General features: G+C 38.4%; 4 protein-coding genes and 1 pseudogene across 6 annotated transcripts; 1 reads left to right on the top strand and 4 right to left on the bottom strand.

The window, feature by feature from the left end:
- Positions 1–10845: 10845 nt before the first annotated feature.
- Positions 10846–12577, bottom strand: LOC116246769 (aspartyl protease AED3-like). Its single transcript, XM_031618631.2, has one exon. The coding sequence runs from the start codon at positions 12490–12492 to the stop codon at positions 11227–11229; it is 1266 nt and encodes a 421-aa protein (XP_031474491.1). The 5' UTR covers positions 12493–12577; the 3' UTR covers positions 10846–11226.
- A 12255-nt stretch (positions 12578–24832) lies between these two features.
- On the bottom strand, positions 24833–30875 carry LOC116247958 (chaperone protein dnaJ 20, chloroplastic-like). Of its 2 annotated transcripts, none has more exons than XM_031620446.2 (4): positions 30332–30875; positions 29032–29125; positions 25312–25467; positions 24833–25195 (listed from the first exon to the last, which is right to left on the bottom strand). In XM_031620446.2, exons 1-4 carry the CDS (start codon positions 30434–30436, stop codon positions 25152–25154), a joined length of 399 nt encoding a protein of 132 aa, XP_031476306.1. In that variant the 5' UTR covers positions 30437–30875; the 3' UTR covers positions 24833–25151. The 2 variants fall into 2 exon arrangements, with proteins under 2 accessions (XP_031476306.1, XP_031476307.1); XM_031620447.2 differs by having other exon boundaries at positions 25312–25419; positions 30332–30874.
- A 1715-nt stretch (positions 30876–32590) lies between these two features.
- Positions 32591–35204, bottom strand: LOC116247520 (putative pectinesterase 63; annotated as a pseudogene).
- A 27624-nt stretch (positions 35205–62828) lies between these two features.
- On the top strand, positions 62829–68757 carry LOC116249120 (50S ribosomal protein L1, chloroplastic). Its single transcript, XM_031622262.2, has 7 exons — positions 62829–63271; positions 63366–63545; positions 63673–63727; positions 64813–64940; positions 67425–67508; positions 68154–68279; positions 68368–68757. Exons 1-7 carry the CDS (start codon positions 62927–62929, stop codon positions 68500–68502), a joined length of 1053 nt encoding a protein of 350 aa, XP_031478122.1. The 5' UTR covers positions 62829–62926; the 3' UTR covers positions 68503–68757.
- A 2499-nt stretch (positions 68758–71256) lies between these two features.
- Positions 71257–137284, bottom strand: LOC116248057 (structural maintenance of chromosomes protein 5). 2 transcript variants are annotated; one of them, XM_031620633.2, is made up of 30 exons: positions 137055–137283; positions 136776–136953; positions 136515–136668; positions 133995–134068; positions 129829–129978; positions 129606–129710; positions 129386–129531; positions 123233–123344; positions 122678–122833; positions 121155–121276; positions 120908–121052; positions 120744–120809; positions 98282–98410; positions 98083–98181; positions 97733–97898; positions 97496–97641; positions 97348–97411; positions 96702–96826; positions 96456–96533; positions 84457–84529; positions 75324–75427; positions 74025–74141; positions 73877–73954; positions 73658–73757; positions 73529–73583; positions 72136–72184; positions 71962–72049; positions 71819–71891; positions 71618–71721; positions 71257–71513 (listed from the first exon to the last, which is right to left on the bottom strand). In XM_031620633.2, exons 1-30 carry the CDS (start codon positions 137096–137098, stop codon positions 71461–71463), a joined length of 3153 nt encoding a protein of 1050 aa, XP_031476493.1. In that variant the 5' UTR covers positions 137099–137283; the 3' UTR covers positions 71257–71460. The 2 variants fall into 2 exon arrangements, 1 of the variants encoding a protein (XP_031476493.1); XR_004170955.2 differs by lacking the exons at positions 71257–71513; positions 71618–71721 and having other exon boundaries at positions 71962–72007; positions 72094–72184; positions 137055–137284.
- Between the last annotated feature and the right edge of the window lie 6895 nt (positions 137285–144179).

Below are 144179 nucleotides of genomic sequence, written 5' to 3'. Positions count from 1 at the left end.
ATAATTTCTCGGAGAGGCGTGGTATAACTGTTGGGACTAATGGCTGGTAGGCAACAGTGGCGCATCTCCGTTGTAGCCAGTATGACTAGCCAACCAAATTATAGAAACTTTATTAGTTTTCAATTTTTTGCATATGAGTACTCTTTAATGTTTTAAATTTAAACTTAAAAATGCCATTTAATTAGAAATCTCTAGCTCCATCACTGGTAGGCCCAGTATGCTCGGAAAGCTTCCGAGCTTGGAGTAGTTTCCAAGTAAAATATGAAAAATAATGAAATTCCATGCAACTACTTTTTATTTATTCCTTTTACGTTCTACTCAGATATACATCCCTGGTTTCATTTTTAGTATTTTGAAACTTTATTTTCCTAATTATAGAAGAAGTGCCTTATAGACTCTACATAATTATTTTCTTCCAGTTGCTGTAACGTTACCTAAGAGAAAATTTTGGTCTTTAATTGAGATTTTTTATGGAGATGGGGATAGATGAAAGCTAAAGAAATGGTGCGTTGGAGACTTAAATTATGATTTATATAGCTACAAGCTGCCAAGGTAGGCCCTCGATGTGGGTTCCTTTGCTTTCGCCATATTTGGCGCCCTGAATTTTCGACGGGCATACTTTAATTTGTAATAAAAGTTTCCGGCCTCTCTCCGGCAATTTTGGAAGGTAATGCAACTTATATCAATTGTATAATAATTTTTGAAAGGAAAAACCACCTTCATGTAAAACCCTCAAGATCACATACCCTTATGCTTACATAGCTCGAGCTTGGTTTTTAGGATGTGAGTAAAACCATCATACATTCTTAAACTCGAGTGAGTGTCATATTTACCACAATTTGTAGTTTAGACGAATAACATATGGAGTGTGAAAGTGACCAAGAATGGAACTTGAAATTTTGCGTTGAAGGGGTTGAAATATAGTTTCAAAATTTTAACAAGGGTTGAAATATAATTTTTCAAATTTTTTATATACGTTAAACTAAAATTTTAAAATTTATATATAAGTTTTAAAATTCTTTAGAATCTGATTAGGGAGAGGGGCCAAGGCCCCTACTGACCCCCTGCCTCCACCCCTAAAAATGACCATGAGATTCAAACCTTCCACCCCTTGAATAGGAGCCGCCTTGCCACCAGATTGTGATTAGAGTAATAATTTATTTATGTTCATTCGTTCAAGAATCTGTTTGAATTTAAATTCTTTCCAACAAATCCTACCATCAGCTGCCATTTAAGTTCTCGATCATTGGATTTTTTCTTTTTTAAGTTAAACCTCCCTCGATCGATGGCCAAAATTTCTCAACCTTTGTTTCTCAATTAATGGCGGCACGTTTCTACATGTTCACAAATTATTTAGACAAGTTCTCTCTCTCTCTCTCTCTCTCTCTCTCTCTCTCTCTCTCTCTCTCTCTTTTTCGTAAGGTTTACAATATGTCCTACAAAATAAATAAAGTTTTCAGAATCATTGGAATTCAATAAGGTCATGACTTCAAGTCTAGCATATATTAGGGTTAAACCTCTAGGAGTCTCCTGGTGTTTAAATCCAACTTGTTGTCTTACATTTATTGAGATATGGTTTTAGACCTAGATCCAATACTTTGATTCAGGATCCTATTTTAAACGTGTAGCAAGATCCATTATACAAACTCAAAATCCGATATTGCTAGATCTAGATTTCACCAAGCTTTTGAGATCTAAATATGAGGTCAACAATCCAAATCTGATAATTTTAGATTCAAAATCTAGTTGCTTCAAATCCCTTGTAGCATCCAAACTTGGCTATAGACCCTAAGTTCAACATTCAATATCATTTGATATTTGATCCAATATCATTTGATATTTGATCCAATTAATTCAAGATCTAAACATAGTTTACGCTTTCTAGACTAAGTTTAGAGTATCGGACCTAGCTGAGGTTTTAAACATGGGTTCACTATAGTGGATTCAGTGTCTAGTCTTGAGGAAACATTGAAAGAAAGTCTTGTAGGGTCAGGAAAAGAGGATGTAGTTCTAGGTTTCAGGAATTCAATAGACGATTCTAGGGCCGGTCTAGGCTAAGCCTTAGATGACATGCAAGGGTCGGACCTAGGTTTTTGATCCTGATTATGTATGAGTCTAGGATTTTAGATAGCAACTTTGTAAAAGAACTTGTTTTGAAATACATTTTATGAAAACTCGATTTGAAAGTGTATCTGCATGGAGACTAAGCTAGGTTCAGTCTTTCACATGCTAGGGTTGTTGCCTCAAGGTATGGTGCTGGGTCTACTTATGATTCATGCCGCATATTTAAAAATTTGGTGCAATGTAAGCCTAATTCTAGCATATTGTATCGAAAATAAATCTACATGCTTGATGCAAACTGAAATTGAAATCTGGAAATTGAAATTAAAGCTAGAAACTAAAAGAGGGAGAGAATGATAGAGAGGCATATCAATCTTGATGCTACCATATGGACTGAAAATTAAATTTAATCTATTAAAGCAGGAAATATTTGGACTATCACATGGCTTATTCAAACTATCCTAGCCTAAGCAAGAAATAAATTAATCTGAACATGCTAAAAGCAGAAAAGAAAAACCTAAGGCATGATAAGAAAGAAAAAAGGAAGGAAAATACATGAACAACAGATGCCTAAACTAGACTGCTGCCATGACCCCAACTGATTGTTGATTCTGGGAAGGTTTCTTGGTTGAGTGCTACTATAGCTAAAATTCATGATCTAGCATAAATTTTAAGAGCCTAAAAGAAAATTTAAACTTTTCCTGACATTACTTGGGCACCCATTTGGGTCTTCTCCAAATTTGTTGCACTCACAAGTAGCTTAAGGGGTTGTCTATGGATTAGAAATATGGAATGAGAAATAAGAACCTGGAAACTTATTTCCAGGAGAAATGGAATGGGAAATTTCCGTCCTATTCCATTTTTGCCGAGTGTGTGATAAGCTTGGAAGATGTTTTCTAGAAACATTCTTCTTAGCTTGGTAGCATGAGATGGAATTGGAGAGGAAGAAGGCAAAGGCAACCAAGGTAAAGAAACAAACATTCTCTATGCAGCCTCCAACAGCAATTTTTTTGGCCCAGAAAATCTCGTCCGACCCCTTGGGGTGGGACTAAATTTCTGGAAATATCATTCTAGGAATCATCTCAACGTTCTTTTTTTTTTTTCATCCCATGTTTGACGAATAAGAATCATTTTTGAAAATTTAAATTTTATTACCATCACCACAGCATATTTCCTGTCCATCAAACGGGCCCTAAGAGAATCATGTATATTGACTCGCGTGCACCCCGGGCGGGGTGGGGGGTAGGGGTGATAAACTCCCCTTTTATAGGTTCTTGGAGTTGAGAACTCTGGGATTTTGGATACTAGATTAAACTTTTGGAGATTCATGCCCTCCCACAGACCATAGGTTAAATGCTGAAAACTTTATTGCATACCCTACATTCTTTCAGACATAAAACAAAATTTTATTAGTTCCTTAGTCATTTTTTGATGAAAATCAATTGTGTCTGAAGTAGACTGATCATTTGAGAATTTTGCACCGTCCATGAACAACAGTTTCTGCAAACATGTAGCATATAACATGAAATTGAAGGAGAAATAATGACACAAAACCTTGTATTATATGTGGCACTAAAAATGAAAGTGTCTAAGTTCACTGAATCTAAATCTTGGACCAAGGTTAGATTCTTGAGATATCTAAAGCAAGATCTAGATTCGAGAGAAAGTTCTACAAAATAGATCTAGACATGATATTCTGATTTGGATTTGATATCTAAAGCATAGATCTAAAAATGAGACATGAACCTTAATCAGATACATGTTACAGTTCTAGAAATTGATATGGAGATTTAGATTGAAGATTTGGACTCCGCTTGCCTTAACTTGGCTCTTTTTGAGCTAGGTGGGCCCATATTCAGTCAGTGCTAGTGTGACCTGGGCTGGGTTCAGTTCTGGACTTGGTCTGCACCTAGGCTAAGCACAGGGTTCTGTTGGACTCAGCCTACTAGGTTCAGTTTTAATGCTCGTATCAACCCTAACTCAGGTTAATGTAGCTCCCAACTTAGGTTTATGTTGAAATATTCCTTGCATGAAGAGAACAGTTTTGGCCCTGGTGTAGAAACTGGATTCTATCGTTTATGAGGGCAAACTGGCCACACTAGACATGGGTCATACTCAGTTCTAGGGGCGTGCTCCGTTCTAGGTTAAAATTCCATCATTTACCCCCTCAAAAAATGAATTTTTCTAAACTGATGGGTCTCAAAGTGACTTAGTTTAGAGTGGTGACGAACGGTAAAATGGGAAATCAAGATCTTAGGCATGCTGTCCCAAACCAAGCTCAGAAAAACTCATGATGTGTATTTGATCAGAGTGGTGCAAAGAAATTGGAAATCTGACTGTTGGATTGATCTGAAATGAACTTGGAAGTTGAGTTGCTCACTGAGTAACATGTCTAGAAACAAACAACATTAGTAAATTTGAAAAAATAAAGTTCAGCTCAATATGGGAAGAGATAATTAGAACTAAGTTAAACATACTTAGATCTTGTGCTAAGAACATGGTCCTCTAGCTAGGTGTATCTTGACTTGTTCTGGTTAGGCTGAGATGGAGCTTAGAACCTACCAAATAAGTGAGAGATTGTTAATGCAGTTGACAGAGCAACTGCCCTAGAACTAAAATATGGATTTTAGAATTGAAAGCAACTTTGGAAATACTGAAACTGCATTGAGGTACTGAATCTATGATGAATTTGACCCGATCTGACAGGGTCCTCGAAGTCTATAAATAGCTAGTGACTTGGTTTGTTAAACTGCTCAGATTGGAGTGAGCTGGTTCCGAGTTAAGTATAGGTTGACAGACTGACTCTAATGGCTCTTGAAGACATGTAAAGGTAAGAATTACTTTAATTGAGCTGGATTTAAATAATTCTCAGTCTTCTAAAAATCAGAGAAAATCAAAGTGAATTTCAAGGGGAAAATGGTCATATGACCAAATTGGCATTTTAACTGCCTCTAGATGTCCCAAATTCTAGGTGTTTGATATCCTAGGTGTTTGATATCCAAAAGGGTTGTGGTGGACCATAGTTCAAAATGGACAGCCCTATGTTTGAAAAACTCAGTTTAGAATTTCATTGTGGGGTGTGAAATTGTCATTTAGTCATCTGGCCAACTAAAAATTAAGCATCCATATATAAATGCACATAACACATTTCTAATGCTCCTATAATGACTTTTTTTTTTGGCAACAGACTTTTGATTTTTTAGCCATTTGACATCCAACAATATATATATATATATGGTGGAAGCGACACTACGAAAGAACCAAAGGAAGCCAGGTAGCAAGAAGAAAAATGAAACCACGGGAAGGTTAAAAAAGTCAGGATAGGGATGCAAATGATGAGAAGTCAGCAAGGCGTTGGAAAAGAAGAAGGGCGGAAAGCAGGTCACACCAAAAGTGAGAGGGAGAGGTGTGAGAGATGAAACTACTTCAAACACTAGGGGAAGGTAGGTTAAATTTGGAGCAAATGAAAAAGGTGATGGGAGAGTGCTCAGCTGCCAGACGCCACCATCAAGAATACAGAGAAGACTCACAAGCTCGACTAAGGTCAGCATCCCCAAGAAGACGTGGAAAGACAACCATATCCCAACATGCAAGGCAATCTGAAGGCCGATCACCATCCCAGATAAAATTATGAATGATTTTGTCAAACCTATTCAGAATAGCTATAGGAGGTCGAAAGACCGCCAGAACATGGAGGGGGACAAGTGCAAGACAGTGTGTAGCAAGAGTAATACGACTTGGGAGAGAAAACATCTTTTCCTGCCAACATTGAAGGTGATCAACAAGCTTCTGCTCCACTCCATTCTAAAAAAAGGGTGCAGTAGGCGACAAGGTAATCTGAAGACCCAAATAGTTTATAGGCAGGCCAGCAACCTTACACCCAAAACAAACTTTTGCAAGAAGTACCTTGACAATATTCACGTGTATAAAGGAAAGGTGACACTTAGAGGAATTAATAGAAAGACCGAGATGAGCTCAAAAATCCGAGAATTAGTGCCAAACATGAAAAAATTGTCAGCATACTAAAAGGTGAAGAAGTGTGTAAGTGGGGGAGTGAATGCAGTGTGATGAAGCTAACGACCGCAGCTTGATGAAATAAAGTAGAAAAGCACTCGACAACTAAGTTGAAAAGTAAAAGCGATAACGGACAACCCTACCGAAGGCTACATCCGAGACAAAAGAAATCACCATACAACCCATTGAAGGAGACCGCAAGCTGGGCCCAGTGACAAGCAAAAGAATCCACTGCCTAAACAACAGACCAAAAACAAGGTGGGTGAGGAAGTCAGAAAGGAACTCCCAACTAACCGAATCAAAGGCCTTAGAGATGTCCAACTTAAAGATGAAGGAAGGAAGACGTAGACAGTAGAGGGAGTTAACAACCTCATTGGTAGGGAGTTAATAACCTCATTGGGAAGGACAACAGCGTCAAGCAAAAGCCGACCCTTAATAAAAACAACCTAGAAGGGGTTAATGAGAGAGAGAGAGTGTGTATGTGTGTGGTGTATATAAGACCATTAAGTGCTAGACCTATAAGAAATAATCTTAGCATCAATCTTCCCAAGATGGATGGTTGAGACTTGAGAGAACAGCAATGAAAAAAAATGTTAATTAATAAAATACCACATCTCCCTTTTCTCATTTTCTCTTGTCAGCCATTGGATGGTCAAGATTATTGCCAACGGGTCTAATACATAAAGGTCTGGTGCTTACTTAGAAACACTTGGTAGATTAATTGTGCTAGAAGGGTAGCCCTGAACATAGACGCGGCTCGACCTACAAAACCTCAAGCTCGAACTAGGCTCGAACTCAAATCAAGCTCGGCTCGACAAAATACTGCCAAGCTCGTCCAGCTTGACTCGATGGTTTGATAAACTCGTTTATCTTTCAACCTGATTCTTTTAAATGTTCTCATCGAAGCTAGTTATAAAGAAAGCAGAAAAATCAGAGATTCAGAATTACATGAACAGCAAAACATTATAAAACAAAAATAGATTAATTATATGAATAAATCAAAATGATGGATTTGCATGAACACGGTATAAAGTTCTCAAATCTCTACCAAGAATTTGTAGACTGCAATGCACAAGGGCTGAAAATGATTGATATTCTTGAAAGATTTATGACAAAGTCTTTGGGCGACGCCAATGAGAGGGAAATAGAAACTGCAAAGCAAAGAAAACTCGTGTGTTTTGGGTTTTCATCTCAGCTCAAACTCGATGGCGAGCAGAGTTTTAACGAGTCAAACTCCAGCGTTGTTCAAGCCTATAGAAGAGATGATCATGGCCAATGGCACTATGCTATGTGCTCAAACTAAGCAAGACCATGACGTTCATTTTTTTTATCAAAATGACGGCCATCGTTTGTTTGTATTGCACTGCCGCTATGTATAATTTCTTCTTAAATTGAATTGGTAATATACACTGGAACTAGTCGTCTAACGACACTGAAAATTTAGAATGAATATAGCTGAAAAACACGGAGCAAAAGTTTGGCCGACAACATCGTTCAGGCCCCTTCCCGGCGTTATGAGAAACTTGCCTGTTCTTAAATGAAAAAAATTCGAGTACACTAATTTTTGGAATGTGAGCATTCCCGTAGAATTTAGTGATTGACCTACCGTCCTCTAATATATATTTATGGTTGACGTACGAATATGAAGAATAGGACATTGATAATGGTCGGAACGTGTTTACTGGAAATATATCGCTGTCGGGAAAGAACAATTCATGAAATACTGGCGACAGCTATTACTGTTGGGGCTTGTGAAGGACAGATGCAAGTCTGTAAATTTTTCAGTGACACAACAATTCACAAAGGCAGTGAAAGTGAACTAGGGAAATATATATCATGAGTCAATTATTTTTCCATCAGCTTCTTATATGCTATATTTATCTACATTTTTCCAATGTGAGAGCCACATGGTGCATTGACAACCACTGACCTTGATTTCATTATATATATCTTGAGATTACGGGTTCTGCTGTAGAGTCAAGTTGACCATTTCTTGTCCCCTCTATCTCACTTTCTCTCTCCCTCACACATGCACACAGTCATACATACAGTGATACAGGCACCTGCATCAAGGCAACTTGTGAGTGTGTGTGTGTGCAGTGTGCAGGTGGGAGAGGAGGAAGCAATTTGCCTTTCATTTTTGCACCAGGCGTACTTGCTTATCAAGTTTGAGGGATTCAGATTACGTTTTGTGGGCTACACTGATATTTTAAAAATATTAGGCACGTAAGCGTGCAAAGTGAGAGGCATATAAGTCACCTTCTATATCATTAGTTTATAGCATTAGTTCCACGGTATCATAATCATCTCACAACCTTTTTAAAAAAACAAAAACAAACAAAGAAAGATGTACCAATGAGATTATGGCAACTTACAAGAGGAAATGAGGAAGCATGGTACTGGTTGCCTGCAGGAAGGTTGTGAGTGCCCTAGGTCCAATATGGTTGCCTTTGCTCCACAAGAGAAACAAATAAGGAGGCCCGTTGAAGAGTTAATTAAGTTCAAACCAAAACTCTTGCCTCGTTTAGGAGCACGCCGCAATGCCAAAGGAGCCGTTAATTCCCCTCAATATTTCCCCTTGTCTTCAAGGTCTAAGGCTGTATTAGGGCATGGGTGTAGGGATACCGTACATTCATTTCAGTGTTGTGCACCCCAAAAAGTATAGCTAAGCCTAGGCATAAGGCCGGCCCGGCCACACCCAATCAGATAAGGAGTCAGGTTTGGGCCAACCCAACACCTGAACCCGGATTTGGGCTTGACCCGACACTTGAAACCCGAGCATGAGCCCAATAAATTAAAAGAATATATTTTTAATATAAAAACAGTATATATATAATTAATTAATTGTAATAAAATATTATAATTAATGTAAAAATTATATTAAAAAATATTATCAAGCCTATCCGAGCTGGCCTGATAATTGATCAGGCCGGCCCGATGCCATTTTTTCGGGCCCGAGTCGGGTCCGGTACCAGGTGCCGGCCGGGTACCCAGCCTGACACCCAGCCTTAGGTGTAGCTCCTTTAGGAAATGACAATATATATATCTGCACATAAAAATTTTTGCCCTTTTCAATCAGATCTATATATGTATAAAGAAAAAATGATAATGGCTTGCAAATTAATGGTTTCATATCTTAAAAATTTGTGAAGAACTGTGCCTATATAATTTTTTTTTCTCCGGTTCGTTGCTTCTTGTTCCTAGCCGAAGAGAAGTAGGCTATGTTAAGGTTCACCTGCAGACTAGGTATTTTGGATTAAACATTGGCTCAAACAATCACCTTTGAGATAATTTATTCTCCATTTGAACAAACTAAATTAACTTGAAATTGACATGTTTAACTTTGCTGGCTTTTTAAATGAACTTGATGAAAAATGATTCCACTTGTTGGATTACCAGCTAGCACCACCCTTCTCGAGGGGTCTCATCGTTAGTGCTCCATCTAGGCATAAAATTTGTCAAGAAACATTGGCGGAGATAGCCTATAACAAATTTATAGGAGAAATTCAAAATTTCATGGCCATAACTTCAAAATTACATGTAATACCCAAATCAGACCTTTACTGGTGACTCAGTGCCCCTCAGCCAAAGATCCTGGCTCCGCCACTGGGTCATAGAAACTAGTTTGATGGCTCATTTATAGTAAAGCAGATATCAGTTCTTTTAATATTTGTATCAAATAATTTATGAATCAATTAGGATGAGTTTTCTTTACATATTTGGTGCTTGGTTGTTTATAATAATAAATAGAGGTAATTTCTTGGTGAAATTTGGAAAGATCTAATCTTGGATCCATACGGCCCTGAAATGGTGGAGGACACAGAAGATGAAATACAGAGGTACCTTAACTGCACTCAGCTGCCATCCACTTAAATGTGCACTCACAGTGGCCATCATTTTGGTCGACCGGGTATGACCCACCTCACATGCATGTGAGCATAAGAAGGCGCGCTCCGAGGGCTTGGGGCACATTGAAGGTGCGGCTGTCACTAGTTCGAAACCTGGCTATGCTCTTAATTTGTCCCATAAAGGAAGGGGTCCTACGTGCAAGTTGAAGCCTATAGCAATTTGACTGTCCGATACTGCCGCAGTTCCGGACCCTGTAAGCAATGAAAAAGATTGGAGTCTTGGCTCTCACCTAAGTGGTCGGATAACCCTCAATTTCACCGAAAATTCTGCTAATAAGACATTAAAATTCCCATTATTGATTCTCAAAACCTTAATCTCAAGAAAAATAAAAATAAAAAAGTAAAGATGTGAAACCTTAATTGACATGGACGATGACAAGAAAAGAAGTTTCAGTGAAGGGGATCGACTATACGTCAGTAATGTTTCCTCAGCACTGACATTCAAATAGAAATGCCAGTAAAAATGAAATTTTCACTTGAAAAACGTTTGTAAAGATGAATGTTTACTGACACGATTTTTTTTTCAAGAGTCAGTAAATACCTGTTTTTTTTAGCTCTTTATGGGCTTCAAGTGGCATCTATTCCTTTACCATTCTAAGTTACGTTGCCTCTTAGAAGTGAAAATCTTTTAACTTAAAAGGCACTGTGAATTTCTACCGATTCAAGAAAGGAGGAAGAATAAATTGTTTTCAGAGTCACTGCACCTTTGCCACGGAAGTTGTCCCCCCTTCTTCTTCTTCACCTATCGTAGTCGTACTAATAAAGGAAAAACGCCAAAATCGAGGTCTTCAGTACTAAGCTTAACCTAATAAGCCAATTTAAGTGAACGCACCTTTGTTAACTTTTTCTATCTCCCGGCACCTTAAACTAATCCGATTCATGATTGAAGAGGGAAATTAAAGATACAGACTCAGACTTTAACTTTGGTAAAAAAAAAACACACACAAAAAAAAAAATTGGATTTCTCACAAGAAAAGGCTGTTATTTTGTAGTTTTGAACATGCCTTTTACCATGACCTGCTACACCCATCAGCACACATTATGGGAAGAAGAACAAAAAAAAAAAGCTACTGAAAGGAACTTGAAAAATGAGAAGCATCAACAAGCAAAGCAATGACGACGGCCGGATTTGAACTAAGGCTGAACAGAGAAGACGAACCGGAAGCAGCCACACACCACGAATGCCCGCGACAAATATCAGGACTTAGCCGCAACCCGAGGTCACGTGACCAACCCGTGGCCATTAGCTGCAGTGCTCACGTGACACACCGAGGCGGGAGTTGGCTACGTCGTACAGAACCCTGTGGTTCTGTTGCTGGTACGAGGCGATGACGTTCACCACGGAGTTGACGTTGTCCGGCGCCGCGGCCATGGCCAGGCAGGTCGTCGTCCCGAAGCTGCTGTGTATGACGACGTTCTCAGTCGGCAGCGTCACGAACATCCCGTCGAAATGGAACGAGATCGTCGGCGGCACGATCGGCTGGGTGAAGCACGTATCGAACCCACCCAGCGACGAGACGGGTAGGTTGATCCGTCTCAGGAACTCGGCCCGGACCGCCGCGTAGACCGGCGCCACCAACCGAGTCACCATCGTTCCCGAGTCGAATATGGTTCCGGCGCCGGTGGCAGGGTTGAAGGCCAGGGCGCTTGAAGGGATGTCCACAAACCTCTTCCCCACTCTTATCCCGGTCATGTTCACGTAGTACAGGGTGGGCCTTCTGGGGTTGGCCAACAGCGGGGTGTACTTGATACGTTTCGGCTGGCCGACCGTTCCGAGACGCAACGAACCGGTGAAATTGGTGGCCCTCAAGTCCGGCAGGCAGTAGGAGAAGGTTTTCTGGTAGAGGTTTCCGGCCTGTGACAGAAGCGAGAGCGGCCCTCGGCCCAGTCCCAGCAGGCCCTGCGCCGGGATGGAGGTTCCGGTCACGGTCCGGAGGCAGCCGAAGGCGTAGCCGGGCAGAGTGTCCTGGGCTAGGCCGAGCGAGTCCAGAGACAGGAGAGCGTCGAAGGAGGAGCCGCCGTAGGTCATGTTGAAATGGCAGTCGGACGTCGCCGGGGCGCAGAACCAGTTCGCCGCCTGCCGGCATTGGGGAGCGCTGCACTGCAGCGGCTTGTAGGTGGAGGACTGTTCGAGGGTGAAGAGGGTCTGGGAGGAGCAGCCGCTGCAGCCGGAGCAGGGGAGCCATGCAGCGTCGTTGCTGGTGTCCATGACCATGAGCAGGGTCTGGCCGGGGGTGCCCACATTGGCCCTGACCAAGTAGTTGCCGGCTTGCTGGAAGGCGCGGCCGGAGACGATGGGAACACTGGTTTTCTTGATGAGGTTGTCGAGGTAGCTCAGGCGGCTTTTGTCATGGGCGTTGATCTGATCGAAGGAGGGGATGGAGGATTGGAGGTGAGGGGTCACGGGGATGAGCTTTAAGTTGGTGGGGAGACGTGGGGAGGCATTGGATAGGCAGAGAAGTGTGAAGAAAATTATGAGGGAGAAGGAGGAGGAGAAAGAGGCAGCCATTGTTGATGGCTTGAGTGGAGATACGGGAGTGAGTTGAAAGGAATGAGCAGGAGCAGGCGAAATATATCAGCGTCTTGGAGAGGGAGGATAATGCATTGGGTTCCTGACTGGATTCCATTAGTTTTTGTTGGGATTCATTTATTAATTATTTACTTTTGGCTTGTCATATGTCCTCTGGCTTTTCCTACCTTCTCTTCTCCTATCTTTCTTGCAGCTGGCTAAGATTCTGCCATCTTGCCCTTAATCATCTTTGGTTTTTCTGGCATATAGAAATGATAAAGCAAGCCCAAGTCATGTTTTTCCTCTTAAATTTGACTTCTTTTTTTGGTGGGCATTTTGAATTTGATCTTGAAGTCCGGAATTTGGTTGAGTTAAGAAGCTTTCAGGGCTCAAGGTGAGATATCTATAGTGCCAAATCTAGGAAAAGGCAGCTTTCTTTTTGGAAAAGTTATACTCTCATTTGGGAATGAATGGGTTGATGAATACTAAGGCATGATTCAACTCGCAAGATCATAGAGTTGGCCAGAGTTTATGTCTGTAATTAACGATATTTCTGTATGTGGAAAGCACTTGTTAAAATTAAAGTGTTCTTGTGAAGGCCTAACACTTCTTCTGTTTACTTCAAAATCGCTAAAATTAATCCCTTTGAGAAAAGCGATTAAGAAGAAAAAAAAAAATCAACTTCAAAAAGTTTTAATGTTGCTATTTCCGAATGACTGTAGCCGTAGTGGCTGCTGCTATCAACCAGTCAATCATAAGTCAAGTCTCTAGTGTTTTCACTTTCCTGGGAAATCTACAGCGGGGAACAGCTTTTTCCTGGAGGAAAGGAGTTTAAGGGTTTTGCAACTATTGCTTGGAATAAAAATAAGATTAGCTATTTTTTTGAGTGAGCATGATGTTAAAGCCCCAAGACTCCCATATTTCCCTTGTCATCGGTGTCAGAAACTACATCGAGACCGTCTGGGTTACTGTACAAAAGTTAGCTTTACTGAAAAAAATACACAGACACACAAAAACAAACATTGTTTGCAACAATTTTGTAAACACAGATAGTAGTGCCAATTACTTGTATCAATATCAGTCTTATTAGATGTTAAATACTTGCATTAATATCGTTGAACAATTAGTTTGGACGTTTATTATGAGTGGGGTTATATGCATGTTTGCATATACTTTCGTTGCTACAAAATTATTTATGGAACCAATATTATTATAAAAAACAAGAGAAAATCCCATGCAAAAAATTTAATGTAAATTTACCATAGTCGAGAATTGGGTAGTGAGGTGTGGGGCTGTTTAGAAGAGGCGCCATGTGTAAAGGCTGCTGCAGCAGCCATTGACAAGAGACGATGGTCAATCACCGAGAACCACGATATTCGTGGGTTTGTATTAGCTGTAAAAGGCCTCCTATTGCACAATCGTATGCGACTTGTGGGCTCCCACCTATTATCTCTCTTTTGTACTACAGCATAATTGAATCAAAGTCCTTTTTTTTTTTCTGTTTTAAATTTCTACCATACAGTTACTGAGCACTTCTTCTCTTATGTACTTGATGAGCATTTATTGAAAAACAAATAAATGGAGGGTTTAACTTCTTACAAGCATAACCCCTCATGTATAACCAATTAAAAACGAGTTGTCTACGCGCACAGTGTCCACGGTGAGTTATCCTAAAATCATGAAAACTTTATGAGCAGAAATATTCATGTACTCTAATTTCTAAAAAAACATCGAAGCGAAAAAATTGGTACCAATGCTAAATGACTAAAGTACCATATCTTCTTTTTCTTTTTTTTTTTTTCTCTCAACCTGCATCTTAAAAGCATAAATGGTCAACATTATTCCTTATTGGCCTGAGAGGGTACCTACCAACAAAGCACAAACATCTAAATTTATGGTTGAAAAGTGGTATCACATGTAAATGAATGATTAGAGAGCGAAGTTGTTTTTATCTCAGGAAACAATCAAACTCTTGATCAATACATATGAACTTAAAACTATTAGAGAAGATGTAAAATTTATTTTAATTTGATGTTTAGATATTGTATTTAATAAACAGAAAAAGTCAGAATTAGAGAAATTGAGTCGACAAAATTAAATACATTTGTCGGATAGAAATTTCCAAACCTTCAACATTTTTTTTATGCCCATTCACCTTTTTGTCTTTTCAACTTTTATCGCCAATGAATTGACCTCAGCTGGATACTTCAGATCAATAGTCTCCAAAGCAATAGAGATAGGTCTCAGTAGCAATGGCCCAATCGTAATTGCAAGTCAGAAATGGGTCCCCACGGTAAAGTAACGGTAGATGCAATGGATAGATTGAAGACGTGTTAACAGGATAAGGTTGAAAATTTCCTCTCCTCAGTTTCAATTGGCAATCAAATTAAAATGATTACTTTGGTTATCTGGAGAATTGGCAATCAAATTTGAATGATTAATTTGATTTTGTGGAGTCACTCTGTCATCTAATCAAGGCCGTCAGCCATTTAAATTAGATGAATGACTGAAAAAAAAACAAGGAAAAAAGTTATAAATTAATATGAAAAAAAAATGTTTATCATCTTTTTCTTTTCTTTTTTCTTAATTGTTGATCATGTTGGATTAAACAGTGCAAATTAAATAGCTAGATGGCTCTAAAAAGCTAGAGTTACCATTTAATTTTTCTTATTTATTTAGAGGAACTTACTTAGATCTCATGGGCTATTGGATGTTGAGGCTTTCACCCTTTCTCATGACCAACATTACTTAGTTTTTTCTTTTAAGCTTGGGTGAGAGGTTAAAATCTGTCAACGTTTTTCCTTTTAGAGAGTCTGGAACTGCATTGAGACCTAAACATAATTGCTATGATTGCTCCCTTCAACTCAAGAGTAATGTTTAGATGATACTCCCAAACAACATTTTTGAGGCAAAACATCATTTTGCCTTTGAAACATTTTGAAAAAATGTGACTTTCAAAAAGAATTGAATAATCTGGTCTTCCTAGATTATTTACTAAAAAATGTGTTTTAGGTGTGCCATCCAAACAAATCAACCAATTTTTTTCAAAGGAATTAAAAACCGTTTTTTTAAAAAACTGAAAAAGGTGTCATCCAAACAAGTCCTATGATTTTTTGGGTGAAATTTACGAACACAATTCAAAATTTAGCGACGATTAGAAACACAGCTAGTTCTTATCGTTGGAATCACACCTCAGTTATGGGCTGACAATAAAAATTTTGATCAATTAATAGCCATAGGTTATAAACAAATTATGTTTATATCAATGATAAATGACTAATGTACCCTCACAGACTTGAAGCTCACTAATTTGCATTATTATCTTCAACCATATGATGTATCCAATAATTTTGGTACATGACTTATTCAAATTAGTTAGCTTGTTTTCCTGATACTTTGCGGGTAATTAGTCTATGATGTGAATATATTAGTTTTCTATTAATGCTAGAAAACTAACTAAGGAAATCCTAGGTGCATTCACGACGTTAGGTGTATTTTCTTGTCATTTTTGGATGCCAAAATGGTATTTTTTACTAATAAATGTCGATGTATTTTTAAAAACATTATTCATATTTTTTATCATTTTTTAATCTTAGGCGTCCTTTTTTAAAATTTCCCTCAATTTTGATGCCCGTACATGCTTATGGTGAATGCTTTCTAATAAAAATTATTTTCAAATATTACCACTTCAATAAAGTGAAAGTAACCATTAACTTGAAGAAAATGACAACCATAACTCATTCTTGTAACGGCATGTTAATTCACATGATCCATTACTATGTAATAGTTGGCGAGGAGCAATGTCACTCTCTACCTTCCACCCTTGAGTCCAAGGCTGCTTTGATACATGAATAGTCCACAGTACATCCTTCAACTCAAAGATGTAGTACTCGGGAAACTGAGAACGTGTCATCAACGCATCTTGAAGTCGACCAGCTATGCTACATCCCCTAAACAACACCACTTATTTGGTTATGAACTACGAAACAGAATACCCTAAATATGGGCTCTGTCTTGGAAATCTTAGATATCATTCACTAGTATAGGGCTATATGTCATTTCATAAGCAAAAAATCGTAGAATATATGTTTTAAGTATGCATCCGATTTATTCAAATGTTGGCGGATATTATTGGGCTGAACCAGTCAGCAATGTGTCCCTTATCGTAGCCTGCATCAATGCAATAAGGGTTCCTATATGATGTGTATCGGCCGATACACACAGATATCGTCTCTGCCCTGTGCTCTGATTTCATGTGTCCTGGTTTACCTGACTCGCATTTTGGAGAACATCTTAATATTTATCAATTCAAGTAGAATTGCCCGAAAATTTGTCAGCGGACAGGACAGTTAACTACGGCAACCAATGAAATTCCGTGATCTCAAGCAAAAAAAAAAACTCAGTCTAACAAGTGAGAAGACACCCAACAAGACAACAAAAAGAACAAGAAAAAAAAAACACACACAAAAAATATAAGGCCATTCGGTGGTAACGATTAGTAACTTGTAATTACGTTTTTCAAATTCTCCCTTGAAACTTTAAAAAGAAAACAGTTTCAAGAGAGCCAGGGAAGCTGGTCAGGTTAGATGCGAGTTGAACAATACATTCTTAGTTCGATTCCCATAGGCACTGAGTCAAGATGGAAAAGTCCATGAATATTTAGCCCACCAAAAGAGCCCAAGACCTTGAAGGCAATAAGTAATTGGGGCGTGGTCTCTGAAACCTTTAACACAAAGTCGGGGAAGTACTAGTGCAGATAGTACTAAATGCCCTCAACTTTATCTTGGCTCATTGCAGCTCATTACTCATGATTCTATGATATTCTAACTTTTTTTTTCCAACAATCTAAATCATATAGCTGCCTGTGGAATGTTTATAAATCTAAAATCATTAAAATTTGTGCGTAAATCACACATTATAAAGTTTTTAAAATTAACAATGTCAGCAGTCTCAACACTTGTGATCAAATCTACTCCTCGACTTTCCATCATTTTGTTTTCTTGCCTACATTTTCAAGCATTTCTTAACTACTTATGAGATAGAAAAAAAAAATTGAGTGGTGACTCTGGTTTTTTATCTAATCAAAACCATTCAATCTGATAAGATGGATGGTTAAAAAAAAGCAAGGAAAACAATATGATGGTTATTTTTGTCATTTAGTATTAGTTTACATTTTTTTCTCCTCATTTTTCTTTCAGCCATCTAGTAGTTTCATACGAACTGATCCTTATATACCAAAATTGACAAAAATCATTTGGGTAGTCAATTTTAACGATATCAGATAGTAAAAATTAAATTGTAAATATGGAAATCAAGTTTCTTTTTAGAGTCTAAAACACTTCAAATGAGACAGATTTTATTTAAGGAAACTCATACAAGTTTTCTTCTTCTACTACTACTACTTTTTTTTCCCTTCTCTCTCTCTCTCTCTCTCTCTCTTCTTTTCAAGGACATTTTGAAAAAAAGAATTGGACTTTTATATTTGCAATTCAGTCTCCACCATAGATCTCTTTGAATTCAAAGTCTGATGTATGAAGGCATACTAGGTACCGTACCTGTTTTCAAGAGGTTGTTTTTTCATGTAATTGCTGTGGTTTTTCTTTTGTTTGATCTCTTTTATGATTTGGTATTGTTCTTTTATTGTATATTCATTTATTAAGGTGGTAGATGCCTAAGATTTGTTTTTTTAGGGGTTTATTATATGTGTATACCAAGTGTTTGCTGAATTTTCTCATAGATTCACATAAAAGGGGCGTCTTCCGCACCTTTAGATTTCTTCTCAACAATTACACTCTTATTCATCAAAGGCTTGTGGTAAGTGAACTATGTCAAAGCATTGACATTCTCTTGACACAACTTGACTTAGTAACGTAGGGCACTTTTCGGTTTGTTCTTTGTAGAGGACGTCTGATTTCCCACTCACAGGGTGCCAAAATTAGGCACAAGGGGGCTTGCAATAGGATATGTCCTGATCCTAACGTACCGACAAGGACCATGTCTTTGTCAACTAAATCTGGGCACCGAGCCAGGCAGCCCGGTTGGGTCCAAAAAAAGGGCTCGATAATATTTTTTTAATATTAATTATAATATTTTATTACGATTAATTATATATTTATATTATTTTATATTAAAAATGTATATATTTTAATTTAATCGAACTGGGCTCAGGCTGGACTTAGGCTCAGGTTTTAAGTGTCGAGCCGGACCTAGGTTTCGGGTGTCGGGCCGTCCCACGCCCAACTCTTTATCGAGCCCGCCCGGCCAGATGCCCATGCTTAGTATCAACTGCAGAATTGTTGATCCACTCAATGTGGCACTCAATAGCCGATCAATTTAAAAAATAAGAAGCATGTAAATCAGAAAAGTTAGATCACTTATTTGTTCTTTGTATTCTCAAGGTGCTCATTAAGATTTTGCATACCATTCAATCGCATAGACACGAGGATTTTAAGTTGTTCTCCTTCGATTCTCCCATAGGGTAATTGAAGGACCAAAAATTGACTGAGTTTGTAAAAACTTGAGTTCTTTGCTGATGCTTGTGTGCAGCCGACTAACATATGTTACGTGAGTTAAGACCAACATACCGAGTGGTAGAGCCAGAAAAAGTTTTTGGAGGGTGCACTCTTCACAGATTTTCATGTTTGAAGGAGCACTCATGCATATATATGTTAATAACATAGCAAATGTTTAAAGATATTCATTTGAAGCTAAAAGTTTGTGGAAAAAAACATAGTTGGGGATGAAACTCCAGAGAAAAGACGAAAAGTTACTTCAAGAAACATAACATAGCTGGTAAGGCGGTGGACATGTAAAAAAGGTACATTTTTTTGTTTCATTCTGTGAGTATAAAAGGAAAGATCACAACACTCCAGTTAAATGATGAGTTATTATATACTAAGGTCTCGATACAACTTAAGACCCCAAAGACAGGGGTAACGAAGGGGGCCTTTTGATCTTTTTTTTAGAAATGGATTGCTGCTCACTTGAAAGAGAAAAGAAGGCTAAAAGTTAGTTGTGATTCCCCCAATTTCTCATTTAAGAGATCTAGTCAAGATAATTGAATTGGATTTTGCGCTGCTTCTTTCTCCTATTGCCAATTTTAATTCTTGACCTTTTCGTGCAATGAGATCATAATCATGATGGTGGGGGACCTCCATATAAGCTAAGTTGAGAAGATAAGGGCGTGCACTACAGCGTTTGGTGTGAATGGAAATTTTTAGTTAAATAGCACTAGTAATAAATTTTAAATTTCAAAAGGGTATCAACATGTGAATAAGAAAAATGATTCTGTGTAGGCAATTGCCCACATGTTATCAACACCAGTCTCGAGTCTCCTGCGGCATTTGTTCACCAGCTAAGTAGAGAGCTTCGATTTTGATGATTTTCATGGCTGCTTTCTATGAAATTCTTGTAAGTTAGAACGATAGTAAACAAACTGGACTCCCTTCCATTTGAAAGAAAAGAAAAAGAAAAGAAAAAAATACCCCAGTTGGATTCATCACGGGGCGGAGCAAAGGTGAGGCCCTCAGTTTAAAAAAACAAAAATTACATGTAAATTTTTTAAAATTGCACCTGATTATATAAAAACTTTAAAAAAATGATATTTCAGCTTTAAAAATTTTAACTCAGATTCCTCATAATTTTTTTTTTACTTTTTCCTAGTTGTAGGACCTCTTTCTAACCTACCGATCAGCCCCTAAAACCCCTTGAATTCAGTACTATAAAGAGATTATTTTTTTGCTGCTTTCTTTTAGCAAAAGAAAAGGGATGATGTCACTGTCCTCTGATCCGCCCTGCCCTTGGATCCGTGATGGTGGCTGTTCACGGGTTCCTCTGGTGAAGCACAGCAGGAGAAAAAGATTGACGGAAATAAAAAATGGAAAAAGAAGAAGACGAACAGAAGAAGGGAGAGACCCCGTGAAGAGGACGACGAGTGCATGCGCCTAACACGACGAACGTGAGATGGACTGTCGGCAGGCTTATGGGTTGTCCCTTTGATGCTATCCATCTCCATCGTCGTCACCGGCGCCCCTCTCCGTTTTCCGCAATATAGTAAAGTGGCCGCAGTTCTTGTGTCGGTTGACGCCAATTCACATGTTCTGCTTTTTCTCAGAACGAGAAGCTTTAAGGATCAGGCCGCCTAATGGTCCAACTCTCTAGTGCAGTCCCCGGAGAAAAATGTGCTCCGGTACTCACGTGCATGCTGATCACCATGTTTTTTTGTTATTAATGGCGTCTGTTGGTATCTCAAAGATTGTTTGCTCTTAGTCAAATGACGGCTCTCTATTTTCAGTTCACAATCTCACTGGGCTTAGCTTGTGAAAAAATCAGATGAGTGGAAGACCTTAGTGATGATCAGAATCGCATAATTTCTAGTTTGCTTTGGGCGTCTACATCCACGAGAGAATTTTCTATTACCGGAGTCTATCAGGACCGAGCATGGGTTCATTTGATCTCAAAGGGTAGGAATATACAACGAGCAAGCCACGCTCGAGCTTAGCTTGACTTGAGCTCTAGAGTTGAGCAAAATATATATATATATATATGAAAACCACAACAAAAATGGTGTTCAAATAATTCATCAAAGCTTACCAACATGCCCCTCAAGATTAATAAACAGGAATGACGCACATCGAGTTGAGTTTAAGTATATGAGTTCAGTTTAAGTATATGTATCTTGAACTCGACTCGTCTATAGCTTGAGTTTTAACTCAAGCTCGAGCTCAACTTTTTTATTAAATGAATTGAGCTCAAGCCAGTGTATACTGGTGAGTTCGAGTCGAGCCCATGTTAGCATGACTCGTTGTACATTTAACTACCATAGGGTGTTTATGTTGGAGAATATGACTGCCTAGAGACGAACTTCTAGCCTCCAGGCTAATCATGAACGGGAACATACAATGGTATTTTGAAAAGAAGGGGTTCTCAAGTTCATTTCCAATGTCATGACGACAACAAAAAGGAAAAACCATCGACAGACCGAAGGCTATACGTTGGCAGCTTAAATAAAGTAAATTGAGACAAGCCGGTCTGTTGGGACTTAGCCGTCAACAAACAGAACACATTTTTATATTGCATTGCTAACAGCTGTGACGGAACTGAAAATTTTTTACGAGGGGGCTGAAGTATAGTTTCAAAATTTTAACAAGGGGGCCGAAATATAATTTTTCAAAAGATTACCAAAATTTTTTAAAACTTATATGTATATTTTAAACAAAATTAAGGGAGTGTTGAAGCCCGCCCTTGGCTCTGCCCTCTGGATAAAAGGTCATATTTCTTCTAGCAAACAAAGTTAACATTGCTCTCAACCCACTTTTTCCAGCAGCTTAGCAAACAAAGTTAACATTGCTCTCAACCCACTTTTTCCAGCAGGTCAGTCACGGGAGTCAGCCTTAAATTAGTATGCAAAAGTACGGGCTAAGTATTTCATTCATGCTATTAACTAATTCGATTCTCCCATAAAATGTGCATAAACGTAGCGTTTGGCAACACTAGGATCAGAATCCCAGTATTTGATCCCATAATCATTGGAATGGGGATTTGGATTCTCATTTCAAAAACAAGGCATGCTAATTAATCTAATCTGCAGGATATTGATTCAATGTTTGTTGAATTTTTGGAAAAAAAATTTGTGAATACTACGAGACGATGTTAGCGATGAGAAATCATGGAGCGATGCAAAGAAGCCCATGGTTCACTCTAACTCACCATGGTCTTATGCATCTATACGGAGCGGGGTCCTTTAGGAAACTTGTAGTGGTTCGTTGAGGCAAGTTCGTTAAATTAGAATATGCTCCGAAAACGTGAGTTGGGGTCTTAGTCACCCTATGAAAATCAGCATTCAATCGTTGGAAGTTCAAAGCTTAATGTACCAAGATCAATGTTAAAAGTGCATTTGAAAGCTCGATCATTAGTTTGATTTTTTGTGGGTGCTCTGCAAACGATAGCAAATGTTATTTGTAACACCTCAAAAGGTTAGTTTTGTATTAAAGATGATGAGAGATCTTCAATGGCTTATAAAGAAAGTTATATTAAAATAGATGGTTGTCTTGGTTTCTATCCTTTTTGAGGTTGAAGCCGAGATTCGCTGAACCAGGGGCTTGAACTCAAGAGTAACTTTGATTGTTACAGTAGTATCAAAGTTGGTTCAACAATCCGAACTTGTGGTCTCACATGAATGAACGGATATATGCTTTAAGAAAGTGGATTGTAACACCCCAAAAATTTAGTTCTATATTAAAAATTAAAAAAAGTTATTAAAATAGATGGTTGACCCACGGTTTAATGATTGAGAAAGAGGGCTCAAGTCCTCACATGATCTGAAGATCATATTGTCTACTTTTTGTACTGAAGTTGGAGGATATCTCGGATCGATGTGTGGTCCAAAGGAATCCTGACATCATTTGTCCTGCACCCGCTAAATTAATAATCATATTTATATATGTATTGCTTCGACTAATGGATTTATGTCATTGACTTTCGGAATGAAACATTTTTTAAATAACTAAAAAGGAAAAGGATTCTTTTGATTTAAAAGATTATGCCAGTCGATCGGTTGAAATTGGAGACGCACTTCGATTGGATTCCTGTGATTTCGATGCCGATCTCAAAGCAACTAATGGGCCATCATGATGGAGTTAATAGTGCGAAAGCGGTGTGTTTTTATGAACCAGTGAGGGTGTGAAGACGCGTCAGCTGACTACCATCTTGGCTCCGTGCAGTGGATCAGCTTCCACCAAGCTTTTGGTGGCTATATATATATATATATATATATATATATATATATATATATATATCTATATATAACACAAATTGTCCCAATATCAAAGTGGCTTGCTGTATAATGGGGTTGGGTTGTCATCTCTCTCTCTCTCTCTCTCTCTCTACATGGGTACATCAATGAGACTCAGCTGAGTTGAAAGGAGCAGAATCCATGGTTTGGATTGAACAACAGCCTAGTACCTGCCAAGGATATATATATATATATATATAAATATAAATATAAAATATATATATATATAATCCTGACCGTTGAATGATGCGGACAAACATCCAAAACAGAAGGCACAACTATAAGACATGATCGATCAACTCAGGTGCAGATGGCAAGTCCCAAATAATGAGATTGTATCAGGTCCTATAATCACTCATCAATTATGTTCCAGTGTTTCTGCAATTTATGCAATTGTCTTTTGTTTAAGACTCGATGACTTGTTCATGAACATTTTTTTAATGATTATTTAGGAGAAGCCGCCTTTATCCTCAAAATCCCAAGATCAAACCCATATGCTAAAGTTTTAACTTGCTTCAAAGCTTGGATGGACCTATAGTGTTTTACACTTGCTGCTATTTGTAGGCCAAACTAATTAACTAGTTTAGGTTCATTAATTTTGATCCATCAGCCAACATATGACATTATATATATATATATATATATATATATATATATACACACACATTTGCACACCCTTTAAGGGACATATATATGTATGTATGTTTGTACTTATATTTAATTTCTTAATATATGCAATTACATGAGCTCTTTGGTGCGTGTCTGCTCATGTATATGTTTAATGTGAATATCTGCATGTACTTTTATATATATGTATCTCTTTATCCATACACATACATGTTTTTACGATCATGTTTGTGTTTTTAACTTACAGATTAACTTTATTTTAGTAGACAGACCAGCACAAGCCAATCAACAGTCCTGACTAATCTGTTACGGCGCCCTTGACCTACCCTGTGTCTGAAACGTTTATCAGAGAAAAATACATGAGAGAAAGGACATACAATGAAATTCTAACTCAGCTCGAACTCGCCCATGAAAGCTTGACTCAAGTTGAGTTAAAACTGAGTTACAACCAAGTCAAGTTCAAGTTAAACTCGGTTAAACTCAAGTCAGTTCATGTTTTCTCTGTGTTCAAGGGCGGAGCCAAGGGAGGACCTGCATGGGCGCTGGCCCTACCTCAAAAAGTTATTTTTTTAAAACTTACATGTAAATTTTAGAAAAAATTCTTTGTTTTATATAAAAAATTTGAAAAATTATATTTTAACCCGTATCAAAATTTAAAAACTTTAATTCGACCTCCTTTATAAAAAATTTCTGGCTCCACCCCTACCCATGTTAATATTCACCAGCATGTTGGTAAATTTTAATAAATTGTAACACTTGTTTTGTTGTTTTCATTTTCATTTAAAGAAAAAAAAAACATATGAATCAAGTGACATGTGGTTAACCGAGTCTATTTTGAGCTTGGTCTTGGTTTGCAGGCTGTGCTTGAATCACCTCATAAAGCTTGACTCGAACTTGGTGTACACTCTCAATACACAACAGTAATTACAACCCCATACCAATTCAGAATTAAGATGTATTGGTCACTTTAATCGTTAGCAAACCTCCGAAGAAGGGTTAATCTTCAAAACAGACAAAATTCTGTCATGTCTACTCCTACACCAAGAAGGCAGAAACTGATGACTTAACATGAGAGCTGCAGCAGAAAGATTCCGTCTCCGACTGTGCGGAAGCTGCAACAAGCAAAATGGTACCTCCAAAATTCGTAAGACAGCAGAAAAAGTTTGCAAAGAACTGCTCGCACTTCAAGCTAGACGCTCTTCATAAAGTCTGATGCCCATATACATTTTTGGACTCTCCTTCAACCTAACAGCCTAGACCAGCTTCTGCTGCCCCTTGCTCCACCTGCAAGCCGATTGAACAATGAATATATTGTGACCGAAAGATGGCCAGAGGTTAGGCCTGATTCTCGTGGCCCACCAAATGCATAAGATTTATGAATTAACAAACAACATCTTTACCATCTCTCCACACCATCCACTGCGACTTTTCTTGATTACGCAACTCCAACTGTTCCTCCTCTTTGTCTGCCTCCCTCTTTCCCTCTCTTTGTGTCGGTGCGAGGTGGACTGTCAAGTAAATTGGAGGAGATCCGTTGAAGAGAACATTGGATTTATCTAAGGAAATAAAAATTTTAGAAAGGCTCCAACCCCTGAATGAAAGAGATCAAATAAAAGAGCTCCTCCTTCTTCTGCCATGGATGTAGGCATCTAAGCCAAACCATGTAAAGTCTGCTGTTATTGTGATTTTTTCCGTCTCTTTGGCTCAACTTACTTTGGTAAGAGAGAATTATTCGTGATCTTGACATCAAATCTCAAATCAATGGGAATCAAGGCAGCAATTCAAGTGACGGTGTAAAAAAGTCTACGGCTGATTAAAATAATACCTTGAAGATCACAACTACTCTTCTACACGAATCAAATTATCTAGGAGGCTACGTTACGGGCAAGATTCCTCGTCTGAACATTTCTCATCCAAAATTTGATGAATGGCAGTCTGAAAATGTTTTAGTCATGTCTTGGTTAATAAATTCCATAGAGCCTAGTATTTCAAATATGCTTACTTATCATGAAACAGTTAAAGATATATGGGATACTTTAAAGGAAATATATAGAGAACAAAACATTTTGGCTAGAGTTTATCAAATTCAATTAGAACTTGCTCATATTTCAATGGGAGACAAGTCGCTACAATCTTATCTCAGTCAATACCGTAGTCTATGGGAGGAACTAATGCAATATCGCCTTGCTATAACTGACCCAAATGTTTATAGATAGTGTTTGGAAGAAGATAAATTTTTTTGTTTCCTCGATGGACTTGGAATTGAATTTGAGAGTGTTAGAAATCAAATACTCATGACAAATTCATTGCCAAATTTCAATCAAGTCTGTCAAACCATACAAAAAGAGGTTGCTCGCCGGAAAGTTATGAATCCGAAAAGAAACATGAGGCTGCTAAAGATACAAGTGAAAAGATGGCATATCAAACTCATTCAGAACCACCGCCTAACAATTCCAGACCTGATATTAAAAGCAGTAGAAATGTGACCATCATGTAGAGAGGAAGAAATCGTTTTAAATGTTGGTATTGTAAAAAAACTGGAAACACTTGATAAAAGTGTTGGGAGCTAAATGGAAAGCCATCATCAAAAGAAAAGAGAAGTCACTCTCGTCCAACAGTCCCAACACAGCCAACTTCATCACCCGTGAAGACAGCATTATTTAAAGACAAATCTGGTTTCTACTTAGCCAATTTGAAACTCATCTAAAGGTACGCTACTCATTCAAAAAATTTAGGATGGATCATTGATTCTGGGGCCACCTACCACATGACTGGTGATCTTTCTAAAATGGCTGATTTAAATCCAGAAAGAAATCAGCACGTATTCACGGCTGATGGAACACCCATTGCTGTAGAAAGCATTGGGGAATCTTGTTTCTTCAAATCAAATAAACAATCTTGTGTGCTTTATATTCCTAAACTTTCTACCAATCTTATATTTCTAAGTAAGATAACTAAAGACTATAATTGCTTAGCTATTTTTTCTCCAAGAATGCAATTTTTCAAAACAAGGAGTTGAGAAAGGATATTGGTAGAGGGTATGAGCACAACTGCCTGTATATCTTTGACAACATTGAGGTTGGCTTTATTGCTCATGCAGGAAAGACATTTGAGTACAAATTGTGGCACTCTAGGCTTGGTCATATTTCAGATAGGTTGCTAAAAATTCTTATTCCATATGTCAAACCTAATCGGCATTCCTGTGATGCATGTAAATTCGTGGATCCAAATTAGATCCAAAACCACTAATTAAATCCAAAATCGAACATTTCGAAATTAAAATCTAAAATCGAATTTAAAACAAGTTTGAAATCGCTTAAAGTGGAGCCGAGCACCCGTTTTTAACAAAACTTTCCTTTTATTTTAAATCAAAAATACATATTATATATGACAACGTTCAATTTAGACTTAAAAAAAAAATTTGCGACCTCGCGCATGCGACGCGCGTGCCACGGTCGCGTTCGACAGCGCCCGGCGCTGTTGTGCCTGGGCGTTGTTACATGCCCCTTCCCCCCTCCTTTTTGACAAAAAAAAGCCCTCCAAGGGGCGGTTTTGGTCTTTTTGGGTGGGCAACAGCCTTGCCCACATCAAAAAATGTTTTTTTTTAACAGGCCTAATGGCCAATCCCATTTATTTGCTCTTCTATTTATTTTAATCGTGATCTTTGGCAACATTACATTAGAGACAACTGATTTTGCATGATTTTTCATATTTCAAAATTCTTCATGCCTATTTGTCTCGGTCATTATGTTGTGGGGCTTGGTCTTAGGTGGTAGCACAAGTCTAAGCCTTACAACTAGATCACACCTTGGGCAGAAAAGCCTCCTCGTTAGTACCATGAGTGGTAATTTGTGGTATATCGACGAGCGATCGAGAAAAAATTGATGAACCCTACCCTTAGTTGCCTAAAGGAGAACCTATGCTAGTACTAAACCATTCGGCTAAGGTATATAAACATAACTTGACATATATAAAACCTTATGTGATGAATTACAAGCTCATTGCACATCTCTACTTCATGTTATCTTGGTCAACCTAGTCAATCTTTTCACTAATTCAATCTTTATCCTTTAGAGTCATCATTCCATATGTATTCTTTTTTATGTGGCATCACCTTTCCTTATGATCATATCCTTTTTGGAGAAGGACCCGAGCAGTCTATATACATCTTTATTGAATCTAAGGGCCTATTTGATAAGGGCTTATTTGATGGCTGGAAATATGAAAATGAAAAAAAATTTCCACAAAAAAATTTCTAGAATTGGTGAATGGGAAATAAAATTCCATATTTCCAAAAGAAATGGTGAGGAAGAAGGAGGAAGATGGGAAGGGAAAAGGGAGAGGGGGAAAGGAGGAAGAAGGGAAGGGAAGGGAGGAGGAGGAAGAAGGAGGAGGAGGAGGAAGGGAAGGAAAGGGAGGGAGGAGGAGGAGGAAGGGAAGACGGGAGAGAGGGGGTAAGATGGAGGAAGAAGGGAAGGGAAGGGAGGAAGGGAAGGAGGAAGGATGAAGAAACGCCACCGTAAACCCTTCTTCCTCCTCCTCCTTCCTTCTCTTCTTCCTCCTTCTTCCTCTTTCCTCCCTTCTTCGTCCGCCCTCTTTCCCTTCTTCCTCCGCCCTCTTTCCCTTCTTCCTCCGCCTCCTTTCCTTTCCTCCTCCCTTCCTCCTTTTTCTGCCTCCCTTCTTCCTCCACCCTCTTTCCCTTCTACCTCTGCCTCCCTTCCCTTCCTCTCTTCCCCTCCTCCCTTTTCCGCCTCCCTACTTCCTCCGCACTCATTCCCTTCTTACTCCTCACATCGCAACAAATGATAAATACAGGCGTTTGGTGTATTCCTAATTTTCTAGTAAACTTAATGGAATTAATAACAGTAATTGACCAAATAGTAGGCCAGCCTGTAAAAGTACAGGTATGACATTTCGCAACACTGTTTCATGAGAAGTATATTCAGTGCAAATCACTATCCCACTTCAAACTCCACCAATGTTTCATTCTTCCCTAAAGCCTGATGATTCTTTTTTATCAAGAACTTAAGGAGTATGTTTTACCATGTTCTGACGGGAGATTAAATTAGACTCCACGGACTCCGACTCCCAAAGATGGAGCAAGGAAGGTAGATGCGAACCTGAGTAGGCCTCCTGAACGGCCTGGAATTTCATCTTCCATTCCTCAACGTGCTTGTCGCTGCCGGAGTAGGAACACCTGTCTGGGTGCCGTCTCTGCCACAAAAACCAGGCTTACTAAGGGCGGCAAGGATGCCAGTAATGAGGACGGCAGGAAAACCAAGGAATTTCTAAGCACCCGCTCGGGCTCCATAAAGTCATTGATTTTCAAAGTAGACACAATGATGGGAAGAAAGACAGCCCTAGAGGTTGGGTGGGCGAAATTTTATTATAAACGACCGAAAATGGGGAGGGTTCATATTGTCGGGATTTTATGGGCAAAAAGATAGTAAAAATGTTTTCAAAATCAGCGAAAACAAATCATGCGAAAGAAAGTTTTACCGCCCAAAGGAGACGTCGTTGATGTTCGTTTCTCCAGCTCCTACGCGAAATTCATAGACAAAAAAGGCTCGGATAAATAGAGAAACAAAGGGAACAAAATAAAATCCCTCAGAACAATTTTTCCAATTAGAAACACGAGTACGTCGCGGCATTCAACGCAAAAGATGAAGCCGTTTCGAACGGCGGGAAAAGAAATAATCCTATAGAACTTGCCACGAAGGGATGGCAATCACGTAATTAAAAGAGAAGCATTGATCGGCTGGGGGCGAACTGGACAACTCCCACACCAAGCAGAATTGCTTGTTCCTCGAGCGAAGGAGAAATTTAGCGGGAAAATTATATGGCAAATCGAGGAAGCAAAAAAAAAGAGAGATGATTAGAATCAAGAGAGCAAAACCATAAACGGCCTCTTTACCATGTCACAGTTGAAAAAAAAAAAATATTTCTTAAAAAAACAGAATCACACGAAGAAGAAAAGTTAAAAATTCTAAAAGCACTTTAGAAGGAGAACTTTTATTGTTCAGCAATCAGATTATGGCTAATACAAGAAGAAACAGGTGAAAATTTTCTACAAATTTTCTAAATTCACGCAAACTTATTCAAAGAACCAGAACAAAGAGGAACGGAAAAGCACAATTTTTCATCACGAAATCGAAGCGAGATAACGAAAGCACGCAAATTCCCGGAAAGGAATCCAGAAAAACAGTTTTTAGGAGAAAACAAATTCTATACGGATTATGGAGAAACACAGTACCTCTCTATACGCGCAAATCGCTACAAGGTGAAGGAGTTCTCGAACGAAAAGAAGGGGGAAAAAGGAGAGAGAAAGCAAAATCTCGTTTCGCAACCAGAAGAGAAAACAAAAAGGAAGAATAAGAGGAAAGGAGAAAGAAAGTGCAATGAGAGGAAAAGAAAGCTAACAAGAGCAAGTTTCTTATACGCGCTCCGCAGGTCCGTCGCGGAGCAATCCTTCTTCAGCCCCAGCACCCCGTACAAGTTGCTCTCTGTCTCCTTTCCGGCATCCATCGGGACGAGAGAGAAACCGCCGAGTTCTCGACCTTCCGGCAACAACAGGCCGGAAGAAAACCGGCAAAAAATTTAAGGCGCCGAAGACAACAGATAGGCAGAAAAGAGAGAAAAAAAAAAAAAGAGAAAACAAGAAAGAATCTTCTTTTATTCTTCTACTTCCCCGGCTGCTTCCCCTGTATTCACATCTCCAGCCCTCTGCTCCTCTCAAAGCACGCAAAGCCCGCCGGGAAGAGGGCGAAAACCTCGGGGGGACGGGCGCCGGAGAGGCGGAAACGATGCCGGGAGGCACGTCGGGGTGGGTCGACCGTTGGATCGAGTGCGATGAGCGGCCGGGATCGCGCTGAGAGCACGAGATCCCTCGCCTCCCTCGCCAGTGGTGGAGAGGAGCGACCAAGGCGAGGGTGAGGAAGACGATGGCTCTCTAGAACGTTCGGAGGCCAACTTCGTACTTTCGGTGGCCTCACTGAATCGACGGTGTCGCTCTCTCGCCTTGCGGGGCCCCACAGGGGCGAGAGAGAACTCAACGTTTATTATTTTTAAGAAAAAATTACAAATCGGCACTCAAAGTTTCGTACTGAGGCCACTGCCCATACTCGCGGACACAGACGGACGGTTAATGACAAGTATACCCTCTCAAATGGTTGGAAGAATAAAGCAAGCAAGACGAACAGAAGCGTTTTTTTTCCTTTCTCCAACCAACTCCCATTGCGTCCACAAGAATCGTCCATCTCTGTAATTGAAAGGGCTTTTCGGTACATTTTGTAGTTGAATAACTTTTTTCCGTCAACCACCACGGTCCTCAAAGGTGGTGGTTTGTGATAAAGAACAAAAGTTGATGGCCACTTTGTTAGGCTTGAAAAAATTGAGGTGAATTTATGATAAACTCAATATGGGTGGCAATTTGTAATTTTAAATTGTATGTAGGATAAGTGAGGAGGTGGGGCCGAGAGGCATTAGTGGAAAGATTGGGAAGAGGGAAAGAAAACAGGGAGTGGAGAAACCGGGTGCAGGCAGAGGAGATGAGAGTGGTTTTTCAGTGGGCTCGCTCGCTCGGTTGCATGCACCTTGGATTCTATGCCACCTTTTAAAAGCGCTTAACAGGGTTTACATTTAGATTTATCTCTGTCCACAAATATGCGGATCCCATATCCGAAAGGGGTCGTGGGGTCGGGTCCACAGATCTAAGATCAATGTCAATATATTTAATTTGAATTGGATATCCAATCAAATTATTCTTCTCAACAAATACGATAAAGCCGATTAAGAAACTGGCTCAGATTTAAGAAATGACATTTGATAATGTTTGGATTTAAAAAAAATATCTCATATCTAATGCCCCTTTTTAGTTGGATTCAGTTTAAAATTCAGATGTGAATTCAAATACAAGATAAAAATTGGGTTTAGATTGTACAATCATATTCGGATATGACTTTTTTTTCATTTATATTCAAACTTGAATAATTTGAATATGATCTATTGACATTCCTTTGAGCTAAAAACTAGTAGGCAGCCAAACTCTAGTTCCAACATTAAGTCTTGTGCAGCAAAAATGGGTATCAATGTCAGAGCTGAACTGTACTGAAACCGTGCCTTGAAGTGCTAAAAGCAGCTGTATGAGGATAAGGGAAGAAAGACTTCAGCCTAGTTTGGATCTTCTTTCGTAGGAGAGAGTTTGGAACAAGAGCTCAAGTTTTCATCTTTGTTGCAGCAAATTGTTTCAAAACCAAGTAGTCATGAATTACAAATATTCCCCAAATTTTGAATTGTCAGCTTATTTTACAGTGAAAAGCTAGAAATGAAAGTTACATACAATTTGTAGCATTGAGCCACAGGCATCTGAAATGAATTTACATCATCACCTCAGGTTAAGTAGTCGGTTCGGTTAAAGGTTGCGTGATAAAAAAAAAAAAAAAAGGAAAGTAACAATCCTGCTGCTTTATGAATTTGCTTAAAAAATTAAGACAGATCTATGAAACATCAACATTGTAAGATCTAAAAACTTATGACAGATCTCATTAGTGTTTGGGTCTTTCCCGTTTATCTTGGCTGCAACGAATCTAAATCGAACACAAATTGCTGCAGAATTTACAAGGAGATGATCCAAATCTGAACTCTTTTGAACACAAAAATCGATCATCTTCTGTGGTGAGTTTACAACGAGGGCGGAGAGAGCAGCCAGTTTCTTGCTCCAATGTATGTTGTGCTCAAGAAGGGCGCCGCCTGTTGATCGGTGAGGGCTCTTGCATATTTCACGCGCCCTGCTCTGTTGGCTCCCGGACCCATGCACTTGTATTCTCCAAAAACCAGGTTTCTGTAGAACAAATATATAATTCATTATTAAGACGAAGTAGATGGAAGCATGTAAATAGCCTAACAACTACTTGTATATTTAGTAAGAAGAAACCCAAGTATAGCTTATTGCTTTTAAATTTTTGGGTTTCAGTGTTCAGTAGAGAGAGAGAGATTTGGTACTTACTGGCTGGGGAAGCCGTTTTGGTCCCATCCTCGGGTATTGACGACGGAGGAGAAGTAGCTGTAGGAGAAGACGACCTTAGAGTAGCCACGCCATGCTCGGCCCAGGTTGGCGCTCCCGCTCCCCGTCACGTTGCAGCCGACGAAGGAGAAGCCGCCGGCGTCATTGGAGCTGTTGCGCCCTTGCGCAACCATTGCCGTCACTCCCACATTATCCGCAACTGACTTCAGTACGCAACCCTGCTCCCAGATACAACAAACCGTCAGTTTTATCATTCGCCTTTGAGATTTTTAACTATGTCAGTCGGTCTAATTTGCACGACTTCTTCCAAAGGGTTTTCTATCAGAATCATCTGGTTGCGACGCCAAAGAACCCTTGATAGACCAACGTTTCTTTGTCAAAAACACCAAATTCTAGGCGTGCTGAGAAAATCTCTAACATAAACATTAATCTATGTCTACTATGAATTGCATTAACCCATCTTCAAGCTATTAAGCTGGGAGAAATGCCTGCCTGCCCAGAACGGCTTTAAAAATTAATACCAACAGAGATTTTACAAAAAAGATAAAAGTACTTCAGGATGAAAGATGCTGTTTTGGCGTATTATTTCCATAAATTGTTGCAATTAGGAACTCACACACATGCACTCGTATTTGTACATAGGATCAGTCTACTGCCAAATGTTACCGGATGACTAAAAAAATCAGAAACCATGGTTAAAAGTCTGTAGTCACAATGACTCCAGCAATAGTTTTCGGTACTTAATTTTCAGTTGTGACTGTTGATCAAATGGTTAACCAATTGCTTTTAAATAAGTAATTCTAAATGACTAATGGTATGTGTTTGTATCAATGTGGGTGTTCCTGTGCGATGATGCATACCTCATATAAGGACCTGCCGTTGCCAAAAATGAAGTCGACGGAGCCCTGTATCAAGCAATTCTTGAAGTAATGCCGGCCGGAATGATCATACAAGGTGTCCTGAAAGCCCAAGAACCGGCCCCAAGAACCGGCAGTTGTAGAATGCTGCATTGTCCCCAGAGATACGCATCGCCACCGCTTGCCCTCCCTTTTCACCAGGCCTTGGTTTTGGTGCTGAATTCTAGTAACAAAAAAAAAAAAAAAATCAGAATAAAGGAAATTAAGAGAAATACAATTAATCAGCCTTTGTGCAAACAAGTGGTATTTAACGTAGAAGCAAGCAGTCTTTGGCTAAACAGGCATCTGGTTCATGCTCGACACTAGCTTACCATTGTTACCTTTAAATGCAGAAAGATCATCTAATCTTTGGGCATGTCAGTTTATATGGAAATATTTCTGTGCGATCTACTACTATTTGTTTAATATAGTTACCGGTTATGATTAACACGTGAGAAATTCTTAAAAGGACAACTGCCAATCACCTTCTTATCCATTTAATTTGACAGTTTTTATGTTTGCATTAACATATGGTCAGCTGGTTGACATTAACAGACATTATATATAACATATATAAAGAGAGAGAGAGAGAAAAAAAAACTAGATGTTGATTTTGTGAAACGTAACAACATGAAACTTCAGTTATTTATCCCTTCATTTAACAAACAGTTATTAGAAGATAGGGTTGTCTAACATAACAATATATATATATATATATATATATATATATATATATATATATATATATATGTGGAGAGAGAGAGAGAGAGAGATGTCTGGATTTGACGGTGCCGAAGCACATACTTACCTGAAAGATGATGTTCACAGCCATGAAGTAGTTGGACTCGACAGCAACCGTAGCACTGAACATCGTCGTGTAGACAGCCGCCCTCCCGCCGAATCTGATCGTCGGCATCGCATTGCGGTCGCCGTAGAATGTGACAAACGGCTTCGAGCGATCAATTGTAACCTTCTCTGTGTAGATTCCGGACTTTATACGGATGATTATACGTTGGGAATTCCCAGTCTTGATACTGTTAACGGCATCAGTCACCGTTTGGAAGTCCCCCGTTCCGTCCTTGCTCACTGTTATGATCTTCCTCTTCGCCTCAGCCTGCAGGAGCTCACTAACAAGCACCGGCGGATTGTTTCCGGAAGACGCCGCGAGCAGCGGAACAGCAAGCAAGGACAGAAGAAACAGGGTTTTGCATAATGCAAAGGCGAAAACTGATGGTTGGCGTTCTCCTGCCATGCGTGAAGCTGCTTCAAACTTGCTCAGCCCAAGCATAAAAGAATCTGCAAAGTGCTGCAACGGCGGTTCTAGTGGTGATGGTGGCAATGGTGGAGATGGCGGTAGCAGTGATTGGGATTGCATGAAGACGGAGAGACTATATATACAAAATGACGGTGAGTGTGAAAGCACTAGAAAGAAGGGCAGGTCAAACTCGGATTAGGATTGTTTGCGTGTGGAGGATGGCAGTTCTCTCGTGCGCTCTTGCGTGATTCTTTTTATATACACTTGAATCTGAGCTTCCTTAAGGATTGAGTGCAATGCATGAAAGGGTGAAAACTTCAATTCGATGAAATACTTCTGGTTTCACTCTTAAAAAAATGAAAATAATGTTCTGAGGATATTTACTTTACAGTAATTGAGGGTGTTGGTCCTTGCCGGCTCTTTATTATTATTATTTATTACTATTACGTTTCCCGTCCCCATACGTGCGTAGAACAAGGTTGAGCGGACGTCCCATTAATGCAGCTTATTTAAATTATAACGCCAAACTCTTTTTTTTTTTTTTTTTTCTCGTCTTTGAAGTAAAGAAGCGGCAATAAATTTGATGAACATCTACAATTCTTTTTGTTGTTAACAACAGCAAAATGCTGATCCGGTGCTTTTTTTTCTATCTTTAATGAAAGTCACAGTAGTAACCAAATGAAAACATACTGAATATATCATAAATAACTTTTATATAAAAGATCAATCACCACTAAACAACATATGGAGCATGTAATTTAACATAGAGTATGTTTTCATTCAAGTTGTTTGCTTGTTAATTTAATTTTAGTGATTACAACAGTTGACTTAGTCATTTAGAACACTCTTAAGATTATATATCTATATAAGGTTCATTAATTGCGTAAAATATACTTAATTTGATAAGCTATATTTTCAAGTGATCTGCTTATCTGAGTGCGTGTGTGTACAATTTCTGGACTTATACTTTAAATATAAAGTTGAAAAAAAAAACAACAAAAAGTGCAAATTAAGTAACCAAACTGATAAGAAGGAATTGCGAACTCGGACTTCTTGTCAAAGCTGACAGCAGATGCAGAACTAAATTAAGGAAAGTTTGTACACAGTCGTCAAGATCATCTTTGTGTCTACTTAACCGTGCAGTGGCCGGCGCAGGTACTAATGCACCAGCATCCAATTATCTACTGCCTCCCAAAAGTTTGGGCGTGAATGAGAAACGTGGATCGCCCGCACAGAAGTTCTATTCGGACCGGAACTCCTCTCAGGAGCTTTATGCTTCCAAAACTTCGTCGCATTCCTGGTGACATAGATACTCGATCCTAATACTCACAACATTCAAAGGAACCATGGTGTGTTCTCATTAGATGTCTTCACCACCAAAAGTTCTAAATTGTTTTTTTCCTGTAAGAAGAAGAAAAGGGCGGAACGATTATCGTTATGGTGGCGTTTTATTTTTCTAAGAACAGGTACTCGTGGAGATGTTGAAGTTTCGAACGAGTCGGTCCAAGGCTTAATCGTGACTAAGTTAAGATGAGTTACAATGACTTAATTTACTAATGAAGGAAAAAGCGTGGGGCCGGACGAGATAAGATAGATGAGTTAAAAAAGTAGCAGGACAGAGGGGGTCAGGACCGTCCACGCATTACAAGTTGTCAACACAAACTGTTTCAACTTATGCACACGCAAATCATAAACATGTGTATGACTGATATTGTTTTATTCCAAAGCCTTTTTTTGCCACAAACAATGAAATCCTCTACAACAGTCCTACGTAGAGCATGGTCAACCAGAATGGCAACTTATTTTAGAAATCCCACATTGACTATCGGTTTCCAATGGATATGGAACGCTGACTCCACATTAATGGGATTCAAAAAAAATCAAATACGTCAACCGGCTAAAGTCAAGCCCAAAACGACCTCGGATTTGGATAATTATATTGATTAATCCGTGGAAGCTCAGATTTAAGTGTACATATCCATATTCGATTTGATCGGGTCATTAAAAATTCGAACCATGTGCATTCATGATGCCTTTTTCTTCTTAATGAAGGTGCCCTCTACAGTAACGCATGCCCATCTCTCTCGCAGATTTCCTGGTCGTACAACAAGCCGCACCGTTAAATCTTTACTGACGTTTTCTACCTTTTTACCGACATTTAAGGTGGCCCGGCTTCGAACCTCACAAGTGCAAATTCACCCCAGTTTGTACAATGTCAGATCTGGAGAGTTCTTTACAGAGATTTTGAGAAGATGGTTTTCACTAAAAAGCATAAATTATAGGGTCGATTACATTAACGGTCGTTTGAGAATAGTAACATTATATTATGTTAATGTCCAATGCATCTAACCCAAAATTGGTCAGATTCATTAAGCACCTTAAAAAGTGTTTCATGAATCTCATACAAAAGAGATGCAGAAAGAAGACACAAGCACCTGAAAAAAGAAATCTAAGCTTATCATCTAAGATAAGAGAAAGAGGAACAATGCAAGATATACTTGCCTGCTCCATCAAATAATGAGTAAGATCTTCCACGCCAGAGCCTTTGAGGCCAGAAATCATAAAAAATCTGCATATAAAACGGAATTGCTAAGCGGATAAAAGCATGAATAAGGTGCACTCCTTACAACCACCTTTCATAACCAGGAAGATTGCCAAACTCTTTTGCAACTTTCAGCAAATCTTTCTTGACCTCGACCAGATCAACTTTGTTCATGCACAGCACACGCTTTTGTTTTGGATGTACGTTTTCTCCCAAATGTTTGATTAATCTTGTTACCCTTGCATCACACCTGCAAAACAATATAAGAAAAGAACATGTTATTTTGTGCGATCGAAAAGCAGCCTGACACAAAAAAGGATATTTCAAAAGCACACATACTTCGAATCAATCAACTTTTTACTAGTTTTTCACAACTTCATTTCTTTCATTAGGACATCAACCATATTATAACAGATCAATCAAACCAAAAAATATGCTCTTTTGAATTCTGAAAACATTATATAGTTGCATCCAACAACAGGATATGGATCCATTGAATCAATCGCATTCCTTCTTCCTTCTTCCTCCTCCCTCCCTCTTCCTCCCCCGCTCCCTTCTTCCTCCTCCCTCCTTCCTTTCTTCCTCCTTCCTCATTCTTCCTCTGTGTCCTTTCTTCCTCGTAACGGTAAAAAAAAAATTCCTGAAAAATTTTTCCACTCCTCTAGCTTGAAAAATATTTTCAGAAATATTTTTCTGTTTCCACCTTTAACGGTAAAAAAAAAAATCCTGCGTTTGATGGAGGAGGAAAAATTTTAAAAATTTGAATTTTATCTCCACCACTACAGTTCTTTTCCAGGCCATCAAACAGGCCCTAAATCTTTGGCTCCCGAATGGTATCGGTCTTGGTATCCCACATTCTCTCGGATGTTTCCTTCTTACTTTGAAGAATCTGGGCTAGAGACAGTGGCAGCAAGAGGAATGCAGTTAGTTGATGAAAATTTGGTACATGTAATCGCGAGTGTTGGAACCCGAGGACCTCATTTTTTTGGTTTTCATGGAGAGAAATGACAATATTACTAGATGAATTTGCTGAAATACTAGACCTATCTACCCCAACTTGTGACCCAAATGATCCATTGGAAAAACAATTCCTTATGAGCCCAACCAAGTGTTAGATTTTGGGTGTCGAAATATAACCCACATCCAGATTGAGCAAAGGAAAGATAAGAGAGAGAATAGGAAAAGAAAAATGAGGAAGGGAGGTGAGTGTATACATTCTCACACAACCCATTTATATAGTGATCCCTCTACACAATTTACAAGAATCTAGAATGAAACAATCACAATAATCTAGAGCCTAGAGTGAAGCAACACATTAATCTAGAGCCTAGAGTGAAGCAACACATTAATCTAGAGTCTAGAATAAAATAATTACAGAAATTACAATCATAACTCTGCCTAGATAAATGCACTCAGACATGGTTAGATGTGTTGGATCTGATTCAGTAGACATGTTGGATTTGAATCAGATTAGATCCAACATCTTATCACCAAGGTCAATGCAAATGACTTCATTGTTTACTTTACAGGGCGAAAAACTTGGATTTTAATAGAAAACCATGAAAATCAAAGCATCAACATGGAAAATTTGTATGAAGAATTTTGGGCCTATGTTGAACCTTCCATTTTACCTCGAAAAGCCAAAAGAAGAATCAAACATTGTATGATGCTTTGCACAGTGGGAGTGACCCTTTTCACCAATGAAAGTGATATCTTAGATGTCCGTATTGCCCAACTTTTTCGGGTATGGGGGCGTAATGGGACCCGATACTTGTCAGTAGCAATGACAGCCTTAGCCTTCATTTACCGAGGACTCACCCGTTTTACCATTGGAGATATTGACTTCGTAGAAGGATGTACATATGTTTTGCAAGAAATATCATACAATCTTGAGCTTAGGAAAAGAGGAAAATGTTGATACTCATGTGAGAACTACTACCTTAGCGTTGAAGAGGACGAAGACATGAAAGGCTTGCCCAGAGAGTTCGTCAGATATGATAGAACCACTTGTCCACACGTCACCTTTCAACCTTTTTCAATGATTGCTACAAAATTTGGACAAATAACATAGATTTGTTCTGATATTTTTCAAGAAGTCTTGAAGGCATTGTTGTACAATGGTACAAAGAAAATGTCAACCCAGTCGAGCTGAAAGAATTTGACAAATTGATTAACATGTTTGTCGAAAGATTTGAACAAAATGCTCCCATGGCTCCAACCCTCAGTACTATTTGCAGTCTCCGTCAGAAACAGGAAGAAAATGCTCAAGAATTCATCCAACACTGGAGAATTCAATGCAACAAGATGAATGAGCTCATTTCTGAGACACAAGCCTTGTCACTCATTAGGAAAAATTTTGCCCAGCCCTTGAAAAGTCTCATCCGCAATACCCGATCAAGACCTTTGTTGAGTTCATTGAACAAGCAAACTCGACAGAAGAAGGAATTGAGGAAGGAGATTTTGATGGAAGCATTCCTCCTATGTACAAAGAAGATGAAAAAAAAAAAAGGAAAGGCACAGTTGCCTGCACACTTTATAGCCAATGTTGGCATTAGAGAGGACCATGGCAATAGTTATAAGCAGGACAAAAAAGTCATTCACAAGAAGAATACACAGTTTCTCAAAGGCGATGATGAAAGGAAAAACAAGCACCCAGGCTGGGGCTATGACTGAAAATTTACTCCTCTCAGTCAATCCCATGAGAAGATCCTGGAATACCTCCTTGCCAAAGGAACTATCATCTTGCCAAAAGTATCAGAGCCTCTGAAAATGATGGGAGGAAATAAAGAAAAACTGTGTAAGTTTCATCATGTCCCTAGTCATGACACTGAGGATTGTTTTGTCCTCAAAAATATTATTCAAGACTTCATCAACAAGGATCTCAAGATTTGTGATGATAGCACTCCTGAGATATTAAGGAATCCATTTCTTGATCACAGGAAGTCGGTAGCAGCCACAATCACCATAGACACTCTACTCGCATATCATCCACAAGAGCACATCCGACCTTGTATTGGAAGCGGTTCACACCAAGTCATGGAGGCAAACTGAGGTAAGAAACCTTTGGATTTCATTGTTATGATGAACGGCAGGACAGAAAGTTTACCCAAGAAACTTCTCATGATTCCAAAGACTTTTATCTTACAAGGCGTTGAATCATCAGATGACCCATCGGATGGAGATCCATGCTACTTGGATGTTCTCCCCTTAAAAGAGTGTATGGTTGAGGGAGAATGGATTCGACCCTCTAAGGACCAATCAATTACCTTTTCAGATAATGACCTCTCAAAATGGGGATAACACCATGAAGATGCTCTTTACATCATTATTCAGATTAATGAGATGACTGTGCCACATGTGTTGATTGATGAAGGAAGTGGCATGAATATTTGTCCTGATCTCACAGCCAAAACTTTGGTGTTTCATGAAGACAAATATCACTCTAATAATATCAAGATCTACGGATATGATGGTGGAGGCATGAATAGTAAAGGTACTCTCGATATGAATGTGGCCATCGAAAATACTAGCCATCACATTGTATTCTAAGTGGTGGATGTGCCATCATCATATAACTTACTTTTGGGATGACATTGGATCCACCAAGTACGAGGAATCTATCCACTCTTCATCAGTGCCTCAAATGCAATTCCGGCCCGTCGGTCATCACCATACGTGCTGAGGATCTGGTTGAAAGGTTAATACAACTAATGCTCCCTAGGCCGATTGAGTCAGTGGATGTACCCAGTGTAAGAACGATGAAGGACAGATCTTTGGAAGAATGGATGCAAAATATGGAGATAAGTGAACCATCCAGGAGCACTTATACTATTTCAAGCAATCATGCAAATTACCAAGAGCATCCTTTGTATGTTCATTTCACAAAAAATCCTAAAGGATTTCAGTTGTTTCTGAAATGTGGCTACCGTCCATTCATTGGCCTCGGGAAAAATGAAGATGGCATCTTGCAGCTGATTAGTATTCCTTTTCAGATGAACACCAGAGGACTGCAATATCATGAAGAAATTTGAAGGAGATCTTGTGGGCTGATAGTATTCACTTTTGTTTCAAATCCTCTCATGAATTTTGTAATCTTAAAATTCTTTTTGTCTGGTCTCATAAGAGGACCCCTGCTATGAACTAAGAACTTTTTTTATGAAATGTAAGTCATCTTTTATTGTCAATTTTAATTTCATCTAATTCTTTCCTTTCTCCTCTTTACAAGATGTCAGAACTCAACATGTCTCAATTTCTTCTTTTTCCTCGAAAGTCCCCCCATAAAGCATTTATTGAACAACCAGCCGGTGAAATGAAACCTATGACAATACCCAAGTCAGAATTACCAAAATTCACTCAGATTCAGAAACAAAAACACCCTCGTCCTTGGTGAATGATCCAATTGAAGAATTTAATATTGGAATTTAATATTGGAAACAGTGAAGATCCTAAAATCTTTCAAATTAGCACCAGTTTGTCAGTGGATGAGAAGAAAGGATTGGTGGACTTTCATATAAGTAACCAAGAAGTTTTTCTTGGAATTATGAAGACATGCCAGGCTTAGACTCCCAGTTGGTTGAACATCATTTGCCCTTAAATCCTAATTGCAAGCCAATTAAGCAAAAGTTACAGAAGTTTGATCCTCGACTAGAAGGCCCAGTAAAAGAAGGATTAGAGTATCTACTAAAGGCAAAATTCATTCGTACCATTGATTACCTCGAATGGTTGGTGAACATCGTGGTGGTCCCCAAGAAAAATGGTAAAATCGGGTTATGCGTGGACTTTCGAGACTTGAACAAAGCCACACCGAATGATGATTATCCTCTTCCAAACATTGATCTGTTGGTTGACAGTACCGCAGGCCATGCAATGTTCTCTTTCATGGATGGATATTCGGGATATAATCAGATCAAATTAGCAGTAAAAGATCAACCTAAGACCGCTTTTACTACACCCTGGGGTACTTTTTGCTATACGGTAATGCCGTTTGGGTTTAAGAATGCTGGAGCAACTTATCAAAGAGCCGTGGCTGCTATCTTCCATGATTAAATGCACAAAATCATGGATGCGTATATCGATGACATATTGATTAAATCCAAAATGATAGACGATCACATTGAAACTCTTGCCCAAGTATTTGAGAGGCTTTTACAGTACAAGCTTCGCTGGAATCCTCAAAAATGTGCGTTTGGATTTGAGTCAGGCAAGCTCTTGGGTTTCATGGTCAGTAAGAAGGGGATCGAAATGGATCTTACCAAAGCTAAAACAATCATCAATATGCCACTACCCACCAATATCAAACAGTTGCAAAGTTTGCAATTGCTAATTCTGTCCATCAGGCGATTTATTTCTAATTTAACCATGAGATGCGAACCATTCAATCAACTACTGAGGAAAGACGTCAAGTTTGAATGGGGTGTTGAATGCCAAAAGTCATTCGAAAGGATCAAGAAATACTTTCTAAATCTGCCAATTCTAAAACCCCCGGTGTTGGGTAGACCGTTGCTGTTTTACATTACAGTGAATGAGTCTAACATGTGGCGGCTTTTTGGTACAATATGAGGAAGGAAGTCACATTGAGCATGCAATCTATTACATTAGCAAGACTTTTGTTTAGTACAAAAACAAGTACTCTCCAATCGAAAAAACTTGTCTAGCATTGGTTTGGAAGTGTCAGAAGCTAAGACATTATTTACTAGCTTGTAAAGTCAAGATCCTCTCCAAGCTTAATCCTCTCAAGTACATCTTAGAACAACCCTTCCTTTATGAATGCATCACCAAATGGCAAGTTCTACTAATGCAATATGATCTTGAATATGTGTCTTAGAAGTCAATCAAAGGACAAACAATTGCGGATCGGTTAATAGACTTCCCCCAATACAAAGAAATCAGAACGAATAATGAGTTTTCAGATGAACATGTACTAAGATTGGAAACAGTTCCGATATGGAAGATGTACTTTGATGGATCCAGGAATGTGATGGGAGCAGACATAGGCATCCTACTTATCACTCCAGAAGATGAAATGATCTTATATTCTTTGAAACTTGATTTTTCATGTACCCATAACATGGCTGAATTTGAAGCCCTCATACAAGGGCTTCGTTCTTTATTAAGTTTTCAAGTGAAAAAGGTACATACCTTCGGCAACTCCCAGCTTATTATAAACCAAGTGAATGGTGAATGGGAAGTCAAAGACAAAAAGTTAGTATCATATCAAGAGATCGCTACCTCCTTAATCCATCAGTTTGAATAAGTACAACTGGCTCACATAAAGAGAAAAGGTAACCTATTACGGATGGCCTCGTGAGCTTAGGATCCACAATCACTTTCGAACCAATGAAGCAATTCATTCTTTTGAGATTGGAAGATTAGAACACCCTGCTTTTAAAACAATGACGCATGTTCATCATATCCAAGAGGGAATACGCCTTGGTACCTTGACATCAAAAGGTACATTAAAAGTGGAGAATTCCCAACTGAAATGCCCAAAAATGAACAAAAAAACAATCCAATGTATGTCAGCAAGGTATTATATTCTTGCAAGGGTATCACACAGATGTGGATTTAACACTGAATATTCTCAATGTCTTGATGAAGATGAGGCGAAGGAAGTCATCGAAGAGTCACATCAAGGAGATTGTGGAGGCCATGTTGGTTATCAAACCCTCACCAAACAGATAATTCGAGCAGGTTATTATTAGTCTACTATGCAAAATGATTGTTATTGTTACCAATTTGTCAAAAGGTGCAAAAAATGCCAACTGCACGCTTCAGTGATTCATGCACCAGCCTCTCAATTGCATTCTGTAACATCTCGTTGGTCATTTTCTATGTGGGCCTTTGATGTAGTCAAACCTTGTCCTGCAGCTTCCAATGGTCATAAGTATTTTTTGGTTGCAACGGATTATTTTACCAAGTGGGTAGAAGTCATCACACTCAGAATAGCAGAAGGACATCATGCAGTGTCCTTCATTCACAAAAATCTTCTTTGCAGATTTGGGGTCCCTCATGATATAGGGTCTGACAACGGGACTCATTTCAAAAATAAAAAGATGAGACAGTTGTACAACAAATACCATAACATGCACCACTTTTCAGCTCCTTATTACCCCCCAAGGCAACGGACAAGAAGAGGCTACCAACAAAATCTTGATCCGCATCTTGGAACAAATAGTGAAAACTAGAAGAGACTGGCATGAAAAGATACATAACGCTTTATGGGTATATCACACCACTATAAAAACTCCAACTAATGCTACTCGAGCAAAGCTAGTCTATAGAACAGAAGTAGTTTTACCACTACATGTGCTAAAACTTGTTTTGAAGCTCGCTTCTCGTATAAAACTTCCTCTAAATCAATATCAGCATAAAAGACTAATTCAGCTCGATCTGCTAGATGAAAAGAGGGTAAAAGTGACCGAACACGTTGAAGCTTATCGCCAAAGGGTAGCCAGACAATTTGCCAAGTCAGTTATTGAAAGACAGTTCAAAGTGAGTGACTTAGTTCTGCGATCAGTGGTATACCTCAGAGGATGACCACGAGACAAGTGGACACCAAATTGGCCAAATTAGGAAGGCTCATATGTTGTTAAGGAAGTCTTGCCCCACAATTCATACTGACTGATTGATGCTGATGAGGTGGAACTTGCTGATCTTGTTAATGCCCTTCACCTCAAGAAATTTTATGCTTAGTTCTCTTGTATTCATTTTCCAATCAATGTTAAATATTTGTGTTTCAACATCTGCTATTCAATTTAGATTCTTCCCAGTCATAAAATATGACAATTACACTGAGGCATTTTTTTCATTATTATCGCTGAAGGCTTGAGAGCAATCTATGTAGGTAAATGGTTAAACTTGCAATATGAGGGCAACCTATGCAGGCAAGGGGTTAAACCTGCAATGCTAAATCGAAGCAACCCATGCAGGTAAAGGGGTTAAAAATGTACTACAAGCCAAAGCAACTCACACAGTTTCAACTTCTCGTGCAAGTCAAGGCAACCCCATACAAGTCAAGGCAACCCATTCAGAGGTGTTAAACCTAAATTTGAAATCAGCAAACCTGTGCAGGCAATGGGTAAAACCTGCGATTTAAGCTCAAACAATCCATTAAGGTGAGGGGGTAAACTAGAAACGTCACTCTGCACATATTTTGTTTGAAAATTTATGGTGCTTATCTTTGTCACTAAGCACAGTTAACACCGGCTTAGCAATAAAGAGGGGCATCTATAATCACCTCAATTTTTTTTTTCAATCCCAAATTCTAATTCGTGGATCCAAATTAGATTCAAAACCGCTAATTAAATCCAAAATCGAGTGTTTCGAAATTAAAATCTAAAATCGAATTTAAAACAAGTTCGAAATCGCTTAAAGTGGAGCCGAGCACCCGTTTTTAACAAAACTTTCCATTTATTTTAAATCAAAAATACATATTATATATGACAACGTTCAATTTAGAATTTTTAAAAAAAAATGGGACTTCACGCGTGCGACACGTGATCGAATGATCGCGTGTGTCGCGGTCGGGCGATGGAATGCGCGACCGCGCATGCTGCGGTCGTGCGCGACAGCGCCCGGTGCTGTTGCGCCTGTGCACTGTTATGTACCCCTTCCCCCCTCTTTTTTGACAAAAAAAACACCCTCGAAGGGGCGGTTTTGGTCTTTTTGGGTAGGCAATGGCCCAACCCACATCAGAATTTTTTTTTTTACAAGCTTAATGGTCAATCCCATTTATTTGAAGCTTATTTTTTTACAAAAAATTGAAAATAAGTCAAAATTAGTTGAAATTCGAATGAAAATGTTGTAAAATTTCAAAAAATTTGAATTTTGTGTTTTGGCTCCAAAATCCTCTATAAATACACCTCATTTTCCTCCCTCTTGGGTGAGAGCTAACCCTTAGGGAAGTTCTAGCAAATCTTCACTTGAGGACTTTGAAATTTTAATCCTCTTCCTCCATTTCCCTCTTCCTCTCCCATTCTCACTTCATCTCTCCTTCTCCAACACTTGGGAGCATGCTTCATCAAGTCACAACTCTTTTAGAAGCCACAACTTCACCATTTTGGAGCTTCAACTCAAGGAAGTTTAGGACCCAAGGTGTTCATCCTCCCTAACATTCTCACTAGAGGTATATAATCAATATCTCACCTCTTTCTTTTTTCATTTTATTCTCATCTTCATCTCCCCATGCCCAAAAGAGATAGCACCCAATCTCTATTTTAGAGACAAGAGGCTATGCTCAAGTGCATCGGGAGCATGAAAAGATGAGATGGCCTTTCATTTCATGATTGAATCATGTTTTTTCTTTTATTGGATATAGTATTATTTTTCTTTCTTCATTTTTCTTCTCACCTTCGTCTCCCCATGGCCAAAAGAGATAGCACTCAATCTTTATTTTAGAGACAAGAGGCTATGCTCAAGTACACCGGGAGCATGGAAAGATGAGATGATCTTTCATTTTATGATTGAATCATGTTTTTTCTTTTATTGGATATAGTATCATTTTTCTTTCTTCTTTTTCTTCTCATCTTCATCTCTCCATGGCCAAAAGAGATAGCACTCAATCTCTTTTTTTATAGAGACAAGAGACTATACTCAAGTGCATCAAAAACATGGAAAGATGAGATGGTCTTTCATTTCATAGTTACATCAGGCCCTCCCTCCTAGTTGAACATTTCTCTTTCCATCATCCTCTCTCTCTCTCTCTCTCTCTCTCTCTCTCTCTTTTCTTCCTTGAATATTATCTATATATTATCCATGTATAGTTGTTTGGTTTTCTATTTATATGTGAATGTATGGTGGGAATGATAGTGTGGTTTGGGGTTCTTTATCTTTATCTTCATATTAATTTTTAAGGTTGGGACTTGTCCAACCCCTGAAAAACCCTCACAAAAATATACATGTTAATATGAATTTACATGTCATTTTACGCTACTTTCCTTCTTAATCACTCAATTAGGAACCCTAATGAATGCCTCGTTATATTGTTTATTTTTCTTTCATACCCAACGGTAGAAAAAATGCATCCTTTGTAACAAACTAAGTAATAACATTCTATGTTTATATATAAATCATAATTTCCAAAACAATTAAAAAAAAACCTTCTAATAAGGCCTTAGGGACTTAGTTTAGACTTTTGCATGAGTCCAAGCTTCCCTCCGGCCCACATTAAACTTGAAGTTGGTAATTTTATGTTTTTTAATCTTGTAAAGGCACGTATGTATATACATGTTATATACATCTATGCACACATGATGATCCCTCCATCTTTATCTCTCTATACTTCGACTTTCTATTTTACAAATTTTCATATGCGCATGAAATATGTATGCACATGTGCTCTATTTTCTCTCTTTCGAATATTTTATTCCTCTTTCCAAGACAAATATCTTCTCTTACAAAATTTATTATACATACCCATATATACGTATGCTTATTTTTCTTTTCCTCTAAAACCTTTCTTTATCTTCAAATCAATACATTTTTTTCTCTTAAGTTTTCATATATGTGTATACGTGACGGTACGTACACATATATGCATGTCTTTCTCTATCTCTCTCTTTTTCTTTTCATAAGAGTGTTTTATCTCTTTTCTTATTTTTAACATTCTCCTCTCATGATCTTTTTATTTATCGACTTCATTAAGACCACAAACCAAATAATGAGCCAATATTGGAATCATGTTTCATGGTCTACAATCTCAATCCCCTTTCAAAAAAACTTTTTTTTATATATAAAATAATTATAAAAACAAAAATCTTATATGTATGTTATGGTAGGAATGACTTTAGATGAATGTTGTGGTAGGAATGTTTTACATTCTTCCAATCATATAGGATGAATGCATCTATGTCTTCACCTTCACTCAATATCACTTATGATCACAAACACCACTTCAAAGAACAATGTGATATTGAGCTCTAACTAGGTGGTAACCAAATTAGAGCAAAATCTCAAGTATTAAGAGAATACTAAAATGACTTCAAAATGATTTCTCAAACTTTCCAAATGATATTTTTCAATTTTAGTTTTCCCCTAAATATTTCACATTCTCAAGCAACTCTTCAAGAGTTTTTTCAAATGTTTGAAACATCAAACTTTCAATATTTTTTCTACACTCCATAAAGAATAAAAAAGATGTTCAAGTTAAAACAAAATGCATCAATGATAAACATAGCCATTGGGTTGATTACCCCTGGTAAAGGTGCCGAGAACGGTTGATCCTCATACCAATGAGCGAGTCCCTTTCTTTCCTATTTCAAAATAAAGCCTCATTTTTCTGGAGCACTCCAAAACCGATGAACATTTTGGGATGCAAACAAAATCCTTGATGATTTCATGAAAAAAAAGGCATACATCCCCAACTCACTCGCGCCGATACTCCCCAACAAAATGAAGTCGCTGAATGCAAGAACCGACAATTGCTTAATATTGCTAGGTCCTTAATGATGAACATGAATGTTCCCATTCGCTTTTCGTCTAAAGCTATAGGAACTGCTTGTTATATGGCAAAAGTAATACCTAATTCAGGCATTAACGATCAAATTCCAATTCAGTTACTCTTAAACAAATCAGTTTATATTAACCATTTTAAAGTTTTTGGATGCAAATATTTTGTTCATGTTCAAGAAAAATTTAGGAATAAATTAAAAAAAAGAGCTATGAAATGCATTTTTCTTGGATATTCAAGTAAAAAGAAAGGGTTCAAATGTTACGAACCTCATTTAAAATTTTTTTTTGTCACTCGTGACATAAAGTTTTTTGACCAAGAACCATTTTATGAGAATATCATTCAGAGGGGGACAAAACAAAAACAACTTGTTGACATTGGCCTTCTACAACCTTTGGTGAGCATTCATGAAAATGTAAGCGAGTGTTCAAACGCAAATCAACCTCCTAAAAACCGAAATCAAAGTGACAACGATCAGCACCCTCAGTCTAATGATCACACATCTGGTCCTCAAGACGATAAAATCCCTCAAAGGCCAACCCAAGAAGTCGTGACTTAGCAACCACTACGGAGATCATCTAGATCTACCAAGCCTAAGAATTTTGTATTGAGATTATATATTGAATACTTACCACCATGAAGAGCCTAAGAATTTTTTGCTGGCAAACATAGACCCAAAATGGAGAGACGCCATGAAAGAAGAACTAAAAGCACTGCAAAGAAACCACACTTGGGAAATGGTGCCTCTACCAGAAGGAAAAAAGGTTGTCGGGTGCAAGTGGATATACATAATAAAATATAGGAGTGATGGATCTGTCGAGAGGTTCAAAGCAAGATTGGTTACAAAAGGATATACACAAATGGAAGGGATCGATTATAACGAGACATTTGCTCCAGTTGCCAAAATGAACTCTCTCACAATATTACTCTCAGTAGCTTCAAATAAAAGGTGGGAACTTACGCAATTGGATGTGAAAAATGCATTCTTGCATGGTGACTTAAATGAAGAAGTTTTCATGAAAACTCCGGAAGGCATCAAAATGAAAAGGGATATGTGTGTAAATTGAAGAAGGCCCTGTATGGTTTAAAACAATCTCCTCGGACATGACTCTCCCGACTCAATGAAGCTCTTATAAAAATCGCTTTTTCCAAAAGTACGTCTGACTATACCATGTTTATCTACAATCGTGCTTCAAAGGTCACCATATTACTGGTTTACATAGATGATATTAAAATCACGGGAGATGACATACAAAACATGACCCGAGTAAAAGAGTATCTCAATAAAGAATTTGAGATAAAAGATCTAGGAAGATTGAGATACTTTCTTGGCATCCGAAGTAGCACAATCTAATAAAAGAGTGTTTATTTGTCAAAGAAAATACACTCTATATCTTCTTAAAAAAACCGGTTACTTGGGAACTAAGTGTGTTGATACTCCCATGGAAATCAATTGCAAACTACGAAATAAAGAAGGGGAAGCAGTTGAAAATGTCCAAAGTTTTCAAAGACTCATTGGAAAGCGCATCTATCTTACTATGACTAGGCCAGACGCCACATACGTTATCAACCTTACGAGTTAGTTCATGCATAAGCCAATGTCAACTCATGTAGAAGCTGCACATAGAATTCTAAAATATTTGAAAGGGACACCAGGGAGAGGAATCTTAATGAGGAGAAATAAGTGTCTCAATGTCATTGGATATGCAAATGCTGATTGGGCAGGAAAACCAAACGATAGAAAATCAACTTCAGGATACTATACTTTTGTGGGTGGAAATCTATTATCATGGAAAAACAAAAAATAATTGTAGTAGCTCGATCAAGCGCAGAAGCAAAATATAGAGCCATGGCAGCCTGCACATGTGAGTTAATATGGACTAGAGCCTTATTGTATTACCATTGTCTCTTATACCATTGCCTCAACGGATGCTTCCTATTATATTGTAAACCTATGTAAAGAGCAAGTGTACCCTGAATGAAACAGATGAAATAAAAGAGCTCCTCCTTCTTCTGCCATGGATGTAGGCATGTAAGTCGAACCACATAAAGTCTGCTGTTGTGACTTTTTCCGTCTCTTTGGCTCAACTTATTATCGATGGTAAAAAGGGCTTCCAGCAGTTGCGAGTGTGATGCTGCAATTAAGAACAGTAAAAATGGTTGCTTGGGTGGGAGGGCTGTTAATGGAGGTGTTGCAGTGGGGGCATTCTTCGAAAGGCATGGGGTGCTCGTCACATGCGAGCTCCTCTCATGAGAGCAATGGTGTATGAGTCAGATGTAGTCTGGTGCCATACAGTATGGATGTGGGATAAGAGGAAGAAAAATGGGGTTGGATGGCCTGGTGGAGAAAGTAGTAAAGAGGTGGCAGAGGAGAATGTACAGATGAATCCTCACACTTATATAAATGTGTGAGAATATGTTTCAAGTTGAAGACTCACATTTACATGCCATGCTTCCTTAAACTAGCCATGAAGTTAAGAACCAAAGAGCAACTCTCGATGGCGGTTAGTCACTGAAAAGGCCTTGATTCAGAGTTTTACATGAAGAAATAGCTGCTGGTATAGCTGGACATAGGTAGTTTGTTTAAGATTTTACTAAAGTCTCATATGTGTATGTTAAAAACTGGACATAGAAGCAGATTTCTGGTTTTATGCCAAGTAAATTGCACCTGTACCACTAAAGGAGATTTTCAGGTTTAGAAAAGGCTTTTACAACTTGTATTTCTATGGTTGTCTTCAATGTAGGAAAGAAGACATTATCAGCTTTCTACTGGCCCATTAGTTGCATTTTTTTTCCTGCTAATTTATCTGAATTGGTCATTGTATGTGTGTGAATGTTAGCCACAACAGTTGTTTCTCTCTGTTTGATTGTTTTGTCAGTAATTTGTTTTCTGTAGTCTTGGCTTGACAGATGATAACTGCCTTAATGAAGCCAAATTAGGCTTAAGCCATTGATACGTTCTCAAAACTGGAAACCATAGTTTGTTATATTGCTGGGTGAGGCTATTTTGATCATGAAATGTGAAAACTAGTTTGCCATATGAATCGCATCTTGAATGCTATATAAACCATTCACATGCACATATAAAGTATTTAGTCCTTACTGGCTCCCTTCTTTGCTGATGCTGATGGGTGGCTTGTTGAAGCTGTTTCCTCAATGAAAGGAGGTATATCCATTTGTCTTCTTATTCTTGGCATCATGGTCGTATTGTTTAGAATCTCTGTAAGTCTGTTTGCAACCATTTGATCTTGGGGGGAACGGTGCCTGCTAGATTCTGTACTGGCTCATGTTCCCTCTTCTTCTCCTTTGATCATCTTGAGATCAAACAATAGAAGATGGATGAGGTGGCTTCAGGATGAGCAAAATATGGATCAAGGGTTAACATGAGTAGAGTTCCCTGGCTTCACAGGAGGCCAGGTGATTTTTTCCTTCGTGACAATTTTCTTTCTGCTGAAATAATTTTGCGGCTTGTGGGACTGAGTCTTTCTACTTCCTGATTTTCATTGCCGGTGCCCAGACTTAAGAAGAACCTTTGGATGATTATCAACTCAGAGGTAATCTGAAGCATGGTCCCTTTTCTAAACATATGTACAACACCTCCAACGTTTTAACCCATGTACAATTTTATTCTTGTGACAAAACACTCACTTGGTCCATATTCAACCACTTTGAGGGTGTGAGTAAAAATCTTGTCTTTAGTCATAATTTATTAAAAGTCTAAATCATATAGATTTTTGGTGTATAATTTTAACACGAGTACCCTTGGTTCTTTAGGGATTAGGCCTCAAAATATTAGACCAATCCAAGTCCAGAAAGTACTTGGATCATGTGGAAGCAATTAAACAGCTTGAATCCATTTCAAATTGATCCTTATAAACATGTTCGTGCAGGTTTGCCATTTTCAAAATTTCTACAAGGTGAACCATGCCATATTATTTTAGAGCCATTTATCAGACTCATTAATGGTCTAAAACTTTTGTAATTGATTATATGGTTTTTGCCCACTAGGTAACTCAAATTTTAAGGTATTACTCAGGGTTACAAGTTTACAACAATTTGTTGCAATAGATAAAGGTTGAACTATATAGGATTGAATGACAACAAAAGAATTCAATGATATGAGGCAATACACTAATGATATTGTAACAAAGCGCACACTTGTGCACAGCAGAAGGGAAATTTAGCAGCCCAATGGCACAAGGTAAAACAAAGGAACAAAGAGGAATGGCACGAGGCATAGTGTAAGCCATTGAAAAAGCATTGAGTTTTTGTTATTCCTTTCATTTATCTACATACAAGGAAGCTTCTAGAAGAATAAGGATGCAAAATCAAAACAATAATTGTCTTTTTGTGATACAAAATCAATTTAATTATTTACAGTTGAGATATTTTCAGCTTGCACCACTTTCGTATGCTCCCCCTCAAACAGTTGAGTGGGGGTCTTCCATGCCCAATTTGCCCTTCAAATAAGAATTGATCTTTACTTAAAGCTTTAGTAAATTGATCAGTCAACTAATTTTGTTTTTGATATGTCAGTTGTCTAAATCATGCCTAAATTAATCCAGTCACAAACCACATGACAATCGATCTTTATATGTTTTGTGCGTTCGTGAAAAATTGGAATTGAAGACATAAAAGGTTGCTTTCTTGTCACAATATAGATCTGATAGGGCATCATGCTTAATGTGCAAATCATTTAACTCTAAATTTATCCAAATCAATTCACAAACTGTGTTTGCCATGGGATGGTATTGAGCTTCTATTGAAGATCAAGATATGGTACTTTGTTTTTTGTTTTTTATGAAGCTCGATTTTGGCCAATGAAGACATAGAAACCCATGACTGATTGATGAGTCTCACTATACACATGCCCAAATCTGCATCACAGAACGCCTTCAAGTGGAGTTGATTTTCTACTTTCATCAAAATCTCTTGTCTAGGATTTCTTTTCAAATATAGAATAACTCTCAGCATCCATAGGCAAGTTTAGATTGTTGCATGAACTTACTCAACACGTACAACAAAAAGTATATCTAGCCTAGTCACTACTAGGTATATTAGTCTTCCTACTAGTCTGAAATAAGTAGAAGCATATTTCAATGGTTCTTCTTCAGTTGAATTTAGATATTGATGCTGCTCCATGGGAGTCTCTGCTGGCTTCACTTTTAAATAGTTGATCGCTTCCAAAATGTCCACTGTGAACTTGCACTAGGATAAGAAAACGTTCTCTTTAGATCTCGCCAATTCAATGCCAATAAATAGGTCACCAAGGTCCTTCATATGAAACATCTTGCTGAGATAGTTCTTCAACTTATTCATATGAACTTCATTGTCGCCTGCAATGATGAGGTTGTCTACATAAAGAATAAATAAAATGAGTGTTGTTCTTTGTTGAAGTACAATGTTTACATAAAGAATAACTATAATGAGAGTTGTTCTTTGTTGAAGTACAAACATAGAGCAGTTTGCTTTGGATTGTCGAAAGCCATACAATGTCAATGCACTTGAAAACTTGAACAACTAGAACCTTGGGGTTTGTTTCAGCATATACAAAGATTTTTTTGATTGGCACATGAGCCTCCCCCTCTCTTTCATATTGTGGTTGAAGTTTCAAGTAAATTTTTTTGGAGAGATCTCCATGAAAAAATGTGTTGAGCACTTCCATTTGATGGAGACCAAAAAAATTTCATTGGCAGTTGTTCGCATCCCCAAAAATTTATTTGGTTTTTGGAGTGCTTCAGAAAAATGATGTTTTGTTTTGAAATGAGAGAGAAATGGACTCACCCGTCATACAAGGATTGACCTTTCCCGACGCCTTTACCAGGGGTAATCAATATAAGGGTTATGTTTATTATTGATGCACTTCATATTGATTTGAACATCCTTTTCATTCTAAATGCGGTGTGGTGTTTTGAAAAGTGTTGAAGATTTGATTAAAAAGTTTTGAAGAATCATTTGAGAGTGTAAAACATTTTGATTTGAGAGATTTTGAATAGAGAAATCTTTACAAATATCACTTGAAAGCCTTTGGAGATCATTTTTGAAATCTCTTTGTTGTTATCTTAAGAGTTTAAGTACGTTTAAGATTTTGCTTTAATTTTATTACTACCTAGTTAGAGATTCATCTCATCTTGATTAAGTTCTTTTAGAGATGTGTTTGTGATCATTTGTGATGTTAAGTGAATGTGAATGTATAGATACATATAGTTAGAAGAAAATTATTCATTCGACCATGACATTCATCCAAGAGCATTTTTACTGCCATATATATCTAAGTTTCTCATTTTACAATTATCATAAATATTTTTATGAAGAAAGAAAAGTTTTTGAAAATGAAATGGGGTTATAGATCATCAAACATGAATCCAATATTAGGCCATTAGTTCAGTTTTGGTCTTGATGAAGTTGGCAAATAAGAAATTACAGCCTTATTGGAAAATATTATTTGAGAAAATGGAAAAGATGAAAGACTTTAATATCAGATTAATAGGGAAAGAGAGAGAGGGAGAGAGGGAAAGAGATTTTTGAAAATCGCAAAAACAAGGAATTTAAAAGATACATATACATATATATATATATATATATATATATATATATATATATATATATATATATATATATATATGGATACATATAATAAAACTTATGAAAAGAAAGTATAAATCAAAATAGAGAGTGAAAAGAAGATTTTAGAAAGAAAGAAAGATTTTTAAATGGATACACACATATATATTCATATATACGTATACGAGAGTTTGTAAAAGAATGTGTTAAATCATAAAAAGAGAAGGACAAAGAGATATAGTCATGTGTATGTATATATGTATATGTGTTCATAAAAGTTAAAATGAAGAAATGACTTACAAATATCCGACTTTAATTTTTCTGTATGTCAGAGAGGAACTTCAGTTCATGCAAGAGCCTAAGCTAAGTCTCCAACGTCACTTTGAAGATGGTTCTTGCTTTTGAAAATCTTTTGGAAAACATAATATATTTCTTCCACCATTGACTATAAAACAAAATCAAGCATACATGAAATGGAGAGCCACGTAGGAAAGACACTCATTGGGGTTCCTATTCGGGTTATTAATAAAGAAACTAAGCATGAGAATAACATGAAGATGCACTTTAACATATACAAATTTGTGAAGAGCTTTCCCGGGTTAAACAAGTCTCAACCTCAAAAATCAAATAAGATAAAAAAATCCCCACCCAAAAACTCGTTATTGTCGTACATTTGCTCATTAATCAAGAAAATTAGTGTATCATGCATGAACATCATCTCAAGCATATAACAAGCATATTTTTTGGAAATAAATGAAGAAATGGAATTTATTTTGCCTTTTTCATACTCCCGGTGCACTCAAGAGTAGTCCTTGACTTCGGAAAGGAAGTTTTTAGAGCTTTCTTGCATGGCCATGGAGAGGTGGCCAAAGGAAATGAGAAATAAAAATGAGGACAACATACGTCAAATATAGATGATATTAGGAATGACGCTTTAAGATGATGATCCTAAGGTCGCCTAAGATGAAGCTTCAAAATGATGAAGATATCTCCTCAAGAGGTTCCCTCATGCTTCCTTGGAGAATTTGAGGTTGAAAAGGCTTGCCTTCAAACTTGGAGAAGAAGAAGAACAAAAGAAGAGAGAAATGGAACGAGAGGGCTAAGGAAAACCCCTATATTTTAAGTGAGAATGCATTAGAAATTCCTCAGCCCATGCCTAAAAGGGAGGATTTGTGAGGGTATTTATAGAGAGTTTTGAAAAAATTTTAAATTTTTTTAATAGGCTTTAACCAAGTGGGATTGGCCATTAGCCATGCAAACACCCATTTGAGGTGCAGGCAGGGCTAATGCCCACCCAAAAAGGCTAAAACTGCCCCCCAAGGGGCAATTTACACTAAAATGGGGGTCTCAACGTGCAGAGCGTCAGTATGCAGCAGCACATGATGCGCTGCAGCGTGCGATGCACTGCAGCGTGCGATGCACGAAGGTGCGCTCGCGTGAACACGACACATGGATGTGCGCAAATGTGGCGCACGTTTGCACGGCCGTGCGGCATGCTAACGCATGCCGACGTGCCCTTCTCTTTTTTTTTGAAAAAAAAAAAGATAAAACGAAATAAAATCAAATAAAATGCATAAATAATAAATAAATAAAGGTTGTTTATATAAGAAGCATAAAACATTGTTTCATTTAAAATGTGTAAAAAAATGATTTTTGTTACAAATGGGCAGCCGACTCTATTTTGAGTCACTTTGGGCACATTTTAGAGCCTCATTGGGTTCAATTAGTCCTGAGGCCTTCTACTAAGTCAAAGGACGAGGCATAAAACAAAGGGAAGGTTTGTGCATGCGCATGTGGCGCTCAATAGTACCAAATTTTGTCGTTTTGATCTCGGCTTTGGATTTTAAGTTTGAAATGCTTGATTTGGATATAGACTTTGGTTTTGGATCTAATTCAGACCCAAGAGTTGGATTTTGGATTTGAATCTTGCATCTAAAGTCGGGTTTGAATTTGAATTTTATGTTTGGGATTGGATAAGGTTTAGAGATTCATTTTGGATCGACTAGTCACGAATTTATTTTGGGTTTAGGATTGGGCTTGTGGCCCAGGAATTAAATCCATGTGAAATCATTGTAAAAATGAAATACACCCCTTTTTGGAAAACTTTGGGATGACAAGACCAGTGTTAGCACACATCTCACTATTTTCAATTATGTGATCGAAGCAAAGGTCTTGAGACCATCTATTTGGACAGCCCTTAGCCACCAGGTGGCCTTTTTGCCTTTCTATAGTGCCTTTGGATTTGTACTTGATTCTAATTATTTATTTACAGTCAATTGGATGAGTCCCTAGTGGAAAATCAATAAGGACTCAGGTTTCATTGTTTTCAAACGCCTTCAATTATGCATCCATAGCTTGCTACTAGCATGGTGATTGTGTCGCCTCACTATAAAACTATGGTTTTGTTTCATGAGTGATGGCAAGAAGAAAAGCTCAATGTTTGGGGGAAAAATTAATCAAATGTGGTGATTGAGAATAGAGGATACCATGACCCCTGGTGACTCGCCTTCAATGATGAATTAGTAGAAATCTCTGAGCACTCGTGGTTTTGTTTTCTTGTGGATCACCTTACCTTAGATTCCATTGGAACTACATTTTTGTCAGTGGGATGGTATTTGGCTCATATGGACAGGATAAGTGGTCTTCTGAACTTGTTCCAATTTCAGGTGACAAATCATATAATGGTTCATAACTTGAGGCATTGAGGTGGCACCCTAGTTAGATCAAACAAATCATTTTCAGCTATGTGATCTGCTATAGGCATAGGTAGAACAAAGGTGTTTTCTTTGTCAAAAACATTATTAAATGGAAAGTCATTTTCATAAACTTTAACAACTCTATTGTACAACAATGTTTGCAGTTCAAGATCATATAGATGATAAGATTTTGTGTCATTTGGGTAGCTAAAAAGATGCAATATTTGGCACATTGATCACTCTTTTGTTTTGGTTTAGTATATGTAGCATAGCACAAGCATCTGAAAACCCTTAGGTGGGAATCTTTTGGCTCTTTGTGGAAGAGTCTTTTAAACGGTGTTTCACCAACCAATAAAGGAGAGGAAGTTAAGTTGGTAGGTAGGCTGCTGTGGGAACACACTCTCCCCAAAAGTTCAATTGGAGATTTGCCTAAAGTCTTAAAGCCTTAATGATGTTGAGCAAGGATTGTGTTTTCTTTCTGCAACACTGATCAGTTGTAGCATCCTAGCACATCTATGTTCGTGCATGACTCTTAATTTGTAAAAAAAAATCACTCATTTCTTTAGCAAACAATTCTGCACCATTATCCAACTTTACTTTCAAAACATTTGTCATATGTTGAGTCTAAACTAAATTGAGAAACCTTTGTAACAAGTCCCTTGTTTCATACTTGTAATACATAATAAATAACAAGATTGCCCTAAACAAATCATCAAGAATACCGAGTAAGAAATGAGTGCATGTATGAGCATACAAAACCCATATGGCAAGATGTATTAATTCAAATGGTTTTGAAGAGGAAATTTCAAATACTTCAAAAGGTAACCTAGTTTGTCTGGACAATAAGCACGTATCATAATAATATTCAAAAACTTTATTGCAAACTCACATGCTTCAAATAGTTTGTTTCTATAATTAAAAGGGCGTCCTAGCTCAGATGACATAGGACAGTTTAAGAACTTTGTAGAAAAGCATGTTTTGAGGCTCAAATTTGTCAAGTTCCTATGACTTCGAGGAAAAAAAATTCATTCTTCAAGTCACTCGCTTCAATCATTGTCTTAGAGGTCTGGATCCTAAATTTTGCAGCAAGATGAATAAAAAATAACATGATTGTTAGAGAACTTAACTAATTGACAGGTGGATAGCATATTGTATTTGAATTCAGGGATAAAATATACTTGTTCAGAACTAATGAGGGAAACAAGTGAACACTTGTATAATTAGTAGTGTACATCAGATTATTGTCTGGTAACTAAATTGGAAAAGGATTATATACCTTTTTGTAATTAGAGAACAAACACAATGACAATGCCATATGATCACTAGCACTGTTATCAAGAATCCAAGTATTGGTAAAGAAGGTTCATACCTTCAAAGTTGGCTGACAAGGAAGAGTTTTGTTTTTCTTAAGAATTTCCATGACTTTCCCATATTGTCCATAGAGAGGGCGGAAGCAACATCCTTGCAGTAGTTTTGCATTGTCTATAGATTTAGATGCATTAGAAATAGTAAATGAGTTACCTGTGCTCTCTTGATTTGATACATCTGGTGCAACTGATCTTTCTTGTTTCGTTTTGGGGTTCTTAAAATTTGGTGGGAACCCATGAAGCTTGAAGCACTTTTCCTAAGTGTGGCCTACACCTTGACATTTGGTGCACACTACTTGTTGTCATCTAGTAACTTTTGCTTTGAAGGCTTTAGGATTCATAACAACACTACCCATGTGCCCGGTTGAAGAATTTGTATCTTACATTGTTTTGTCTTCTGGTAATATCAACAAATAAACCTTAGGCAGTGATGGCAATGGATCCATAAGCAAAATTTGTCCTCTTATCATGTTGTATGTGCCATTTAATCCCATTATAAACTAAATGACTTCTACTTCATCTTGTTTTTCTATAGACACTTTCATGACACCACATGTGTAGTAGAGTAGAAGACTATGGATGTATTTGTCCTACAATGCTATGAGTTTGGTGTAATATACTACAATAGATTGAGATTCTTAAGTAAGCTTGGTATTGGTTGACTTAATCTAGAACCTTCGGGGGGGAATTTTCTATGTAAATTAGTGTTTAATGTCATTTTGTAGTTCCTTTGTGGTTGTAGCATAGATCACACTATTTGCTAAATCTCTAGATAGTGCATTGATTAATCATAACAATATCATGTAATTACATCTAAGCCAAAATATATACTCTAGTGAACTGACGTCATGTTTCAGTAGATAGCTATCCACAAATCCCAATTCATTCTTTGCTACAACTGCCATACCATAGTGTGACTCTTGCGTAATTATCTTCGGTAAGAGGCTACAATATCTACTCCATATTGTCCACAATAAATTTGGGGTCTCAATAGATGGTAATTCAAACTCTATTATTCAAAGAAGTTCAGCAGCAACACATGCTAATGCTTTGTATTTTGGGGATGAATATCTTAAAATCAGACTTTTAAATGATGAAGTATGATATTTAAGAATTGGATGAACTATATATGTCCATGTCTTTCTTTTGTGCCAACCATATCTTGCTAAACAAGTTTACAAATGACCAAGACAATGTACATTATGCCACCTTGAATACAAGAGACTTTGTTAAGTATAATTCACACACACACACATTGATAATTTATGACATACAAAAGTACAAGTGCAAATGCAGTTAAGATATTGAAGGGGACATATTTTTAGGGCTGCTTGACGATATTAAGTAATGGACATAATTTAGGAACCTATATATATAAATAACTAGTTTCTTATTCGCAAAATGTTAAATCTAACTTTGCATGCTGAATGGATTTTGACCTTCTGTGAGAGTGACTGGAGGTGGTTAGAACTAATTAGCATGTTGTAGCGTATTCTTAAATCTTGGTGGGTTTTGGATGAGTTATCATGTTATGAAAACTTTAGACACGGGCTTTATTTGTTATGTAAAGATAAAATCATATTTTTATATTTGATTTTTGTAGAAATTGTATAAAGGTAAGAAATCATTTGAGAAGAAACAATGTTAGCATTTTCATCTAGTGTCATCTATATAAAGTTCATTGGAGGAAGTCCCAAAAGATGCTTCTTGCTGTTGATAAATGTTTGTTCCCTTGCACTTTCAGATATGTTAGTTGTGCAGAAGAGTATTGGAGCTTAAGAAGCACAATTTTTGAGATTTTGATCGCCCTAAAATCTCAGAGATTTCAAACCGAATAATTAACCTATCTGATACCTGTAATGGGTGTATATGCTTACCTCAGAAAAAAAATAAACTATTTTCATGTTATAAGGCAGATACAACAAATATCAAAGGAAGACCCACAATGGCTATTTCTCTAAAAGATTTGATCATTTTCTTGCTTTTCTGTAGCAGTTCATGTGAATTAGTGTTGTTCTGTTAGGGCTTTAAGTCAAAGATTGGAGATACAAGAGAAAAAATAATGAGGGAGGGATAATAAGAATTATACATATGTTGTTCTTTATACTATGTCATTGATGTATATATCACATTTGAGATGCATTGATTTACGTAACTTAAGTTATGCGTATTGTTGTATTTTCCTAAAATTTTAGAGTGAACTCATCTATATAAATGTATATGTGTATTTGTATTATGCTTTTATTGTATGTTATCATCAGACGTACTCATTTATATGTATAAACGGATAGGCATTGTGTGCTCTCAAAATTGAGATGTACTCATTTACAATAAAATAAGTACACTCTCATCAGTGGTGTGAAAAGCTGCAAAAGACGATATCTTGAGTGGCACATTAAAAATATCACCAATGATCTCTAATGACACAACTCCAAACCTAAGTGAAAGTACATAAAAACGAACAGCCCCTTCTCTAGTGCAAATATAGCATCACTATGGACATGCAGAACTAATAACGCAACATTCCCGTGTTATTATTAACGAACTTCGATGGCGTGTTATTGCATGTCACCAAAAGTTTATCCGTCACAGGTAATTATTAATCACCCACCTATTACCTTATGTGACAATTTTTTACATTATTTCTTCATGGGATTCATGCCAGTAAAAAACCTTCAGTACATGCACTTTTACCATTATTAGCGGTCATGAGTTTTTCCTTTTTGTGCCATAAGTTGTGTTTGTGTTGCTTCTAATGCGTTTTCCCATCTTCATTGGATTTTTTTTTTTTTTTGGAGCCATTGGACACTTGATTCCTTTGTAGTGAAAGTAATATATAAAGTGGTTTTTTTTACCAACTTGAGGGATCTTAATTGAAGCCCTTACTTGATTGTTTCTTGAAAAATGGAGAACTTATTAAGAAGTTACGAACGATGATATTTTTTAAAAGTCATAAGCAAAAAGTAAAGCATAGCTGTATACCCGGAAAATGAAAATTTTCCTAAAAGTAACAGTGTTTTTGCAAAATAATGTCAAGAAGGAACAGCTCTGTGAAAACCCGCCCTGTGTCCGAGCACATTCCCGGATACTTGTGTGCATGTAAGTATGTAAGCTTCCACCCTGATAACAAAACCTCCTCTTATCTATCTGGTGGGAGGGACCAGGATTCATCCTCACCACCACCTTCATCCGTCTCCCTCTCTTTCTCTCTGCGTCTTCCTTCGACCATGGCGTCCTCGCTCACCCAGACCTCGTGGGCGGTGGCGGACGCAACACTCCGGCCACTGTCCGCCAGCAAGGCCCAACCCACCACCAAGACCCTCCTTCTACCCGTTTCCTCCGGGAGCTCCTGTAGACTGCCCGGCAAAGTGAGTATACCTCTGCTTCAGTGGGGCAGAGCAAGATGGGCCCATTCTCCGGCGCCCCACATGGACGCCGGCTCGTCGATTTCGGTCGTCGCTGCTGCCGTCGTGGCTGAAACAGAAGCTTCCGAAGGGGAAGAAGCGGTTGAGTCGCCACCACAGGTGAAACCTAAGACCGGGAAGGCTGCACTTCTCCTGAAGAGAGACCGAGTAAGTATTGGAAAATCTCGTAATTGGGACGTTTCCTTTCGTCTTCTCTCTGTTCCTGAATTGGCCTTCCTCTTTCGGGTTTTCTTCTGAGAAGACAAGGTCGAAGCGTTTCTTGGAGATACAGAAGTTGAGGGAGAACAAGAAGGAATATGATTTGCCGGAGGCTATTTCGTTGATGAAGCAGACGTCGAGCACTAAGTTTGTCGAGACGGCTGAAGCTCATTTCAGGCTCAACATCGATCCCAAGTACAATGATCAACAATTGAGAGCCACGGTTGGCCCTGTTTCCGCTTTCAGACCAATGACTTGTTCAATTTCCCCTTTTTGGCATTATTTGAATGGTAATATTATTGATAACTTTTTTGCTTTTGGGTTTGCTTCTTATATTTTATTTGGTTTAGGTTAATCTACCGAAGGGAACTGGCCAAACTGTTAAAATTGCGGTCCTTGCTCAAGGTTAGTTTACATTTCTATTTTCCTTTCTGTTTTACATTTTAAAGTTCTACTTTTTTCTTTTGGGCGACCAAATGATCTTGTTTCTTTCTTATTGATGAAAACTCTGATATTAGTTATTTTATTCCCAACTAACATGTATAGATTTGGAAAGTGATTCGACTCATCTGTTAGTATGCTTGTATCCCGTTATTGAATCTTCTTATTCGTTCATTTCAAGCCGCCAAAAAGTACCTTAAAGAAAAATGATAAGGATGGTGTAGGAAAACCATAGTGAAGCCATTTCTTAATATAATAGAATTTGCATAAGCTAATTGGGTTTAGGTTCTTGTAATGGACCTTGTCAAGTTCGAGATGCGAGGAATGGAATTTATTCAAGAGTAGAGACAAGCAGTAGTTCTTTTTATGCTCGCTTCGCTTTCTGTTCAAGCTCCCACCTGTAGCCTTCCTCATTTGTTTGCCTCTGACCCCTCTCAATTACTCAGTCTGCCCCTGGAAAGGGATGCTAGTCAGCTCGGCGAAGTTGTAGGTCCAGTCAGATCCAGAGTTCTTCCTCACCTCTCCTGGTTCACATAAAAAAATCTTGTACTTTGCTGTCATTGCTATTGGTGGAAATCAGTTCTCCACAAGGGAAGAACATGCAGAGATCGAATGATTAGTTTTGATTTCTCATTATCGTGGGAATTCGTTATCAAGATGGTTCGTCGACCTTTTGTTTTAGGCTTTTAGCCTATAGACTAGACAAGCAGACGTCAGAAATTTATGGGTTACTGTTTAGAGTTATTTGCCATCTATTACAACTTGCATGTACAAACTGTCCTTTATCTCGCAATTTATAGCTAATTGTTACAGATATATCACTGTGTGGAGCTAAGCAAATCTTGGTGATGTTCAATGTCACATGGAGGGTTATTATTCTGTTCATTCTGTTTCTTCTTTATGCATCTAACTGTCCTTTGTTTATCTTTAAAAGTCATAACTTGGAGGAGCCTTATTAACTATATTCCATTAACCCTGTGATAGTGGCTAAGCATACTTGATCCATCATAATGGCTGACTGTATTTGTTCATAACCTGTGAATCTGAAGGTGAGAGGATAGATGATGCAAAGAATGCAGGAGCTGACTTGGTTGGTGGTGAAGACTTGATAGAACAAATTAAAGGAGGTTTTATGGAATTTGACAAGTTGATTGCATCCCCAGACATGATGCCCAAGGTCTTGTCCTCATTCTCTTTCAAATATCATTTTCTTTTTCTAGGTTTTGAGCTGTCAAGCAGTAAATCCTTGACGATCTGTTTTGTTGTGTTCTTTAAATATTTCTGTGTAATTCTCAGAACATCGTGAGAAGTTCAGTCCATATCCGTTGTGGGCATTAAAGCATTTATAGGACCTTTCCCTAGTATGAGAGGTTCGGCAAGGACGCACCTGTTTTTTCTTATCGAAGAAAGTCTTCAAAGATTCTATATGAATTTCCAAACAAAACCGAGATAGCTAACTTTCAGAAAACTCTAACGAGGGAGGGAGATATCTATGCTTCAACCTTTTCATGGTTTGCACATAACTAGTAAACATTGCAAATGAATTTCTAACTTGTTAATTTTTATTTGTATATTTATACTATAGTTCTACTGAAGAAACATGGAGATACTCCCTGCAATAAAGCAACAAAAGGGGGCTATCTGTTGTTTTACATGGGCACAACAGTATGCTTCTGCAGTTGCTACCAGAAGTTGCTCTATGACTCTTAAGCAATGTACTTCAAGAATAACAGTGCAAATCTTTTCCTATTCTAGGAGAATCTACCGCAAGTACCCCTGCAATTTTCTGGCATCTTACCTTTTGAAACGGAATTAGATCAGAGAATGATGAAGGGCTTGAAGGGGCGGAGAACATTCTTTTGTCCCTAAAAGTGTAATTTTAACTAGCATCTGTAGGATGCTTTAGTTATGTGGGAGAGCTTCATTTAAGCACTTAAGTGTTTAAGTAGTTCATAATGGTGTTCGTCACACTGATAAGTTACAAAAACCATACTAAATGGCATTGTTAATAACATAGGTAAATGTGGAGAGTGTAAAATTAATATCTAACTTGATATAACAAACTCAATTTTAGAGGATGTGAATTTTGGCTAGTCTGGCTCTTGGAAAATCACATCCCACACTGCATATTAAATGTGTAAAATTTAAAATGTGTCATGTCATTCATAACATCTAACTTGATTAAAAGAACTCACCTTTGGAGTATGTGAATTTTGAGCTAGTCTGACTCATTTAGTTTAGAAATCACATCTCAGTTTAAAGTCATGCCTGATTAGGTCAGAAAAAAATTAGGTTCAATTTAGCCTAGACATGAATGCTGGCTCTGATGCTCCATTGATATCCTAGTTTGAAGTAAATCCAGCCAATGGAATGAAATGAAGCAAAATTATTCTCAAGTTACATATCCTTGTCATTAAGCTTAATGTTTTTCCATAGTTCCATGCTCTTGTATAGAAGTTTCTGCCTATCCCCCAGCATTTTAAATAGTTAATGCCTCAATTCTCATCAAATCGTCTCTTCTTTTGGCAGCCATGTGATATGAATCTGCTTGCTTAAATCCTTGTAATTCTCTAAGAAAAATCTGAAGTTCTATAGAACACTGTCAAACCATATCCAGCATTATGTTTATTGCAAACCACATTCTTGAACTAATGCTTCTCTTCGATCTTGCTAGTGCTATTGCAGTCCAATGCTTTAAATTTTTCATTATGATACCCAATGTATGCTTGTCTGGTACCCTCAAAATATGAATTTGAGACGTTAGTCTTAATGCCTTCACTGCTTTCTGAAGTTGTGTAGAGCACACTTGACAGAGTGCACATTTTTTACTGGATGGCAAAGTCTGATGTATCCGACTTTTTTTTTTTTTTCAGAAATCTTTGTCATCCTTGTATTACAGTATCTCTCCTAGCTCTACACTATCTCTCCCCTAGTTCCTGATTTTCCTATCACAAAGACTGAGTTTCAGGCTTATGAAACTGCTATGAGATGCATGGACTGCCCAGATTAGCTCCTTTTATTTTTTCGAATATTCTACGCCTTTCACCTTGTTGATTATCAGACTTAATGTACCACAAATAAATATAGCCATAAGGTATAATACAGAAATTTTGAAATATGGACAGGTTCATTATAATCTTGATCAGTTACACTGTTGTAAATTCTCAAATTCTATGCACTTGTGGGGGAAAGCCTCAGATTCCAATTGTGAAGCTTTGTCATGATACTTTTTCAATTATTTTATGGCCTTAGGAGTAATTCTAAATTTTTTTCATAATGAAACTCCATCGTCTTTGTACTGTACTGACTCTAGGATGGGTTTATGGCCTTGTCACAAATGTCACCGGAAATTTTTGAGAAAGAAAAGTTCACCACGGGTCTGAAAATCTCACTATGTCTTTGATTAATTGTCTTATGCCACCAAGCTTTTTGCCGCATCCTGAGATCCTTTAACTGTTCCCGTTCTACCATGTGGCCAGCTGTTTATCCATCCATCTTGAGTTGTCTGTCCCCTTAGGGAAAGCCTCTCTGATGAGTTATGTGCTACTTTTTTTCTTCTGATTAGTCTATTGGATTAATAAATTTGATACATTGGTTAATGCTAGGAAATTAACCTGAATACTTGGTCTAGTTCTCCTTTAACTTTGTAAATTAATTTCAGGTTGCAAGTCTTGGGAAAATTCTTGGACCAAGAGGGCTCATGCCAAATCCAAAAGCTGGCACAGTAACAACTGATATAGCACAGGTATGTTAAAATAAGTCTTGCTGTAGCAATATTTAGTTTGCTTTATGTATTTAGAAGTGAACCCATTAGTTAAGCAATGTTAGAGAATAATACACTGGTATGGCTCTACTGCTAACTATGTAGTCAAAAGGTCGCGGCTAGGCTATCTTGGCATGAGTCTACTGCCTAGATGCCTAGGCAACCATCTGGTGTGAGGCACCAAGTTCTTTCTCTGTTATTTATGTAAGAGGCTAGAATTTTTGCAATTGTTGTGCTGGCTTTTCAGAAGTTAGATTTTTGCAATTTTCCATTCTTTGCATTAGTTTTGTTAAATACCTTCAATTGTTTTTCATTTCTAAAATTACTAGTACATATCAATGATCCTCAAACCTTTGACTGGTTTTGTTTTCTTTTACAATTGTTGTGCATTTTTAAAGTTTGAAATGTTTAAGTTTGTTCTTTTACTTGTTAAACAGACCCCTTTCAGTGGTACAAAATGAGCAATCTAGATGCATACGCCTTGAAACTGATTTCAGTTCTTGTTATATTGCTTGATGGTGATGTGATGTTGAACAGTTGTTAGATTAAACCTGAAGTTTCCTTCACTAATTAGCATGACTGATTGTTGTTGACAAGAATTTGATTCTTTTATTGTACTTCCTTCAGGCCATAGCAGAATTTAAGAAGGGAAAGGTTGAATATCGAGCAGATAAGACTGGAATAGTTCACATACCCTTTGGGAAAGTGAACTTCAGTGAGGAGGATCTCATGGCTAACTTGATCTCAGTAATTGTATGTTTTTTTTCAATGATATATGTTATTGGTTAATTGTACCTACATAAATCTGAATATGCTGATTTTTTTTCTTTTTATTTGATAGAAATCAGTAGAAGCTAACAAGCCATCTGGTGCAAAGGGAGTGTATTGGAAAAGTGCACATGTATGTTCATCAATGGGACCGTCAATTCGGTTAAACGTGAAGGGAATGCTTGATTACAAGGCCCCGAGCATATAAAACTGTTCCTGGTGGCTCTTCGGATGTCATGTCTTTTTGTCCTGTGTAAATCACTTATCCAAAGATAGAAAGGCAAAGAGGGAACATGCTTGGGAGAGAGAGAGAGAGAGAGAGAGAGAGAGAGAGAGAGAGAGAGAGAGAGATTTCCTGTAAAAAGCAGATGCAGGAGATAATTTATTAGCCTTGTTCTTGTTTTCTTCAGCCATAGATGTAGAACTTTTTTATGTTCAAGATTTGCGGGTGTATTCTTCTCCATGCACAAACAGCCTTTTTTGCGCTCGCTGGTAGAAATTGCCGCGTTTCATTTACCATAAGCTGAGATGAGAGCTTCAAAGCATGTATTTACTTGTGCCATGTCTGACATGAAGACGTGCACGCCTTTGGGCAATTTTGCTGAAAGATGTCTCTGCAATACGACATTGCTGTGTTGGCACAGAGAATTTGAAGAGATGAAGTGGAGTAAGAGAGATCTGCAGAAGTTATCTGACAATCTTTCTTGGTTTCGCTCCTTAGAACATCATTTTGCTCTGTCTTGATATTCTTTCTATGTTTGGTAAATCCGTCTGAAGGCTTTTTAAGTTCAAGCCATGGATTTGAGCTCTTGTTGGCAACCGAGAAGCAATTTCTGAAGAGGGGCATCTGGTTCATGAGTACTTTCTGCCAATTGTTTAATTCAGTCTTTTTATCTTTTTTACACCTGAATCTACCGGGGGTTTCAAGATCCAAGTTGGTTGTACCAATAACATAAGAATGAACTCCCCACTGGTGTCTTTTATATAAAAACAGGTTCACGCAATTTGATGCAATTCTTACTTTTTCTGGGTCGCCAAAAAGCCCGTCGGATCGGTCCTATTAAGAGGTTGGAGTGACTCAAAATGGCCGGAAAGGGGTTGTCCCATTTCAGTTGCCAACTTCTTTTCTCAAGTAAGTTGAGCTCGACTGGTTTGAGCTTAATGTGTTAATTAAAGTCAAGTTCGAACCAGAAGATGAACCCAATATAATGTAGTAGTGCCCTCCGAATCCGTTTTTCTACATTTTCTTTTCATTTTTTTGCTAAAAAAAGTAGGGGACTTACCCCCCAGGAGGGTTGCAGCGAAGTTTGAACAAGATGAACCTTCCTAGTCAAGGAAGTGGCAGTATAGTTGCTAAAGAACAGACTGCTCACCCGACACGGTCATACACACCTTAAAGAGAATGACAGGCATTTAACGTGGTTCAGCATGACTGGCTCAAATCGGAGTAAGCTAGATAGACACTTCCTTTATTAAAACAGATCGCCCGCACAGCTGACGTGGAGGAGGAGAAAAAACAGTTCTCGAACCAGGGAACCTGAGAATAAAGGTAAGATATGGTCTTCTCAAGAAAGGCGATCCAATCTCAAAACAAAACAGGCAACCATCCAACGGTAAAAGACAAGAGAATATTGTCTTAACCGAAAGCAGCACTGTCTACATAAATCATCTATATTAGACTTTTTTTTTTTTTTGGTTACTCAGGATGAACGAATGCTAAAGTTAGGAATGAAATTTTCATGAGAGGACTACATAAAAAAAAGAAGGTGATTTCCACAAGCATAAAATGTAACTCCAGTTATTTGGGGAGAAAAATGGCTGTTATTAACACATCATCACCCAGCATGAATATCGGGAATCACTGAAGTGGACACATTATTCCATGCACCAGTGAATAGAAATTTAATAAAAAAGAAAACATGATATCAAAGCAAAAAAGGGTGTCTATCGATATGTTCTCTTCCATTTTCTCCAAAAAAATCGCCTCCAAAAAGATCAGTCGTTGTCTTGCAAGCTTCATTGAGTTGAACAAAAAGCTGCTTCATCCATATGCGTAAAAGGTTATAGCTCCACTTACAATGATATTTTAAGTTTTTATGATATCATGAAGAGGTTGAATGTTGCTGATCCATGTAGACTTATCCAGAAGCTAGATTTCAAATAGCAGAGGTAGCAGGCCTCCACTGAAGATCTTTTTTGCAAACTCAAGAATAGTTTCAGTTCTGAAAGTTTACCATTCTTTTCCCCCTTGAAAATCTATCCACCTCACTTCAAGAGCAGCGCTTTCTTGTTCGGGCCCATCAGATCAGAGATCTTCCTCTGGCCTCCATCTGCAGTTAGAAGTTAGCACCCAATGCCTTAATACCGTAATGAATTATATCACTCATTTCAGTAGCGAGATAAGGGTCCCTTGTTTTAAATTGTCTCATTTCATTTTCTAGAGGATATTATTTCTGGTGCAATTTTTCCTATTTCTGCAGCTACGAGTTGTATTTTTAACTTATACGGAGCTATCTCCTGATTATGAGCAATTACAGCACGACGGGTTGCCAATATGAAAATCAACTTGTTTTCTCGACTTCCACACATGTTGCCCCAGATTTATTTGACGTTACCTTAAAAAGTCTGAGGCGCTGTCAAGCCACACTGGAAGCCAGGGGAAAACGTGGGCCTTTAACAGCGGCAGGGCCAGAAATTTTAGTGTTGATGGAACTAATGTTGTCCCTCCCACCCTTGAGAGCAACTACTCTCCTTCAATTGTAGAAAGATGAAAGCAGTAGGTATTGCACAACAAGGATGCTGAACTTGGTCAGATGAGAAATGGGAATTGATACGAGATTTGACTCTGAAAATCCAGTGACCAAGCTCAAAACCACCCGTTAGATAAGTTTAATGATTTGATAAGCGAATATCGTGAACCATACAACATATTAGGAGAGGCATGTAACGTCAAGCAGAAATGGAGACCTGAAAATTTAGACATTTTAAATATATGAATACAAAGAACAAGTAAACAGATGTTGCTAATTTACATATTGATAAGGCCTTTACATTGTTACACCAACAATTTTGAAAAATACCCATAACCTCCCCCTTGAAAATCGTGAGGGGTTAGCTCATAAAACACCTTATTTTAGACATCACATCAATGTTTCGGGCACATAATTTACTTTCCAACTAAGCTCATAACTTCTCTCCAGCATTCCCCATTAGCCCATACTGAAGGACAGGAAAAGTAAGGAACGTTAGGGGGAAAAAAAAAGAAAGAAAAAAGAAGACCAAGGACATTATTTGAAACAGATGAAGTTTACACTTTACAGTACCTCTGGATGGTCTTTCAATCCAAGGTCCATTCATGATGTTAAGGATGCTGCATGCATCACTGTATTCCAGGTGGGGAAGGAGCTTCGGTGTGAGCAGAAAGCATCTAATATTTGATGACACAGACATGTCATGGGGTTTTCATCAGAAAGAATACAAAAATCGAACATGTAAAAGGATGACTAAAAGCCTATGGTCCTTACTGTGGTGTGTTGGGTTGGCTAGCAGCTCTCACAAGTTGCTGGAACATCTTCCTTTCATTCACAGGATCCATACCTGTCACAGAATAAAAATTAGAAGCCACAGAAGAGGCCCTCAAGTAGGTTTCAAATGATCAAGCATTTACCTTGATTTATCTCATCAACCACCCGAAATGGACAATTTGTCAGGTCCTGAAGCGAGACCAAGTAAAGAATAGTGGATACAGATCGTTCCTGGAGAAAAAAAAAGTGAAAAGGATGAAACCTACTAAATTCACCTGCTTCAATTTAAGTTAATGAACCAAAATAATATTGCGTACTCCTCCAGATTGATGATGAGCACTTAGCACCTGAAGTTCCCCTGTTTGCCTGGTAACAGCATAAAAATATAAGGCAGCAAATAGAAAGAAACTCTGGCTTCAAATTACAAGATCTCATTGTTTAGATGCTCCAACACACTCGTCCACCAACATGCATACAAGAGTACCTAAAACCTCTTCCAAGACCATAGAAGGAAAAAGAGGAACAAAGGAAATATTATTAAAAATTGGCTCAAACAAGCCAATCACAGAAATACAAAGGGAAAAAAACCCTATATATATAAAATTTCTTTCTTTCTTTGTTGCCTGAAGCCCTTGAGAACTGCAGTGCCTCGAGAACTGCAGTGCCTCTCTTACCGTGACTCTCTGCCATCCCCTTTTTTTTTATTCCTAAGGCAAGCCTGGATTTGATACCAGCCATTGCACCCCCTCCTAGTGTGCAAAGATTAACTGCACTTAAGAAGAATTACACAAGGCACAATGCAAAAAGAACAGAACCAAATCCCACTTTGAGGGGGGAATCTCCAGCACCTAGTGCAAGACAAATTTTAGCATACTTGACACAGCACTTTAACCCTAATTACAATGTGTATAAAGGGTAGATGGACTCAGGTCCCATTTTTGGGTCAACCCACAACCTGCTGACTCCAAGTCCCAAACGCAGAGAAGAGGCATCCAAAAAGACAACTATGTCCCAACTAATGGTTATGTTGCATCATATGTTTGAGAAAAAATTTCTTGCTTCCTGGCTAAGACCAACTGTCATTGGCATGGCCATTTATGACTTATATAGTACAGTTCATATCTGCATGTTGTTTTGTCACGTTTACTTTGTTACTAAGACCTAGTTTCATGGAACGGCCATTTAAGAACCAATTATAGACTATAGTTCTATTGAAAATGATTTTGCCTGAAACCTCCATGGGTTTTATGCAACAGTTGAAAAGTTGAGGTCTAGCAAAAGGTTGTCATTTGATTTAGCAGTAGCTGCAATGCATCAAGTTGCCTTTTGACTAACAAGTCGACAAACAGTTGGGTCCTGCTACAGTGAGTTCGTACTGCAACAAATTGCAAAACCAGCACATGTTGAACATGTCAGAAGATCAAATTTTCTAGCTCTCTAAAATCTATATTTTAAAGCATATCTCGATCAATATTTCTAACCAAATATACCAAACGATGGTTATTGATGTATTAGGTAGATCAATTGATATCGAGTAAACTCGATCTTAAACATGATTGTCATCATATTAACAAAGAAAGAGATAAAAGGAGAAATATGTCAATATCCGATAAAACAGAATATAAAAAGTCTGTCCGGAAAAAGAAGCAACAAAAATGTCCCCTGATGCAATGTTTCAAAACTAACCAAATGTGCAATATCATTGCTCACCTAAATTTGACTTTTATAAGTATTCCGTACTTATCAAAATCCTTGTCATGCTCATCTGCATAAGGAAAATTAAAATTAAAGAGTATATATGAATTTCATGTGTATATTTTTTATCAAATATTTAACTACCAAGTGAGACTTCTCCTGCTACAGCCATCTCTTGAAAATTGCAACTGAAAGTTCCATTAATTTTATCTACTAGATCCCTTAGTGTTGGAAGCCAAGCATCCTGCAAAATTGTTTTATCCAATTGATAAACTTTAGAGATACTTTTGACCTTAGTCAATGACAAGGTAATGGAAGGCATTGGCAAAAACTTGAACTATGATATTGATGCATAAACCCCACCTTGAGAGTGTTTACTTCTGCCAAACATTTACCAACTTCTTTGCAATCATTTTCCAGTTTCTTAAGAAGGTTATCAATCTGCATAAATACCACAAAGCATATGAGAAGCTGCTACTGCATTGCTGAAAAAAAAGGAAATTTGGGTTACCTGATGTTGACGATGCTCATATTCCTCAAGAACATTTTGGTTGAGTAAAAGAATAGAATTTGCATGAGATACAGTATCTTGGATAGCAGCTTCTAGTTCCTCAACAGTTGTAGGCATCTGCAGTGAAAAATAATAGAAACATGAGAAATAACCTGCTCTCCAAGAGAACATGTGCACAGATGCAAGAAGATAATAAGGTACCCACTTCTAGGTACATATACAAACATGGCCAGGTTCACCACTGTCCATGCATTTGCAGGAAACTAGAGAAACTCTTTCAGACCTTTATGTTTGAATCAAACTTCTGACCAGATAGAAAAACTGATCATCTAGATACAGAAAAAACCTGCCTGGGTCAAGAGGCCAGATGTGTTGATAAAAACCAGATCACTTATGAAGATTCAAAAATCTTAGCTATAACTAGCTTTCTAGCCTCGTTTTATTTCATTGATGTTTAAATACATGAGTCAGTCGATTTTGATTGTGCAAACCTTGAGCTAAAACCATACGTTTCAACTTGAAAAACATTCACATAAACAGCGCAAACATCATCAACCCCATTTGCTTGTAAAACAGGACAACAGCCCATAGGTCCAGAGATATCTATCTAAGCAACATCACCATCAGCATCATGAAGCCTTACACCAATTACTAAGCAAGAAAGCAATGATGGTTACTATCCTCGAAACAAATTATTCATCTACATTTGTCATCCAAATGCACAACCTCCACCAAGGTCAACACAAGAAACAGCTGGCCAACCAGCAATTGGGCCCTCACATTTAAACAGTCTGAAGGGCATGTAGATGCAAGAGGAAACAAATAGGAACGAGATCTGGTAATTAAACCTGATTGTCTGGTTAGAGCTCAATTCCAGCCTAATCTTGTACATGAGCTATATGGGAAATAAGCTAGCTTAGCATGTTCATAAGATAAGAACAAAACAAAAATCGGTTTCATTCCACTACACAATCAAACGCCAAGCCTATCTTTCAAAATATTTCCTCCAAATTGTCATTGGCATAAACATAAACAAAGAATGTTCATAAAAATTAAATGAAAGATGGTTTCTACATTCCTTGACAATTAAATATTAAGTTCTCCATCCCAAAATACTTCACCCAGGTTCAAGCCCAAGTGCTTGGTGAATAGAATGTAGCTGATGGTTCAAACTTATAAAGATAAAAGAGATAAAATAAAGCAAGTCATCAGATATTTTATTTGATTTACATAAACTTCTCAGACTACGTTTTACAGACATCAAGAAACTTAGGGGTAATTGAAACATCAGTGAAGCACCTCAAGAAAAGCTGTAGCAAGTTCTGGGGTGATCCTAGCAATTGATTCAGCATATTCCTTTGCCTCTTGAAGACGATGCTTGTGTTTCTCAGCTTCGTGCTTACCTAGATAGAAGTAAAAGAGGTAAAGGGATTAAACGATATACGAGTACATATTAATTTACAACAAAAATAAACTAACAATGATATTAGAACTCTATGGTACTGAGGAATATGCCCATTAATAAAGACAAAAGCTGTATCAATGACCCAAAATGCTCAAACAGGAAGTGCAATATGAGCACAGCATAAACCAAATGCTAGTAGCAGTTAGCACTTCATAATATAAGATCTATGTCACACGGACTCACCAAAACAGCCAAAGTACTCAAGTCATAAGACCTATGTCCAATGGACTCACCAAAACAGCAAAAACACCTGAGTCGACATGACTCGCATGCAGGTGCAGGTGTGCCCCTGACATGGCACCGGTGTGTGAACATGAATCCAGTGGTCAAACTATGTCGAAATCATTTTTGTCCGCTTTTTTATTTTTTTTAAAAGATACATCTGTTTTCCAGTTTTTTTCTGTTTTGCTGCATCTGTTATACTGTTTTTAGTATCGTACGACATACTTTTGCAGTTTACTACTAGATATTACATGTTGTTCATAACTTTACATTTGCATATGCCATAAGGTCATACATGCTGTTGCTGTTTGTAAGTTTTCTTAATCTGGAAACATGTTCTTTTATATGTATTAATTGCATAAATTTCATTAATCAGTTCTGTTACATTTAATATATATATGTTTCTGTAATATCTATTATATATTTATACAATTATAGATTTAGAACACTAGATGTATAACAATTACTTGTTTAATGCCTACTTATGAGTAAGATTGTAAAATCTGAAATGAGACTCTAGAGTATGTATATTACATGGAAAAAATAGAATGTTACAGATTTTGGTCTAGGATGTGACTTTGTATTATATAATATACACACACCTTTGATGCACTTGCGCCCATGTTTTTCTGAAATATGTCATACCCATCGCATCCGCACCCGCACCCACACCCATGTGACATAGTATAAGACCATCTCCATTATTTTAGTTCTCTTTTCATTTTATACACCTGTCCAAAGGCAATGTTTTCACCATGTTAAGCAGTTATGGCATAGGAAGTCTGTACCTAAAATTTCAGAATAGGCAGCCTCTCGTAATAGGAAATTATCTGGACCTAATTTCCTCCATCAGGTCCCTCATCCCTCACACCTAAACAAGGTTATGTCAAAATTCCCAATGCAAAAACCTTTCAATTTCACTTGCATGGTTTCACCCAAAAAAAAAAATCACAATGAAAAACCTATGTCACTGAGGTGGTTGTATGGCTGTGGCACTTTCAGGAAAAACTTAGGTGTACTTGTGTGAAACAGTAAAATGTAGAGAGAGCCTCTTTTTATAACAAAGGGAAACTTAAAAGTAAGAAGGTAAAAAAATTAAAAGAAAACTGTATAAAAAGAGTCTCCCTTTGTAAATGATACTAAAAGAGATGTTTAAAAAATTATTTCATAATAACCCTAACAATCCTTGATCTCAATCCTACCCCTGCCTCTCCAGCACTAGCAGAGTAAGTCATCCACTCTTCTTCCACCTTCTTCCTCCCCCTCCATCCTCCCTCCTCCTTTCAAATCCTCCTCCACTTATCTTTTTGTTTCGGTGAGGACTGCCACACCCAAGCAGCACTGCACCTGCATCGCATTAACACAAGTGTGGCACCCAGAATGGTGTGTCACTATATCCTAATGAAAAAACTAACTTCCGAGCTTTTTATTGCATGAATATTCATAATCCTCTCAAGAAAATGTTTCCGACATTTCACTGTTATGTTATAACATGCATAAATTAGAAAATCATTATCTAGGCATGTGGCAGATTAAGAAATAGATTGCTTGTGCAGGGTATACAGGCTAACTAAATGGCACATTAAAAATTTAAAATCATTTTCATGGCAAATTCTAGACGAATTATGAGTTATAATATAATATCTACAGGTGCTCGTATGAATACACTCAAATGTATATTTTTATGTATCTATGTTGTCAAGGCGCCCAGGCGCTGCCTAGGCATAAAAGGTTACCAATTTTTTTTATTTTTTTAGTTATGTAAATATGTCAAGTTATTTTAATTAACTAATACTAATATTTAAAATATGGAGAGTAGTAATACAACAAGCATAATCAACTTAAACAATCAAAATTTAATTGTTTACTTCATTGAATATGCAAAATCAATAGAAGTATAACATTACTCATTAAATGTAATCTAATACAAGAAACAAAAAAAAAAAAACTAGATCTAATCTCCAGAAGAAGGAATGTAAATCCGCAAGAAGGATTTAATCCATTTGTACTTAAAGAAGGACATAACCATACTAATGTATACATATAACATGTATGAGGTATCCCAATGCCATACATATGTATACATATGCGTATGTATATGCAGATAATGTCTAAGACTCTAATGTATACATGTAAGAACACAGACACGTCTGTAATTTGATATACATGTAATCTATTCCTTTCGTATTTCTTTTTCTTTTTATATTTCCTTTCCTGTAATTTCTCTCTATCCCCAAATGGCATCTACTTAATGAGAGAATTGCTGTCAGGGATGTGAAACAGTAGCACAAAGAGCCTTTGGGCATACCCAGCTGCATTCCTTCCCTTTGCAGTGAAGAATTTTGTCGTATCCCATGTACACTATTATCTGGTTATAACTATTAACGTTTGGCAAGTGGGGCAGGTCGGGCTGGATCAGGGTCCAGACCCAGACCCAAACCCCACCCACGTGGTGAAGAGAAGCCCGACGTCCGGGCTCTCCATCTTCTTGCTGGTTCGATTGTGAGAGAAGTAGGAGGCGGAAGAAGGGCAGCGGCGACAAAGGTGAAGGGCGGCGGCAGTGGCCCACAGGTGAGCCCTGTCGATCCCTCTCTGTCTCTTCTGTTTTCATCTTCTTTCTCACCCTCTATCGTTGTTCTTCTCCCCCTCGCCATTCCCTGTCAGTCTCCCCCTTTCCCGATTTCTCTTTCGTAAGCTCTCACACCCTCTCGTGTTCTCTCCCTCTCTCTTCTTTCTTCTCCTCCCCCCTCTCTTTGATCTTTGTCTGTCTCCCCCTCTGTCCCGAGTCTTCTCCATTGAATCCCTCTCTCACTCTCGCAAGCTCTCACTGCCTGTCTCCCTCATTCGCTACTCTCTCATCTCTCTGTTCGCACTGTCTCCATGTCTCTTCTATCTTCTCCGTCTTCTCACCCTCTGTCGCACCGGTACTCCTCTCCCTCTTGCCGTTTTCTGTTTGTTTCTTATTTGTCCGAGTTCTCTGTTCAATCCCTCTCTCTCGCAAGCTTTCACTCCCTCGTTAGCCTCTCTCACATTCTCTTTGTTCATTCCTCTCTCTGACTGCACTCTCTCTCTCTCTCTACTGCCAAGTCTCCTCTCACTCGCAGCATTTCTCCCTCTCGTCTGTCTCTTTTCCCATGTCCGATTGCAGCCTCTAACCGTGCATGTGTTTCCCTCAGCCGCAGCAGCTCTCTCACTGTCGGATCCCCTCTTCTCGTGGCAAACCCCTCTTTTGATCTCTTTTTTGCTCATTCTCACCCTATTTAGTGTTGTTTGATCAGATTGAAGCTTGGGAACACGTCTTTCCCCTCATAACAGCGAATAGAAGACATTGGAGGTGATGATAACATTTAATTTTAAGCGCTTGGGGATCAGTCGAGTGCTTGAGGTGGCTGCCAGGAACTCTGCAGCAGTTAGGACCCTAAGAGTGGGGTGAGCGAAGAATAATCGAGCCTAAATTGTCTAATATTTTCTGTTAGTGCATGCATAATTATTATTTGAGCATGCTAGATTCAAGATTGGATGATTGAGAATACATGTTCGAGACTTTACTATTTTGGGGAAGATCTAGGACTATTTTGGAGGGACAAGGATCTATACATACAATTATCTTTCTAGCATGATGGGTTACTTTTTGAAACGGTTAGAAAGCATAGTAGAGATTTTGATGTTGTGGAGAAGGTATAGAACTGTTTTTGCGAACTCATGGAGCATGTTATTGTCGATGTGCGTATCACGTTGCTTATTGAGAAAGAGTATGTATGTTGGGAAAACGCCTCAACTAAGAAAGCAAGTAAAAAATGCACTGGTGATAGGTTGATTGAAGTTTTGAGTTTAATCGTTTCGTCACAACCTCAAAGAGTTAGGAAAAAACCTATTGGAGGCGTTATGGGCTGATACTACCTATCGGCACCCTCTTGAGGCAATGGCCTAAGCCTCAATGATTCTATTTCATACTTGTATAGCTTGTAAAGCGAAGTGAGTAGAGAACTTATCGCTTGATTATGTTAGCAGGTACACCAGGCACGTCGAGTAGACTTTGAGCGACAAGATTCAAAACTCGAGGCGTATTGATACCTTGGCGACGAGCGACAAGTATGGCGGCATTCCAGGCAAATCCTTGCCTGGAAGCCAAATTTAGACCGCATGCTTTTCAGGATCGTAAGATCCTATGTTGTGTTTGTGATGGATGTATGTGTTATAAGTGCTTATTGCAACATGAATGTATGTATGTGATGTCATATGCATGCTAGCAATTAATTGCTTAGGACAATTAGGCGGGGTATCGAGTCGAGTATCTCCTCGACCCCGATTGTGCACTAGAAACCATCATAGAATGATATTTGCATAGGACAACTACGAGCCAATTACGGATCGAGACTACTCTCTGTGGTTTGACTAAGTTTTGTAAGATGTGATTGATATGTTTAATTGATGTAAATGTTGTAATATTTTTCGTGTGCATTGTCGTTGGCATGATACAATTGAATGAATTTGAAGGGAAGATGTACCCATAAAGTTATGACAGCTAGCTAAGAGTATTGACTATATGTGGAGCCCTTGTGTGGAGGCGTTTAGAGGCATGGGTGCACTCGTGAAGTGGACCAACCTCATGTGCTAGCCGGTTATTTTGTGAATGTTTTTCAGAATGATAAGTTAAGAAAGAATAATAGATGAGAGGCCAGTGAGTTATGACAATGTAGTTGGGAGATGTCCCACCCTCGCCACTGGTTTTGCCTGTTTGGAGCGTAGGTGCTGCAAGGCCCCAGGATATCGTTGTGTGATGTACTTGGAGCGTTGGGCTAACGCATTCCCAACTGGGTGTCTTAGGAAAGGTTGAACAACTCTCTTTGGAATTCACACATCCATGGATGATTGTTCTACCACTGCAGCGTGAATGGATCCGTATCTTTTCGTGCCACCACGAGTGTTGTCTCCTGGCTGTAGGTCGCTCGTGGTGTGCACATGCCTATGTTTGCACCTATAAGAACTGTCAATTCACTAAAGCTAATGTAAATGAAATGATTGTAAATGAAGTGAATGTGAACGATGTGAATATGTATGAAGTGCATGTGACAATCCGAGTGTGTTAATTGTGGTCATTAAGTGATCCCTACATGTTGTAGAATATGTGAGGGGCTGCAATGACAACTTATACGACTTCAGGCTACTATCATGAGGCGATAGTGTTTATGTTTTTCGTATATGTTACATCTCAGATTTGAGCCCTTACCTTAAAGGATTAGGGATTTATCTAGTTTCTTGCCATACTGCCAAGGTTATGCCTTCTGTTGCAGATTGAGAGAGATGAGAGAGATGTTGAGGAAAGGAGAGAACGAGAGAGAGAGAGAGCCAAAAGAACCAGTTCATTAACGTAACCCTAATCTCTTTTAAAAGAGATTAGGGCTGGATGTAAACACTTTACAAAAACAGTCCAAAAATTATAAGAAAATGTTTAAAGACATCTTCTCTAACTTTCTAATATTTCAGAAATACTTTTTAACACTCCCCTTCAAGCTGGAGCATATATATCAATCATGCTCAGCTTGTTTCAACATCTCAAGAAATCGCCTATCAGAAGAGCCTTGGTGAGGATATCAGTTGTCTGATCTTTTGAGGAGACATGAAATGTGCTAACAATTCCTCCTTGAACTAAGTCTCGAATATACTGGCAATCCACTTCAATGTGTGTTGAATATTGGACAAAGAAGGGGACGAGAGAGAGAGAGAGAGAGAGAGGAAAACACTTTCTTGCTTATTCACGTGACCCTAATCTCATATTAAAAGAGATTATATTAAAAGAGATTAGGGTTGGCAACATAACAATTACAAAATCAGTCCACTAAATATAAGAAAATATTTAAAGAACTACTATTCAACTTTTTAATATTGCAGAAACACTCTTTAACAATGTGTTTAGTCCTTTCATGAAAGACAGGATTGTTAGCAATATATGTAGCTGCCTTGTTGTCACAATACATCTTCATTGGGAGATTCACTGAAATACCCAACTCCAAAAGTAGTGATCTAACCCACAACATTTCAGCCGCAGTTTGAGCCATAGCCCTATATTCCGACTCAGCACTAGAACGAGCCACCACGTTCTGCTTCTTGCTCCTTCAGGAAATAAGATTACCTCCCACAAAGACACAAAAACCTGTAGTAGACTTCCAGTCATCTACAGACCCTGCATAATCAGCACCACTATACGCTTCGATGTCAACACATTCTCTGATACACAACTTCATAAATTTTTCTTCACAGCAGCAGAAAATCAGATCCGATAAACAGATTTGAGCAACAGATATTTTTCATGGCAACAGAAACTCAGACCTGATACATCCTGATCAGATCCACCATCCTCTTCCACGGTAGCAACTTCATCAACGTTTCTCCATGTCTTCGACGGCAACAGCAACACAAGGGTGCTAATCACGTTTCTACATGTTAAACGTGATTAGCCCCTTTTACCAAACAGAATACTTGCTTTTCTTGAAATCAGCATAAAAATATAGGTGTGAACCCTAGCTTGGAGGAAGAGGCAAGAGATGAAGGAAGGAACGTGAAACCCTAGATAGCACAGTCCTAGATCTAGGGCTCTGATACCATGTTGCAGATTGAGAGAGACGAGAGAGATGTTGAGAAAAGGAGAGAACGAGAGAGAGAGAGAGAGAGCCAAAAGAACCTGTTCATTAACGTAACCCTAATCTCTTTTAAAAGAGATTAGGGAAGGCTGTAAACACTTTACAAAAACAGTCCAACACTTATAAGAAAATGTTTAAAGACATCTGCTCTAACTAGGGCTGCACAACGAGTCGAACCAACTCGGGCTCGACTCGAACTCGCTCGGCCAAACTCGACTCGAGCTCGACTCGTTTATAAACGAGCCGAGCTCGAGTTTAAACTTATACTCGAAACATTAAACGAGTTGAGCTCAGAGTTGTAAGAACTCGACTCGTTTATGTTCGGCTCGGCTCGATTACTGAATATGAACCGGTTCACCGAGACACCAAAACCGATTCACCGATTTAGGTTAAATTTTTGTTTTCACTTTTTACATTTTCGTTTGGACTTCTTCGTTTGTCTCTCCCATTTCTACCGCGGCCGGAAGAGAGAAAGAAGGGAAGGGTTTCCCTCATCACTGCCGTCCTCCCTCCTCCCTCTATTGCATCTAGAGAAGACGGGCATCACAGCCCTTAACCTCCTCTTCTTTCTCCATCACGTTGGAGAAGAGGGGCGTTCTCCGTCGCGTTGGAGAAGAGGGGCGTCACAAAGTGGAGACGGAGGTCGCCGGAAGACAGATGAAGAGGAGGATTTAGCCACCCAGCGAGCGGCACAAAGGAAAAAAAAGGGGCAAAACCCCTTTTTCCTTCTTCCTTGCCCTTCCGCTCTCTCTCTCTCACAAACTCGATCTATGCTGAGTTACCTTGCCGTTCACTTGTGATTGTTGCTTTTCTTTTAGTGATTTTAGGGCTTCCTCATTGGAGACGGCGTTGGGGGAAGCCTGATAGTTGAAGAGTGGGTGGGTAGGGTGAAGGTTTTTGCGCGTGGTCGCCGGAGGGAAGATGGCGTCGGCCGTGGAGAAGGATCTGGAGGAACAGCTCGTCGAAGCTGGGAATAAACCCTGGAAGCCACCAGCTGAGCTCGACGAGCTTCGTTGCCTGCCGCAGCGGGATGGCCTTCTTTGTGGTCGCTGGCTGCGGCGTCAGTTATTCCCGCCGCCGTTGCCGTGGCCGTTCTCTCTTCGTGTCCCTCCTGCCACCCACGGAAATGTGGGTTGGTTCCTTTTATTCTAAGCGAGTTAACCGAGTCGAGTTCGAGCTCGACTCTGTACAAAAGAGTCGAGCTCGAGTTTGTGTCAAGGAGCTCGACTCGAGTTCGAGCTCTATGAGCCGAGTCGAGCTCGAGCTGGGCAAGCTCGAGCTCGACTTGGCTCGTGTGCAGCCCTAGCTCGAACTTTCTAATATTTCAGAAATACTCTTTAACACCTTCTATTGTTTACTTTTTCAGGTTTTGACAGACCCGGGGTAGCAGGATGATCAGATGGCTCAACTCACATCCTATTGGGGAGATTTTGGGTCTATTGTAGTGTCGGTGTGTCATGCTTTGGGTCTCATTGATGTCGTGTTTTGTTAGACATCAATGTTGTTTTGAAGCATTTTTGTCATGTGTATCGCTGAAAAATATAAAGTGATTTTGTATGAACTGAAATTTACTACATAATAAAAAGTTTGCTCCATTGTCTTTGATGTGCATAGCTCCTTTCCTTTTGAATCGTTGTGTTATCGCACCTCCACATTTTATGTTTTAAAAAAAAATATATATTTGGAGGTAAAAAAGTTGGGGTGTGACAATAACTCCTGGTTCATGGAATTATCTCTTTTTGCATGAAGCAAATCCTTGCTAAAATGATGAAAGAATTGCCTCAGCATGACCAGCAACATTATGACCATGCGATGCCAAAGATCATCAAAGAATAGAATCCCCATGGTTGGATTCTAATTAATTTGAAATAACATAATTGTTGTTGAGGCTAGGAGGATGGTTAAATTAAAAGAATGCATCTATTAGCCATAAAGACTATGCATAACAAATATCTATCAGGTATCTGCATACATAACATAAAGTGGTGACAAAATCAAGTCCAAGTCAAGGAGTAGATGGGACCATGAAAAATGTATAAACACCCAATATGATAAGGTAACACTATTACCAATAGTAATCACATTTACGAACAAGACCACTTACAATATTCATATTGTTGTGTCTCTCGCAAAGTAGCCTCATGCTGCTCACGATGGCCCACTTCTAATTCTCGTACCTTAATCATATCGAAATCAAAATACATAACATCATAAGAATAAGACAATTTTAGTAAATAAATAATATGTAATTCTACCTGAAAAACAGAAGGTTAGTATTGTCAAAAATGGAAAATTCATTTCTCTACTTTAATCACCAACTTCGTCACAAGTTTGACCACTCACAAATTTATACATTGGCATATGTTATGAGGATAATAAAAGCGTCCAGTATATTGGATAACGAAGGTAGGTCGACCAACTTAACCTCTTTTCTCCCTCGGCCTCAATGTAGAATCACAAAGCAGTTGAAAGTGATGCCAACAATATAGGTTCGAAAAGCAAAATTATGCAGCCACAACATAGTTCATAGTTTATATGTACATGGATCTATCTAATTGGAATAGTAAATACTTGTTAGGTTGAAGACATAGGAAGAGAAGTGGGTCACTGAATAAATAATATGATGAACATTTTGTCTCAAGAAAAGATGTAATGTGATTGGAAAGGTCAACAGATGAGCAAATTGATTGACCAACAATAAAAAATGTGGAAAATTTTAAGAGATTGCAGAAGATTTTTAACAAAGTCAAAGGATTACAATGGAATTTGAGGCTCCCAACGCAAATTTATATTTATACCATCTCAATTTTACTCCCAATGTTGAACAAGGTGGTGAGTAAAGAACTAAGGTGTAGGCTTTGTTTAAAAATTCATTCACAACATTTGTAAGAGATGCCAGTTAGAACCTTTTTTTTCTGATTGCTTCAGAAGCAACAAAATCTATGAGAATCTTTAAATCGGTTAGATGTCCTAGGAAAGTCCCATAAGCAAAGCTGCAAAAACTGAATGGTCCAACAACAAAAGCAAAATGCCGGCTCTATCCTCCACTAAACCACAAACACCATCGCATTTCTTTTTAAGATTCTCTTGAGAGACAATGTCATCGCAAGGAACTAACCAAACAAGAGCACTATGGATGAAATCCTCCATAAACCACATTGAGCAGCAACTAGGTTGATATGCTTTGCCACTTTAGACAAATTTTCCAAATTGATATTGTTATGAGTTTCAAATTTCTACAGCCCTGATTATTGTTATAATTATTAATGGCTTCATTCCCCACACACAAGGACATGTTTCTGTAAATCAAGCCTGAACTTAATGATAGAAACACTTCAAGAATCACACTCTTGAAGATACCAGCCACTCCAAGGAATCACAAAAGGAGAAACCACAAATTAGAGGTGAAAAACTTGTATTCTGTTAAATATTTTTGACTGTCAGTTAGAGCCTTAGAGGTTTCCTACAATATTAGGAAGTTGAAGTGTATCTTTTAAAGTTATCTTATTTTGTTTGGACTGATAGTGTAATTCCTGTTACTGCCAGCCCCAATCTCTTTTAACTCTGAGATTAGGGTAAAGTTAATTAAGTTTTTTTGTTTTCTCTCTCTGATCGTAACATGGTATAAAAAACGAGGGTTCTCTAACGCCGGCAGCCAAGGCGACTCCTTTCCTTTCGTCTCTCCTCATCTTCTTCCTCTTAATCCACCAGCAGGGAGGCGGTAAGAAAATAGGACCTGGTTGTGCTGCGTGGAGGAGGACCTGATCACGCCTATGTGGACAGTGTGATCAGATCCTCAAGTGGATCGTATGCAGCAGAGTTGATCCGCTAATCGTGGGAATGAAACTTGTTCATGGATGCTATTTGGAGTAGCTTTTCGTGGAACAACCTATGTTGTGCATTGAGGAGAAGTATAACAGTCATCAGTACCCAGTTGATAGTCGTATGTGGACCAACTGAAGTTGGGAGTAGCAGCAGTCATCGGCTGTCTTCTCTGTTTCTATTGTTCAGAATTGGTCAGGTCACGTGATTTATGGATTCTTTGTTGCCTAGTTTGTGATATTCTTATGATTTTTTGTGGTCAGTAGAGATATATTTCACTAGGCCTGGGCATTGGGCCGGGCCGGCCTGGCTCAGCCCGGTCGGGACCGAGTCCGGGCCGGGCCCGACCCAACACCCAGGCCTAGTGAAATATATCTCTACTGACCACGAAAAATCATAGATAGGCCGGCCCGGGTCAACCCAGCCCGACCCGATTCGGCCAGTTTAGGATTAAAAAATATTTTTTTAAAATTTTTTTGTTTTAATAACATATATTTATTATTAACAACTATATTTTATATTTAAAAATTTATATTTTATAATTAAAAAATTATTTTTTTTTAAACAGGCAGAGACCCGGGCTATTGGGCCTGGCCCGGCCCGACACCCACCCTTATATTTCACTATCGTGGTTGACTGTTGCATCACTTTTGAGAGACGGGGAGAGTTCAAGGTATACAAACTCAAAAAGGCTATTTGTGGACTTAAACAAAGTCTCCATGCATGGTTCCATAAGCTAACAGAAGTGGTATCTAAGTGTGGATTTCAAAGATCCTAGCTTGGTCACTCATTGTTCATCGAGCGAGGCACATCCGGTACAGTGATATTGATTGTGCATATTGATGACATTGTTTTCGCTACTGAATGTAACTAAGAAATAACTCAAAGGAATTCCTACAAAAACACTTTATCACAAAAGATTTTGGTCAACTTCATTATTTTCTTGATATTGAAGTGGCTCGTAGTAGTAAAGGGGTTGTAGTGTCTCAAAGAAAATATGTTGTTGATCTTTTGTAGGAAACAGGTTCGTTGGAAGCCAAACCTACCACACTTCATATGAATCTATGAGTTCATATTCATAATGATGAATCAGAGGTTGTTGACTCTAGATCATACAGATCTCTTGATAGAGAAACTTTTATATTTGACTCATTCGGCCTGACATTAGTTATGCTATGAATAAGCTAAGTCCATTCATGGAAAAACCTCGAAAGGTTCATTGTAAGGCTGCATTAATGGTGGTGAGATACTTAAAATCAGCCCTGAGAAATGGATTATGGTTCAAAAAGGGAGAATGTATTCACATAAAAGCCTCTAGTGATGCTGATTATGCAGGATATGTGGATGACAGGAAGTCTACTACAGGCTTTTATGTTATTGCTAGAGGTAATCTTATTACTTGGAGGAGCAAAAAGCAGAATGTAGTTGCCCGATCTGGTGCTGAATCTGAATATAGAGTTATGGCCCAAACTACAGTTGAAATGTCATGGACCAGATCAGTGCTTTTAGATTGGGCATGTCAGTAAACCTCTCAATGACGATGTATTGTGATAACAGGGCAACCACCTGTATTGCCAACAACCCTGTTTTCCATGAGAGGACGAAACACATTGAAGTGGATTGTCATTATGTTCGAGACTTGGTATAAGGAGTAATTAGTACTATTCATGTCTCATCTGAAGATCAGGCAGCTAATATTTTTACCAAGGCTTTTCCCATAGACGATTTCTTGAGAGGATGTAACAAATTGTGCATGATTGATATCTATGCTCCAGCTTCAGGGAGAGTGTTAAATATCTTTGACTGTCGTTTAGAGCAATGTTATCTGTATCGTACGATACAGACGCATATCGTACGATACGTATCGTATAAGTTAAGAAAACCTATACGATACACTATTTAAATACGATACGCGTATGTATCGTACGTATCGTGCGATACGGTGACCGTATCGCACGATACATGCGATACACCCCCGTATCGCACGATACGGGGGTGAAATTAAAAAACCCCCCGAGGCCCCTTTTTATGCGTCTTATTTTGAAACAGACGCTCCTCTCTCTCTCTTTTCTTGTTTCTCAACGCTGCTAGAGACGTGGGAGGGAGAGATTTTCTCCATTGCATCAAGATTTGCCGGTGAAGAAGCTTCCTTTCTCGTTGTGGGGAGTCTTGGGACGGTGGGAAGTTTGGAGAAAGAGGGTTTTTTGGATTTTAACACCAAGAAGGTAAGAAATAAGTCATTTTTGCCGTTGAATCGTTCATTTGTCTTATTTCCTACATTTATTTGTATGTTTTTACTTGTTTTGTGAAGATATAATGTCGGATCCTACATGGCAGTGGTGTACAAGGGTGAATCCCAAAGATAGATTAAGAGTTAAATGCAATTATTGTAAGCAAATCATATCAGGAGGGATCTCTCGCTTTAAACACCATATTGCCGGTACACACAGTGATGTGGCTCAATGCAATGGCTCCCAAGAAAACCATTGCCAGCGTATGTAAAGCACCAGTGTCAGGAGCTTCTTGATGCAGTGAAAGCAAGTAGGATTGAAAAGGAAATGGAAGATGCAGAGGAAGGATATGGGGACCCACATGAAGAGGAAGAAAGTGAAGGTGAAGATGTTCAGCTTGAAGAAGAAGATGTTGGTGTCAGTTTGGGAACAGCTAAAGGGAAAGGCATCATGCGTGGAGGTGGTTCTTCTGCAACTGCAACCAGAAAAAGAAGAGGTGCAAATATAAGTTCAGTTTCACGAGGACGTGGCAGGAGTCATAGTGGTCGTACTGGTGGTGGTAGAGTACCTACTATGAGGTCAAGCAATATGTCTGGTTCGATCAAGGATTTTTTTCCCAATTATATTACTGCTGGTGCTCAGCCTGAGATTCGTATAGCCATGCAATCAAAAGATATTGTTGAAGCAGCAGATGAAACCATAGGAAGGTGGTTCTATGATGCATCCATTCCCTTCAATGCAGCAAACTCTTATCATTATCAGCCTATAGCAAATGCGATTGCTAGTGTAGGGCGAGGATATAAAATGCCCTCTTTTGATAAATTGCGAGGTAAAATTCTCAACAATATAGTTAGAGATGTGAAGATATATTGTGATGAACTAAAATTGAGTTGGAAAGCTACAGGATGCAGTGTAATGGCAGATGGGTGGACAGACATCAAGAACAGAATATTGGTAAGCTTCCTTGTATATTGCCCTCTTGGTACTATGTTCTTAAAATCTGTTGATTTGTCTGATACTCCTAAGACTACTGATGTGTTGTTTGAAATTTTTGATAAAGTAATAGAAGAAGTTGGGCCTGAAAATGTCGTACAATTTATCACTGATAATGCAGCAAATTATAAAGCTACAGGTGAAATGTTAGCAGCACGATATGGGACATTTTATTGGAGTCCATGTGCTGCTCACTGTGTAAATCTTATGCTTCAGGATCTTGGTGAAAGAGATGATATGAAGTTGACAGTTCATAGATGCCAAGAAATCACGAAGTTTATTTATAATCATGCTTATGTCTTGAATTTGATGAGGAAATTCACAAATGGGGCTGAATTGATTCGACCTGCACAAACACGATTTGCTACAAATGTTTTGACTATGCAGGGTATAGTCAAGCAAAGAACTTCTCTCAGGCAGATGTTTTCAAGTGATGATTGGGCTGTATATCCACATGCCTATAAAAGAAAGGCAACGACAGTTGTGGATACCATCTTCGATGCTGACTTTTGGGTATCATGTGTGCACTTATTGAAGATTTGTGTACCTCTAGTGAAAGTCCTCAGATTAGTTGATAGTGAAGATAGACCTTCTATTGGATATTTATATGAGTCTATGAACAGAGCCAAGGAGGCCATTAGAGATAATATGAAGGGGAAAAAGAAGTTGTACATGCCTATATGGAAGATTATAGATGAAAGGTGGTCAGGACAACTTCATCGCCCACTTTATGCAACAGCCTACTACCCAAACCCTGCTATTAGATATCTTCCCACTTTTAAGAAGGACAGAGAGGTCGAGTATGGCATGTTGGATTATATTGATGTGTTAGTAAGTGATAGTAAAGAACAAGACGCCATCCATATGTCGATCAACAAATATGATACGGCTTTTGGTACCATGGCGAGAGACACAGCAGTTCGATGCAGGACAACTATGCGTCCAGGTATTGGAAAAAGAGACTTTATACTTTGTTTTTTGTTGTTTAGTTTTTATTCTACCTTCTCACATATTTATTCTGACAACATTTTTACTTTCCATCTGTTATTAGATTTGTGGTGGAAAAGGTTTGGGCCTAATTGCCCAGAATTAAGGAAGCTTGCAATTAGAAATTAGAATCCTCAACCAAACATGTAGTGCAACTGGATGTGAAAGAAATTGGAGTGTATTTCAACACATCCACAGTAAGAAGAGGAACAGGCTGGAACATAAAAGGTTGAATGACCTTGTTTACGTTCGTTACAATATGAAGTTGAGACAAAGGTAAACATTTGTTATACAAAATAGCAAATTCTAATATATATTTTAATCTCTAACAATTTGTAAAATTTTTCTCTTGTTAGGCAACTACAAACAACATCTATGAGGAAGCATCACAATCAATATGATCCTATCTTCATTGACCATTTTGATATATTAGATTCTTGGGTTGAAGAAGAATCATCTGCAATACTTGATGAGGACGATCTTGATTTTTTGAACGTTGAAGGAGCAGCAGAGATTATTGATGAAGGAGAGGCTGGGGGAGAGCAATGGAATGTTGGTGACATTCCATTTGCAACAGAGGGGATAGAAGAAGCAGTTAATGAAGAAAATGAAGATGATGAAGAATGAAGATGATGATGCAAATGACGATTGACGATGCTTTTTGTTTTGAGTTTTGAAAACTATGTCAATATGTTCTGAGTTTTGACTTTTGAACTTATGAATTGTGATGTAACTGAATACTCTTAGGTTGCTTAGTATGTTATTTTGTTTTTTGAATGTTTGATTTCTTATTTTGGAATGTCTTGTTCATATGCATACTTCACAGGTCATACTTCATATACATGAATGATGAATGTTCCTTTAAATACATTTTTCTTGAATTTTTCTGATTTTTACTAGTTTTTTCGGATTTTTTTTAGAATTTTTCTGATTTTTTTCTATTTTTTATAAATTTTTAATATTTTTTACAAATTAAAAAATTAATTTTACGATACGTTACGATACATTTACGATACGTTACGATACGGCGTATAGGTCGGCCCAACCGATACACGATACGATACGGCAGTGATAACATTGGTTTAGAGTATTTTTCTGCAATATTAGGAAGTTGGAGTGTATGTTTTTTTAAGTTATCTTATTTTGTTTGGACTGATATTGTAATTCTTGTTACCGCCAGCCCTAATCTCTTTTAACTCTGAGATTAGGGTAAAGTGAATTAAGTTTCTGCTCTCTCTCTCCCTCTGGTCGTAACAGAAAAAATTTTATTTCTACCCTTATCTTCAAAAATATCCATGTGCAGAAAAAAAAGGAGTTTAATAGGGCTCCAAATCCATCCCTTATCCTATGCATGTTGTTGACAAGAATAATACTTTAGATTCAGGTTGCCATATAAAGCTGTCAGCAACCAGCTGAGATTAATTTTTTCACTAAACCAGGTTTGGAAGGCTAACTGTACCCTTCCAGTCAAATGATGAGCATATTGACATAAAGTACACAAATTTTTGGTCTTACACTTGCAATATATATTTCTGGTTATTTCAGTATCGCTGGTTCTATCTAAGTTTTAGGGATTGGGTTCAAACTTCAAAGTAAATCCATAAAGATCTCATTAGACACAATGGGATCAGCAGCAGGAGATGTAGATCAGTTTGAAAGTGGTATTATTATCTACATGATACTTCCTTTGATGTAAAGAAGTAGAACTTCCAGACCAGAGAAGTCTGCAAACAAACAACAGCAGTTATCAGCACACATGTAATAGACACCCTCATGTGGCAGGATGAAATAAGGAAACATGGATTATCACGATTGGGGGGTTAGACAAACCTATGTGAAGTACTGAAGTTCTTAAAAAGTTCACAGCATCCTCCCTTCCATGTGTTCTCAGAAATATATCATTTATTCCTTTCTTTCTGAAGAGAAAATCCTAAAGATGCACTGTCGCTATTACTTTTAGGTGTCAAAATTTTTACAAACATGAAAGCAAGCATAAACAAATGAATATTTAGGCATCTGATGCTTGTGAAGTTCTTGACTCCATTCAACCTTCCATTTCTTTTTCTCCTCTATGAAGATCAGTTGAACTCACAAATGTAGATGCAGCTTTCACCAAGGCCTCTTTCCTCTTCCTTCCTCCTCCCACCAGCATAGCAAAATAGGGAAGGGATGCACTTCTAGCTTCTTCCTCCAGGCAAAAAAGTAGAATAGTAACATGTGGAAGTACAGAGGTGTTTTTTTATATTGTGGTCCTCAGGAATGCTGTAATCTTGAGGACTCTGCTTTTGGGTACAAGGCCACACACTGACCAAGTTTTGGTTGGCCCAACAATATTGGCAGGATCCAATGGTCATGCAAGTGTTGGAGTATTGGAGACCAGTTATGCCAAAGGAAGTCCTCAACAGAAACTGTAACGCGCGTTGGTTCGACGGGTCGGGTCGAGTTAGGGTCCAGACCCGGACCCGACCCCCACTCGCGTAAGGGCCCGACACGAGGCCCTTCTCCCTCGCCTTTCCCTTCCTTCTTCGTCGTCTCCGGTGGTCTCCTGTGGCAGCGCAGAGGGAGGAGAGTGACGGTCGGGTGGTGGTGGCTGGAACGGCAACGGCGACGGCGGCGGCGGCGGCGGCGACGGCGGCGGCGGCGGCGGCGGCGGCGGCTTGGTAAACCCTCTCTCTCTCGTGCGATTTTTCTTTCTCTGCCACTCATGCCCTTTTTTTTTCTTTCTCTCTGCCGCACGTCCCCTCTTTCCGCTGGTTCTCTACCGCTCGACCCTCTTCTCACTCACCCGCACTCCCCCCACCTGCTCTTTCTCTCTCTTCTCACCCCACGGCCGTTTTCCCCCTTGACCGAACCCCTCCTCTCTCTGTCAGCGTCCCTTTTCTTTGTTTATTTCAGTTTTTTTTTCCCACTACTACCGTGGGTCTTTCCTAGCAACAGAGTTTGTGTTAAACTTTTTGGGCGTTTGGGGTTGGTTTGCAGTTTAGGGGACGTTTTTCCCCTCTTACCTGCTAGTAGGGTGTGTAGTGTACAGCGACAGCAAGCAATCTCGAGCATTGGCACTTGATCGGACGTGTGAAGTGGTTGCTAGAAGGGTTGTAGCAGTTTGGACGCTTGTTTTGGGGTGAGCAATACCTAATCAAGCTCAAAATGATGAGTATTTATCTTTTAGAGCATGTATAATTATGGTTCGAGCATGCTAGAGCTTAGAATTGATGATTTTGGGACGCATGTTAGTAATTTTGTTTTTGGGGGAAACTTAGGATTTGCGTTGGAAAGTGATGATTCATGTACTTAATGATCGTTTTAGCATGATGGATTAATTTTCGAAGCTTTAGGGAAGCATGGTAGAGATTGTGAGGTTGTGGGAAAGATTTAGAACCGTCTTAGGGAGTGTAGCGCAGACTTCGGTAAACAGGTGTATCATGAAGTTATTTAGGGATATATGCGTATTGGGATGTGACTTGAGGTTGATGCCTTACTTAAAGAACGTTATTGAGAAAGGAATTAGTGATGGTTTGATTGATGGTTGAAGGCTTTGATTATTCGAGGCGACGTCAAGACGTAAAGGAGGAGGCCTATTGGAGAGCTTGTTGGTCGACACTACCTGTCGATACCCTCTTGAGGCGATGACACGTGCCTCAAGGATTTTATTTTTGTATCTGTTCGTTTTTGTTTGATTGGTGTAGGTATCTAGTAGAAACCTTATTCTTGTTTATGTTTGCAGGTGCACCGGGCTCATCCCGTCGACCTTGAGTTCGAAGCTTGAGGCATTTTGAAGAATTTGGTGAGCGCGCCACAGGTATGGCAACTTTCCAGGCAAATTCCTGCCTGGGGCAATTGTGTGATTGGGTGCTCCTAGGATCAAGGGATCCTAGGATTGTGATGTTAATTGATTGACTGTTTTGTGATTGAGTATGTGTATGTTGCTTACATGATATGAATGGGTTAGAAAGATTATCAGTCATTCGATTTAAAAATGTTACGCATTGGCATGTGCATGCTAGAATTGATATCTGTTTAGGACAGATGAGGTGGGGTATCGAGTCGAGTGTCTCCTCGACCCCAATTGTGCATTAGAAAGCATCATAGAATGATAACTGCATAGGACAGCTACGAGCCAACCGCAGATCGAGACTACTCTCTATGGATTGGCTAAGTTTTTCGAAGAGGTGATTGACATGATTTATGTGAGGATTGATGTGATGATTGATATGAATGTGTATGTTGTTGCATATGCATTGCCATGGGCAATGATGCAAATGGATGTTTTGGAGGGTAGTTGTACCCGTATGGTATGACGGCTAGCAATGACTGTTACTGTATGTATAGACCTCATGTGGAGGTAATCGGAGGTGTGGGTGCACTCGGGAAGTGTGCTAACCTCGTGTGCTAGCCAGTCATCTTGTGAATGTGTAACTATAATGATAAGAATGAATAACTAAGAGATGAGAGGCCAGTGGGATGTGGCTATGTGTTTGGGAGACGTCCCCCTTGATTGCCACTGGTCTCGGAGGGTAGTTGTACCCGTATGGTATGACGGCTAGCAATGACTGTTACTGTATGTATAGACCTCATGTGGAGGTAATCGGAGGTGTGGGTGCACTCGGGAAGTGTGCTAACCTCGTGTGCTAGCCAGTCATCTTGTGAATGTGTAACTATAATGATAAGAATGAATAACTAAGAGATGAGAGGCCAGTGGGATGTGGCTATGTGTTTGGGAGACGTCCCCCTTGATTGCCACTGGTCTCGCCTGTCAGAGCGCAGGCGGTGCAAGGCCCCAGGGTTCTGTTGTGTGTTGTGCTTGGAGCGTTGGGCTCCTACCTTCCCAACCTGAGTGTCCTAGGGAAGGCTGAGTATCTCACCTTGGACTTCACACATCCAGGGATGAGTGCTCTACCGCTGCAGCGGGTGAAATGGATCCATACTGTTATGGGCCACCACGGGGGTTGTCTCTCGGCTGTAGGCCGCCCGCAATGTGCACGTGCCTGTGTTGCACCCACAGGAACTGTTAATGCACTAAAGTTAATGAAAATGCAATGTGTTTGACAGAATGCATGTGACTGACGTATATGTGATTGATATGAATGCAAGTGTTATGTTTAAGCATGCTTCGCATGTGACTGATGTTGTGTTAGTGTGGCCATCAAGTGGCTTTTACGTGTCGCACTCAGACGCGACATGACGATAGATGGGTTGATATTTGTCCCTTTATTTGAGCCTTACTTGAGAGGGTTTGGCATTTTCCTGGCTTGTTGCCATACTGCGAAGGCTGAGCCTTCAGTTGTTTTCTTTTTCAGGTTTTGGCGGACCCGGGGCAACAGGTTGAGCGGATGGCTTCACTCACGTCCTACTGGGGTGGTTTTGGGATTGTCGTTTGTAGTGCCGGCGCGTCATGTTTTGGGATTATTGATGTCTTTTTTTTGTTAGGCATCAATGTTATTGATTTTGGGGCTTTTTGGTCATGCACATAGATGTGAATTTGTAGGAAACAAAATGGTTATATCAATGAAAGTTCGCCCCATTGTTTTGTATTGCTTGGCTCATCGTCAATTTGAATTGTTTGGTAGTCACACCTCGATGCTTTATGTTTTGAGAAAAAAAAAAAATAGTTTGAGGGTTAAAAGGTCGGGGTGTGACAGAAACAGATCGAGGATGATAAGTTTTCTAGACTTGACTCCTTTGTGGAAAGTTTGTGCACCAAATCAAATCCCTTCTTTGAAGTCTGTACAAACCTAGGGATATAGCCCTAAGCGTTAGGAATTTCTAAAGGAATAAGAGATTTTCGTGTAATCACCATTCTTTCAGATCCAGTTATTGAATAGTTCCTGTGGCATATGCCAAATGAAGATAGGGCCCTGTCCAAGCAAGTCTTTCAGTAAGTCATACATTAAACATTCAGCTACAAGTTTCAGGAGACTCCTAGGTCAGCCTTTAACAAGGTACCCATAATATTACATAGAACACATCTTTTGCAAAGCTTAATCGCAAGTTACTAACAAATGTTTCAGGGCACAACTCCCTCCAAACTCCAAAGGAAACATAACACATCAAATTACAGGAGAATTCTAACCTTTATATCAAGCTCAATGGCAGCTAAGTTTTTCTCAGCAAAACTTCTTTTAAAGGAAACAGCCTCTATTAGCAAATCCTGTAAAATAACACAGAAAATTTTTTAGGAGGAAAGATCCCCAAACAGAATTGCCATCAGTTGAATCTAAAAAATAAAAGAATACGACCTTTTATTCAATAGAATGCCTATCTAAGATATTTTTCACAATGTTATACTTGAATAATCTGATTTTAAATGCTATCCAACCTTGATCTCAACACCCTTTTTACGGCGTTGATTATTCAATTTAGATACTTGATCAATGAGTTTCTGTGTCATTGTCTCAAGATCATCCTCCCCCTCCAAAGACTCCAAATTTCTTCTCCTTTGATCTACAATAATATCAAAATAAATTAACGCAGAAAAAAAAAAAGAAATCCATGAAGATAAGTTTCCAGAATGTGTAACATTAATAATTATTAGCCCCCTTCTCTCAGAACGTATGGACATTGTTAGATTTAGGGTGTCGAAGTATAACCCACGTCCAGATTGAGCAAAGGAAAGATAAGAGAGAGAGTAGGAAAAGAGAAATGAGGAAGGGAGGTGATTATTCACATTCTCACACAACCCATTTATATAGTGATCCTTCTACACAACTTACAAGAATCTAGAATGAAACAATCACAATAATCTAGAGCCTAGAGTGAAGCAACACATTAATCTAGAGCCTAGAGTGAAGCAACACAATAACCTAGAGTCTAGAACAAAACAATTACAAAAATTACAATCATAACCCTGCCTAGATAAATGCGCTCAGACATGGTTAGACGTGTTGGATCTGGATCAGATCAACATCTTATCAGACATGACACTAACCGTGAATCAAAGAAAGGATATGATAGTATAATTTTACCTAGCCTAATTTCCATGTCTCGTCGTTTTTTCTTCTCAAGCTTCACATTGTTTACGATTGCCTCCTGAAAAGTTAGTCAACCATTCATATATTAATGTTCAAGGTCATAAAACAGCATTGAACATATCACTTATGCCCCCTATGATACCCTTAGCTTGTGAAGCTTTGCAGCTTCATCCTCAAAATGTCTCTGTTCCATGAGTAGAGCTTTTAGTTGTTCTTCAAGGGCATTAATTGCCTCTTCTAACTCCCTTCTCTTGGTTTTAAGATTGTCTACCTCCCTTGCATCGATATCTTCAAAATTCATTACAAAAGTCAAATGAACATTTAAAAATGAAAGTCCAGGAAAAAATTATGTGCAGAATAATGCAATTGAGAAAAGTACTGCACAAAAATAGGCGAGACGGATTCACTGGTTCAACAGCTGCTGAAACATGCCCGCCATATCTAGATGTCATCCAGCGATAGTGATTGCCAGGGGTCCAAAGGTCGTAAATCCCTAGTAGCTGTACTTCATCTGCCCTCTGGTCAGTCTCGTTGGAACCAATAAACTGTTTGTCGTAAAACCACAACATTATGCTCAACAGCCACAGATAGCAGCAGTAATAGTTCAACATGTTATCCAAAAGAGAACAGGAGAGCTTCATATCATGAAGCCTAGAAATTTGGAAAGAGGAAAAATAGAAAAGAAAATTGAAGAAGAAAAATTGTGTGATAATAATTGAAAGAACTTACAGAGCGTTCCAAGCCAAATTGGCTAGTCAGAACCTCCTTCACAGCATGAGGAGCAACAAAAACTTGATCCAGCCTTGCAGAAATGCCAAGCTTTCTCATCTGCCAACATGATTACATCTCAAAGAGAAAACAAAGAAAAGAAAAGAAAAAATTGCCAAATAGACATATAAAGCAATACAAGACCTATCAAAGAGAGCACCTTGTCAGAAATTTCAGGAGGTTCTTTGTGGGAATGTTCATCTCCCACATAATTCAGGACAGGGATCTCAAACGAAGTAAGGCTTCTGACTAGGAAATCTCTGTCAGCAGAATCCTGAGTTATAAATGACTGTAAAGGGAAAAAAAATACATTTTAACTGAAACATATTGTAGAAGACACAATCTGATGCACAAAAATCATAGAAAATAATATAAATATGGTATATTTGAGAATATGAACGGGAATTTTTCTGCAACCAGTTGATATGGATCTTGGTTGTTCTCATAATCTAGATGCAGGAAACATCTGTTTGTGAGTAATCAAAACATGAACTTCCCAAGCAACCTGTGCCCAGTCTAGCCCCTGCTGTACAACCCCCCATTTTTGATGCTGCAGGTTCTAGAACACCTGGGACAAAAACCACTGCTACCAGAACGGCTATTTGAGATGTAAATCTGTTATTCAAGAGCTATTGCCAAAACATGGTGGAAACCGGAAAGTATAACTACTTGATAGTTGATACAAAACTGACCCCAGTGCCTAATATGCAGATACAGATACCAATCAACCTTGTACTTCAGTTTGGTATTTTAAAGGCCCAATGAACTAAGGCACACAGTAGTAACAACTCAGGAATACATGGCCATTAAATTTTGTCAACATTTTGTGTAAAGAACTATTCCCAAGTTATTTCACACATAAAATTTTAGAATTATGAGAAAACTTTATGTCACAAAATGGATGATATTTGCCTTGGTAAGAAAATTTCGTGCACTTCATATCCACTGGATTCAATTTGAGGTTTTGTTAGTTGTCACGAGTCTCATGACCTTCCGAAATGCCTTCTCTTCTCAATTTGGATCATGCAAAAATATGACCAGAGTATTCAAATATTTCAGGTCGTGATTCACAGTGGATTGGATCCACATATCACGTAATCCCAAAATTCAAGTACAAGAAATTTTCTTAATGAACTAGAAACATTTTTTAAAAAAAAACTGCTTATATAACAAGCTGGTTCTACATGTTTAAGTGTTACGAAATAGGATAGCTTAGTTAGGTTTTACGTTTTATTTTCTTTTTTATTTTTATTTCTTTTTTCTTTTTGTTCCAGCCGTTGGAACTAGCCCAATGGCTAGTTCAGTCCATTCTTCCTTCTCTTCTCTTGTAAAAATATGTAAACTGTTCCTTGTACAAATAAATTGTGATGTACAACAATTCTCTGTTCATTTGAATAAAGATTATATTTTTTACTTGGCCTTAGTGCCTATTTCTGCTTCATGTTCATTTAGTGATTGTTACAGTCACGTTTTCGTCAAATTAGAACCACGTTTTGGCTGGTTTTTTATTAGAATTCTGAAGTTGGGTTGCTGTTTTATCTTGAAGACTGAATCATCACTGTTCGTTGATATCATTTCTCAAGTGCCACCACCTGTTTGTGGTATTGTCTCAAAGACTGTCTAAAGCTAAGTGACCCTCCATTTCTTTCCGTTGTACTTCTGAAGAAGGGTATTTATCATAAACAGCACCTTAATATTCTGCTGTTTTATTCTTGGTTCACTGCTGCACTCCAAAGGGATTATCATCCACCAACTGTTCGGTAAAGCGTCCAAAAGTATTACTTAGTCCTCTAGAGCAGATTTCATAAAGGACTCCAAAATTTCGATCGAGAGAGGAAGCTATCATGCTCCATACAAGCTTGATGGAACTAACTGAACGCTACGGGCTAAATGTTTAGAGATGCACATCAAAGAAAAATACATATAGGGTTTCATAAGAGATACATTCATTCTTCATTCTCTCAAGTTAACTAAAGTAGAAAATGAGATTGTGAAAGAATTAAATACGAAAGAAAGACAAAATGCTATGAATGAATAGCATAAGAAACTAGATGATTGGGAAGCCAAGAACTCAAGGATTAAAGAATGGAGTTATGGAAGTATCCAACCTAAAATTGCTCAAAATCTCATGTACTATGAGAATGCAAGTGAGGTAAGGGAATACCTCAAAGGAATGTTTACTCAAAAAGATATGGCCCAAAAGTATCTATTGATTCAAAAAGCCCAAAATATCAAACAAGAGAGAAAAATGCAAGAGATTATTTTATGGAAATCTCTAGTGTTTGGAATGAATTAGACCAACTTAGTCCTAAATTAGGAATTGATTGTAAATGCCACGAGATTAGAAGAGATGAAGTTGATGAATTTAATTTTTTTGAATTTCTTTAAGGGCTAAGACTCGAATTTGAACAAATAAGGTCAACCATTTATCCATAGTTTTTCCTCCACTTATTCATGAACTTCTTACGAAACTAAGTGGAGAAGAAAATAGAATGAATTTATCCAAAGAAATGGATAGTGTCCTTATTTTCAAACAAAAAGAAAAAAAAGTTTCAGCCGCTTCTAGACCTAGAAACAACATTAGATCTTTTAGACCCCCTCATTTTAAAAATCAAAATAGAAGGGAATATAAGGTTGTTTGCCACTTCTGTCATGAATCGGGCCACATAAGACCTAGTTGTCCAAAGTTAAAGGTAAACAACAATGAAGGACATTTACAAAATTATGAAGGGAATTTTCTTAGAGGATGAGCTATATGGGCAACACAACCTTAGACAATTTGATCAAAGGAAGGTTGCAAATGTTCAAAACAAATGATGTGATTTTGCGTTAATCTTCACAACATTGAACCAAATCATGACGGCTCTTCAACCGATAATAAAGGAGTCAAATTCCGGAGCACTAGCAACAACGGCATCCACCTCCAACACTCCCAATATGATTCCTTGGCTTCTAGATTCCGGTGCATCATTTCATATGACACCTAATATATCATCTTTGACCAAGTTTGAACAAGCAAGAAAAGAGTCAAATGTAGCTACCTTTGATGGAACGTCTTTGAGTGTTAAAAGAAGTTGAAAATTTTGAAAAAAAAATAGAGAAAAACAAAAATTCTTTGTACCGTTACTTATGTCCCTAAACTTAATCTTAATTTACTTTCCATATCTCAAATTTCAGATCTTGGTTTTGATATAGTTTTCTCATCAAATAAATGTTTGGACCAAACCGAGAGATTGATTGGGGAAGGTTTTAGAAAGAGAAACCTTTACTACATGAACAATTTATGTATCCCCAAAGAAAAATTTTTGTTACTATGTCAAAAATGTGGGCATCAATGTTTGGCATCAAAGATTAGGTCATCCAAACATTAGAAAATTATCTATGATGACTCCTACCAAGGATATTTGTATTGAGAACTTTAAATGTAATGATTGCATACATGGAAAGACGAAATCTTTATCTTTTGGACAAAGAAACTTCTTTTCTTTTACGTCATTTGAGCTTGTTCATTCCGATGTGTGAGGGCCCTCTCCTATCATGTCAAAAGAAAGGCTATCTTATTATGTGATATTTGTTGATGATTCACTAGATATTGTTGGATATATTTCCTAACATTCAAATTTGAAGTTTTTAAGATGTTCAAAAATTTTCACAACTTGGTAAAAACATAGTTTGACGCTAAACTAAAAAACCTAAGGGCTGATTCCAGAGGTGAATATATTTCAAATGAATTTAAAAGATATTTGAAAAACTATGGAATAGTTCATCAAAAATTATGTCCAAAAACACCTCAACAAAATGGACTTTCTAAAAGAAAACATAAACATATAGTATAAACAACAAGAACTTTTCTTATTGCAAAAAATATGCCTAAAAACTCTTGGGCTGAACAACCCTTGCTTCTGTTTATCTTATAAAGAGAATGCCTTCAAAAGTTTTAAATAACACAATTCCTTTTGAAAAATTGTTCAAATATGAATCCGATCTCAATAGACTTCAAATTTTTGGATACAAATGTTTTATTTTAATTGACAAAACTGATAAACTAAGTTCAAAGGTTATTGAATGTGCCTTCATAGGCTATTCTAAGACACAAAAAGGCTACAAACGTTATGACCCAGTCAAAGACAAGACCATAGTTTCAAGGAATGTAAAGTTTAATGAAAAAGAAAATATATTTGAAAATTATGAAGAATCACAAAACAACAATGATTATTCCTTTCTATTCAAGTATCTCTCCCAATGTGATGATGAGATGTATGATATTGATGATAGTAACATTAATGACAAGGATGAAGGTGGAGTACGCAAAGACATAATCACATATCATTGTAACACTCGTTTTCTTGGCAGGTCGGGTTGGAGCGGGTCCAGACCCGGACCCGCAACTTACCCGCGTGAGAGCCCGACACGAGGGCTCTTCTCCCTCGTTTTCCTTAGCGTCTCCCTCTCCTTCCTCTTCTTCCTCTCTGTCTCTTCCTTCCAACGAACACAACACAGATAAGAAGGAGGTGGAAGAGATGATAGCAGCAGAGAAGGTGAAGGGCGACGGCGGTGGTGGCGCGTAGGTAAGCCACCGGTTCCCCTCTCTTCTTTTTTCTCCTCCTCCCTCTCCCACTGTTTTGCCGTCTCCCCTCTCTGCCACACGGCCTCCTCTTGCGCAGCCTCTCCCCTTCCGTTTTTTTTTTGTTGTTTCTCTCCCTCTCCTCATCTGCTCGAGCTCTCACTCCCACACTCTCTCGTCCTCTCTGCTGCACACTCTCCTTTTTTTCCCCGTCCGTTTTTCTTACTGTTTTTGACTGTTTTGGGGCTGTTGGTTTCGATTTCAGTTGGGAACACATTATTTTCCCCTCATACCAGTGAAGTGAAAGCATTGGTGGTGGAGGCAGCAATCAATCGTTGACGTTGGAGCTCAATCAAACTCTTGAAGTGGCTGTCGGGAGCACTACGACAGTTTGAATTCTAAGATTGGGGTGAGAAAGGCCTAATCGAGCTTAGATTGTTGTAAATTTTCTGTTGGACTACGTATAATTATTGTTTGAGCATGCTAGAATTAGAAATTGATGATTTAGAAGGCATGCTAGAGATATCGCTATTTTGGGGAAGTTTATGCCCATTTTGAGATGGACGATGATCTATATGTATAAGTGTTTTTCTAGCATGATGTGTTGATTTTCGAAGCAATAGAGAAGCATGGTAGAGATTGTCATGTTGTGGTGAAGGTTTAGAACCGTTTTAGCAAGTTTGGGAAATAGGCTTCTATTGATGTACATATGCGTTGTATGTTGAGAATCTTAATTGCGGGAAAGACGCCTCAACTAAAGAAAACTAATGAGAAATGTGTTACTGATGGATTGATTGAAGCATTGAGTTTTGACGTTTTGTGACAACGTAAAAAAGTTAGGAAGAGGCCTATTTGGGGGCTTGTAGGTTGACACTACCCGTCGACACCCATTTGAGGCGAAGACATGCCTCGATGTTGGTATTTTCAGATTTGTATCGATTGTATAGCGATGTGATTAGAGAACTTATTGTTTGACTGTGGTTGCAGGTACACCAAGCACGTCAAGTAGACCTTGAGCAACGCGGGTTGTAGTTTTAAAGTGTTTTGTGGACGCGCGACAGGTATGGCGGCATTCTAGGCAAATCCCTGCCGGGGCAATTGTGTGAATGTGTGTTCCTAGGATCGTGGGATCCTAGGATTGTGATGTGATTGATGGATTGTTTTGTGAATGAATGTGTGTATGCATGCAAATTGTTTGATATATGGTATGATTTGTTTTGAAAGGCTATGAAAAGCATGTTTGGAAAATGTTACGCATTTGCATGTGCATGCTAGAATTGATAACTGTTTAGGACAGATGAGGTGGAGTATCGAGTCGAGTATCTCTTCGACCCCAATTATGCATTAGAAAGCTGTTAGGAAATAAGATATCTTGTTGATATCATAGCTAGATTAGGTTTTACATTTTTTACATTTTATTTTCATTTTTATGTATTTTATTATTTCTTTTATTTTTCTTTTTCTTTTCTTTTATTTTCCTTTTCTTTTTCTTTTCTTTTCTTTTCTTTTTCTTTTCTTTTATTTTTCCTTTTCTTTTTCTTTTTGTTTCCCCTTTGTTCTAGCCGTTGGGAGTTCCAACGGCTCCTTTATGAGCCGTTGGAACCTCCAACGGCTAGAACAGCCCTCTCTTCCTTCTCTCCTTCACTCTAATTGGTTATATATATTCTTGGGCTGCCTCTTGTACAAAGTATGTTGTTTTACACAGCCATTTGACATTCATTCAATAAGATTGATATATTTCAAGTGGCCTTAGTACCTTTTTCTATCATATTCTTCTTTGGTGACTATTATAGTCACATTTATATGGTATCAGAGCCATTGGGCTACATGTTGGAAAGCTTTTATAAGCTGTTTTTTGCTGTTTATGCTACTGGACTGTTGAAGAAAATTTTCAGACGAGGCCATTGTTGCTGATCAACATTTCTTGAAGACCTTATTATTGCTGCTCACCAACCAATGTTTGGTGAAATTTCTAGGAGGACTTCCTCTTTGTTTCTCTTGGAGATTGTTACTTAAAATCTTGCTCTTATGGAGGACTCCAAAGTCTTGATCGAAGGAGGAAGTTATCATGCTCCGTACAAGCTTTCTATGGGCAAAATGCTTGGAGATGCATATCAAAGGGAAATATTTATGGGGTTTCATAAGAGGTACGTCTACCCCTCCTTCTCTCAAGTTGACCAAAATTGAAAATGGAGTTGAGAAAGACTTGAATGTAGAAGAGAGAAAAAATGCCATGGATGAATACTATAAAAAATTAGATGATTGGGAGGCCAAAAACTCTAGAATTAAAGAATGGATTTACGGAAGTATAGAACCTAGAATTGCCCAAAATCTCATGTATTATGAAAGAGCAAGTGAAGTTTGGGAATATCTCAAGGGAATGTTTACCCAAAAAGATATGGCCCGTAAATATCTCTTGATTCAAAAAGCCCAAAGTATCAAGCAAGGTGAGAATAATGTTAGAGATTATTTTATGGAAATCTCTAGTGTATGGAATGAGTTAGATCAACTTACTCCCAAACTATGATTGGATTGTAAATGTCATGAGATTAGAAGAGAAGAAATCGATGAATTTAGGTTTTTTCAATTTCTTCAAGGTCTACGACCCGAATTTGAACAAATTAGGTCAGCCCTACTTTCTTTAGCCTCTCCTCCACCCATTCATGAACTTCTTACGAAGTTAAGCGGTGAAGAAACTAGAATGAAATTATCCAAAGAATTAGATAGTGTTCTTATTTCCAAACAAGAAGAAAAAGTTTTAGCCGCCTCTAGACCCGGGAACAACATCAAATCTTTTAGACCTCCTCACTTTAAAAATCAAAATAGAGGGGAATTTAAGGTTGTTTGCCACTTTTGTCATGAACCGGGTCACATTAGACCTAGTTGTCCAAAGTTGAATAACAATGAAGGACAACCACGAAACTATGGAGGAAATCTTTTCAAAGGAGGAGCTTCATATCCTCAAGGAGGGCAACACAACCGTGGAAGTGGAACTTCATATTCACAAGGTGGGCAATACAATAATAGACAATTTGACCAAAGGAGGGTTGCAAATGTTGCAAATGAAGGATGTGATCTCTCTTCAATCTCCACACCGTTGAATCAAATCATGTCGGTGCTTCAACCTATGATCAAAGTGTCGAATCCCGGAGCACTAGCAACAACGGCATCTACCTCCAACACTCCCGGTATGTTTTCTTGGCTTTTAGATTCCGGTGCATCTTTTCATATGACACCAAATATATCATCTTTGACCAATTTTGAACAAGCGAGAAAAGAATCTAATGTAGTTACTGCCGATGGAACATCTTTGAATGTTAAAGGGATCGGGGATTTTGAAAAAGAATTTGGAAAACAAAAGTTCTTTGTTCCAAAAGTTAGTTATGTCCCTAGACTTAATCTTAACTTACTTTCTGTATCTCAAATTTCAGATCTTGGTTTTGACATCGTTTTCTCATCAAATAAATGTTTGGTACAGGATCACCAAACCGGGAGATTGATTGGGAAAGGTTTTAAAAAAGGGGACCTTTACTACATGGACAATTTATGCATCCCCAAGGAAAAGTTTTGTCACTATGTGAAAAATGTGGACATTAATGTTTGACATCAAAGATTAGGTCATCCAAACATTAGAAAATTGTCTATGATAAGTCCTACCGAGGACGTTTGTATTGAGAATTTCAAATGTAATGATTGTATACATGGAAAAATGAAATCCTTATCTTTTGGACAAAGAAGCTTCTTTTCCTCTTTTCCCTTTGAACTTGTTCATTCCGATGTGTGGGGGCCCTCTCCTATCATGTCAAAAGGAGGGCTATCATATTATGTGATATTTGTTGATGATTTCACTAGATATTGTTGGATATATTTCTTAAGATACAAATCTAAGGTTTTTGAGATGTTCAAAAATTTTCACAACTTAGTACAAACACAGTTTAATGCTAAATTAAAAATCCTAAGGACTGATTCTGGAGGCGAATACATTTCAAATGAGTTCAAAAGATATTTAGAAAACTATGGAATAGTCCATCAAAAATCTTGTCCAAGAACACCTCAACAAAATGGACTTTCTGAAAGAAAACATAGGCACATAATTGAAACAACTAGAACTCTTCTTATTGCCAAAAATGTGCCTAAAAACTTTTGGGCCGAAACAGCCCTAGCATCTGTATATCTCATCAATAGAATGCCTTCAAAAGCTTTAAATAATACAACCCCTTTTGAAAAATTATTCAAATATGAACCTGATTTGAAAAGGCTTCGTGTTTTTGGTTGCAAATGTTTTGTTCTTAATGACAAGGCTGATAAACTAAGTTCAAAGGTTATTGAGTGTGTTTTTATTGGTTATTCTGAAACACAAAAAGGCTACAAATGTTATGATCCAGTCAAAGACAAGATCATAGTTTCAAGAAATGTAAAGTTTTGTGAAGACGAAAATGGATTCAAAATTTGTGAAAAATCACAACACAACAATGATTATTCCTTTTTATTTAAGTATCTCTCTCAATGTGATGATGAAATGCATGATGTTGATGATAGTAACACTGATGATAACGATAACGGAGTAGCCAAGGATATAATCACATATCATAGAAGAAACCGGCAACAAGATGTTGATGAAGGAGAACATCATGAGACTATTGATCTCCAACCAACTCCACAAAGTGAAGAAAACCTTAGAAGATCTATTAGAAATGTAAGACAACCCAATAGGTTTGTGTCATATGAAACTTTCACCCCAACTCATAGAACTAGAATTAATGCCATTCACTCTCACTTTGAACCTTCTACTTTTAATGAAGCCTCTAAATATATTGAATGGAAGAATGCCATGATAGAAGAATTAGATGCCTTGAGAAAAGCCCAAACTTGGGAAATACAAGACCTACCTATAGGAAAAAAGACTATTGGATACAAGTGGGTTTACAAGGTGAAGACTAGAAGTGACGGATCTTTAGAAAGATATAAAGTCAGGCTTGTTGCCAAAGGTTACGCTCAAGAATATGGTATTAACTATGAGGAAACCTTTGCTCCTGTAGCTAGAATGACTACTGTTAGGACCCTTATTGCTTTAGCATCTATTAAAAACTGGAATATCTACCAAATGGACGTTAAAAATGCATTTTTAAATGGAGATCTTATGGAAGAAGTTTACATGGAAGTACCACCAGGGTTGTCAGTTCCTCAAGGAAAAGTTCTTAGACTTAATAAGGCTCTTTATGGCCTCAGACAAGCTCCTAAAGCTTGGTTTGACCGTTTCTACTCTGTTATTTCTGATTATGGATTTCATTCATGTTTAACTGACACTGTCTTGTTTGTTAAGAATACTAATGCAAGTATCATAATCCTTCTACTGTATGTTGATGACATGATCATTACAGGTAGTGATAAGGAAGGTATTAGAGAATGTAAAAAATTGTTACAAAGAACTTTTGAAATGAAAGATTTAGGTTTTCTAACGTATTTCTTGGGTATTGAGGTTGCATATTCTACTAGAGGATATTTTTTATCACAAACTAAGTTTGCTGCAGAGATCATTGCTAAATCAGGCATAACAGATGATAAGGTCATAGAAACTCCTGAAGCAGTAGGAAACAAAATGAAGATTGATGATGGAGTTCCACTTACAAATCCCACTCCTTACCGACAACTTGTGGGTTCCTTAATGTATCTTAGCATCACTCGGCCTGACATTGCTCATGCAGTTCATACTGTGAGTCAATTCCAACATGCTCCATCAACCGTTCATATGGGAGCTGTTCTTCGTATCATTAGATATATCAAGGAAACAATAAATAAGGGAGTATTTATGTCTTCCTCTTCCCCTTTAAACTTGATTGCTTATACTGATGCTGATTGGGGAGGAGATCCAAATGATAGACACTCAACTACTGGTTTTTGTGTTTTTTTAGGAGAATCACTCATCTCATGGAAGTGCAAGAAACAACAGAAAGTCTCTCTATCCTCTACTGAAGCTGAATATCGAGCCATGGCTTCTACAACTATGGAAATTGTGTGGCTTCGTCAAATGCTTCTTGATATGGGAACAAGAATAGAAGAACCTACTGATTTGTGCTGCGATAACAAGAGTTCTATCTACATTGCCAAGAATCAAACATTTCATGAACGAACAAAGCATATAGAGATGGATTGTCACTATGTTCGTGAAGAATTTTTGAACAAGACAATCAAACTTCCATATGTCTCCTCCGAGTTCCAGCTGGCTGATTTCTTCACGAAGCCTCTATGTTCTCCCAGATTCAACTTTCTTTTAGATAAACTTTCGGTTTTAGCACCGTAAGTTTAAGGGGGGGGTGTTAGGAAATAAGATATCTTGTTGATATCATAGCTAGATTAGGTTTTACATTTTTTACATTTTATTTTCATTTTTATGTATTTTATTATTTCTTTTATTTTTCTTTTTCTTTTCTTTTATTTTCCTTTTCTTTTTCTTTTCTTTTCTTTTCTTTTTCTTTTCTTTTATTTTTCCTTTTCTTTTTCTTTTTGTTTCCCCTTTGTTCTAGCCGTTGGGAGTTCCAACGGCTCCTTTATGAGCCGTTGGAACCTCCAACGGCTAGAACAGCCCTCTCTTCCTTCTCTCCTTCACTCTAATTGGTTATATATATTCTTGGGCTGCCTCTTGTACAAAGTATGCTGTTTTACACAGCCATTTGACATTCATTCAATAAGATTGATATATTTCAAGTGGCCTTAGTGCCTTTTTCTATCATATTCTTCTTTAGTGACTATTATAGTCACATTTATAAAAGCATCCTAGAATGATAATTGTCTAGGACAGATACGAGCCAATCACGGATCGAGACTACTCTCTGTGGTTTGGCTAAGTTTTGAAAGGTATGACTGATGTGTGTGATTGTGAGTGATTTGTCATGTGACAAGTTCTGTTTTGGAAAGCTATTAGAAGCTTGTTTTGAAAACTATTACGCATTTACATGTGCATGCTAGAATTGATAACTGTTTAGGACAGATGAGGTGGGGTATCGAGTCGAGTGTCTCCTCGACCCCGATTGTGCATTAGAGGGCATCATAAAATGATAATTGCATAGGACAGCTACGAGCCATCACGGATCGAGACTACTCTCCGAGATTTGGCCAAGTTTTGAAAGATCTGATTGATGTGTTTGATAAGATGTGAATATTGTGATTTGTTGCATATGTATTGCCGTGGGCAATAATGCAATTGATGGAAATTGGAGGGTAGTTGTACCCATATTGTATGACGGCTAGCTATGACTGTTAATGTTATGTGTAGACCTCGTGTGGAGGCAATTGGAGGTGTGGGTGGCATTCGTGAAGTGTACCAACCTCATGAGCTAGCAGTCATTTTGTGAATGTGCAATTATAATGATAATAATGAAAGAATAAGAGATGAGAGGCCAGTGGGATGTGGCTATGTGTTTGGGAGACGTCCCGCTTTCGTCACTGGTTTCGCCTGTTCGGAGCCCAGGCAGTGGAAGGCCCCAGGGTACTATTGTGTGATATGCTTGGAGCGTTGGGCTCCCGCCTTCCCAACCTGAGTGTCCTAGGGATGGCTGAGTATCTCTCCTTGGAATTCACACATCCATGGATGAGTGCTCTACCGCTGCAACGGATAAATAGATCCATACTGTTCTGGGCCACCACGGGGGTTGGCTATGGGCCGCCCGCAGTGTGCACGTGTCTGTGTTTGCACCCACAGGAACTGTCAATTCACTAAAGCTAATGAAAATGAATGTATGTGAATGAAATATGTGTGAACGAATGTATGTGATTGATGGGCATGTGAATGCTATGACTGAAATGGAATGTTTAAGCATGTCTTGCATGTAATTGAGATTGTGTTCCTGTGGCCCTTGAGTGGCCTTTTCATGTCATGGTCTGTGTTAGGGGTTTTCTTGGCAAATGACGTGCCTATGTCCTGACACGACATGACGATAGATTGTTTTTATGATTGTTCTCAGATTTTCGTGGCTTGTTGTCATACTGCGAAGGCTAAGCCTTCAGTTGTTTCTTTTTTCAGGTTTTGGCGGACCCGGGACAGCAGATTGATCAGATGGCTTCACTCACATCCTACTGAGGAGGTTTTGGGTCTTTGGTAGTGTCGGCGCGTCATGGTTTGGTCTCTTTGATGTCTTATTTTTGTTAGGCATCAAAGTTATGGTTTGGAGAATTTTTGTCATACACATAGATGTGACTTTGTATGAATTGAAATTGTTATATAAATGAGAGTTGCCCCATTGTTTTGAATTGTTTGGCTCATCTCTTTTTTAATTGTTGTGTCGTCACACTTCAAAGCTTTATGTTAACAATCATAGAAGAAACCGACAACAAAACATTGGTGAAGAACACCATGAAACTATTGATCTTCAATCAACTTCAAATGAAGACAACCTGAGAAGATCCACTAGAAACGTAAGGCAACCCAATAGGTTTGGGTCATATGAGACATTCACCCCAACACATTCAACTAGAATCAATGCCATTTACTCTCACTTTGAACCATCTACATTTAATGAAGCCTCAAAATATATTGAGTGGAAGAATGCTATGTTAGAAGAATTGAGTGCCTTGAGAAAAGCTCAAACATGGGAAATACAAGAGTTACCTATAGGAAAAAAGGCTATTGGATGCAAATGGATTTACAAGGTTAAAACGAAAAGTGATGGATCTCTAGAAAGATATAAAGTCAGGCATGTTGCTAAATGTTATACTCAACAATATTGAATTGACTATGAAGAAAAAATTGCTTCTTAGCTAAAATGACTACTGTTAGGACTCTTATTGTTTTAGAGTCCATTAAAAACTGAAATATCTATCAAATGAATGTTAAGAATGTTTTCTTAAACAGAAATCTTATGAAAAAAGTTTATATAAAAGTACCACCAAGTTTGTCACTTCCACAAGAAAAAGTTCTTAGACTTAAAAAGGCTCTATATGGCCTCAAACAAGCTCCTAAAGCTTGGTTTGATCGTTTTAACTCTGTTCTTCTGATTATGGATTTCATTCATGTTTGCTGATACTGCTTTGTTTGTTAAGGATACTACTAAAGGTATCATAATCATCCTATTACATGTTGATGATATGATCATTACAAGTAGTGACAAAGAAGGTATTAAATAATGTAAGAACCTACTGCAAAAAACTTTTGAAATGAAAAATTTAGGTTTTCCAACATACTTCTTGGGGATTGAGGTTGCATGCTCCACTAGAAGCTATTGTTTATTACAAACTAAGTTTAATGCAAAGATTATTGCTAAGTAAGGTATAACAGATGATAAAATCATGGAAACACCTGAAGCAGGAGGAAGCAAAATGAAGATTGATGATACAGTTTCACTTACCAATCCTACTCCCTACCGACAGCTTGTGAGATCTTTAATGTATCTTAGTATCACTTGCCCTAATATTGCTCATGTGGTTTATACAGTAAGTCAATTTCAGCATGCTCCACCAACCGTCCATATGAGAGTTGTTCTTCGTATCTGTAGAAACACAAACCAAGATAGAGAGAAAGAGAAGAAACACACAATATACGTGGAAAACCTCAAAGAGAGGTGAAAACCCACGGAGAAGCTCTAACCTAGGGGCACAACCACAACCCTAGGAGAGAGAAAATGTTATTCCACTTAATCAACAATTACACCATAAGTGGGATCAAATAAGAAGGAGACCCGCCTAGGGTATCGAGCCACTCTCGGTACCCGTGCCCATGGGACCGGGTCTATATCCAGACCCGGTTCCCTATACACGATATGTTAACACTCCCCCTCAAGCTTGGCATACATGTCAAACATGCCAAGCTTGCTTACATTTTTCTCGAATTGAGATGTACATAAAGCTTTGGTTAGAACATCTGCAATTTGATCTTCAGACTTCATATAAGGTAGGATCAACTCCTTTGAATCTATGCGTTCCCGTATGAAGTGGCGATCAATCTCCACATGTTTAGTTCTGTCATGCAGAACGGGATTATTCGCAAGGTTAATTGCAGACTTGTTGTCGCAGTACATCTTCATCTTCTCTTCTGTTTCAACACCAATATCTGCTAGGAGAATCTTTAACCATAACATTTCTGTAACTCCCATAGCCACAGCCCTGTATTCAACCTCAGCACTGGATCTAGAGCAAACTTCCTGCCTTTTACTTCTCCATACAACCAGGTTACCCCCCAGAAAGATACAGTACCCTGTGGTAGACCTCCTAGTATCAGTACATCCTGCCCAATCTGCGTCAGAGTATCCTTCAATATTAAGTTGGTCTTGCTTAGTATAGAGTAATCCTTTTCCTAGGTCATTCTTTAGGTACTCCAACACTCTTTCTGCACTCTTCTAGTGACAATCAGTAGGAGCATGCATAAACTGACTCAACACATTTACAGCATAAGTAATATCAGGTCGAGTAAGAGTAAGATAGATGAGCTTACCAACCAGCCTCTGATACCGCCCTTTTCCTTCCTCATCTAGGATGTTGCCAGTTTTGATGCTTATCTTTGTACCGGACTCCACTGGAGTTAGAAAGGGCCTACATCCAAGTTTGTTTGTCTCATTTAGAAGATCCAGAGTGTATTTCCTTTGGCTCATAACCAGCCCTGTCTCTGACCGAGCAATCTCTATTCCCAGAAAGTACCTTAGTTTACCCAAATCTTTAAGATCAAATTCAGCAGCTAACCTCTCCTTCATCTTCCTTTTCTCTTCTTCATCGTCACTTGTGACTATCATATCATCAACATACACAAGAAGAAGACTCACCAGGCCATCTCTCTGCTTAATGAACAGGGTGTGATCACCATTTCCCTGTTTGTATCCATTCATCTTCATCACTATCCTCAGTCTTTCAAACCATGCTCTAGGAGACTGCTTTAATCTATACAAGGCTTTCTTGAGATAACAACATTTTCCGCTTTGAACATATCCAGGAGGCATACTCATATAGACTTCTTCTTCTAGATGGTCATTCAAGAATGCATTCTTAACATCAAGTTGATCCATGCTCCACCCCTTTTGCACGGCAAGTGCTAAGATGACCCTCACAGTTTTCAGTTTGGCAACAGGGGCAAAGGTTTCAAGATAATCAATACCATATTTCTGGCTGAACCCCTTTGCAACAAGCCGAGCCTTATACCTTTCCACAGTACCATCTGGTTTATACTTCACATTGAACACCCACTTTGAACCAACTAAATGAGTCCCCTTGGGAATATCCACAACTTCCCAAGTGTCATTCTTCGCCAAGGCATCCATCTCCTCTGTCATGGCCTGTAGCCATTTAGGATCCTCTCTAGCATCTTCCACACACCTGGGAATAACAGACTTAGACAATGATGTTATAAAGCATTTGTAACTCTTACTCAATTTCGCATAAGAGTCAAATCTCTGAATTGGATGAGAAGTACAAGACCTGGTGCCCTTGCGCAGGGCTATAGGATTAGGAAGCTCTTCATTGATTAGACTTGGGTCATCCGGGAAACTCACAGGATTTGGGATTGGTTACATCAACATTTTCAACCCCATCTGTCTTCTTCCTTTTGTACACCTGGCCAAACAAATGATCACGGGCCGTAGGCTGATTATCAACAAGACTCTCGTCCATGTGACAGTCTCTATCATCTCTGACTGTGTCTGCCACACTGTCACTAGCCTTGTAATCCAAGAAATCCATAAACTGAATCAACTGATTTGAGGAATACTCTTCACTACTGTTCCCTAGATACTCTCCCTGAAGAGGATTCACATGAAAGTATGTCTCGTGTTCATGGAAGGTAACGTCCCGGGAAACATAGACTTTAGAAGTGGTAGGATCAACACATTTGTATCCCTTCTGAGTGGAGGAATACCCCAGGAAGACAGCCTTGATAGACCGAGAATCAAGTTTCTTGAGGGTGGGACTATGGTCATGAACAAAACAGACACACCCGAACACCCGAGGAGTAAGAGGCCAGCGATTCTGAGTTGGCCAAAGCATAGAGTATGGGGAATGACCCTGCAACACACGGGTAGGCATACGGTTGATAAGGTGGGCACTAGTGAGAAGCGCATCACCCCAGTAGCGCTTGGGAACCTGCCGATGGAACAGAATAGCCCGGGTAACATCAAGTAAATGGTGATTCTTCCGTTCAGCCACGCCGTTTTGGAGAGGTGTGTAACTACAGGACGTTTCATGAACAATACCCTTGCTCTTTAAGAAATCATCTAGGGATTGAGAGACATACTCTCTAGCATTATCGGTGCGAAAAGCTTGGACAGACGTCTGAAACTGAGTCTCAACAAACGCCACAAAGTTTTTGACAATAACGGGAACTTCACTACGTTCTTTCAACAGATACACGAACATACAACGAGAGTAATCATCAATAAGGGTCATAAAGTAATGAAAACCACGACACGTGGGTACTCCCGAAGGACCCCAAACATCAGAGTGAACCAAAGCAAATGGACGAGTGGTTTTATTGAATGAAATAGGGTACGAGGCCCTAACATGTTTAGCCAACTGACACACTTCACAGGTGAAGGAATCCATGGAAACAGAATAAAACAAACTAGGAAACAACTTCTTAATCAACGGAAACGGAAGATGACCAAGCCGCTCGTGCCATCGCATAATAGTAGATCTGTCTTCCATGCCTGACAACTGCTAGTGGCTGAAATAAGAGCAGACGCAACCTGCACAGGCAGTCTGTAGAGCCCATCAATAGCCGAACCAATCACAATCTTCTGCCCCGTCACCAAGTCCTGCAGAAAACACCGATCAGCAGAAAAGATCAGATTACAGTTGAGTTCTTTAGTAATACTGCTGACAGATAACAAATTCACAGGAATATTGGGAACATGAAGAGCATTATGAAGACAGTATTTATTTAACAATGACAAACTCCCTTTCCCAGCCACAGAGATAGAAGAACCATCAGCCATAGACACACGTTGTTGCCCAGAAGACAATTTGTATTCTTGGAACATCTTAGGGTCCCCTGTCATATGATGCGTAGCGCCACTGTCAACAATCCAATCACCATGTGAGGAATTACCTTGGTCACTAGTGGCCACGAGAGCTTGGGCTAACTTAGCCCCCTCAGACGTGGAAGCATCCTCCTGAGTAGTAGACAATCGGCTGATATACGCTTGCAGATCTTTGATTTGATCGGAGGAAAGCTTAGATTTGGCAACATTTGAAGGACTACTCTGACTAGGCTCAGGCACAGAAGGACTCCGGTGGCTAGAAGGAGGACGACCCCGGACAAGCCGCCTCTCAGGATGAAGATCCCAACAAAAGTCAACAGAATGTCCCAATTTGTTGCAATGGCTACACCGCCGAGCAGGACGCTGTCCAATCCCAGAAGCACGACTAACAAAGGCTGATGGAGAACTCCCCTGACTGGTGTCAATATGCATCACCTGGCGACGCTGTTCCTCAGATTCCACACGGGCATACACCTCTTCAATTCTGGGGACCTCGTCACAATTGAGAATTTGGCTCCCAATGGATTCAAATTCATCGCGTAAGCCTCCAAGGAAAATAAACGTCTGATTCATCCATTCTTTGTCCCAGTACAAGGCATGATCAGAACCACAGTGCCAGTCATCATTCACATGGTAGTCAAGTTCCTCCCATTTAGTCTTCAGGGCTGCAAAGAAAGAGGCTACAGACAAGTCACCCTGTTTAAGAGAGTATATGCTACGTTTGATTTGGTACGTACGCAATACTCTCTTCTTACGGCCATACATCCGTGCAAGCACAGTCCGCATGTCGTAGGCAGTCGATTTACGCAAGATCAAAGGCTGAATATCTGCGGAAACAGAACTAATAATCCATACTTTAACCTAACTATCTTCCAACGCCCAAGTAGTCCATCGCGGATCGGTTTTAGAAGGTGCTGGCTTCTCCCCAGTAATGTAGGACAGGCGACCACGATTGGTTATCCCAATTTCTAGGGCAGCAGACCAAGAGAGATAGTTATCCTTGTTCAGCCGGATGGAGGTGACTTGAACAGGCAAGATCTCGCTCTTGGTATTGCTACCCGTGTCTAGGGCATCATCGATCTTGAGGGACATCTCCTTGGCCATCACAATCACCAAGGATAAGGAATACCCAGCACCAGAGACGACAAACAAGAGGCAGCGGCGCTAGACGGCGGCGGTGCTAGTGAGAGCGACGGCGGTGGGCAGCGGCGGCGCTGGACGGCGGCGGCACTGGACGGCAGCAGCGCTGGACGGCGGCGGCGCTGGACGGCAGCAGCGCTGGACGGCGGCGGCGCTGCAGAGAGCGAAGGCTGCGGCGGAAACAGCAGCGGCGGAAACACGACTAGCACACCAACGATCTCTCACGCGTTGGCTCTGATACCATGTAGAAACACAAACCAAGATAGAGAGAAAGAGAAGAAACACACAATATACGTGGAAAACCTCAAAGAGGTGAAAAACCACGGAGAAGCTCTAACCTAGGGGCACAACCGCAACCCTAGGAGAGAGAAAATGTTATTCCACTTAATCAACAATTACACCACTGTCAACAATCCATTCTTCCATACAAGAATTACCTTTTTCACCAGAAATGGCCAAAGCATGGTTAACCTTCACATCATTTGACACTTCGGCCTAACCAACATCAATCTGACTTAGATAAGCACGGAACTCACGAATCTGTTCAGCTGAGATAGAGGCTTTCCCTCCACTAGAGTTGGTAGCATCAGAAATAGATTTCTTCCCACTGGATGGTTTCCCTTGACTATTCTTCTTTTCTGGATGAAGGTCTCAACAAAAATCCACTGTATGACCAGTCTTCTTGCAGTGAATGCACTTGCGAGGAGGTCAGGCAGCTCCTACAAGACCACGGCTAACAAGGGCAGACCTCTCATTATACGAGATGTGATCCCCCTTTTTGCCAGTAATAACAAGGCGTCGTTGCTCTTCAACCGCTACACGGGAGTAAACACCTTCAATATTAGGTAGTGTGTTAGAATTAAGGATTTGACTCCTTATACCTTCAAAATCATCATTCAACCCTGCTAAAAATAGGAACATCCTATTCTCCCATTCTTTGGCTAAATAGCGCACCTGATCTTGAGGAGAATCCCAAGTGTCATCAGAATAGTAGTCAAGTTCCTCTCACTTAAATTCCAAGGCAGCATAGAAATCTGCTACAGAGTGGTCACTTTGCCGTAGAGAATAGACATCATTCATCAACTGATACACCCGAACAACTTTCTTCTTTTGGCCATACATCTACTCAAGTATAACCCACATATCCCTCGCAGTCCTCTTGCGAAGAATAAGGGGTTGAATCTCGGGGGACACAGAATTGACAATCCAAGCCTTAACTTGGTTATCCTCAAGAAACCATGTGTCCCAAGCAACATTCGTCTCAGCCGGTTCAATCTTCCTCCGGTTTATATAAGCAATTCTACATTGACCTGCGATCCCCATGGTCATAGCAGCAAACCATTGAAAGTAGTTTTCTTTGGTAAGATGAATAATGGTGACCTAAACATGTATATTTTTAATTCTAACACCCCCAACCTCAGTCTGACCAGTGTTCACAGTAGAGGAGGATGATTCAGCCATGACCACAAATCAATACTGCAGAGAGAGAACAAGAACAACTATACAGGAGCTGCAGCAAGCAAGACAGTGGCAGGCGTCCCCCGACACATCCCAAAGAACCAATGGCAGAAGAAGACAAGCTAGGCGACAGTGGACGGCGACACCAACACAAGCGGCGTTAGACAGGACGGGAGCAACGGCAAGCTGGTGGCGTTCCAGGTGCAAGGCAACGCCAGAAACCAGCGACAGAGTTGGCGACGATGCTGGTGGCGACAGAAACCATCGGGCGAGCAGCAGGGCAGCAACATTGGTACAGGTGACGCAGCAAAACGTCGTCGCAAGGAACTGGGAAGTAGGCGATGCAGACAGCAGAGCATCGGGCGATGGAGAGAGTCGATGCCGGAATAGGCAGCGTCTAGCGATGCAGGCAGCGGGCGATGGCAACGCTCTGCAGAACGAGCCTTCCCTACAGAACGAGCAAAGGGGCTGGCCGACGATGATAGAGCAAAGAGAGGTGATGCGTGGGACCTGCTGACGACGGGCGGTGGGCAGCACCAACGGCACAAGAGACGTCAGCTAGAGAGCGTCGGGCGATGGATGACGACGGTCGGCAGGCTCGGGCGATGCAAGCAGTGGCAACAATAGAGCTGGCGGCGATGTTGAAGGGAGCAGTGGCGTCAGGCGACGTCGCTCCACTGTCACGCACGGGAACTCCACGGCAGGCAGTAGACAGCAGAACTCCACGGGCACCACAGGCTCCACGGGACAACAGTATGACCAGGCGACCTTGACAGTGGTGAGATCCAAACCAATCCAAGATGAACAGTAACAGAGGTACCCTCCACAGTAGAACACGGCAGCAGGAGCGATGGCGGAGGATCAGCCAGAACTTCACAGCAGCAAGTCGAGCCAAAAAAAAATTCTAGAGATTTGGCTCTGATACCATGTAGAAACAAAGACAAAGAACAGAAACACGATGTAACGTGGAAAACCCTTCAACACGAGGGAAAAAAACCACGGGTGAGGAGAACTAGTGCCCACTAGCGACCAAACACTCTCTCTTAGATTTTCATTCACTTACTAAAAATTAGGGTTTACACAGGCTAAGTAGGGTCATAACAGCAATACACTGGATCAGGTCCAGATCCAGACCCAAATATATCATACGTCAACACTATTGCAACTAATGCAATTTGGATGACTGTGACTCTCTCTCTCTCTCTCTGTCTTTTTTGGATATATACATACATGTATATATAAATATAAATATATATAATAAATATATATATATCTATATCGTCGAGAGTTGTTTCTAAATCGTGTGGAGATTTTTGCAATTTTGTCTTAGTCATAGGGTGTCATTTTTATTATTTTTAATTTCTTTCTGGACTTCTTTTGTAATTTCCCTACCGACCCTAATCCTCATTAATATGGGATTAGGACTAACAAAGATTTAATATTTCTCTCCCTCTCTCTCTCTCAAACTTGCGTAACATGGTATGAGAGACGGCAAACACAGGTTTGGTCCGACGCCAGCAGGTTCTTTTTCTTCATCTTCTTTTTCTTTTTCTTCTCCTTTTTCCTCTTCCTCCTCCTTCTCCTCTATTTTCTCCTGTCTCGGCGCTGTAAGGAGGTTGCTGTCATAGGCAATCAGGGGTCTGATCTCTGCTATGCTGAGAATTATGCAGCAGTGAACAGACTTCCGTAGGTGTTGCTGGCAATGATCAAGGGTTATGGGTGGTGAACTGAATAATATCACTTATTTGGAGTAGTTCTAGTACAGCCTTCAGTTAGTGGAGATCTGGCATCTTCGTCTAATCACTTCGGTTGAGTAAGTTGTTGTATGGTCATTGAAACCAGATTTGGTATGTGGAAGTTGGTTTCTATTCAGACCCATAGATCTGTTTTTGCCCTATTTAAATGTGTTTAAGCCTCATTTGTAATCAGTCTTTGAGTTAATGAAAACCCTAATAGTTATTTTGCATTCTCTTTCCATTTTTCATTCTTTTGTGCATCTCTTTTGTTTAACCCTATATTAGTTAGGCATTTGATCGTGGATTAGAGGAGTCGTCCTCTTTTCCACTGCATCACTAATATTATCTGCTGATACAGCATATCATTCAGAAAATCACACTTCTGATACGAACAATTGACAGAAAATGGCACCGCACAATCACTATGTCAATTATATGTTTCAACATCAGATGATAGACTGAATATGGCCAATAATTTGTAAAATGCAACTAATAGAACCCATATAAAGCCAAACAAAGGATCCTAGAAAAACATAATATCCACAAAATCAATTTCTTGAATGTAGTTCTATATCTGATATTTATATGGTAATATGGCGATATAATGCATGAAACAGAAATCATTAACCAAGATGCCCTTACAGTAGATGCACTTCACGCTTCCTTTAACTAAAGCAATCTTTATGCGCACAAAAGTAAAATGTAATAGGACAAAGCCATAAGACTCATGAATGAGACTGCAAGAGTGCGGTTACCAAAACATGTGCCTACCTTCCATATATAGTTTGGTACATGACCTTCCAAATATGCAGCATGAACCTTATGTGGAACATTAACCTGGAGAATGAAAAACTTAAAAATATCACCAGAAGAGAAAAAAAAGGGTTGCACTGCATAGCACATTGAAAAGGCAACTTTCAGGCTCAAGCCACAACCTCAAGAAGGACAGGACCATAAACATCTCTCCTTAGTTTGTGCCTATTTCTCTGTAACCAATCATAAGCCTCAAATATTTTTTCAGCACCTGAATTACGTAATGCTTGCAAAAGTTTGTTGTTTGTGTTTTCCATCTCATTCAACCTTGAAACAGTGGCCAACAACTCATATTACTACCAAAGGTAAACAAAGAGAAAAATGAGAGAAGAGACAAGATACAAAAAGTCAAACTTAACAACCCACAACCTAGTCATACACTGCTTCAATGAACTTTTCTTTTGAATTAGCATTTGTTCCTTTTCAGTCCTCTGCAACCTCTCCTGATTGGCAGATACTTCAAACTCCACTATCTGAGAGCCTAGATTTTCCTGCTTAACAGAGCTGCAAGTTATTAATTTGCTGAACAATACAATCAGCAAAAGATAGAGGCAACAAGGAATTCGATTGCAATGGTATGAAGGATGCACATGACTTTTTCATCAACTATCAGTTCACAAACAAATGTAAGTGTATACAATCAGATATGCCACCAATTCATTTAATCAGCTGACAAGGATGAGACTCAGAAAGTGAAGTAAAATATGTTCAACTAAGCTAACTGATGACCTTGAAGTGACCTGATGATAGTCTGCAAATGCAGTAACAATTTTGGCAAACTTCACTGACCTTGCGTGCAGTTATTCGTAGCTGGTAAGCATCTCAAAAAATTACTTTAGGAAAAAAAGTTTTTTCTTGAAAAGAATACTCAGAAAAAACTAAACGCCCTCGAGGCATTGTTTAACTATATATCCAGAAACCTGAAATATGTAGTCTTTTCTTCTATTTCTAAAAATATAATCTGTTAAGTATAGAGAAATTAGTCTGCAAATGAACTTCAAGATATGGAGAGAATATCTAGGGTAATCATGCAGGTCACAGAATGGGCATGCATATTCAGGAAAAGCTAAATGAGAGCACAGTTAACCTCAGGACCATCAAGCACGGAATTAGATTATCCTTACAGCTGGAACACCCCACCACTAGCCAAAACCAACCTTCTCCTACGCCACCAACCAATTTCAAGGCTTTCCACCATTCCTAAACCCTAGAACTCATTAGGTGGAGGCAACACATAACCACCACCTCATCTTGCACATCTGTCATCTCAAGACTGCCATAGCTGCTCCAAGTGCTCCCACCCACAACCACCAAAACTGAGTGGAAATTTATACAAGTCAGATTGGAATGATGTGATTCCAAGACAAAGGTGTCAATGCGATCATATGGTGAACCTATGTTCAGTAACAAAAAGATGAATGTGCCTTAAATTGCAGATGTCAGGGATGGCTTTGTCAATTGCTTGTCAGGGATGAATTTGGAAAGGTCCCTTTGTTTTTTAGCTAATATCACTGTTCATCGCATTATGAATTATCCTACCTTTTGCTACACATTCTTACAAAAGAATATATAAGCTTTCTGACAAAATGACCTGAGCATTACAAGTGCCAAGACAAATTTTATTTGAGTCCAACCTTACTGGCCAACTTTATGACATTAGTGCATTTTCCTCCCACTTTAAATAAATGTATTGCATAAAAAACTTTAATTTCTCACTATGGAAACCCAAAACTACAGGTTCAACATAATAACTTGTACCACTTAAATCAAGGCCCATAACAGGGCCATAGAGCAGAATAGTGGAAAGTAATTATATTGATTGATACCATTTATTTATCAAATTGAAGAAAAATTGGATAGAACAAACAACATGAGGACCATTTGCAACGTACAATTTCCTCTTTCGGAGGTTCAAAAGGAGGCAACTTCGCAAGCTCGTCTTCAGCAGCAGAAAGATCCACTTTAGCTTTAGCAATCTTTGTTTGTCGGGACTCCTCCCGCTTCCTTAAATCTTCCATCTCGTCTGATTTTGATTGTACTTGCACACTCTACCAAAATCCATTATCACGAAGCTGTTACCTTTTAATGAAGCTATGGGGAAAGAATATGTGCAAAGAGTAACATGAACAATACATAAGCATGCCCTGGGTCCAGAGTCAAGGAAGAACAATCAAGGTCTTCACAATCCTAGGACTTAAAATTGGACGGCTGAGAAAGAGGAAAGTAGAACAATTATAGTTGAATTTTTAGTATCTACCCACATAAAAAAGTATAGGCATTTTAGCAAGAAGTGAGAGGAAATGCATCCCACACCTTACTAATTGCCCGAGATATTCATTTTTCTAGAATATGCATGAGGTTGGATATACTTGAACCCTCAAATCTTTAAACTGCTGCCCATGTACATTGACCCCTAAGTTCACTCCAAAAGAAAGAACAAGACTTACTAGGTGGTTTTCTGTCTCGAGTATCTCCATTCTTCTTTTGGCATTCTGATTTATAAGACAGCTGACCTTCTTACATGCTGAATTTTGCTTTGCCTTCATTTCCTTTTTCTCCCTATAAAAGCAGTTAGCATCAATTTATACTGAAAAACTGAACACTGAAAGAAAGCAAAACAATTGATATCATGACCCCAAATCTCAGTTTTTGGGCAAATAACAGTGACAAAATGTTGGGACATCTGAAAAGGATTAATTTTCAAGAAAAAAATTTCGATATGCTCCCAGCACCAAACAAAAATTAAAAGCTTTAAACTAACAGAACAGAATGAGAGGGAGGTTGGAGTGACTGTTAGCAACTCCCTATCTTTCATTCCCCCTTCTATCCCTTTTCCTTGCATTTTGCACATGACACAATGGCATTTTTCTCGCAACCACATTTGTCCCTTTGACAAACCTTCTCCTTAAATTAGTAACAGTCAGATTGCTTCAAGGTAGCTCTGTTCCACTGCAAATCCTGCCAGGGCAGAGCCCTATTCATTTATTAACAAAAAATGGACATTTATAAAGAACAAAAAGTGTAAGGGGAAAACCACCCAACTCTAAGTAGGCAAAGTATCCCAGCACAGTTTAGACCCCACGGGGCAGGACTTCAAGAGAATAGCAACCACTTGACAAAGAGGTTTGCTATTTGTAAACCTAACATGATTTCTGCAGCAAAAAAAAAGGAAGATATCACTTCAGCATCTTGAGGATTGAGAAACAAGATCTGAATTTGAGCTTTCCAGTGTCGGGCCAATAGTAATGCATGCTTCAGAGGTAAGGATCAGCAGCTTTAGGGTGATCTCGATAAGAACAGCTAGCCAGTTGCTTAAGTTGTAACTCCTCCAGACTGTGAGGCATGGGGCCACAAACTCACCGTCAGGGTTGAGAATACCATAAGCCATCTTGAAGCAGTTTGGCTGTTGGAGTACCACAAGGTGAGCACAAAAACTAGAAGGGGGGACCAGTCTACCAACAGCAGCATCAATTCCTGTATGAAACCATAGCATACACGGATCATGCAAACATCTGCCATTAAGCTGCTTATCCCATATGAGTTGAACATCCTCCCAAATAGCGTTAGCTACCTGGTTTGGAGGGGGAAGAGCTTCGCCATGCCTTACCAGATTTCTTGTTTTCCAAGTATTGCCTATAACCATAGGCAGAATTGCGTGGCAGATGCCTTACCAGATTTCTAAAGCTTATAGCCATCCATTTAGAGATGGTCTTAATCATTGTCATATATATTGTGTACGGGTATTATATGGCAAGGAATTTCTCAGGCATAATACGGCAAAGTTGTATATCTCAGAAATATCTCGAGAAAATCTCGGCAAATTTTTAAAAACTTAAAACATTTAATAAATCCTGAAAAATTATAAAAAATATGAAAAAACGCGTATAATACGCATTTTTTCACATTTTTTATTTTTTTGGCGTTTTAACAAGGACACATCTAACTGCTGTTTTATACAGCTGACTTAATTTTTGCGTATTATATGCATTTTTTCGAAAAAAAAAAGCGTTTTCTCTGACAGTGGTCTCAATAATAGTATTCCCTAGCGGCATTCCACGTCCAAACCTTGTCCCCATCCATCGCCAAACCACTTTAGTCCAGCTGCAGCAGAAGAACATGTGAGGCACTGACTCCTCTGCTTTCTTGCACAAGACACAGATTAGCTAATTCAAACCCTTGTCTTTGCATCGATCAAGAGTGGCCAAATGGTTTTGAGCTGCAGGATAGCTCAACCAAGCCGCATTAGAGGACCAAATGTAGGTTTTCCAAACTGTTTGGCTTTTAGGGTGTCTTATGCAATCATAGATATCTCTGCAAGAGGAGGGGGTATCCCTACCATCCCACCAAAGTATGTCTGGGCCACCAGCAAGTTGAACAGACTTAAGGACGCGATTTAACCAACTTATTCATAGAGGGTCATTAGCCGTAGAAACATTCGTGCAAATCTGGCCTACTGAACTGTCAAGGAGCCCTTCAGTCACACCAAACTCCGGTCCCGATAGCCATCTATTAATGATGCCCCAGCCCCAAGATTCAAACCAGAAACTGGCTCACTGTCCATTTCCAAGCCTCCACTGAATAGCATGGCCAACATCAGTCCAAGCCCCAAGGATGGCCTTCCACGAAGCGGAGTGGCTAGCCAATTTCTTAGGCACCCAAAGGCTATTTCTTCCATAATATTTTTTCCAAACTAGGCCCAACTACAGAGAGTCCCTGCAGTAGGCTTTAAAAGCCCAACGAATCATCATAGCCTTGTTGAGGAGGTTAATATCATCCAGATCAATGCCCCCTTCAGCAATGGGACTGCATAAAGTTTTCTAACTCATCTGATGAGGGTGCCTACACTCCTCCATGTCAGCCCAAACAAAGTTAGCCAAAACCCGATCCAACCATTTCACAACACCCTGAGGGAGTTCGTTAGCTCTAGTCCAATAGGAGGTAATATGGAGCACACTTTTAGTCAAACAAATTCTACCAGAGCAGGAAAGTAAGCTCATTTTCCAGCACTTTCTCAAGAAGAGGCCTGCACATAGGCTCCGTGAATTTTCCTATAAACAAGGGAAGACCCAGGTAAGTTTTGGGAAGCTCCCCAATGGATCAGCCCAAATGGTTCTTGCAAGTGGTAGCAATCTGAGGCCAAGTGTTAAATGGCGTGATGGTAGACTTGCCTGGGTTGCACACTATCCCTGCACTGCATTCAAAAGGTTGAAAGACCTCTTTAAGACAAGTAGCAACTGAAGGTTTAGCTTTACAAAACAAGAGAATATCATCCGCAAAAGCAAAGGCCGAAGGGATCGAGAAGAGTCCTCTTGGATTGGGAATTTCAAGTCTTTCCGTCTTGTTCAAATTTGAGTTTACGAATGAACATCTCCATTAAAAACAATAATAGATAGGGGAGAGGGGAGAGGGGATCGCCCTGCCTCAGCCCTCTATTACCAGCAAAGAAGGGACCTTCTCGTCCATTTAAGACTACGGCATAAGACACACTATGAACACAAGCCATGATTTTCTGAATCCAAGGAGAAGGAAAGCAAAGACAGTGGACAGCATGCTATAAAAAATCTAAGTCAACCCGATCTTAAGCTTTAGATAAATCGAGCTTAAGGAGGGGAGATGCATCATGATGTTTGTCTAGACTATTCACTACCTCATGCGCCAGCAGGATGTATTCAAAAATTTGTCTCCCCGGGAGAAATGCACCTTGTTCCTTGCCCAAGATTCTTCCTAAAATATCTCTCAATGCCATTCACCATGATCTTAGTTATGATTATGAATTCGTAAAGTAAGTTGCAAAGAGCAATGGGCCGGAAGTCGCGAATGTAAGCAGCCCCTTGGAATTCAAGAATGAGTACCAAATGTGATCCGTTCACTTTCTTTACTAGTCTCCCATATGTGAAGAAATCTTTTATAGCCTCTATGACGTTTGAGCCCACCATCTCCCAGTACGTTTTGTAAAATCCTGTTGGAAAACCATGTAGCCCTAGTGCCTTGTCACTATTAGAATCAAAAACAGCCTTTCTCACTTCCCAATCTTCAACCGGTTTATTAAGCATTTTGGCTTCTGTTTGAGACACATACGGGCCAATATCACTACCATCCAACATCAAATCATTAGAAGGATCACTATTAAAGAAATCAGCAAAGAAATCAGTACACAGGTTGTGGACATGCTCAGGGTCAGTGGTCATCAATGTGCCAACAGTAATGGAGGAGATGATGTTTTTCTTGTACCTTGGATTGGCTTGGGCCTGAAAAAAAAGTTGTGTTTTTATCCCCGTCTGAGAGCCACATAACTCTGGTTTTTTGTTTCCAGAAGAGATATTCCTTTTCCAAGACCTGCTGCAATTCTTTCGAAACTCATGCCGGCCATCACTTGCCCCATATTCCCAATGCTTAAATCAGTATGATCCAAATCTGTCCTTAATCTAGCAATTTGGTCCCCCATGTGGCTATAAGTGGTGGAGTTCCACCGAGCTAGAGCCTTTCTGGGATACTCAAGTCTTTGGATTAGACGGATCATGCGGCAGCCCCAAGTATCAATATCCCAAGCCTGGTGTATCACATGATGACAATCCGCACGAAGAGTCCAACAATTGAAGAACTTGAACAGCCCCTTGCCACTAATCCTGCTATGGCCTATGGGAGTCAAGGATAGTGAGTAAGAGGGGATTGTGGTCAAAAGTAGTTCGATGCAGCACCTTCAAAGTAGAAGGATTGCGAGGAATGTCATCCCAGGCCTGATTTACCAACGCCCAGTCTAGGCGGCAGAGGATTCGATTATTCCCAAGCCTATTGTTACACCATGTGAAGCTCCTGCAAGCATTATCAACAGCACGGTTGCCAAACCTGCAAAGAAAATTCCCCAACTCTTCGCAGCTCTGGCGATTTGGTGGGCATCCTGTTTTCTCCTCCTCATGCTTGATAGCATTGAAATCTCCCATTATACACAAAGGACCTTGTAAACAGAGGCAAAGATCGCTGAGGCAGCAAAGATCTTGCTGTCGGATCAGATGGTTTGGGTGGAGGTAAACGCTGACTAAGGTGAAAGAAGTCTGCATCCAGTGACAGCAGCACTCAACTGCAATCCAAGCTGGATCTATCTCCACCGGCCGAGCGAAGATGGTAGTAGGGTTCCAACTAAGGATTATCATTGCGACATTATGACAAAGAATTGCATTAGATATAAAAGAGAGGTGGGGAAAGCCCCTCTTCCATGCTTCAAACTTCGGAATCGATAGAAGGGAGTCAATGAAAAAGCAGAGATCCAGCGAGTAATCCCACGCCAGCAGACTGTGATCTTTCTTAGCTGCTGCCTGGCCCAAACCACGCACATTCCACAAAAGAATATGCATAAAACTGAGCAAGAGAGATCACGGTTTGTCCAGTGCCTCCCACAATTCTAGGTTAGTCGCCATTGATTCCTGCTGGACAGCTGGGAGTCCCACCAACCGGCCTGGTGCAACCCCATCCTGCCCCGACCCTGTATTTATCAAAGATCATCAATCTCCTCAACAATGTAACATGAACACTTCCAGAAAGGTGATGCACCCACGTCGACACTAGTCGACATGAGTGCAGGCCTAGACGTGTCTTGGGTGCAGCACCGCAGTTCTGACTGTATCGGGTGTGGTCAGTAGACCTGAGGCTGAATCTGTCAAATTTTGGACTCAGTTAATCCATAATCATTCAAAATTTAGGGACATTTTTTTAGTTCACCATGTGTATACATGGTAAACAGCCGCCCCTCCTGCTTGAGAAACCTCCAACAGAGGACCTTTCATCGATTTCCAGCATTCAGCGGGCAGCTGCTTTTTCTGACATAGCACTGCTGTCACTAGCATATATGCTTCTCTAGCAAACACATTCATCTCCAGCTACCCTATTTTCTTCCTTCTTTCTAGTGAAGCCCTATTTTCTCCTGTGGTTTTCTTTTTCGTTTTTATTTTTTTTTGGGTGAGACTATCAGCAACCTCTTTTCAATGGCACCTTTTTCTGCCATTGTTTTCCTCTGCCTGTTTGATCTCAAATGCACTTGCTGTGTCTTAGCATGAGGCATCAGTCATTGATATTTTTCATGCTGATTTGCTGATTGTTGCAGCACATTATTATCTTTTCTTGTGTATGTTGGCAAAAATTTTGATAATGGATAGCAATTGCGAATGCTGCATTGACGACATATTGTATGTTCAGATTTTGTTTGTTTAAAATTATATATATATATATATATATATATATATATATGTGTGTGTGTGTGTGTGTGTGTGTGTGTGTGTGTGTGTGTGTGTGCATGCGTGCATGTGTGTGTGATCATGTCCCCATACCTCAAGTTTGTTGAAATTGCTCCATACATGTTCCATATTGGCACCCCAATCCATACCCATGTGACATAGCTTCTCAATTAACAACTCAACAATAGATAATCTTCCTCATATTTAAGAACATCAAAAACCATGTCATATTCTAATCAAGCACTAAAGCATCCAAAAAATCCCACTAGGCTTTACATGCACAAGCAAGTAACTGAAATACTTTTTGAGACTTGACAATAGCATTCTTTGATATAAGATGATATTTATTCCAAGTTTAAAGAAGAGAAATACTCAATAGGTTTCATAAGATCATTTAAAAGCTTAGCAGCTGTATCCAGCTTCTTCTTAGCAGCTTTCTCTTGCTCTCTTGCCTCCAGGTATTCTGCTTTCTTCATATCATATTTCAGCCATGGAAGTTTCTTCCTCATAGTCTCAGCCTGCAATTGGAAATCAGCAAGATGTCAAATTATTTCAATATCTCGCTATATGATTTTTGAAAAGGTCAACTGACCTTTACAAGCAGCTGTTCTCTCTGTCGCACACGTTCAACATCTTTTTCTTGCTCTGCATTAAGTGCCTTTAGCTGGTTTAGGGTTTCACTGTTTTGCTTTACCGTCTGAAGAAGCCGAAACCTTACATCAAGACTTTATAGATAAAAAAACCAACAAGAAACATCCAGTCCTTATAATAAACTAACTACATACAGAAACGGAATGTGGAGACAAGAACCTCACCACTTCAAGTTTCTTCAGTTCTAGACTTTTATCTACAAGAGCACGATGTTTAACTGGCAGTTCTGGATCACCCACAGCCTTCTCAGTTTCTTCTAAAAGCTGTATGGGACTTAATTTAGCAAACTCAGAAACCCTGTCTTGTGGTAAGAACTGCAGAGCATGAGTAGTCATTGAGATCAGTGACCACATTTTTACACAAATAGAAATAACAGAACTGCTCAAAACATAGCCACTGCCAAGAACTGAAGAAAGGTCAAGAAGATAATACATGAAACAGTCTCAGACTCAACAGCATAAGATTGTAAAAGCACCCTCAACTTCAAAACCAAGTGACTAAGTAATAAGATTATAAACTAGAAACATGCCATAAAGTTAGAACCTTTCACTTATAATCTTTAAATATGCTCTTCCGTCCAGAAATAACAAAGATGTCTAGGACGATAAGGGTATGTGCAGAACAGAACACCAACTCATAGGATGTAGAGTTTTATTCCACACATTTCCTGAATTGGTGAAACGACTTAGAATGCCTTCTAAATGTTTCTCAATGCAAAAAGGAAGCGTAAGCCGCATCCCTTCTTTGCAACCCAGGCAGTCTCCGCCAGAAACAAATGCAGGTGGGATGTTTCACACTTTTTAGGACATATAACAATGTACTGCCATAAAAATCAGATTTCAAATTAAATCAGACTGTTGATGTGGTGAATCTGCCTATTCAGCATGAAGCAGAGAAACAGTGTTTAAAAACTTTCTGAATCATTGACTCGGTTGACTCGGTTTGACTCGGCCCTCTAACTTTCTGAATCATTGACTCGGTTGACTCGGATTGACTCGGCCCTCTAACGATCAACCCAGTAAGGGAACTCAGTTTTTGTTGAAACTCAGCTTGACTCGACCATGATGCCATCAAAACTTAGTTTGACTCAGCCAAAACTCGTTTGACTCAGTATAGTCCAGTGATAAATTTTGTATTTTGTAATAATTAGTAAGGTCATTTGTTTATTAATTACTTAATTGTTTAATTAATTGATTTTTGACATGACTCTTCTAATTTATTGAAATATAATAATTTAGAATTATTCTTCATTTCTTAAATTTACATATTACGAATGAAAAGGAAAAACTAATTAAGTTCAACTTCTTGTACGATGTCTTTATTTCAAGGTTTAGGACATTGGACTCTTCAGTTATGGATTTTTAATTTTATATAATATTAACATACATGTCGAATTTGTTAAACATTACACGGTTTAAATGTTGAATATATTAATCTTACTGTTTGATTTTTATTGACTTGTTTTTCATTGATATATAAATTCTTGCCACAGTTTATTTTTTAAATATGCAATTATAGATCATGTTATCAAAAAAGATAATATAACTTATTACTTGATAGTATGAATTATACATGTATTGAAGTCATTTTACAACTTTTACAACTATGGAATGAAAGCAATAGTTAACAAAACCCGGCCCGGGTCACTGAATTGACCCACAGAGTCACTGGGTTTTAAAACATTGGTTGCAAACTCACAAAGGCATTACTATATTCATTGTTTGAAAAGAGTAATATACATACAAATTAATCAAAAATAAGAACAGCTCTTGAAATATTTAAAAGGAATAAAAGATGACACATAGCACCCCCATCAACAACTGAACTGAAACAGTTTGCTGCCATTTGATTTGAATCGGGCTATTCAGGCTGATCCTATAGGTTCCAGTGTTGTACGTATCGTACGATATGGGACCATATCGTATGATACGTATCGTCGCGTTTCAAAAATACGATATTATATGCCACCTGTATCATACAGTTACGATACAGGCACCATATCGTATGATACAGCTACAATACGTTACGATACGCTAATTTTTACTGATTTTTTCAGAACTTTTCTATTTTTTCTGATTGATTTTGTGTTTAAAGAAAAATACGATACAGTTACGATACGATACGATATTTTACGATACATCGTATCTTAAAGTTAGACCAATACGGCTTACGATACGCTTTTTACAACATTGCCTATGACACTGCACCGTACAACTAGCACAGTAGATATTAATTCTCAATGTAAGATACAAAACCTAAAACATGTCTGATTAAGCAGAAAGCTTACATATTCTTAAAATATAGCCAGAACTTTGTGTTCCATAATAGCTCACATCTCAATTCAAAAGCCATAGGAGGGTTTCAAGTATGGTTACAAATGTCGCTCTTGGGTTTTTATTGGTGAGCTTTTTTGCAGGAATTGTCGGCAAGGTTTTTTATTTTCGGGAAAACCTTGGAGTTTTAAAAAATTTTAAAAAAAATCAAATATTAGATAAAAATAAAATAAATGAGAAGCTAATAAGAAGACATAAAAAATAATCTGTTAAAATGATAAAAATGATAAAATAATAAATAAAATAATGAACCAAAAGTTAAAAAAATGAAAACAAAAATGAAATAATCACAACAAATTCATTTTAAACATTTTTTGAAAATATTTTGCATTTTTTCCTTTTTTGTTTTTTTTTATTTTTTTTCCGTCAGTATCATGATATTTGTGCTACGGTTTCAAGTTACATATCCCTTTTTTCCTTAAGAGCTGCTAAAATACTTCCAAATTAGTAAGCTATAGTGCTATACCCTTTATCCATTTTCAAATTTCCAAAAGAACCTTTTGTGGACTATGGACTGCCTTGAATTCACAAGTGGAAGGAGAACCAGAAGAATATCTAATGATGATTCTAGATACAGAATATGTCTAGCCAATGTTATATGTATAGGTTTAGAAAACCTATACGGTACGCTTACGATACACGATACACTCATGTATCGTAAGCGTGATACGGGCGATACACCTCCGTATCGTACGATACGGGCGATACACCCCTGTATCGTACAATACATGTAAAAACACAAAATTCTTTATTTTTTAAAGTTTAAACACTCCTCCCTCTCTCTCTTCTTGTACTTAAATACTCCAATAGACGTAGGAGGGAGAGATTTTGCTCATTTTCATCAAAAATAACCGATGATTCATCAATTTGGGAGATATTATCGTTGAATCATGAAAGACGATAACTATATGTTTTGAACTTATAAAATTGTGATGTAATCTAAGTCCTAAAACTCCAAGTCCTAAGACTTTAAGTCCTAAGATTCTATAAAATTTTCAAGTTTAAAATTGCGATGGATGCTTATTATGTTATTTTGAATATTTGATTTCTTATTTTTGAATGTCTTGTTGATACACATGATTGTTCCTTATGTATGATGATCTTTTTCATATTTGAATACATTTTTCTTGATTTCTGATTTTTTTGTTCATTTTTTCAGATTTTTAATGATTTTTCTCTATTTTTTCTGATTTTTAAATATTTTTTAAAATTAAAAAAAATAATTTTACAATACGCTACGCTACGTTTGCGATACGTTACGATACGGCGTATAGGTCGGCCCGACCGATACGCGATACGCTAAGCGTTTTATAACATTGTGTCTAGCATTTCCTGAAGTTCTGGTCGTTGTGGCATTTATGCTATAATACATAATGGCATAAGAATGGCACAAGCTTTGCAACATTTCTTGTTTTAATTAGACTTTCCAGTTTCCATGTTTTTACCTCCAAACAAATTTTTTGGAAAATGCTTGTCCAACCCTCATGTTGGAAAATGCAGAGATGCATTACTGTATGTTCTCTCAGATGTTCTTCCACATAATTTGATGAAAGCTGTGATAAATTAACAAATATCATACATGATTTGACATTCTAATAAAACTTAGAGAATCGTATATTGGCATTGTGCAGAAATGGTGAGAGCCTTTACATGGATCACCTTGTGAGAGCCTTTACATGGATCACCTTATCAAGGGTGTCTCCAAATGAGTCTCATGCAACATGAACTCTACTTTTGTCGCTGAAAAGTAAAGAATAACAAATCACTGAAGTGGACAGTTACTGAACACCTCCAATGCAAATTTCACATTGATGAAAATAACCTTTTTGTAGTTTCAAACAGTTAAAATATCAAAGAGAAAGCACAATGAAAGAGAACATGATTATGGAGTCACAAATTAACAATGAGATATACGGATGCAATATTTGATGACACTTTCCAGTGATCTCCAACTAATTCTTTTAACGGACTAGTTAGGGATCATGAGATGCAGAAACCTGAGTTAAGTTGCCAACTTGGATGTTGAATCTCTGAATAAGGTCAATAACATCTCTTTTTGGTGCCGCTTTGCCTACAAATAGTAAATCAAATAGGACGTTACATCTAAGACATTTAAATTGAACATCTATTAAGATAATTTTATGCAACCAGCAAAAGTTTTTCAGACTGTCAAACATACAGGGGTCTCAGTGTATCTGCATGCAAATGTATGACGATGGAACTAACAGCTTTTAACAAATACTGCTGATTTATTAGCAGGGAAGATGTTTGACACAAAGTCAAAATAATCCCACATCTACTCTGCAATTCTGTTCTGCAGAAGGATGAAGAAAGAACTTGATGGCCCCTTCCACTTTGATTAAATTGACTTACTTGCATCAGGTTATCTCAAAACTGTGAAGTCATGACAAGGTAATAGCAGTTAAATACATGCAAGTAGCAAAATAATCTTGGCAAAGCTATTCTGGACTTTTCTTATACAGAAGTAGCAAAGTTTTTAAAGAGCATACATCAAATATTTCATTTCAAGTTTCAGTTTTAACTTGGGTAACCTAAAACAATCAAAAGCATTACAATGTCAGTATATTCCGGGATTTTTAAGTCACCTTTGCTTCTTTGGATATTCAAGCTGCACGCTCTACAAACTTCCAGCAAGTTCGCTAGACTTTGGACAAAAATGTTTTATGCTTGCGTAAGAAAAAGAACTCATCTGAAAGATGCATCTCTCACTAGCCAGACTACTTGAAGAAGATCAAATTCCATAATTACAACATTACAAATGTCATGGTGCAGCCTGACTATTAAGCTTCAAAATTAGCACGTTCTATCCTCCCATACCATATAGTGCCAACACAAGTAAGTAGGTAGTTCAGTTGTGGGTCACTGGGTTGACCCGTCCCAGACTAAAAGCAAAAATTATCTAAGTGATAATGATAATTTCTAAATTTTAATAGTAGCTCTCAGTTATATAGAGTCGGTGCACGTCAGGACTCAGGAGCTTCATTTTGATCCTGATACTACACATTCATATGCAGAGGTGAATGAGTGTCCTTTCAATGTTGTATCCCTATCCAGTCTTAAAAACCCTCATTCTGTACAAACTCACATTATGTACTCATGGTGCCAATATCCTATTCACACCACTAACAACGCGATGACTGTGTGAATATTTTTACACTATCTGACCAAGGGTGATATAGAAGATACAGTGATACACACACCTCTCTATCAGATTAAGGCACCATGGGTCCACACTAAATCGTAAAGTTTCATAAGCGCATTATGAGTTGTTAATCTGTGGCCTATATAGAAAACGAGAGCACCTCTTGTAGGAACTATTAAAAATACCGAGATACTACATAAGATATAAAAAATTGGCCTATAAGCATATACTGTCTCCAAATCGAGGAATTCCAAGATTGACAGCAGGACAAGATAGTGCAGGTAACACTGAAAAATTCTATGACTTTATCCGTACCAATTTCAGCTAAAAGCACTACTCAAGAAAGCTTGTTCTTTGCACCCAGTAAAGTTATGGCACGCCTCTATAATGGTCAATTACAAGTTATCTATATCACAGACAAATATATATATATATATATATATATATATATATATATATATGTGTGTGTGTGTGTGTGTACAGAAACAGAAGCAGGATAGGTGTAGGTTGAATCCATATAGCCAGCTGCTATATTCAATTCTGCAGCAGGTCATTAAAATATGAATCTATGAACCAGTTAACAATGGCTGATATCTGAAATTCAGAATGTTACTAAGAATTGGATATCCTTTGCCTCAGCAATTTTTAAGAGCATACGTATTTTAATCGTTATGATCAACACTATTATGGATATTACACTTCCCTGTGAAAATTTCTCATGTAGGCACCTCATTCACAGAACAGTTACTGCCAATTTTCTCTGGGTTTGAAATAGTCAAGATAAATGTGTCTGTCTTTAATAAACCAATGGAGTTTCAGTTTGTATGAACATATCACTTGTCCTCTGCACGCTTTGTTTTAACTTTTAACTTTAAATTACAACTAGAAAAAAGTGTCGTTCGTTTATTTGAGTAAAAAAAGAAAGTGTTAGCCAACTGGCGCAACTGGATATACAAAGTAACTCAAGGCAGTTGTCTTGATTTCCTGAAAAGACAAACATTTAACTTAGTTATTTCAAACCAAAGCAGTCAGATATATATGTAAATACTCCCGTTTTCATTTTAGGACCAGGAAGAATGTTTGACCATACCATCTAATAGGCTAATAACGTCGCTCGAGAACAGTAATATAGATCGCCTTGGTACCATGTAAGACAGTTTTCCATTTTCTGGATGACTTGTGGTAATTACAAGCATCCGTCATGCATTGTCTACGAATGCAATAAATTATGCACAATGACTCGTTTTCTAAAAGCGTATATGCTCCATGCGGAGAAGATTAATGATATTAGCAGAGCACCTTTACAACTCAATTTGTTAACTCACTAAGCCGTAAATGTCAGAAACAAAAATACCATTAATCTGCCAGTCCGATTTATTATGTATATCAATCTTCCGTGTTATACAGATCCTCTCGTCCGCTGTGCTACCTCGCAGGGAGATTTTTATGTATCCAGACTCCTCCCCTCGTTTCACATAGGCACCGATGCTGGAAGCCCGGCCGAGTAACTACAAAACCAGTCAATTTCCACTCACAGTCTCGAAGAAACACCACCAGCAGCAGCAAACAACAACAGAAACTACAATCCAATGAAATAAGCTTAAATAATGAGAACCTGGGGTTCTCCTGCAAGACCTAGGGCGATGGCGCAGACAAGAGAGCTCTTCCCAGAGCCGTTTGGGCCGATGACGAGATTAAGCCGAGAGCCGGGCTTGCATTTCAGGTGATTGTAAGTCATGAAGTTGAGAACCTCGATTTCGATGATATTGCCGGGGACATAGTCATCTTCGCCCCTACACAAGAAAGGGATAATAAGAGCCGTGGTTTAGGATTTGGGGAACCATCATGGACTAGTATGGGTGAAAACCCTAAAGATGCATTAAGAACGACCCACCTCTGTGCGATCTTGGAGCGTTTGGCAGAAGGCTGATAGTCCATGTAGAAGGGAAGGAAGCTGCGTGGAAACTCGATTCCCTGGCCTAAAGCTCGATATGTGATGATGGCGGGGACTGCATCAGGAAACCCTAGAACGGTGACAAAGAGTTGGTGCCAAGGAAGGTTTCCGCGCCATGAACGAGAGAGAGAGAGAGAGAGAGAGAGAGAGGGGAAATTTGGCGCCAAAGGAGCGTACCGGTTCGGTTTAAGGGAACCGAAGCATGACGGTTCGGTTTTAAATGAAAAATAAACGGGGCAGAGCGAAGTCCCACTGGAAATGCATCAAAGGAAACAAGACTACGAGAGACAAATTGTAAATGATCAGCTTAAAATAGTAAAATACAGAACCCAAATAAATTTTAAATTCCATAATTAAATACACTCTTAGTCTGTATAGTTGATTTCCCTTTACAAACCCTTTTAAGTGATCTCTTATACAAATAATGCAAAGCAAAAGATAAAGTTCCTTGATTATTTAGGGTTCGTTTGATGAAAAAGAAATCTGAAATTGAAAAAATATTCTTAGAAAGAAAAATCTTTTTGATTCTCATTTTCTTGTGTGTGTGTGATGACTTTTATTTCTTAATTTAATGAAAAAAAATATATTTCCAAATCTACATGCCATTGTTTGGAGGAGAAGCTGGTTTGATATGAGTATCATAATTTTTCTTATAAAGAGCCATATTTTTATTTACAAAATCAAAATCCACATAATATAGTCATTCAGGGTTGGCCACCTACCCCTCCCAGGACAAAGGAAAAACTCAAGCATTGCTGCTTGCCTTTCTTAATTCTTCTCATTTGCTACCTCAATTCCTTCAACCATGCCTTTAATAGCTGTTTCATAAATTAGTCTTTTCTGGTGGACTTATTTTCCACTTCTGGCATAGTTGACAATTTCAACTATGAATGGACATGTTTGACAATGAATACTAAACCATGAAACTATTATATTGTTTTTCTCTTATCAATAATAATTGTTTAGGACACTGATCAAATTAGAGCAAAAAGTTACTGAAAAGCAGTAAACTTTTGAGATAGAGAAAGAGCTAACCGCAATTCCAACGGCCTTTCTTTCAATGGAATCACGGTTAACGCATGTAGGGTGGTACACCTTAGGGCACATCTTGTAGAAGGGAAAACACCATGAATACTCCCCCAATGAAAGAAACTCCAAAATTAAACATGCCTAGAGCCCAAAAACACATAAATAACATCAAGAACCATCTCCCCAATAGCAGAAATCCAAGGAGAATATCATACTTTCTGTCCCAAAACATGAGATTTCCCCATCAAAGCAAATGAAGCAGATGTCCTCCTCCTCTCGCTCTTCTTCGTCTTCACAGGAGTCCGCCCACCCTTCCACCCTCTCTTCTGCTTTACACCACCACGCCAGCCACGACCCGAGTTGGACTCCCTCGCACCACCACGGTCCTGCACCGTAATAGCCGCCATCTCCACATCCAGCACCCCCACCAATGACATGATGAGAAGGAGAGGGAGTGAGCTCCTGCAACTCTCCACCGTCGCAAGGCACCAAGCAACTGCTACAGAAGATGATCCCCTCTTTCTTCCTTTCTCGCAGGAAGACCCATGCCCTACCAGGCAGGCATTTTTTTGCTTTTCGAAATATGTTTCGACCATCCAAGGTGGAAACATATTTTCTGAAATATGTTTTCGAAAATCCATCCAACAGTACAAAAAATATTTCCAGATTCACTGGCAAAATTTTAAATATTTGAATTTTTTTTTCCGAATCAACAGTATATTTTGAGCTAATCAAACGGCCCTTAAGTACTTGTTTTGAACTACAAAGTAAAGCTAACTCGTGAAACTCTTAATTTCATCAAGCAGCTTTGAAAACAATGTTTGTAACTAATATTTTGTCATTAAGTGCCATTCAATGATCACTTATATACATATTTATATTACGAGAATATTTGGCACGCAACGTTAATGCTAAGTTCAATTGCCCATTTGAAGAAGTCGATGTTGAAAAAAAAAAATACTTCGACCTTAGAAGTAGTTGGACATTATGCTACAACAAATCGTACATTTTTTGCATCTTACCAAATTGTTTCATTTTTGTTATATTTAATGAAGTTGTTGGAGTGAAAATGTGGTCCCTAAAGTTTTATACTAGACATACCAATTGTTTCAATAGTATTAACCTTGAGTTTTCACAAACTAATCTTTCGCAAATAGTATTTATAGATTTAATTTTATTTTAGAACATAAATTGACATTTTTTTCCTAGAACCAGCTAATGTGGTGGAAATTTAGATAGATTGGATGTATTTCAAATTTATCATGAATAGAGTTTATAAAACATGGTATATCATGTAAAACTGTAGTAACTTATTTAATCTTCTTAAAATAAGTTTATTATTTGATTATTAATTAAATAATTATTTTTAAAATTAATAATGGACAATATTCCCTAATTAATTAGCAAACAATAGCGATAAACAAAAAAAGAAATACATATATCAATATGGTCGTGAACTTTATCTACTATATAAATTTTAGGATTGTAAACAAGTTTGTCTTTATTACTTGAAATGTTTTTGTTTAGAAATCAGCAACATACTTAGGAACCCCGTTATACTGAAATACATTCATATTCTTGCATCAGTCACAATAGTTAACAAAAAAAATTGCTTCAATTACTATAGCTTTAAAATAATTTGCGACCAGGAAAACTTCCCTAAAGTTTCTTCATCCAAAATGATTACATTCCTCTTAAAAGTGAGATTTATATTGCTGCATATATCTTTTGTACTCTTATGTAAGACTTCAAAAGTATAATTAAACACAAAAAGTTTTGTTTCCTTTAAAGCAATATAACATCATGAATATAATTTAATTTGCGACAATATAAACTTAGAATGTTCTATGCACTTCTTTGATAACAATAGCTATAACATTCAAACATGCAAACAATATAACTCTTAATTCCATGTCAATTTATTTACTGAACATCAATAAATAGAATGTAGTTTACAATCACAAACAACTTTCACGTTCTCATTATATTTTTTGTTGTGTGCCATTAATGTTTCATTAAATTTGTTAAAATTGACTTTATTTGTCTAAAAATCAATGTGAATATTTATGAATATGCTAGAATATTTTTTTTATCATAGAATGTATTGTGCGGATAATTTTACTATTCATTTGTAAGTATCTGATAACATAAAAATGTGCTTTCTATATAAAAATACATGGATCAAGTTTTTGGATTTTTAAACTAATGCTCACAATAGTAGGAGTAGTAGTAGTAATAAAAAACAATAGGGGAATATTTCCAAAGAATTCTCACATAATTTTAACTATAAGCAATCATAATGCTGCAAACAACTGTACACAACCCATGACATCTCATATTCTACGAACTCATGAGGTTACTGTCATCTGCAAATAATTTTTGTACTACAATAAATTTTAGGGTATTTGTATGCTTCATCATTAACAGTAAGGCCATCAAATGTTGCAAATATAGATTACGATTTAAGAATGAAGGTATATAATATATTTCTTGTCTACTATGTTTGATATGATGAAGAAGTTTCCAATTACACGTTTATCCCATACATATTTGATTGAGTAGATAAGTTATTAGACTTGTAAACAATGATATTTTCTTAAATTAAAATCATATGATTTACATGGTTTTTTCATATAATAATTATTATTAATCCTTATGATGTCATTTAATGATATGATTACTTCTAAAAGTAACAATCCTTCTATAAATATAATGAAAAGAAATACGATAAATAGATTAATATTGCAGCAATTTGTTGAAGTCTAAAATTTTTTAATCTAATTAACAATGTCCTATTGTTCTTGTCATAAATAAAATTGTACTCTACTAAATGATGTTTACGTAGAACTTTATATAATTAGTATTTAACAAACTTATCACTGTTAGACATTTTAACCTTTATTATGATAATTGAACTACAATAGTAATTTCTAATCATATGAAACAACTCACAAATTATCCAAGTCATTTCCTCAATTTTTTATAATCTTTACACTTTTCTTTATATATGATGCACTTATCCATCAACAATTCCATTGTGGACAACTAAACTATATAAAAAAATCTTGCAAAAACATTATGAGATTACGTTGTTATTGAAATGAAACTCAAAATAACATAAATTGGGCTCATGAAAAAAATAAAAGGGCTAAATATACTATTTGAATCCTGCAATTTTATTATCAATCGATAGAGGATTTCCTTTTAAACAAATTCTGAACTTCCTCCATTCTCCCATTCTTTCTTTCCTTTTTGTCCTTTCATGGTAGTTTGTGGAATGAGAGCTAGTTTTTGGATGTAATCTTCCAGCTGAAACCTTCCCTCATCCATTCACATGAAGGTCTAATGTCTTTCTAATCTTGTTGACACAAGGTTAATTAACTGTGTGTTTAGCATACTCAGGAAAGCAAAACAATGACCAAAATGTGTAATGTCAAGGCATTTAAGCTTCTTGAGGGGCAGTATAGTTTTATCTATAAATCTACTTCAAATATAAGGTATATTTATAGAATATTTGTTCAACCATTCATGAATCTACGTCAATTCTAGGGAAAATTCATAGAATTCGTAATGGTAAATAGGCTTTAAGGGGTCGTTTAATTCATGCTCCATGGGATAGGGCAAACAAGATATGATGCTCTCTACACCACTATCAAGTCCCAATGGATAGGCCAGTTCTTTGTCGATTGTTTGATGAAATTAGGAACATAACATTATGTTTATTTTATTTAACATTTGATTTGCATAAAACATGCTTATCTGTTCTATCTAACATTTGATTTGCATAAAACATGCTCATCTGTTCTATCTAACATTTGATTTGTATATACAATATTTATCTGCTTTGTCCGATGCTTGATTCATGGAGGGCATGTATGAACATGCTTATCACTGTGATATTCTTAGTGGTATATGTTTTAGCGGTGGTTGATGTCACCGCTATAGCCGGCGCCAACTAATCCACCCTTTATAGTATGCCTCATTTAAAAGAAAGACAAGTAAAACTGATTATATGATGGGTTAGATGCAAAAGAGTATGTTACGATGGATCCATCACTCCAAACTTAAATTAAGCTAGTAGAGCATGAGTTAAATTAGAATTGTTTTCAATTAACACAATAAAGAGCAGAAATTTCTCATAATAAGATATAAAACATTAGGTGAATAAAGGAATAGCATTGTACATTAGGAGAAAAAGTGAACAACCCATCTGGAAAACTTCAAGAATTGGTGCTTCAAGGGACAAGTTCAAGGAAAGTTGTTAAGCAAAAATAGAAGAATCTAAAGGAACCAAACAACTGCAGCAATATTTCATTCTTTATTTACAAAAAAGCGAGCTCACTGGAAAGGTAAGGTGGATACCGAAAGCTTCAGCTAGAGAATGTAGTGGATGCGATGGGCTTGGCGAGTGTTATGCTGTTATAGGCACTTTTGTGACATAAACTGAAAATTGACTAGGAAGATCGCTCTGCAGTCGTTGGCATAAAATCCATACTTACAAACATATGTACATATTCAACGGCTTAACTAAAGCTTCTTCCAGAAAGCTCCAAGAATTCAGCACCAAGGAGCAGTAGGGTATGTGCAATAGGCAGGACCATGGGGCTTGACTACACTAAAATTAAGTTGATTAGATCCTGTGCATTTTGAACTAAACATTTTCTTTCTAGAACACATTTGGCTTGTTCAACTTCCACCACTTTTCACGTACGCAAGCTAACTTTGGCAACTAATATGGACCTCCAAAGTGCTGTTACAAAACATAGCTAACTATATGGTTGTTGGGGCTTGTTTCTGACACATATACACTCACCTCAAAGTGTATAAGGAAATTATGAAGTGTTGCTCTTTCCACACAAGGACAAGTTGTTCTTCAGTAGGACAGAATAACAACAGCCTATCATAGCACAAACGTCTCAAGACAGGTAAAAACAAGAAACCTAAAATGAAAGGAGCATCGACCACAAGAATGCTTGGTACAATAACCAAACAAAAAATATCAACATGTTGATCTCTCATCATTGTCAGCCAACGTTTTCCTCCAACCTTCCATCCTAGCATCGGTAATATCTCCCAGTGGCATTTCAAGTTTCATCCTGCCATATCGAGCAGATGGCCCTGAGAACCTCACTATTTTCTTCCTTTTGTGTTGCATCTTAAAATGCCAACACATATCACCATCCATCTTTGACAATCTTTCCCTTCATCTCCTTGCTGGAAGAAAACACATGAGATGCCTCAGGATTTCCAAGAGAAACCTAGGGGCACAACATCCACACTAAACTGGGATTCGCCATAGACACATGCTCCTTCTCCATCCCTACTCGTCGTCTCATATTTTTCTATGAGGTGAGTCACTTCTCTATAGATGCTGCAATATTTGATATTCGACTCATAAACAACTTCTGGATTCAAAACTTTACCACATTGATCTCCAATTCCATAACTGGTCGATGCACAAATAAAGGAGGAACCTCCAAACAAATTCTCTAGCATGACCACATGTGTTAGGGCAAGCATATAGCCAAAACCCTTCTCCAATATACAAAGTTCCCTCTTCTTTTCAGATCCTCTTCACAGTTGGCACAAACCATTAAAACCCCCTTTGCCAAGAATGAGAACTATGGAGTCTCCCACAAATTAAACATCTGACTGCTGTCCATTTAAATGGAAATATCTTTTTCTCAATATCATCATTCGAGAGCATGACGTGAGGCTTTTCTTCAATTATTCTCACTTCCAACCATAACCTTTTGCCAACAACTGTTCACAGTATAATAAAAAAAAAATGCTTATTGGCCTACAACTGATCTAATTGGTGATTCCTTATCAATGATAATAATTAGTATGAGATTGAAATATTTAAAATGATGTTACGATGGCAAGTCAACAAAAATAAAATTTTGTATCGATTAATGCTCCGAAAATGGGAAAATTCACATGGTAGAGGAAAAGCTGACATGGCTATGTGGAAGATGTTGATCATACTTCATCAATGGTCATGAGTCCATGTCACAAAAGTGAGGAGGGCCCTTT

Source organism: Nymphaea colorata, chromosome 2 (assembly GCF_008831285.2).
Source record: "Nymphaea colorata isolate Beijing-Zhang1983 chromosome 2, ASM883128v2, whole genome shotgun sequence".
Taxonomy (NCBI): domain Eukaryota; kingdom Viridiplantae; phylum Streptophyta; class Magnoliopsida; order Nymphaeales; family Nymphaeaceae; genus Nymphaea; species Nymphaea colorata.
Note: the sequence above shows the minus strand (reverse complement) of the source record. Positions and strands in the feature narration are given on the sequence as shown.

Excerpts from the sequence above, each read along its gene's own strand:
- LOC116246769 (XM_031618631.2), bottom strand. The coding sequence starts at position 12,492 with ATGGCTGCCTCTTTCTCCTCCTCCTTCTCCCTCATAATTTTCTTCACA.
- LOC116247958 (XM_031620446.2), bottom strand. The coding sequence starts at position 30,436 with ATGGATGCCGGAAAGGAGACAGAGAGCAACTTGTACGGGGTGCTGGGG. Across the intron at positions 25,468-29,031 it reads CGTTCAGGAGGCCTACTCAG|ATAAATCCAATGTTCTCTTC; the intron begins GTTCGCATCTAC and ends TTATTTCCTTAG. Across the intron at positions 25,196-25,311 it reads GTGGATGGTGTGGAGAGATG|GTGGAGCAAGGGGCAGCAGA; the intron begins GTAAAGATGTTG and ends ATCGGCTTGCAG.
- LOC116249120 (XM_031622262.2), top strand. The coding sequence starts at position 62,927 with ATGGCGTCCTCGCTCACCCAGACCTCGTGGGCGGTGGCGGACGCAACA. Across the intron at positions 63,272-63,365 it reads TTCTCCTGAAGAGAGACCGA|ACAAGGTCGAAGCGTTTCTT; the intron begins GTAAGTATTGGA and ends TCTTCTGAGAAG. Across the intron at positions 63,546-63,672 it reads ATCAACAATTGAGAGCCACG|GTTAATCTACCGAAGGGAAC; the intron begins GTTGGCCCTGTT and ends TATTTGGTTTAG.
- LOC116248057 (XM_031620633.2), bottom strand. The coding sequence starts at position 137,098 with ATGGACTATCAGCCTTCTGCCAAACGCTCCAAGATCGCACAGAG. Across the intron at positions 98,182-98,281 it reads CTCCTGAAATTTCTGACAAG|ATGAGAAAGCTTGGCATTTC; the intron begins GTGCTCTCTTTG and ends TCATGTTGGCAG. Across the intron at positions 74,142-75,323 it reads TTGCTACAGCTTTTCTTGAG|ATGCCTACAACTGTTGAGGA; the intron begins GTGCTTCACTGA and ends TTTTCACTGCAG.